The sequence below is a fragment of the Dromiciops gliroides genome, chromosome 2 (assembly GCF_019393635.1).
Source record: "Dromiciops gliroides isolate mDroGli1 chromosome 2, mDroGli1.pri, whole genome shotgun sequence".
Classification (NCBI taxonomy): domain Eukaryota; kingdom Metazoa; phylum Chordata; class Mammalia; order Microbiotheria; family Microbiotheriidae; genus Dromiciops; species Dromiciops gliroides.
Genome location: NC_057862.1, coordinates 48,557,547 through 48,700,888, shown reverse-complemented (window position 1 = coordinate 48,700,888; position 143,342 = coordinate 48,557,547). Strand labels below are relative to the sequence as shown.

The 143,342-nt window shown below is 45.2% G+C and overlaps 2 protein-coding genes and 2 pseudogenes across 4 annotated transcripts; 3 read left to right on the top strand and 1 right to left on the bottom strand.

Annotated features, from left to right (window-relative positions):
* Positions 1-23,833: 23,833 nt before the first annotated feature.
* Positions 23,834-101,951, top strand: EDC3 (enhancer of mRNA decapping 3). 2 transcript variants are annotated; one of them, XM_043981594.1, is made up of 7 exons: positions 23,834-24,008; positions 29,014-29,195; positions 35,760-36,073; positions 54,118-54,453; positions 91,978-92,137; positions 94,423-94,640; positions 98,280-101,951. In XM_043981594.1, the coding sequence occupies exons 2-7, from the start codon at positions 29,032-29,034 to the stop codon at positions 98,612-98,614; spliced, it is 1,527 nt and encodes a 508-aa protein (XP_043837529.1). In that variant the 5' UTR covers positions 23,834-24,008; positions 29,014-29,031; the 3' UTR covers positions 98,615-101,951. The 2 variants fall into 2 exon arrangements, with proteins under 2 accessions (XP_043837529.1, XP_043837530.1); XM_043981595.1 differs by lacking the exon at positions 23,834-24,008 and adding an exon at positions 26,038-26,267 and having other exon boundaries at positions 91,984-92,137.
* LOC122739892 lies at positions 73,937-74,837 on the top strand (annotated as a pseudogene).
* A 628-nt stretch (positions 101,952-102,579) lies between the features above and the next one.
* On the bottom strand, positions 102,580-130,115 carry CLK3 (CDC like kinase 3). Of its 2 annotated transcripts, none has more exons than XM_043981596.1 (13): positions 129,975-130,115; positions 123,701-123,855; positions 117,512-117,725; positions 115,162-115,258; positions 114,815-114,881; positions 111,336-111,452; positions 110,281-110,447; positions 108,963-109,057; positions 108,739-108,868; positions 107,542-107,624; positions 104,800-104,879; positions 103,206-103,296; positions 102,580-102,985 (listed from the first exon to the last, which is right to left on the bottom strand). In XM_043981596.1, the coding sequence occupies exons 2-13, from the start codon at positions 123,853-123,855 to the stop codon at positions 102,809-102,811; spliced, it is 1,473 nt and encodes a 490-aa protein (XP_043837531.1). In that variant the 5' UTR covers positions 129,975-130,115; the 3' UTR covers positions 102,580-102,808. The 2 variants fall into 2 exon arrangements, with proteins under 2 accessions (XP_043837531.1, XP_043837532.1); XM_043981597.1 differs by lacking the exon at positions 129,975-130,115 and adding an exon at positions 129,504-129,601.
* An 8,565-nt stretch (positions 130,116-138,680) lies between these two features.
* Positions 138,681-139,649, top strand: LOC122744498 (annotated as a pseudogene).
* The last annotated feature ends 3,693 nt before the right edge of the window (positions 139,650-143,342 follow it).

Genomic DNA, 143,342 nt, shown 5'->3' with positions numbered 1-143,342 from the left:
CGCCCCCTGGGCAAGTCATTTAACTCTGATTGCCTCCCCCACCAAAAATTTCTTAATCCTGAGCCCTATTTTCCAACAATTTTTGATGCCATCCTTTTGCCCACCTTTACTTTCAAATCACCTAATATGCTATTTATTCTATTCAATAAATACTGCAATAGTAAAACGAGTCTATATGTCTTAAGCACACACCTGCGAGGCAAGGGTGAAAATGCCCCTAAGAACTCTGAGGGCATAAAGGGAAGTCAGTCTCAAATTAAACACACTGTCACAAAAAGTCTACAAAAAGAGTAAACTCCATGTAGATAAAACTAAGAATCTGACTGTCATGTACCCAGGGGCCTGAACTGGTTTGTGTATCTGCTAAAGGGAAGAACTAATCCACAGGTGATTTTGATGTGGAGAGGTGTCTGGGGCAGCTAGGTGGCCCAGGAGATAGAGCACTGGCCCTGGATTCAAGAGAACCTGAGTCCAAATCCAGCCTCAGACACTTGACACTAGCTGTGTGACCTTGGGCAAGTCACTTAACCCTCATTGCCCTAGCCAAAAAAAATTATTGACAGGGAATGTCATCATTTGCTCAATATGTGTTTTTCATCAACTTTGTTTTTAACATATGGATGATTAGACCAACCTCTTTCTCTTTACTATGAAAAGGGTTTATAGTATTCAGTGATTCAGTGCAATCAACTGAGTAAATAAATGAAAATGAATGAACATGTATTTATTAACCATTTATTACATGCTGAGCATATTGCTAAGTGCTGAGGATATAAGTACAAAAGTAAAGACAGTTCCTATTCTAAAAAGGAAAGAAATATGCTGTCTTTGTGGAGCATTTGGAAAAGTTTGCCATTAAGGGGAATTTTTCCTTCATTTGGAATTTTGCAGAACCTTCCTCCAGGAAATAGGCAAATGCTTTAAGTTCTATGTCTCTGTTTAACAACTCACTTAATGTCAGTAACCAGCAGGTCTCCACAGTCGCATCTATGATGGAGTCTTATATAATTTTGTTACATGTGTGAGAAATACCTTGCTTGAAGATAGATTTCAAGGGCATTTTTAACGCTATTAAGTCAAATGCTTTTAAAAAAAAATCAGTAAACAAATAAATATGCTCCTTGTCCTCAAGCCAAGAAGAAATAAAGCAAAGGAATTAATTCATAATCTAGTCTTGAGATCAAATTTTCTATTCAGTTCTGGTCTTTTTACCTGGAAAGATTGAAAGTACCCAATGTCATTAAATGTCCATCTTTTCCCTTGAAAGAAAATGCACATTTTTGCTGGGTAATAGATTCTTGGCTGCAATCCAAGCTCCTTTGCCTTCCGGAATATCATATTCCAAGCCTTGCGGTCCTTTAATGTTGAAGCTGCCAGGTCCTGAGCAATCCTGACTGTGGCTCCATGATATTTAAATTGCTTCTTTCTGGCTGCTTGGAGTATTTTCTCCTTCACCTGATAATTCTGGAATTTGGCTACAATATTCCTTGGAGTTTTCCTTTTGGGGTCTCTTTCAGGAGGTGATCGGTGGATTCTTTCAATGATGATTTTATCCTCTGATTCTATGATATCAGGGCAGTTCTCCTTAATATGGAATATGGTGTCTAGATTCTTTTTCTGGTCATGGGTTTCAGGCAGACCAATGATTCTCAAATTGTCTCTCCTCGATCTGTTTTCCAGATCAGTTGTCTTTCCAATAAGGTATTTCACATTTTCTTCTATTTTTTTCATTCTTTTGATTCTGCTTGACTGATTCCTGGTGTCTCATGGATTCCTTATCTTCCAACTGTCCAATTTTAATTTTTAAGGCATTGTTTTCTTCAGTAAGATTATGCACCTTTTTTTCCATTTGGCCAGATGAGTTTTTTTAGGCATTGTTTTTTTCAATGAGATTATGCACCTTTTTTTCCATTTGGCCAACTGAATTTTTTAAGGCATTGTTTTCTTCAGTGAAATTATGCACTTTTTTTTCCATTTAGCCAGATGAATTTTTTAAGGAATTGTTTTCTGCAGTCAGTCTTTGTGCTTCCTTTTCCAAGCTGCTGATTCTTTTTTCATAGTTTTCTTGTTTTGCTTTCATTTCTCTCTCCATTTTTTCTTCTACCTCTCTCAATTGATTTTTAAAATCCTTTTTGAGCTCTTCCAGGAAGGCTTTTTGTTCTTGAGACCAATTCACCTTCCCTCGTGAGGCTTCACATGTAGGCAATGTGAGGGTATTGTCCTCATCTGAGTTTGCGTTGGCTTCTTCCCTATTGATACAGAAGATCTCAATGGAGAGGGCTCTTTTTTGCTTCTTACTCATTATTGCAGCTTATTTATTTATTTTTTAAGTTGAGGTCTGCTCTGGGGGCACCAGGGTCCCTGTTTTGGGCTTCTTGTGCAGGGGTATAGGTGCTGTGTGACTGGCTTTTTACTTTGAGGCCTTTATGGTGTGTGGAGATCCCCCGCCCTGCACTTCCTGTCTGGGTGCACTTGGCCAGCCAGGTGCCCGCTCCCGGCGTCCGTTCCTGCCTGACCCGTTCGTGGCCCTCCTGGCCGGTGCAGGTAGGTTTTTCCACTGTCCTTCTTGGCCACCAGATTTTTGAACCAGGTTCCAGGGGCCTCAGTTGTTCGGCTGTGACCCACAGCTCCTGCTGACTTGCCTTGACCCCCTTGGCGCTGGGTTGCTGCCCTGTGCTGGGCCTCCCTTTTGCCCGAGTCAGACCGACCTTTTCCTGAAGTCTTCTAAATTATCTCTGGTTGGAGGACTGTGTCTCTCTGTCCCTTTGCAGGTTCTGTAGTTTCAGAATCCATCCAGAGGCTTGATTTAATATTCTTTTTGAGGGAACAGAAGGAGAGCTCAGGCAGCTTGCTGCTTCCTCTCCGCCATCTTGGCTCCGCCCCCCCCAATCTAGTCTTAATAATGAATACTGATCCTCTCATTTTAAATAAAATACCCTAAAAACATCAATATATCCAAAAATAATTCACTATGACCAAATTGGATTAATATCAAGGATGCAAGGATGGTTTAACATCAGGAAAACAATTAACTTAATCATATAAACAAGAAAAAGTAATTAAAACGGAGGAAGACATTTTTGCATCTACTTCTTGGTGGAGTTGCAGGGTGTCAAGCTAAAGGATCAACCAAGCTCATGGTGGTCTTTAAAAAGCAAGACACACCCTCTAAGGAGACAGTTGAGAGAAAGGTCAGTCATCCTTGCAGCTGAGAAGACAAAAATTCTCAGAAACATCACTATGCAAGGGCTTTTCTTTAAGAGTCAAAAGCAATGCAGTGAGCAATCACAATACTGGAGCACTGATGATGAAACATGCTGTCCATCTCCTGTCAGAGGGAATGGACTCAAGGTGCAAAATGAGACATATATTTTTAAATATGGCCAATGGGAGACTTTTTTTTTGCATGACTAGGAATATTCTTACAAGGGTTTGTTTTTTCTTATTAAATTTGAAGATATGTGTGAGAGGGGAGCTAAGGTTGGGGGGGAAAGAGAGAAAAAAGGAAGAAAGAAAAAAGGAAGGGAAGAAGAGAAGGAAGGGATGAAGAAAATATAGCCACTGAAGCATAGATTTTAAAGATATAGAGAAAGCCTTATAACTTTGTAAGTTACATACTTTACTTATAGCTATATTATATATTGTATTATGTGTAATAATATATTTAAATGCAATTTCTAAAAGAAAATTCTATTGGATATTTCTCCAGTATGTTAGAAACACAGCTAACCACTCTTCGTGTTGCACAGCTCAAGTGTTAGCAGCTCTAGTGTTGGCAGCTTGAGTGTCAGCTGCTCAAGTGTTGGCAGCCCTAGTGTTGCTAAGCAGGTTGCTGTTCAAAAACTCCAAGCAGGCAGCAGTTGGTGAGTGAAGGCCTTATTCACCTTCTCGAAGATGGGCACTCTTCTGAATGTGCTGGAGAGTGCACTGAAGTGAGGTGCCTCACCTCTATTTATACCCCTCAAGGGGTCTCCTCTGACCAATCACATTAAGGCATTTTGATACCCCTCATTTACATACTGCCCTCCATCAACATACAACATAACAATAACAACCAATCAGATTGTACCAAATAGACCAATCACAGTGCTAGAAACTAGTCAGGAGGTACCAGCTGACCAATCAGATTTTTTTTTTTGCGGGGCAATTGGGGACTTGCCCAGGGTCACACAGCTAGTAAGTGTCTGAGGCCGGATTTGAACTCAGGTACTCCTGACTCCAGGGCCGGTGCTCTAACAACTGTGCCACCTAGCTGCCCCTTGACCAATCAGATTTTACAAACTACGATACCAGGCCTTAACCTATTCTGGGCAAGAGTGTTGGCTCCCCCCCAGAACAATACTGTGTTAATGTTCATAACTCTTCAAGAAAGAAAACCTGACTTGGGGTTTGACCAATTAGATTGCTCCATTTACTGACCAATCAGATTGTGACTTTAGGCCCCAACCCTATGCTAGAGTAAGAATGTCCCCATTCCCCACTAAACAGTGCTTGTGCAAATATAACTTTTCAAAACAAAACTCAAGTCAGGGCTTGAGCTCCGAGTCACGTGGGGATCACCTTGGGTGCCTCAAGGTGAACTCCCAGCCCAGCCCAACTCCCACAAAACCCAGGCCCTTTTTCAGGCCCTTCTTGGGCCTAAGACCCAGGAGCCTCAAGCTCAGAACCTTGGCTGGAAGCCTTGTGTGCCGAGTGGCCCCCTGCTGGGAGGTTGGGGGGGGGGGCAGCTACAAAGCTGTTGGGCCTGAAACCAGACTCACTCTCTGCCTTTAGGGCTCTGAGAAGAGTCCAAATATAGTCTTTTCTCTCAAGTAGGATTATAGATCTTAAATATATTATATCTAAAAAGAAAAGCAATATGTCCATAATGGAGGCCCATAGTTTCATGTGCAATCTTTTTGTTGTTGTTGTTGTTCTATGTAAAGGGAAACACAATTTCACTTAGAGTTTGTTAAATTCCAAATTCCAAATTAAATTTAACAATTAAAAAAAATAATCAAAAGCGCATATTTAAAACCAAGAGATGTCATCATTTAGAATGGACCAATCTCAGATGCTTTCCAGCAAAGCAGGGATAAAACAAGGATGTTCCCCTCTTCTTGCTAATATTTAACATAATTAGAGAAAGATTAGCTCTAGCAATAAGACAGAAGGGCGTAACTAGAGGTATAAATATCATAAAAAAGGAAATAAAGTTATCCCCTTTTAGCAGATGACATGATAGTATACTTAAAAATCCCAGAGAAATCAGCAAAGAAACAAAGTGAGAGAATTGCTATCTTCAGTACAGTAGCTACATACAAAATAAATTGATATTTCTATATTTTACTGACTGAACCCAGAAAGAGAAATTTCATTCCAAACAACTAAAATTTTCATAAACTATGTGAGAGTTAACCTATATAAATTATTAAACTATATAACATATAGGATTTATATTAAAATACATCTATATAGCATTCATTACAGAAATAAATGTATAGCTTTATCAGAAGATCCATGATCCCTTGAGTCCCTCTATCACATCTGATGTGATTATAGGATGTAAAGGGAAGGTAACAGACACAATGGTAGGAGCAGTGTCTACTCTATGTAGACTGGGCTAGTTTTCATTTAGGGGGTCAAGGAGGCCATCCTGGGGGGTTGGTTGGCCCAGTGGTGTTGGGATTGATTTATTCATTTATCTTTCTTACCCTCTGAGGCATAAAATGCCCAGTGTATGGGGGATCTTGCAGCAGTCCTGGTAGAATTCCGATTGTCCTTCAGGGACTGCTTGCCAATGGTTGTGGTGAACAAGTAGTTGTAGGGGAGTGATTTTCTATTTGAATTAATTAGGGATGGTATTATTTCTTTTTTCTTTCTTTCTTTTTTTTTTTAGTGAGGCAATTGGGGTTAAGTGACTTGCCCAGGGCCACACAGCTAGTAAGTATTAAGTGTCTGAGGCCGGATTTGAACCCAGGTACTCCTGACTCCAGGGCTGCGCCACCTAGCTGCCCCTGATGGTATTCTTTCTAATGGTATCACAAATAAAACGGGGTTTTATTGCACTTTATGATCCAAGAGTACATTACATTCTAATCCTGAATCTGAATCCCGGAACTGACCCGAGTTAGACTAGAATAGACTCCACAAATTGTTAAAATTCTTCCCCTTTCAGACTTCTGTATATATGCAGATTGAAAGGGTGCTGGAAGTGGCCCAATCATATCTTGTTAGGAGGCGATGTGAAGGGTTTGCACTTCTTTGCTCCTTTAGGAGAAATGAAGACATCTTTTGGTCAATCTCTTGATGGAGTTATGGAGTGGCTAACTAAAGGATGAGCCATGCCCATGGTGACTTTTAAAAAGCAAGACATCCTCTCTAAGGAGTGTTAAGGGTTAAAATTCTAGCTAAACTGTCTAAAATATCTAATGAGTGGTCGCCAATAAATTATAAGCTTTAGCAAGAGTTAGACTTTTAAGCATTTATTAAGGAGAATAAGAATTTGGTAAAGAGAGAGAGAAAGGCCTAGATTCCTATCTATTAAAGGGAGAGCACATTTCTAGCTCCGCTCTCCACCAGAGTCCAAAGGAAAGAGCCCCAGAGCGAGAGTCAGTCTCTTCCTTCCTCCTCCCACTAGCTGCGTCACTTCCTGACGCCAAAGAAAAGACTCCTGGTCTTGCCCTCAAAGACCTTCGCTTCATGGGTGGAACTCTTCTACAGTAAGTCTCCAGCAGGTGGCGTTATTCCAATCGTTACAGGAGGCAGTTGAAAGGAAAGTCATGTATCACAGCTGAGAAGAAAGCTGGGCATGGAGCAGACCCCAGTTCCCAAAAGGGAATCACTGCTTGTATTTTCCCTCATGCCTTTTGCATTGTATGGTAGAGTAAGGGGATAGGAGAGTCCTCTCTCTTTCCCTACCCTCCCACCGGCAATGGGAAAACTACATGCTCAGTGGAATGTACGCTCCAAATGTCCAATGGAGTGCCATGTCCGGCAGAGACACCTCACCCAGGTAGGAAAGTATGAGGGTACCACAAGAAAGACATCAGGGCCCTGCAGAGCCACAGGTGAATTTCCTAGGCCACATTTGTGTCCCATATGTGTGCCTCTCTACTAGTGTCACCTATATATATGCCCACTCCTCCCATTGACACCATTTGTGTTTATAAAAGAGCATGCCCCTGGGGCAGCTAGGTGACACAGTGCATAGAGCACCGACCTTGGAGTCAGGAGGACCTGAGTTCAAATCCAGCCTTAGACACTTGACACTTACTAGCTGTGTGACCTTGGGCAAGTCACTTAACCCCACAAAACGCACACAAAAACAACAACAAAAAAAACCCAACAACAACAAAAAAAACATGCACCTTCAGAAAATTCTTTTTCTTTGAGCATATTCTGTCAACTGAGGACTTGAAAAAAAATATATTTTATTTATATCTTCAACTTTTATGTCACTTTCATCTCCCAAAGTATGCTTTCCCCTTTCACTTCCTAGAGAACAATCTCTTATTAGAGGTAGTTGGTGGCACAGTGGTAGAGTACTGGACCTAGAGTCAGGAGGACCTGGGTTTGAATCTAGTCTCATATACTTACTAGCAAGTTAGGCCCTGGGCAAATCACTTAATCTCTATTTGCCTTTTTTTTTCTTAGCTATAAAATAGAAATAACAACAGGACCTATCTTGAAGGATTGTTGTGAATATCAAGTGAAATAACATTTTTTGTCAGTGAAAGATTGTTGAGTATATTATTCAACATATTCTATTCTATTTTTTAAAATAATAAACATTTTTTAATAGTTTTGGGTTCCAATTTTTATCCCCCTTTCCCTCCCTCCCCTGCCCCCTCCCTGAGGCGGCAAACAATCAGATATGCATTATGCATGTATGATTATGTAAAACATGACCAGATTTGTCATTTTGTATGAGAAAACTTGATTAAAAGGGAAAAAAATGAAAGTGAAAAATAGCGTGCTTCGGTCTGTTCCATCAATGCCAGTTGTTTCTTTGGAGGTGGAGAGTACATTCCCTCAATAGTCCTTTGGGATCGTCTTGGATCACTGTATTGTTGAGAATAGGTCAGTTCTCCATGACACAATATTGCTGTCTCTGTGTAATGTTCTCTTGGCTCTGCTCCCTTCACAATACATCATTTCACCCATGAGATAACGTTTTTAAAGCTTTTAGCATAGCACAGAGGAGGCACTACACAAATGCTTAGTGCTTTCTTGTTCTCAAAGAATAAGAGGGAGAAAAACATTCAATAAAACTAACCAATATCTAAAGAGTCTGAAAGAAGCAGAGGGAGGTAGCTTTTGACATCTCTTGTGGCCACACTGGCTTATTAAGTAGCGCTCGGTTTGGTTTTGTTGTCCTTACTTACCTTGTTGTAGCCATTGTGCATACCGTTCTATTGGTTCTGCTTACTTTGTGTCAGTTCACATAAGGCTTCCCATGCTTCTCAGGGCCAGCTACTGCTAGGCCTGGAGTCAGGAAAACCCAAGTTCAAATCTGACCTCAGATGCTGAACTAGTTATCGGACCCTGGGCAAGTCACTTAACCTCTGCCTCACTTTCCTCATCTGTACAATGGTGATAATAATGATGTCTATCTCTAAGGGTTGTTGTTGAGGACTCAATGAGATATTTGTAAAAGGTGTTTAGTACAGTGCCCAGCAACATAGTAGGCACCACATAAATGCTTAGTCTCTTCCACTACCTTCTCCATATTCATTATGTTGCTTCTCACAGCACAGTAAGTTCCTGTACCACAACTTCTTTAGCCATTTCCTAATCATAGGCTTCAACTTTGTTTTCCAATTGTTAACTATTAAAAGTGAATGGGGGGGGGGGCAGCTAGGTAGCGCAGTGGATAGAGCACCGGCCATGAAGTCAGGAGGACCTGAGTTCAAATACGGCCTCAGACACTTAACACTTGCTAGCTGTGTGACCCTGGGCAAGTCACTTAACCCCAATTGCCTCACCAAAAAAAAAAAAAAAAGTGAATGCGGGGTAGCTAGGAGATGCAGTGGATAGAGCACCGGCCCTGGATTCAGGAGGACCTGAGTTCAAATCTGGCTTCAGACACTTGACACTTACTAGCTGTGTGACCCTGGGCAAGTCACTTAACCCTAACTGCCTCACTAAAAAAAAAAAAAAGTGAATGCTCTGAGGGGCAGCTAGGTGGAGCAGTAGATAAAGCACTGACCCTGGATTCAGGAGGACCCGAGTTCAAATCTGGCCTCAAACACTTGACACTAGCTGTGTGACCCTGGGCAAGTCACTTAACTCCCATTGCCCTGAAAAAAAAAAAGTGAATGCTCTGGTGAGGGCTCATGAGCTACAGAAATATGGACCTGCAGAAGGAAGAAGTCAAACATGGTAGTTCTACCACTGTGGTTATTGAGAATATATAGAAATATATTTGTCGGTTGTCCTGATGATTCAGTTCCATTTAATGAACATTTATTAAGCACTTACTAGGAGAAGCAGTGCTGTGCAGTGGGTAGAGAGCCAGCCAGTTATAGCTAGATTCAAGTCCTATCTCTGGCTCTGGGGTGTATGGGGTATTCAGAGAGGACTAGCGCTTCTGGCAAGAGGGCTGCTCATGCATCTTTAGTGTCCACCTAATTCACCCAATTCTTACCTATGGCTTCAAAAATTTGTAGCATGAGCAGTGGCCACAGCCCAGTGAACTGTCTTGGTGGATGGGCACCTGACAGGCCTCAAACCTTGGGGATGTCTACCCCAAGCACCCTCTAGAAGGATGGACAGATGAAAATTTTTTCTAACAGCCATGAAAGCAGCTGAAGCAGGTGCTGTGGCGTGCTTATAGCTTGGTCAGCCATGGAAGACACCAGGGTCATCCACTGCATCCCTGGCCATTGCCAGTCTTCTTAACTTCTGTCACGTCACTGGATGTCAATGACTCAGGAAGAGAGAATGAGGCTTTCTGGATGCTTTGTGCAACCCTTCCTCACTTAAATCCAATTCACATGTAAGTCAACATATTACCCTTGATATTACTGGCTATATTCAAAATGAAAGACAAACAACAAGAAGCAGCACCATCTCTGACACTGGCTGGCTGATCCTGGGCAAGCCACTTATATGTTCATTGGTTCAGGCTCCTCTCAAAGACTGTAACTTGCTGACCAGTTGCTGGTATGCATTGGTAGGAGTAATTTCCTACACTAATGAAACTAAAGGTCTAGTTACACACACACATGCATGCACACAGAAAACAACTATGTAAGGTACTAAATGAAACAGGTTTTGTTCTCAAAAAGCTTACTTTCTACTAAGTGAGTGTCTCTGTGCATGTGTGCGTGTGTGCATGTGTTTGTGTTTGTGCAGGTAGGTAGGCAGGTAGAACTTGTACAAAGGAACCTTGAAATGTCAGGTGTGAACAATAGACAGAAGGCCAGTGAGGCTTGATCTCAGAGCTGTGGGAGTAATTCAAATGATCCAAGGTGGCCCTTGAAGGAAGCTATTGATTTTAAGGGGTAGAGGTGAGGACGAAGTGGATTCCAGCCATGCAGGGCAGTCTGTGCAAAGGCAAGAGTTGCTGGAGGTGGAACTTTTAGTTCAGGGACCTAAATAGGCCAGTTTGGCTTAGATAGAGCATATGAAGGGAAGTCATATCAAGCAAATCTAGACAGGCAGATGACCTTTCAATGTCCATCCTGGCCAGAAACTGTATTTTATCCCAGAGGTAGTAGGGAACCACTTACAGGTCAAAAGTTTGGGAATGACATGGTCCATCTTGACTGTGCACTAGATCCCTTGCACTGTCTCTCTTCTCAGGTGGGTATGGTGAAAGGAGGAGGTATCTCATGGAAGGAATGAAATGGGAATGAAACCTTATTCCCATTCCCTTTGCTTTAACCCTGTTTTTTGTTTGTTTAATAGTATTTTATTTTTTCCAATTACACATAAAAACAATTTTTGTTTTTGTTTTCGTTGGTGAGGCAATTGGGGTTAAGTGACTTGCCCAGGGTCACACAGCTAGTCAAGGGTCTGAGGCTGGATTTGAACTCAGGTCCTCCTGACTCCAGGGCCAGTGCTCTAACCATTGCACCACCTAGCTGCCCCATAAAGACAAATTTTAACATTCATTTTTAAAATAAAATTTTGAGTTCCAAGTTTTCTCCCTATTTCCCTACCCTCCCTCCTCCCTAAGGTGGTAAGCAATTGGATATAGGTTATATATGTGCAATCATGTAAAACCTATTTCCATATTAGTAATATTATGAAAGAAGAAACCATTTGCAAAACAATTATAGTTTGAAAAAAGAAAAAACCACACACAAAATATAAAATGAAATTAGTATACTTCAATCTACCTGAATGCAGACTCCATCAGTTTTTTCTCTTGGATGTGGAGAACATTTTCCATCATAAGTCTTTTGAAATTGTCTTGGATCATTATATTACCGAGAAGAGTTAAGTCAATCATAGTTGATCATCGCACAATGTTACTGTTACTGTGTACAATGTTCTCTTGGTTCTGCTCATTTCACTTTGTGTCAGTTCATGTCTTTCCAGGTTTATCTGACTGGTCATCATTTTTTACAGCACAATAGTATTCCATTACATTCATACACCACAACTTGTTCAGCCATTCCCCAATTGATGGCCATCCCTTAAATTTCCAAAGTTTTACCACCACAAAAAAGGGCTGCTATATGTGGGTCCTTTTCTCTTTGTATCTCTTTAGGATACAGACCCAGTAGTGGTATTGCTGGGTCAAAGGGCATACACAGTTTAATTGCCATTGGACATAGTTCTAAAGTGCTCTCCAGAATTGTTGGATCAGTTCACAATTCCACCAACAGTGTGTTATTAGTGCCCCAATTTTCCTATCATCTCCAACATTTATCATTTTCCTTTTCTGCCGTATTAACCAATCTCATAGGTAAGAGGTGGTACCTCAGAGTTATTTTAATTTGCATTTCTCTAACAATGATTTTTTCCTGTGACTAGATAGCTTTGATTTCTTCATCTGAAAACTGTCTGATATCCTTTCATCATTTATCAATTGGGGAATGTTTCCATAAATATTTCCATAAACTTGACTTAGTTTTCTATATATTTAAGAAATGAGGCTTTTATCAGAGACACTTGCTGTAAAAATTGTTTCCCAGATTTCTGCTTTCCTTCGAATCTGGTTTGCACTGGTCTTGTTTGTGTAAAACCTTTTTGATTTAATATAATCAAAATGATCTATTTTACATCTATTTCTTGTTTGGTCATAAATGCTTCCCTTCTCCACAGAGTTTAACAGGTAAACTAGTCCTTGCTCTCCTAATTTGTTTATGGCGTCACCCATTTTGTTGGTCTTTTGAACAGTAAACTAATCCACGAGACATCTGTGTAAAGCTGGTCAGAGGTCAAGTTATCTGGAATGCTTAGATTACAGACAACCAGGCTGACACTTTGTCCAGCTAAGGTGCGGGTTAGGGTGAGCTCACTGCTCCTGCAGGTTTTAATTGCTAGTTTGCAGGTCAGAGGCATGTAAATTATCAGCATGGGGGACTCAGGCCTGCCTGAGAACTAGGGACTTGGATTCTTCAGAATTCATGGAACTGTTTAAGCCCCAGGACAGGGGGAAAGTATAAATCTGGGGGTATCATCTAAAAAGGCCTATTGTTGCCTAGCAGTTTGATCTGTCGGGCGGGGTGGGGGGGTCGGGTGGGCGCGGAGTGGAAATGCCAGGTGGGAAAGGGGAGTGGGAAGCTCACGGAAGCAGGAGTACATCATCACTGCGGGGCAGGTATCATACAGAATCCTTGGAGCTGGGAAGCCTCAGGAGATCAGCCAGCTCAGCCGTGCTCCGACTCTCCTGGGAAGTGAATGTGGGTCTCGATGACACATGGTTGTTGACCAGCCTCTTCTTGAATGTTTTCAGGGATAGAAACCCCACACCTTTCCATTATTTGTTCACTCTCTCTTATGGTGAAGACAATCAAACCTCCTCCAGTTTGAAGACAGTTTTCTCTTGTTCAGGCTTCTATGTAAACAAAGAGACAACCACGGGCTCCTGAAAGCATCATTGACCAACCAAAAAGTCTTTATTAACTCCTACTGTGTGCCATGAGAGGCAGCATGGTATAGTGGATAGAGAACCGCCCTCAGAGCCAGGAACAACTGGGTCCAAATTCTGCCTCTGATATACACTGTCTGCCTGTGTGACCCTGGTCAAGTAACTTAATCTCTCAGTGCTCTAGGCAAACTCAAATCAAAGCAGGAGAATACTAAACTGTACCTAGCAGTCCCTGTTAACTTAAATTTTAAATGTTATATCATCTATATTTTAGAGCATTTCTATTTGTTTTGTTAAATATTTCTAATTACATTTTAATTTGGTTCAGACCCATTCAAGAGTATGGTGGGCTCCATGTGCTTGATACCTTTGATCTAGGCAGCTTTAAGGTGCAGACAGAGTGCATATCTGCACCACCAGAGGGAGCTTCCTCAGTGGAGAGAGTAGTGGGACTGGAGTCAGGAGGACCTGAGTTCAAATCCAACCAGAAACATTTTGACTTCAGGCAAGTCACCCAACCTCTGTTTGCCTCCTTTTTTGTCAGCTATAAGATGGGAATAACAGCACTAACCTCTCTGGATCATCGTGAGGTTCAATGAGACAATATTGGTCTTAGCACAGGGCCTGGCACATGGCAGCTGCTGCTAGAGAAATGTTTAGTCTTCCCCTTCCCCCTTCCCCTCCCCTCCTTCCATTCCCATTCCTAAGCAACAGGTGCTGTTAGGTGACAGGGGATAGAAAGACAAAGATCACACAGTCCCTGACCTTCAGAAAGTTACTTTCTCTCAGAGGAAATAATATGTCCACATGTGCATGCACACAAATACTCAAACACTACAGATTTGTTTGTTTGTTGCTGTTCAGCCATTTTCAGTTGTGTCCAACTCTTTGTGACCCCATTTTGGAGTTTTCTTGGCAAAGATACTGGAGGGGATTGTCAATTTCTTCTCTAGCTCATTGGACAGATGAGAAAACAGAGTCAAACAGGGTTAAGTGACTTGTCCAGGGTCACACGGCTTTTAAGTGTCTGAGGCCAGCTTTCAGTTCAGGAAGATGAGTCTGCCTGACTGCAGGCCTGACACTCTATCCACTGTACCATCTAGCTGCCTTTCTTTCTGTATATGCATATATACATACACATACACATGTACATGTATATGTATGTAGATATATACATACACATACTATACTCAAACTCTCCCTCCCTCCCCCCACACAATTAATCTAATCGTATTTGGGGAAAGGGAGCACAAAATGCTACATGTAGAACATGGTGAATGGGCAGAGTTTCAATGGAACTTAGAGATTATAAAAGGGAGAGGGGCTAGGCATGAATATATTGGTGGGGAATGGCTTGGAGACAGGAGATAGGATATCCTGTGAAGGCACAGCAAGAAGGTTTTGTTGTTGTTGGACTACAGAATTTGTAAGGATGAAACATGAGTGACGAGGTAGGCCAGAGACAGGTTGTGGCCAGGAAGAGATGTGGCTAAGAGGGAGTCATGGAAAAGCCAAGGACTGTTCACTCAAACGTACCACTTTAAGTATTGTAAAGTAATTTACATACATTATCTTCTTTGCTATAGGTAAAAGGTACAGGAGCCTTGGGTTGTGGTTGAAAGAGTATAAGACCTCGGGGAATACTTTGTTTTGTAATTCTCCAAAGCACTTATTGTGTAATATGATGAATTATGTTTGTATCTTATCACTGTACTAAACTTTAAGTTCTATAAAAGCAGGGACCAGCTGTTTTCTAAACTTTGTATTCCTCCCAGTTCCTGACCGAGGTGCTTTTACCCACTTGATAAAGATAGAATGAATGAATGTTGTGTTCAGGATGTGATGGGAGAAAGAGGGAGAGTATACAGTATTGTGGGACCATTACAAAACACCTGGGAGGAATCTAGGAGTTCTGGGTAATTCTTGTCTCTCTTTCCCTCTACTTTTCTTTTTAAAAGTTTTATTGATTCTCTTTTCCTCTTTAAAAATGTTATTGCCTCTTCCCAATGACTTCCTGTTTATCCAACCAATAACAAGTAAGTACAACCAAGCAAAGGCAGCTTGGTGGCTCAGTGGATAGGGCACTAGGCCTGGAATCAGGAAGACCTGAGTTCAAATCTGGTCTCAGACACTTACTAGCTGTGTGATCCTAGGCAAGTCACTTCACCCTATTTGTCTCAGTTTCCTCTGTAAAATGGAACGGAGAAGGAAATGACAAACCACTCCAGTATCTTTTCCAAGAAAACCCTATGGGCAGCATTGTCATGCTATGGTCCATGGGGTCATGAAGAGTCTGACACGAGTGAATAACCAAGCACAATGAATCAACACACTGACTGCAATTGAAAATGTATACCTTAGGGGGCAGCTAGGTGGTGCAGTGGATAAAGTATCAGCCCTGGAGTCTGGAGTACCAGAGTTCAAATCCGGCCTCAGACACTTGACACTTACTAGCCGTGTGACCCTGGGCAAGTCACTTAACCCTCATGGCCCTGCAAAAAAAGAAAAAAAAAAAGGAAAATGTTTGCCTCATTCTGCACCTGTTGTTCACCAGCTCCTTATGAAGCATAGGGAGATAGGCTGCACCAATCAAAACTTATCACTGCATTTTCATCAGTTCCAAAGTCTTTATTGTTTTATATGATTTTGATCTCAAAGAAAATTATTCTGGTTCTGCTGACTTTGTTCTGCATACACCTCCCCCTCCCTTCTCTTTTCTCACCTCTTGAATTCGCTTGCCTCTTTCCAAACAAAGCTGTCCAACATCAAAGGCACTGCTGCTGCTAGCTGGCCAATCTCATGCTCAGTGGTTAGCACATTTCTACTGAGCACACTCACGCCATCCCAGGGATTCTGACCCGTCCCGGCCAAACGGACAGACCCAATTCCCCACCCTTTGCTCATGGCTCCTTTCTACTTATTCATCCCAACCCTGCTTCCCAGTGTTCTACTCAGGATCTGCTGCCCCTTCCTCAGAGCTTTCCTGAAATCTTGCCTCCATAACTACTGGGCTTCCTTTTATTCTAAGCCCTTAGTCTGTCATTCCTTTTACCTCGCTGAAACAACATGCTCTGCTGATGACACCACTTTCTTTGCCACTCTTCCCATCCTGGCTGCACTCTCATACCCCTCAGCTCAGTGGCCCTGGCTGAGGGGCTTTGTCGGATACTTCTTGCTCCCCTTTACCACTACTGGACCTTCCCTTGCAAACATTCACTAAGCAACCTCTTCTCCTTGCAAGTTCATAATATTCAATTATTACCCAAACCAGTTTCTGGTGGCTGTTAACAACAGAATAATGGGACATTTTCCTTAGTTTCTCAGTAAATTCAGTGCCTGCCTTAGAATCTTTCTCTGCTCCTCATCGGCTACTCTCAAATTAAGGGATTTCAACATGCATTTTGATTCTCCCTCTAATTTCCTAACTTTCCTGTTCCTCAGTCTTCTCTATCCCCATGACTTCCTCCTCTACTCCTCCACGTCAGCTATACACAGACATAGTCATAGCCTCGATGCTGCCATCCCCCGCCAGTGTTGTGTTCACAAACACTGAAATTCCTTATCTGGTTATAATATTGTGTCATTCTGTCTTTCCTCAGGCTTTGCAGCCTTTAACCTCCTACATCGTTCTCATCATGACTTCCATTCCTTCCACTCTCCAGTTGTTTCCAGATAATCGGCTTGGGCTGGTTATACTCTCCTCTCTTCCCTATGTCAATTCCTTGGTGAATCAACTGGTTCTACTAATCATCTCTACTTTCTATTCCTTGACTACCTTATTCTAGTGCTGATCATGCCATGCCTCCACCCTGGATTACTCCCATTATCTGCCTCCTTGGCTCCATTCACTTTCTGCTGAAAGGGCTGAAGGAAATCACTGGATCCTCTTGATGGGGTCTAATACAATTTCAGTTGGCTGCAGTAAGGCAGATATTCCATTCCTTTGTGACTAACTTGATAGGCCACTCTCCACAATGGTTGCTCCATACCTTCTGGCCTCTTTCCCACCCTCCCACAATCCTCCTTCCTCCCACACTCTCAGCTAAATCTCTGGCTTCATAATTCAATGAAAAATCTGAGCCCTTTGCTGAAAGCTCCCCCTTTTCTCCTTCTTTCTTTCACGTCACTCAAACATTTTCCTCCACTGTGTCCTCCTTCATCCTTGTTTCAGATGAAGGGGTAATCCTTTCCCTTGCCACAGCAAACCCTTCAAATGCAGCCTTGACCCCATTCCTTCCTGAATTCTCTAAAAAATCACCTCCACTACCATCCCCATTCTCTGATCTTCAATCTCTCCCTTTCTACCAACTCCTTCCCTGATGCCTACAGCAGGATACCCTCCATGTCTCCCACATCCTTAAAAAACAACAACAAAAAACTCCCCCCAAACCCTCACTTGATCCAGTCATCCCTGCTAGCTATGCCTTATATCAATCCACTTCCTTCTCAGTCAACAACAGCTGCCTTCCCTTTGCAATCTCAATTATCACCTGGCTCCAACGATACCGATGATTTCTCAGTTGCCTTTCCTCACTTCTGCCCTTCAAGGGGTGTGTGAGAAATGGGTAGTTGTCTCCTCTCAATGAGGATATAACAGTCAGTCATACTTCCCTGACCTGTTTGTAGGGCAAAGGTCTCAGATCCCCTCCTCCCCCTCAGGTTAGCAAGGTCACATGGTTCAAGGAGCCCTGGTCTCAATTAGGTCCTCTCCAGAGTTCTGTCCATATAAGGAAGCATAAGGTCCACTCCTGAGTTATGCCCATACAAGGAAGAGGGGTGGGAATACTATGTTCCGATTAGCTAGTTTTTGTGCATAGATTATAACCCCGACCAGTGATGAAAAAGGGGAAGGTCCATTTGCATTAGGGACTAGGGTATAAAACGGCCTGCGAGCCCCCTTTCTGGGCACCCACTAGCTGCACACTAGGGTACCTCCTTCTCATGAGAAGAAAATAAAGCCTTTGTCACCTCGCTGCTGAGTTCCTGAGAATTATTGAGAAGAGGATGAATTTTTCCCTCACAGGGTGGCTGCAGTCTTTTTATATTTTCAGCTACTGATTTGGAGTGGTCTCCTCTTCCACTGGAGGGCTACAGAACTCTTTTAGCCAGAGCAAAGACTCTAGATTTAGGATCAAGTGGAGTTTCTTCCCTTAGAACCTCAGGAGAGAGATAAGAAAAAGCTTATTTTTCATACTAATCAATTGTTTCTTGAACATCTTGAGTCACACATCTTGTAGACATCCCAAATTCAATATGTCCAAAACAGATCTCATCCTCTTAGCTCTTCAACAGCTATCCTTTCTCCCCTCTTCTCTCTACTGAGACAGTCACACTCCTAGTGTGGGCATCATCCCCTCTAGCTTGGACTACTTCGATAGCTTGCTAACTGGTCCCACTGATTCAAGTCTCTCCCCACTCCTATCTAGCCTCCACTTGGCTGCTTATAGGATTTTTTTCTAACCTGGAGGTGAAGCCACATCATCCTCTTGTTCAGTGAGCTCCAGTTGCTCCCTGTTACCTCTTTGCTCTTTAAAGCTCCTTCTAACCTAGCTATTTTCTGTCTTTACAGATTTCACATTTTCTATGATCCAGCTATATTGGCCTACCTGTAGGTCTTCCCAAGTTGATTATTCTGTATCCCACTCATGAACCTTATAGTCTAAGCCAAAGCAACCTATCTGCTATTCCTGGGCCACAACATTCCATCTCAGTGGAAGTCCTGCTCACTCCTTCCTCTTAGAATGCCTCCCTCCCTTCAGGGCTCAGCTCAATACAGCCTCTTGAAGGAGGATTTTCCTGACTTCCGGTGTTGTTAGCAGCTCCCTTCCACGTGCACTGGTCTGCATCTTGCATTCATTTGTTTCACTAGTATCTCTGAAGCCGACTGTAAACTCCCTGAGTTTTGTTATCCCAGCATCTAATAGTGCCTGGCACAGACACTCACTAAATGCTAGCTGAATTGAATTGCAAGTTTTAAATTATATGAAATTTCAGCCAGAGGGACATTTGTATACAAACATTGCAGGAGAATACCACTTGCATAAGGCAAAAAGGATGGGGGCGGGGTGCCCAGTCTTTGAAGGGACTAATCAGGGAAGGGTTTGGGGGACAGCTATCCATAGGAACATGGAGTTGAAAGGGACCACAGAGGCTGTCTAATTTAACACAACTCTTTATTTTTACAGATGAAAAAATCCAAGTCCTGAAAACAGAAATGGTTTGCCTATGGTCACAAAGGAAGTGTCAAAAATAAAACCTGAACCCAGGGCTTCTGCTTTCAGAGTCAGAGTTCTTTCCACTGATTCCTATATTTTTTGCAGGTGACTTTGATAACGGAATAGATGACTTGCTTAGGAAATTTACAGAGGGCACAGAGCTAGGAGGGATAGCTAACAATGAATGACAGAGTCAGGATTCCAAAAATTCTTAAAATGTAATAGGGACGAGGGGGCGGAGCCAAGATGGCAGAGAGAAGCCAGCGAGTTGCTTGAGCTCTCCTTCTGTTCCCTCAAAAAGAACATTTAATCAAGCCTCTGGACAGATCCTGAAACTACAGAACCTGCAAAGAGACAGAAAGACACAATCTTCCAACCAGAGATAATTTAGAAGACTTCAGGAAAGGTTAGTCTCACTGGGGCAAAAGGGAGGCACAGCACACAGAGCTTAGGGGATCAGGGCAAGTCAGCAGGACAGTGTCGAAACCCACCTGCACCAGCCAAGAGGGCAGGGTGCCAGCTGGAGGGCCAACCACAGGACAGGCGTGACCAGGCCTACCAATCCCAGCATGCAGCCAGCAAGCCCAGGGTGGTGAGAAATCCACAAGCCATAGGGGCCTCAGTGTAGAAAGCCAGTGGAGTTTATGGGGAGAAAAGGAAAGCGGAGGTGGAATGGGGTGAATTACATCATATGAAGAGGTGAAAAAAACTTATTACAATAGAGGGAAAGAAGGGAGGGGTGAACATTGTTTCAACCCTACTCTCACTAGATTTTATTCAAAGAGGGAATAACATATACAGTCATTTGGACAAAGAAACTTAGTTTATTCTTTAGGGAAGTAAAAGGGTAAGAGGAAAGGGGGGACTGATAGAAGGGAGGGCAAAAGCAAGGGAGAAAAGGATAAAGAAAAGGGAGGGGGTGATAAAAAGGGAGGGCAGATTGGGGGAGGCAGGGGTAAGAAGCAAAACGTTGGTGAGGAGGAACAGTGTGAAAGAAGGGGGGAAAGTACAAAGGGGGTAAATAGAATGGAGGGGAATAGACAGTCAGTAATAATAACTGTGAATGTGAATGGGATGAACTCTTCCATAAAACAGAAGCGAATTACAGAGTGGATTAAAAACCAGAATCCTACAATATGCTGTTTACAAGAAACACATTTGAAGCAGAGAGATACACACAGAGTAAAGGTAAAAGGTTGGAGCAGAATATATTATGCTTCAGCTAAAGTCAAAAAAGCAGGGGTAGCAATCCTTATCTCAGACAAAGCAAAGGCAAAAATATATCTAATTAAAAGAGATAAGGAAGGAAACTACATCTTGCTAAAAGGTACTATAGATAATGAAGTAACATCAATATTAAACATGTATGCGCCAAGTGGTATAGCATCCAAATTCTGAGAGAAGTTAAATGAGTTACAAGAGGAAATAGACAGTAATACCATGCTAGTGGGGGATCTGAATCTTCCCCTCTCAGAATTAGATAAATCCAGCCACAAAATAAATAAGACAGAAGTGAAAGAGGTGAATAGAATACTAGAAAAGTTAGACATGATAGATGTCTGGAGAAAACTGAATGGGAATAGAAAAGAATATACCCTTTTCTCAGCAGTACATGGCACATTTTCAAAAATTGGCCATGTATTAGGGCACAAAAACATCATAGTCAAATGTAGAAAGGCAGAAATAGTAAATGCATCCTTCTCAGATCATGATGCGATAAAAATTACATGTAATAAAGAGCTATGGAAAGGTAGACTGAAAATCAATTGGAAACTAAATAATTTCATTCTAAAGAATGAGTGGATCAAAATGTAATAGGGACAAATTTAAATTCATTTGGGTTCAAAAATCAATTTCATAAATGTAAGATGGGGAAAGATATGACTAGACAGAGTCTGTCTGAAAAAGATCTAGGGCTCTGGTAGACTGTAAGCTTACTGTCAGTGATCAGTGGGCTAGCACCCTGAATTACTGAAGGCACATGGAGATGAGAGCCTGGTCAGCCAGTGTCTGCAACAGCACATCATAGGATGAATGATGAGCCAGTGTCCAGATGAGGGCTTCTAGGAGAGTAAGGTACCTCTAAGGTGTGACAAATAAAAAGGTTTGAGACATAGTTTCTGGGTAATTTAATTATTTTATTAATAAGGCCAGCAGGTTATTAATAAAAAGATGGACATTTGGCCATCTCTCAGACCACAGACCCCTCATGGTGGTGGGGTCAGTTTCTATGCCCTTTGAAGGCACCAAGGGGTACCTGATCAGCTCTGATTGGTTAACACAATGGGAACTGTGGGCTATATCAAAATGAAGGTCTTGGGGTAAGGTGACCAAATCTTGGTCAGAGACATCAATTTCCATATCATCTGTCCTGATAATAGGGAGAATCAGCCTTTTCCCAGACCTGATCAAACACAATGAGCAAAAATATACCTATTAGCCCAAACCTAGAATTTCTTTTACTGTCTGATTAGATCTTGGCCTGGGTAAATCTCTAAGAGGGATTTCCCACACTGGTTGGTTTCTCTATGAGGAAGTAGGAAAGGGGAAAAACGTTGGCCTTAGTAAAAGAATGTTATTAAATATAAAAGACAAATTCATTTCTCACAAAGGTCATGTTATATGTTATAATGCTGATCAGCTGTGAAAGACTTGGCTACTCTTATTTTACAATGATCCAAGACAGTTCCAAAAGACTCATGATAAAAAATACTATCTACCACCAGAAAAAAAAAAAAAGGATGAACTCTGAGGCAAATTGAAATAGAATTTTCTTGCTTTCTTTTTTTTTTCTCTTTTTTGTGATAAGGCTAATGTAGAAAGGTTTACATGATTTCACACATATAATTGATATCATAGGGACTGCTCTTTCACTGGGAGGTGGGGGTGGGTGGGAAGGAGACAATTTGGAACTCAAAATTTAAAAAAATGTTTAAAATAATAAATCAAAAAATGTTTTCTTTTAAAAAGGATCATGGGGGAAGCTAGGTGGCACAGTGGATAAAGCACCAGTCCTGGATTCAGGAGTACTTGAGTTCAAATCTGGCCTCAGACACTTGACACTTACTAGCTGTGTGACCCTGGGCAAGTCACTTAACCCCAACTGCCTTACAAAAAAATAATAATAAAATAATTTTTAAAAGGATAATGCCATATGAGGATATATGGAAGGAATTAGGGGTGTTTAGGCTACAGAAGATGGGGGTGGGGGGGCATGATGGCTATCTTAAAGTACTGGAAGGGGCTGGCTCAGGGAATAAGGACTTGACCTTTCTTTTCCCTAAAAGGCAGAACTGGGAGGAGTGGGTAGAAATTGCAAAGAGGTAAATTAATTGGCAAGAATACTGGAGTGGTTTGTCATTTCTTTCTCCAGATCATTTGACAAATGAGGAAACTGAGGCAAACAGAGTTCAGTGACTTGCCCAGGGTCACCCAGCTAGGAAGTGTTCTAGGCAGGAACTGAATTCACTTAGAGAAGTCCGTCATCCACCTCCCCTCCCCTTGTTCATCTTGGTTCTTTAGAATTGCGTCTGAGGCAGGGAAGGCATAGCCTGGTAGACTGCAGAGGAGCAATCTTTGAAGGTCTTCGGGGCTGCCAGGCGGGAGGATTGGTAGGATTCGGTCTGCTCGGCTCCAGAGGGCACAAGTGGGCCAAGGAGCGTGTCCGTGTCATCAGTCTATCTATGATTTCTAGTTGGTGCAAGCAAAAACCTCCTACCCGTTAGAGCCGTTACAAAGTGCCATCAGTTGCCTCCGCGGGAAGCCAACGAGTCCTTCTCCCCCTCCCCCCGACGCGAGGCTGCATCTGAACTCAGGACCCCTATAACCCATGACCCTTTAGATCTCTCCCTCCCAGGCCTGATGTCCTACCTCCTCCGCCCCGACGGCGATGAAGCCCCTCATCGGACACTTTCAGGGCTGCTGCGCCCTTCACAAACACAACTACGCTGGGAGGTTACCGTGCCCATTTGATAGATGAGGAGACTGACCTGCCTGGTGTCACCAAGCGGCTAAGGAGCCGAGGTCGGGTTTGAAACCCGCCCCGCCCACGTCGGCCGCCGGGCGGCGGCGCCGATCACCTCGCCAGCTCTCCGGCAGGCGTAGGCCTCGGTTGCCCCGGCGACGGCGGCGGATGTGACGGCATGACGTCGGCGTGGGGACGCCCGGGCACTTCCGGCCGGCGGCGGGCGGCGGGCGGCGGCGGCCCTGGGGTCTGTAAGTGTGTGGGGCGGTACGGAGGCAGCGGCCCCCTCCGCTCGCTCTCCCTTTCGCCTTCTCTCCTTCCCTGCCCTGCGGGCTCCCCCCTCTCTGGCCCCAGGCCCGGCCCGGCCCGGCCGGGCGGCCGGACCTGAGGCGTGGGCGGGCCGCACGGTAGCGACCGACCGTACTGACCCAAACCTGCCTCCCGCCCGCGGGCCTGGGGGTTGGGGGGGGGTAGGGGAGGGACGCAGCACCCGAGACCTGGGCTTCGAGTTGGGTCTTGCTGCGAGACCTGGGCCGGCGGCTGCCTCTCTCGGACCGTCAGTGTCCTCTTCTCCCAAGTGAGGGAAGGGCTTGGGCTGCGAAGTTTCTCTGTCTCGCCACCTCCCAACCCGAACAGCCCGTGCTCCCGTGGGCCGAGCAGGGATGCTTGTGGCGGGCTTGGAGACTGGAACGAGAATCAGAAACCCTCGAAGGCTCCGGGGTCTCTGACCCGGAGCCACGTGGACTTTTCCAAGTCCCGCTCCCCTCCCCCATTCATAAAGGTCGTCCCTGCTACCGAGGAGGTGATAGGCTCTTGTACCCAGGCGCAACATCTTGAGAAGGGCTTAGGAGGGCAGGAGTTGCTGGTGAAATTAGTAACACCTGTGGATGGGTGGGGGAAAGGGCTGGGGCCGCCCCTTCCTTCCTGACCTTGTACTGATTAAGCCTCTCCAAAGTTTTGTTAAGATCGAAGATTCTTGTTCGGCTCCTCAGCTGTGAAATAGTTTACTCGTAAATTATGAAAGACGTGGTCCCAGCTTTCTTTAGGAATCATTCTAGTATTACGGTTAGGACTACCCTGTGGCCACTTTATTCGATCATGGGGGCGACTGATTTTAATCAGACCAGAGTTTGGAGTTGGCAGGGACCAGTGAATTTTCCATTTTGCTTTGCTTTGTTCACGGCACATACCGCACCACTGACTGGCCAGCTGTCTCTTACATGCCCATTAACCAGAAAGGAAATCAGAATAGTGTAGATATCTCAGTAGCCTGTTGTCACTATTATGAAATTTAAAGCCTACTTAAAAGATGTGGGATGGTAGTCATTCTTGTTTTATGAAGTGTTGCTTTAGGCATTGTTAAAGTTCCTTAAAAGATATTTTCTCAGTTTGAAGTGAGAATGAGGTTTCCTTTTTGGGGGAAAGTTGTTGCTGTGGCCCTTAGAGTTTGGGGAGGAGTGTGGGACTTAAAGTAGATAGGTCACTTAAACTCTCCGAACCTTTGATCTGCAAAAATCAGGGGGCTAACCTATGATTTCTAAAGTTCCTTCCATTTCTAAAGCGCATCTGGGCCTATTCGTTGTAAGGAAGGATTTCCTAACAATCAGCTTGTCCAACAGTGGATTATGATAGAGTTTTTACAATTCAAGAAGCCGTGAGGCCTGAAGTCAGGAAGTTCACTATGTCATCTTTTTCTTATTAGCTAGAGAAACACTTTCCCAGATGAAGGGGGAATGTCTGAGTTTTCCAAAGAACATCATTCTGTGCTATATATTCTATATATGCAGAGGAAAGTCTCTGGTCTCTGGTCTCCATATAGTCCTTGATAATTCAGGATGGTGCAGCTCATTTGTGTTGCCGAAGTGCCTTGTATGTTCAAGACAATAAAACAATCCCTGCCCTCAACAAACTTACATTCCACCTTATGATGTTGTACACAAAGAAGTATAGTGGGAAATTGAGGGGGCAAGGGAATCCTGGGAGCTGAGGCATCATGAAAGGCTTCATGAGGAAGTAGCACATTAACTGAGTCTTGGAGAAAGCCAGATTCTGAGGCATTGAATGCACAGAAAAGGAGAGGGAGGGCCAAGTGAAGGGAGCTGCACTGGTTTGGCTAGAATGTAGAGTTCTTTTTTTGTTTTGTTTTTGCAGGGCAATGAGGGTTAAGTGACTTGCCCAGGGTCACACAGCTAGTAAATGTCAAGTATCTGAGGGCAAATTTGAACTCAGGTCCTCCTGAATCCAGGGCCAGTGCTCTATCCACTGCGCCACCTAGCTGCCCCCTAGAATGTAGAGTCCTTGAAAGAGATTGTACAAAATAAAGCTGGGGGCAAGACTGGGGAGGGCATAAATGCCTGGTGAGGAGTTTGTTCTTTTCCCTTTGGGCAGTGGGTGCCCCTGAAGGTCTTTGAACAGGAAAGTCACATGGTCAGACACTTGTCCTAGTTGTGATGAAGAAGAAATGAATTAGTGACTTGTATGTTCCTTCTATGTAGACTATGCAGATACCGTGGGCTTGCACCCACAGGTCCTGCCTTCCTCTCCCCAGTTTGCAGGTTCTGTTAACTGTTTATAACATGCATCATTTCTGAAATAACTTCAGCTAAAAGTAGGGTTAGCACTCTGAGTACTCTGTAGTCTTTGAAGTTGTGTTTTAGATTGGAAAGGAATGTGACTCCTTTAAAATAAACAAAGTATTCCATGTGGTTTGTTTTGTTTCATCAGTGGATACAGTACTGCAAGATTCAGGGTAGGATTTCTCAACATGTGTTGTTTATACGCAGCTTATTTCATTAAACATTTTCCAGTTATATTTTTTAAAGGTTTTACACATTCATATTTTTAAAATGTGACTTCTGAATTCTCTCCCTCCTACCCTTCTCCCACCATTCCACCATTCCCTTCTCCCACCACTTGAGAAGGCAAGTGATACATGTGAAGTCACGTAGAACACATTTTGATATTAGCCACGTTGCAAAAGAAAACACCAAAAAGCAAGAAAATGAAAGTGGAAAAGTACACTTCAGTCTACACTCAGAGTTCTTCAGTTCTCTCTTTGAAGGTAAATAGAGGTGGCTTTTTCTTAAAGAGATTAGAGAATTAGGGACAAGAAAAAGAAGCCAAATAACAGGGTATTTGTCTTCATATAGGGAGGGAGGAAAAGCTTTTTCCTGCCCATGAAGTAAGAGTACGTCAGTATTAGAGCTTTTTACTATCACTCCACATAAAAAACAATTTTCATTGTGCAAATGAAAAAACATTTAATACTTTAAAAGGTTATAAAAATAGTTTCTATTGAAAAAGAGAAATGGAAACCTTGTCTTTTTCTTCCATTTTTGAATTTCTGAGTGTTTTTCCTCTTTATATTTGACTACACTAGAATTCATTAAGTACTTGTTTCTTCTTTTTTCGTTGTGCAATGATTTTGCCTATGGAAATGTCAAAATAAACTTGTCAAGAAAGTGGGGGGTGGGGTATGATAAACCACAAATAAAAACAGGAAATCTTAGCTTTTGTGGCTAAAAAAAAATACCAAGGGGCAGCTAGGTGGCGCAGTGGATAGAGCACTGGCCCTGGATTCAGGAGGATCTGAGTTCAAATCCGGCCTCAGACACTTGACACTTACTAGCTGTGTGACCCTGGGCAACTCACTTAATCCCAATTGCCTCACCAAAAACAAAACACACACACAAAAAATACCAAAACAAAAAAATACTGAATAGGAAATGAGATAAGTCTGATAAGTATTCCTTCCACTTTCTACCAATGTATCTCAGACCATCAGTATTCTTTTGGCAACTCCTTTTGTAGCATTTACCTGCCTGTCTAGGAGCTGATCCACACTGCTCAGGAGTATTGGCCTTAGAGAGTTTGGACTCTAGTAGAGGCTGGTTACTACCCTTCCTGCAAGGGCTCCATTTCCTCACCTTCAAACAAGAGGCATGGATCAGGTTCTTTTTAAGGTCCCTTTCAGCACAAAGAATTATGTGCTGCCATTTCTCGAACTTTTTAGCTCTTCCTTTTTAGCTCTTGCCACCTACTTAGAGAGGCTGCTGAAGGGCACTGTTCTCTTCATCCTTCGAGGGAAAATCCCTTATGCCCTCACTCAGCAAAGATCGAGCAGCCCTATGGCAGTATTGTTAACGTTTGAATTTTCAGAAAGTTTTACTTAAGCCTCTTATTTTCCTTAACATGGTCATTTCCTGATATGCCTTCACTTGGAATAAAAGTAGTTAAACAAAATCAGCTGACAGAGTGACCACCTTTGGCGACATCTTCCACTAGTTTCCCATCTCAACTGAAGGAAAGGCCAAGATTGGACATTATCATTACTTAGTGTGGCTGACCAGAACAAGCCAACAGATTACTGGCATGGACTAAAGGCCTTTTCACCTGCTTTATGGTAGTTGTGTCACTATAGGTTTTTAGGGTTCTTAGACTCATTTTCTTACCCCTTTTTCTATATTTTCTTTATACAGACTTCTCTAAAATAATGATTTAAACCCCATTTACCCCATTTCTGTTCCTGTTGGGAAATGCCAACACAGCTTTAATTGAGTTCCTGATATTTCTCTTGTTATTATCCATTTAACAAACATTTATTGAGTATTTATCAAATGTACTGTTCTTCTGTTTAATGTCTTATGTAAAAACATAAGCGATTGTGTTAAACAGAAGTTTAAAAACTTCCCACAAAAGACATTACTTCTGGATCTTGTGGAAAATTTATTATGTCCTGTCAAAGGATGTGTGTTTATTTTCCCTGTTGAAAAACTTTGGCGGGGGGGGGGGGGGGGGGGGGGGGGGGGAGCTAGGTGGTGCAGTAGATAAAGAAAGCACTGGCCCTGGATTCAGGAGGACCTAAGTTCAAATACGGCCTCAGACACTTGACACTTACTAGCTGTGTGATCCTGGGAAAGTCATTTAGCCCTCATTGCCCTGCAAAAAAAGAAAGAAAAAAGAAAAACTTTTTTTTTTGGAGATTGTAATCTTTTCTTAAGAAAAGGTTGAGTTCAAGTTGATCATTGTCATGGAGTTATAGAATAGGTGTACTATTCTTTATGAATTATCTTTGAGCGGCTTGGTGACCTATATGTTAAAATGTGTAATTACAATTGTTTGGTTATAAATTGGTGCACAAGTAAATTTTATCTGATGAATTTGCTGTGAAATAATGAATTAAAATTTTGTTTCCTATCCTGTTGTTGATTTGATTTAAGATTTTAGAGGAAGGTCCTATTGCTGAGCAGAAGGTACTTGAGTGATGATCTGGTCCAGTGGTGTCAAACTAGATAGACGTAGGGGCTGCTGAGGGTCTCTGCAGCTGCACACAGACTTATTTTTAAAATAGAGTATTATCTCTGTTTGGATGTATTTTTATTTGGATGCATGTTTCCCAGTTACATTGTAATCAGGTTTGAGCCTCACTTGGCAGTGTAGTAGGCTGCTTGCAGCCTGTAGGCCATGTGTTTGAGACTTCTGATCTAGCCCACCCCCTTCATTTTTCAGATGAGGAAACTGAGTCCTAGAAAGATAAAAATCCTTTGCCTGTGGTTATATCAAGTTAGTTGTGGAGCTGGTGAGAACCAAGCTTTCCTCCTGATTTTTAAGTTCAAGGTTCTTTGGATTAATTCATGAGCTACCTGAAAAACAACAAAACACCAGATGTTTTAATGCTGACTTATGTTCAATTAGCTCCCTTAAAAGTATGGAGGGGCCCATTTATTAAACCTAGTATTTGCCCAGTGTCCAGCTTTCCAGAATATGGCTTGGGCTTGACCCATTGCTCTTTCCCTTCTTTGTTATAGTAATCCCATATCAGAAACATGGCTTCAGATTGGCTGGGCAGCATCGTATCCATCAACTGTGGGGACAGCCTGGGAGTCTATCAGGGAAGAGTATCAGCAGTGGACCAGGTCAGCCAGACCATCTCTTTGACCCGGCCTTTCCACAATGGAGTGAAGTGTTTAGTGCCAGAAGTCACCTTCAGGTGAGTATCTTTACAAGTCTCCTCTTCTGCTCCCCTTTCTTGGTCACCACAGTGCACCATAGGACTTGACCCTAGAGCTTATTTTTGTTCGGTGTTTCCTAGCATGACTAGTGCCCTTGAATTGCCTCTGTGCCAAAGTCCATTCAATTCGACAGACATTTTTGTTAAGGGTCTCCTGGGGCCTAGAGCTTTCAGTGTGCTTTCTTCTCATACTCCATTCAAGTGTAGTGCTCAGGGTTTGCCTATTAATTGGTTTCCATGTATGTGATACGGAAATGTTTACTGGCAGTGTGTTGTTTGACTTTCAGTTGTGCAAATGGAATAAGAGGTTATTCCAATATGTTTGTTTCAAAATAATCATTTTTTCTTTTTGTCTTTAGGATTTTTCTTTCCATCTCTTGTACGTGTTATGTGGGCCACCTTTTTTCTTTTCTTTACCTATAGGGTTCTTGTTGGTTTTTTGGTGAGATTTCTTCTTCTACTTGCACAGTTCACCATATTTTAAATACGTGTGCTTTTGCTACAGTTTATCCCCAGAAGCCAGTGTGTTAAAGCCAAGAACTGTCATTCTACTTGAGAATTACATATCTTGTATTAAGAACAACACTGCTGCTTATTTTCCTTTAACATCATATTAGTAAAAGACAGGTAATTTAGTTAAAGCATATCCAGTAGACTATTTTGATTGGTATTTTTAAAGTGAGTATATTTCAAAAATTTTCTTTCCCATTTGCATTCTATCATTTTTTCTTTATTTTCAACTTTTTGTAGTTGAATCAAGTATAGACAAAAGATTATTTGACTTGGTCTCTGGCTTCACCATTTGCTTGATAGTTCTTGATACCCCGACAGTGCAGGTGAAGCAAGCCAAAAATACAGTCTGATTGAAGGATAGACCTTATCTATTACCTTTCAGGAGGGTTTACACAAAATACAGAATAGTGAGCAAACTAACCGACATCTTTTAGGAGGTCCTACCAAAGTTGATGAGCACACCCATGGCCTGGTAGAAAGAGAGGCCCTGCAGGCCAGCAACCAGGGTCACTCACTGGCCAAGTGCTCATGGTCATCTACCCATGTTGGGCAATAGAAGGATTAGAAGGGACAGAGGGGCAACAAAAATAGCTGGGATTGGGGGGACTTTCCATGTAATTGAGTCACCTCTATCATGCTGGGCTTGGTCATTATAACAAGGAAAAACAAGGGTGGAGGTCCTCTCTACTTAGCTTCCTACCATTGAGCAAGTGAACTTACAATCTACAGTTCACAGCTCTGAGGCCTACTGTCAGAACTCCTGTGGAATCACATCAAACTGGTTAGTAATAGTAGTAGGCTTCCACCAGTCGAGGACGACCATGGATCAGCGCCCTGAAGAGCCACAGGCCACAGTGTGGCTGTGCAGTCCGATATGGGAGCCACAGCTCCTGCCACAATGAGGACATCGGAAAACTGTGTTCTCTGTTGCCCGTGGGTTCCTGCATCTCATTCGTTTTTCTTCCTCCCGAGCTTGAAGGCCCATCTCAGCTGAGCGCAAGCTGCTCCTGAATACTAAACTCCATCCGGTGAGGTCCTTGGCCATCTCCTCCCAGCTGCCAATGTCTATTCCCAGAGCCCTCAAGTCTCGCTGGCATACATCTCTGTAGCGAAGCTGGGGGCATCCAGCAGGTCTTTGACCTGAGGCTAATTCACCATAGAGTAGGTCTTTAGGAATGCACCCATCTTGCATGCGGTGCACATGACCAAGCCAGCACAGCCGTCTTTGTTTCAGTAGCGTGTAGATGCTTGGAAGTTGTGCGCGTTGGAGCACTTCTGTGTTGGTGATGCTATCTGACCAAGATATGCCAAGGATGTGCCAAGGCAGCACATGTGGACGCTGTTAAGCTTCTTCTCTTGTCTGGTATACGTAGTCCATGTTTCGCTGCCATACAAACTGGTTAGTACTGAATAAATAATTGGAATAAATAGGGGTCCAGATAGATGTAGAGCTAAGAGGAATGATGGGGGCTGGAGATGAGGGGACTGAATTTCCTAAAGGTGGCCTGATTGTCAGTGGCAAACACACGTCCCCTGCCTCTCAGTTCATCTTTTTTCTACTTTGCCATACTTTTGTGCTAGGTGTTGGGGGTCCAAAGCTGAATGGTAACACGGTCCCTAACCTCAAGGACAGACCTTAGAGTCTTGAAGAGGCCTGAAATGTGTACATGAAAAGACCTCTTTTTCAAGGATAGGGGCTGGGGTGTATAAAGGGCATTGATGAACTTGGGAAACCAGTTTGACTAAAGTATCTAGGGTATGGAGAATTTCAATGTGAAATGGGTCTGGAGAGGTAGGTGAGAGTCAGATCATAGAGGGTTTTTAATGTTAGGCTAAGGAATCTGTATTTTATTTGTTTGGCAGTAGGGAGCCACTAAGGATTTTAAGCAGGGAAGTGACATGGGGAAACCTGCGCATGAGGAAGATTACTCTGGCAGCTATGGGAAGGAAAGACTGGAAGCAAGGCTGTCGCCTAGGAAGTTATTGTAGGAGTCCAGGTGAGCACTTAACAGGCCCTGAACTCAAATAGTTTCAGTGGGAAAGGGAGAGGAAGAAATGGACAACAGCTATTTTGCAGGTGGATCAGTTGGACTTGGCTGCTGTGGGGGAGAAAGAAGAATCAAGGTCTTGACCCTGGATAGCTTGGGAGACCACAGAAGTGAGGAGCGGCATGTTCTATGCAGGTGCTCTGAGGACATCCAGATAGAAATGCCTGCAGCCAGTGTTGGACTCTGGAGTTCAAGGGAGAGTTCAGGGTTGGAGATAGAGGCTTGGAAGTCATCTAACCAGAGAGAATAATAGAAATCATGGGAGGAGATGCGATTGCCAAGGGAAAGAACAGAACCAGTGAAGGGGCCTGAGGACAGAACCTTGGGAGTTGCCCATATTTCCAGGGTAGAAAGAGGAACAGAGACCCACAAAAGAGACAGGGAAGAAAGTGCAGAGTAGAGAAGGGAGAAGGTTTTAGTGGCTGCTGTGGAGAGTGTGATAGGAGACAGTGAGATAAAGAGCCACTGACCTGCCTGGCCTTAGTGCTGGTTACCGCCCATTTCTAGTGGACTTGGTTGTGACTGAAAGCAGAGTTCTTCTCAGGAGGAAAAGGGGAAAGGTCAGTGGTGGTTGTTATTTGGGGCTGGGCATGGCTACAGGAGGAACAACAAAGATCAAGGGGCTGAGCATTTCTAGTGTCACGGAGTGTGTATTGTTGTAAGGCTGCCCGAAGGTCAGGACTATTGCTGTAGCAACTGAACCAGGAGAATGGGAAGGGATGGAGCAGAAGGCAGGAGGCAGGAGGCAGGAAGTGGGAGGTAGGAGGCAGGAGGCAGGCTTTGGAGAGAAAGCTTAGAGCTTCCAGTTTGGGTGGTTAAGCAGTTTAGATGATGGTGAAGTCTAGTTTGTGGTGGTCATGGTGGGTGGCAGGAGAGTAAAGAAGCTCCCTCCCTTCCATGAGAAGCCAGGCACGTGAAGGGCCATCCTCACATTGAAGTCACCAGAGATGGTGGTGGGAGAAGGAATGCTGTCAAGCAGTGCTGGAATCACTGAAGAAAGTGAGCAGAGGCCCAGAGGGCTGAAGATGCTGGGACACGGATTAGGAGAGAGCTGCCGAAGGATGGGCCGAGCTCCAGGGAAGTTACCGAGTCTTACGATGCCAGGTTCTGGGAGCAGCAACAGGAAAAAAGCAGGATAATCCAGTAGCACTTGAAGACTGGCAAAGCGCTGTACGTGTAAAAGTCTGTTACCTCCCTTGATCTTCACACCAACGCTGTTACTGTCCCCTTTTCACTGATAAAGAAACTGTGGCTGACCCAGACTGTTAGCATCTGATGCTGGATTTGAACTAAGTCCTTCCTGACACCAAGTCTAGCACTTGGTCCACTGTCCTGCCTAAGTACAATGACATCTCAGGGCCTTGGAGAGCTAATCAAGAAAGAGACAGAGACAGACAGACACACACAGACACACACACACATGCTCTATATACATGTGAGGTGTTATTATTAGTCTAACATTTTTCCCTTGCTCGTTCCCATCTCTGCACCTGTACTTTTCTGAAAAAGTACCAAAGGATAGATGTGTTGGAGGGCTCGGTGAGGGCAAGGCATAGAGAGAGAGATGGAATGTTAGGGGATTTTGGTCAGGTATAGAAATGGTTCATCAGGGAAGTAAAAGACCATCTTCATGTGTAGTAAAGGAAGGAGTAAGTGATGGCATTTAAAGAGCCTGTGGGATTTTGAGATTGGAGACCGAGGGAGCATCTGCATAGATGCTGTACATTTTGGTAAAAGGACAGAAACTGAGGAGGAAAGGAAGGTGGTGAGCCAGGCGAGGGAGTCCCTGAGAAAGGAGGGAGAGTTGCCACCATCATCTTGATTGAGTACACAGGTTTGATGCTGTGGGCTTCAAAGGAGAAGAGAGGCTTCTAAATTGCAGTGTAGCCACTTACATAAAGTTTGTTGTAATTTTTTATTTTTTGAACTTTCTAAATGGATCAGAAATTCCCATTTGGTCGATTGGCATCTGTCTTCCAGTAATCTCTAAACTAGATGTTACCACCCCATGCCCCTCTTTGCCCTTTGCTGGAGCATGGCTGGCCCATGAACGTTGGCATCCCTGGGCCTCTTCTCTTTCCTCTGATGATTGATCTCAAGGTGGTTTTTGGTTTTGGGGTTTTTCAGTTTGGATTTATTGGAACTAACTTGCAGGCAAGTTTCATAAACATTTCAATTCCATGTATTTATCTTAACAAGAAAAGGAATTTGAACCAGAATGCAGGAGAAAGCATTACAGAGCTCTGCTATTCAGTTATGTTACTGAGTTCCTTTTTACAAGTAATGCAGTGTCCCTATGCACTAGTTTTTTAAATTTGTTTTGTTTTTAATATTTTGTATGCATTTTTATGGTCGGGAACGCCCCTCCCCTTCGGAACTCACAATACAGTTTTTATATTTATTTCAGTCTGTGGATATGATATAACCTTTAAAAAAAGATACATTTAATTCTTTGTTCTTAGTAATTTGTATTATGTTATGATCAATACACAAATGAATTTTCTTTTTATGTAGACATCGTTAAAACAAAATGTACTAGGTTTTGGAAAGTTGGAATTGTTTTCATCTCCAGTGGCATAACCAGTGTGATATTTAAAATCTATATATAAAATCCCTTAAATTAGAAGATTCAGCACCAGTCTTTGGGCATTAAACATTTATTAAAGCATACAGATATTCACAAGGAGTTCAGAAAGTTAAGAAAAAGAAGTCCTACCTAGCCTAGAGTTCCAGCCTGGTTAGGTTCTTCCTCAAGTCCTCCTCCAGGAGCCTGTTTTAATCAGGAACTCCCTAGTAAGCTGATTGTGGAAGCTTTTTATAGCTCTGGAACAGAGGGGTCCTTACACACTGCTTCAAGCTGATTGGTTGGCATCATCCAAATCCATTGGTTTTGAAGGTGTTCTCAAATTGAGTTCACAGTCTAGCTTCTGAGAACAATACCTTCTTAAGAGATAGCCAGGTGTGATTACAGTCCAGTTAACTTGAAGTAGGCTAATCAGCAGTCAGTCGCTCTCACTTGATTCAGCCAGTCTAGATTAATCTCCAGGTGGGTCTTTGAGTATCTGTGAAATCCCATTGTTTCATCACACCAGCCTCACCTTCCATCAACCACCCCCTCTGGGGGGTGTCAATGTATGATATTTCTCCGTATGGTTAGTAGTATGCTAGAACACACAGTGGGTCTACTGATGATACCATTACAGAGCTATAGCACAACAGCTGTGCTTCTCCTACTCCCAGGGTTTGTGTGGACAGGAGTATTCGAAAATGGCACTCTGAAGGAAGAGTGCGGGCAGTGTATAGCCTCCGAATTTGAAAATGATTTTTTTCTTTGGTCATTATGACGCCTGCCTTTCCTGTTTGTCCAGTGCTATCTCTCTCCAGAGCCTTTTCCAATGTTCTGAATGGGCAGACTTCCAATACACCTTCTTCCTACCTGCTCTGAGCTGCTTGCTGCCCTGTGCTGTCAGCTTGTCCCTTCTGGCTCAGGACACGATCCCTTTGCTCCACGGCTAGCACACATGGCCATGTGGAGGAAATGAAAAGCCAGAGCAGCTAAGCTAGATCACGAGTTCCTCAGTGCTCAATTGGTAACACACCCTGCCCTCCTGCATGCACTCCCCTGGGCCTAGCATGGGGCTGTGCACATAGCAGGAACCGAGGAAGTATTTGGTGGATGAATTTGAGAATTTTTAATGTGGCCAATAACATTTTACTTGGGTTTATTTTTTCTATTCTGCTTTTAAAGTAGCCATAAATCAGCAAATGACCTTTCTCCTTCCAAAAGGGTACAGTATTCCTGCTGAATATTATACTGCAGGATGAGCCCTGTTTCTGAGGGCCCTGACAACCTTCCCTAGTTCTTTTGCTCCCAAGCCTCAGTGAGATAAGTGGGTGCTTCTGACTGATTGGCAGCATTGCTTTTCATTGCTATTTACCAGGATTTGGGTTCTGAGATTGGGACTCATTTTGTCTGTTTCAGGGCGGGTGACATTACAGAGTTGAAAATCCTGGAGATACCAAGTTCTGGTGACAGCCAGCAATGTGGAGACCCACAGCAGACAGAATTAGGCCTCCCTGGTGTTGGCTGTCAGGTGGGAATTAATCAGAACGGCACAGGCAAACTGCTCAAGAAGTCCATGTCCTCCAGTGCCCCCCAGAATATCCCCAAGAGAGCAGAGATGAGGACCCAGGATGTTGCCATTTCACCACAGCAGCCGTGCTCAAAGAGCTATGTGGACAGGCACATGGAATCATTGAGTCAGTCCAGAAGTTTCCGTCGTCGACACAACTCTTGTAAGTATCATCCTATTGGCATTTTCTTTTTCACCTGATCTCAGACCCTAGGCTGAGAAGTCTTAGCCTCCCCTTCCCCTAAAAGAAGACTTTTATCACAGCAGTACAAAAGGTACTTCAAACAACTCGGAAGGATTCTTCTGTGTCAGCCCTCTTTCCTCTTTCCTTACCTCCTTTCCAGGTTCTAAGGTAAAAGGAGTTAGCTGTTACATACATATCCCCAGCCCTGCTTCACCCCACCTTTCTGCCTTCTGCCCTCCCTGGATTTTGTCCAATGGTAAGAGCTGGAAGATACCTTAGTGACTGTCTAGTGTGACCCCCTTGTTTTATAGACAAGGATGAGGACGAGGACCCTTGGGCCCCAAGTAGCATGGCTAGGGTCAAAGGCCATCCTATATTGACCTACGACAACACAGTAGAGAAGGGACATACTATGGAGTAGGAATGGAAATAGTGATACTCATAATACCTGTTGTGAAAAAAGTGTAAACGCACTGGGTAAGGTGGTGTGGTTCAGTGGCTAGAGTGCTTGCCTGGTGTCAGGAAGACCTGGTTTTGAATCTCTCCTTTGATATTCTCTGTGTAACCCGGGATAAGTCAGGCACTTAACCTCTCTGAGACTCAGTTTGCTCAACTGGAAAATGAAGATAATAATAGAACCTATGTCACAGGGTTGTGAGGTTCAAATGAAGTAATTTATGTAAAGCATTGTGTACACTTTTAAAAGCTCCATAAATGTGAGCTATAAAGCACTTCTAAGATGGGAGTCAGTGGTAGGTGCTGGCAAATGCCTATTCACTGTGTCGGCAGACTTCCCATTTTCTGTATCCCTGAAAGAATAGCACTGAATATGTTGCTAGTGGCATAGTTTAGGTATCCAGTTTGTTGTTTAGTCTTTTCAGTTGTGTTAGACTCTTTGTGACCCCATTTAGGGTTTTCTTGGCAAAGATACCGCCACGGTTTGCCATTTCCTTTTCCAGCTCATTTTACAGATGAGGAAACTGAGACAAAAAGGGCTAAGTGACTTGCCATGGTCGCAGCTAGGAAGTGTCTGAGGTAGGGTTTGAACTCAGGAAGATGAGTCTTCCTGATTCCAAGCCCAGTGCTCTATCCACTGCACAAAGGTGCCCCGTTAATCTGGTTTGGCTAATACATTGACATATTGCTTTTATTCTGCTGGTTGTGAAAACATGTTTAAAGACATTTTTTATTTCTCATGAGCATCCTGGAATTTTTCTCACAGGACAGGTAATTTTATTTTGGTCTTTGAATATAGATGTTTTATACTCAGAGACCATGATATAGAATTTTCTACTCATTTTAAGCAACACTGCAACATTATAAATGAGCCAAATTAAGGCATTCTCTGCTAAAACAAAGAAGTTCATCTAAGTTGGGCCTCCACTGGACACTGTCATAATAAATCACTGGTCCCAGAGAATTGTTACAGTTTTTAATCTTATAATTACATGATTTGTTAAAACGGAGTAAAGTACAAAAAAACCAAAATTTATCCTGGAGAGACTTGAACTTAGATGCAGCCTCTCGGAAGCCTGCTTTATGGGCTTAGGGCATGTCACTTAGCTCTTTGAGCAGACGTTTCCTGTTGTCCTTTCTTCCCAAATTGTTATAAAAAGGGCCTGTTGGTGGCAGCCGTTCTTAGAGCCATCTGCAGTTGGCTGCATTGGCTCCGTTGCACCTACAGCCTTATCCAACCCTCAGGCAACAGACTGGGGTGAGGATTCGGCTTGGAGCTGAGGCAGCACCCTTGGCTATTAGTGTTTACCTCTGCAAGGCAGCTCACATTTGGTGCTGAGAGAGAGCCAAGAGAGTGGTGGACATCAATGCTGCTGTGTTAGTCATCTCACAGCTATCATTCATACTGGTCAACAAGCTGGTTGTGAATAATGTGACCTCAGGAAAGCTGTCAAGAGCTTTCAGTTATCATGTTGTGTTGGTACAGATAACTGGAGTGGTTGGCCGTTTCTTTCTCTAGTGGGTTAAGGCAGATAGGAGTTAAGTGAGCCCAGGGTCACCCATCTGGTAAGCATCTGAGGCTAAATTTGAACTCGGGAAGATGAGTTTTCCTGATTCCAGACCCAGTGCTCTATCCATTGAACTACCTCTCTGCCACTGCAAGTTGTCATGTAGGCCATACTCCTTTCTAAATCTCATTTGTACGAACCTCAATGTAACCTGTATTGGGAATTGGTTTACACCGGAGTCAATACCTTCATTCCTCTTGACTCCAGTGTCTATATGGGTTAGGATCCAGAGCATTAATAAAACTGGTGCATCTGCCCTTGGGCAGTGTAACTATTCTTTATTGTAGCCTACAGCAGGAGGGTTGGGAAGATAACCAATTTTCTTCCCTCTAGAGGTTCCTATTGACTATTGAGTATTAGGTAATTTTAAAAATTACAAGAGATGCTTAAGTTCTAACTCTAAGAACTCTTAACTTAAAGGTTGGAAGTTCTGACTTTGTCACTTAATATAGTATATTAATACTACTATAATATAACTAAGGGCAAATCACTTCTCTGAGACTCATTTATAACATACACACATAAAATAGCTTATCTATATCATAACATAGACAAATAGCATAACTCATTTATATCTTCTTTGGCTTGTTATGAGGACAAAATGATTTCCTTCATTCATTCAGTTATTAGAGACTTATTTCAAGCCTGCTCTGTAGGATTTGGTGGGAATTCAGCAATAAAGAAGACAAGGCCTTAGGAAAGAGAAGATGTGTGTGTCCATATAAACTAGTATCATAGAGTAGGGCTTGGCAGGGTCTTTAGCTGTCAGTACTTCAGAAAGTTCATGATTTCATTAGTGTGGGTCTAGCTTGGGATATTTTTGAACCCTGTGCCAGCCAAATTCAGTTTCTTGCAGGTCTTAGCTAGGTAGAAAGCCTTCCAGGACAGGCCTGTCAGTAGATTCCTATCACCTGAGGACCTGCCAAGATGAGAGAAACACATGGCCCCAGCAGCTTAGCCACTAGGGGATGATGTTGTGGGGCTAGCGGGGAGGGAGAGTGAAGCAACTCATAAAACAATATACAGAAGCATAAAGTACTTGTAATCTGGGTTGGCAAAGGGAATGCCCACGCCGGAATAATGCACCAATATAAGAAGAAACTCAACTTTATACAGCTCTTTTCAAGTTTTACAAAGGGTTTTCCCAGCAAGAACGCTGTTTAGTAACTAGTGGAAGCATACTTGCTTGACTCCCTGCTGTACCCTCATTTTACAGAGAAGGCCATGGGGGTTCAGAGGAGTTCAATTGTTAACCCATACCCTCATATCCGGGAAGTGTTAGAGCTGAGAGTTGAATGCAGGATCCTGACTCCTGAGTCCAGTTCTCTGTCTTCTATCCTACTTGAATTTTGAAACATAAGTGCCTAAGGGTAGTTCTAAGAATTATGAGATCAGACATGTTATTGTTGTCAGAGTAATGATTAATTTCTAACTTTTCAAGCTATAACTACAAATACAGACAGCTAGGTGACTCACTGGATAGAGTGCTGGGCCTAGATTCTGGAAGACCTGAGTTCAGATCTGGCCTCAGACACTCATTAGCTGTGTGATCCTGGGCAAGTCACTGGGCAAGGCTGTTTGCTGTAATCCACAGAAAAAGGAAATGGCAAACCACTCCAGTATCTTTGCCAAGAAAGCCCCAGCCAGGGCTGCTAGATTACCATTACATGGAGAAGGGCCCTACCAGCTTTTCCATATTGACTAATGGAAATACAGGAAAAGAGCATCTAGTGCTAAGAGATCTGATGAGGGAGAGATCACAGAAGTTGGTTGAGCCAGTACTCTAGATCAGCAGTGTCAAACTCAGATAGAAACAGGATCCATACAGGCTGCATATTGACTTAGAAAACCATACAGGTTTATAGAATTCTTTTTGAAAATTAACTCATTTATTTTCAGACAGCAATATTTTCTTTTAATTGGTACTTTGGTTCTTAACATAAGCCATATTTTCCCAAATACTGTAAGCAAGAATTTCTAAGTGTGACTGCCCTTCATGGTGGGGGCTTCTTTTGTCGTCCTTTTTTTTTTTTTTAGCAACAAACATTTATTTTATTTTCCAGTTACATGTGAGGGTAGTTTTCAACATCATTTTCATAAGATTTAGAGTTCCAAATTGTTCTCCCTCCTCCCTTTCCTCCCCCCTCCACAAGATCGCAATTTTTTATCAGTTCTTTCTATGGGGGTGCATAGTAAGCTTCCTCATTAGTTCCTTGGGATTGTCTTGGATCATTGCATTGCTGAGAGTAGTTAAGTCATTCACAATTGCTCATTGAACAATACTGCTGTCACTACGCACAGTGTCCTCCCAGCTCTGCTCACTTCACTGTACGTCGATGTTCATTAGTCTTTCCAGGTTTTTTCGGGGATCATCCTGTTTGTCATTTCCTGTAACACAAGACCATTCCACTACAATCATATAGCATAGCTTTTTCCATCATTCCTCAATTGATGGACATTCCCTTGATTCTCAGTTCTTAGCCTCCACCAAGAGTTGCTATAAATATTTTTTGTACAATTTTTCCCCCTTTTCTCTTTTTCATGATTGTTAACTGTTTCCCTTCTATCCTATTCCCTTCCCCATGATATTCTATTATCCATCTTCTTTCATCCTATCACTCTTCAAAAGGGATTTGCTTCTGTCTGTCCCTTCCCCCACTCTGCCCTTCCTTCTTTTGCCCCTCTCTCTTTATCCCCTTCCCCTCCTATTTTCCTGCAGGGTTAGAGAGATTACTCCACCCAATCGAGTGTGTACATTATTCCCTCCTTGAGCCAATTCTAATGAGATTGAGGTCTTTCAGCCAATTCTGATGAGTGTTAGGCTCATTTACTGCCCAGACTAAATAGATTACCCACCCAGTTGGGTGTGTGTGTTAGTCCCTCCTTGAGGCAGCTCTGATGAGTTTAAGGTCTTTGAGCCTTTTCTGATGAGTGTAAAATTCATTTACTGCCCTGCTCCTCCCCCATCTCTTCCCCCACTTCATAAGCCTTTTCCTGTTTCTTTCATGTGGGATTTCACCTCTTCCCTTCCCCCTCCCCCAGTGAATTCCCTTCACCCCTCAATTTAACCCTAAAGATGTCATCACCTAGCTAAGTGACACAGTGGACAAAGCATCATCCCTGGACCCAGGGGGATCCCAGCCAAAACCTGGCCTCAGACATAAAGACAGTCGCCCACTGTACGACCCCAGGTATGTCCCCCAGCTCTAATTTTTTATGGTTCTCTAGGGTCTTGTATTTGAAAGTCAAATTTGCCATTCAGTTCAGGTCTTTTCATCACAAATATCTGAAAGTCTTCTTTTTCATTAAAGTCCCATTTTTTCCGCTGAAAGATTATGCTGAGTTTTTGCTAGGTAGGTGATTCTTGGTTGTAATCCCATTTCCTTTGCTATTTGGAATATCATATTCCATGCCCTCTGGTGCTTTGATGTAGAAGCTGCTAGATCTTGTGCTATCCTGACTGGGGCTCCACAGTACTTGAATTCTTTCTTTTTGTCAGCTTGCAATATTTTCTCCTTGACCTGAAAGCTCTGGAATTTGGGTATAATATTCCTATGAATTTGGGATTTCTTTCTGGAGGTGATCGGTGGATTCTTTCAATTTCTATTTTATCTTCTTCTTCTAGAATTTCAGGGCAATTTTCCCTGAGAATATCTTGGAAGATGGTGTCTAAGCTCTTTCCTTGATCATGGTTTTCAGGTAGACCAATAATTTTCAAATTATCTCTCCTGGACCTATTTTCCAGGTCAGCAGTTTTCCCCAGAAGGTATTTCACATTGCCCTCTATTTTTTTATTCATTTGGATTTGCTTTATTGTGTGTTGGTTTCTCATAAAGTCACTGGCTTCCATTTGTTCAATCCTCATTCTTAGGCAATTATTTTCATCAGAGAGCTTTTGTACCTCCTTTTCCATTTGACTTTTCAAGCTGTTGACTTTTTTCTCTTGTCTTTCCTGCATCCCCCTCATTTCTCTTTCCATTTTTTCCTCTACCTCTCTAACTTTATCTTCAAAGTCCTTTTTGAGCACCTCTATGGCCTGAGACCAATTCGTATTTTTCTTGGAAGCTTTAGATACAGGGGCCCTGATGTTGACATCTTCCTCTGAGGGTGCCCCTTGGTCTTCCTTGTTACTGAAGAAACTTTCTATGGTCCTCACTTTTCTCTGTCAGCTCATCTTGCCTTTCTTTTACTAGACTTTTAGCTCCTGAAAGTGGGGCACTGTTTCCAGGCTGCAGTATCCCCAGCTTAAGAAGTCCCAGGTGGTATGATTTAAAGAGGATCAGGTTCTTCACTCACCAGCCTGTTTCCTGGAACTAGATGACCCCAAACCAACTTGCTAATCAACCAGCTTTGTGTGTTGTGGTTGTTAGCTCTGATGAGCCTGTGCCTCTCCCCAACCTGGGCCACTGCTACTCAAGCCTACCTCCTGGAAAATCCAAGTTCTGCCTTAGCACCAGCATAGACCCCTGTAGTCTCTCCCCTCCCCAGGGATCAGCCCACTCACCAGACTGTGAGCTTAGTTCCAGGCGACACTGGTGCTTCAGCTGATTCAGAGGCTCTGGGAGTCTGCTTCTCTGGTGAGGCCTTCCTGGGACTGGATCTGTGTCAGGGTGACTGTGGGGTTGGGCTCAACTCCTGTATCAGCACAGCAGCTCCCTCCTTCTGACCTTCCAAGCTGTTCTTGGTTAGAAGATGGTTTCAGCACATTCTTCTGTGAGTTTTGCTGCTCCGGGTATTTTCCTATGACGTTATTTGGGTGTTTTTTGGAGCAATCGTGTCATGAGTTATGGAGCTCACTGTCTTTCCTCTGCCATCTTCCATTTATTTTCTTAAATATTTCCAATGACATTTTAATCTGGTTCAGGCCACCCTCGTGGGTGTTGCGAGCCACATGTTTGATACCTTTGCTCTCGATGATGGCAGATACAATGGAGACAGAGTTTGTGAAGTAAAATGTCCATCCCTTCAGGAAGCTATATTTCTTTTCTACTGTGAATGTATATGTTGGTGGAAAGTATTTGGTGTCTGATGCATTGGTCGTAAAGGGATATAAATTCTGCAATTTCTAAGCACTTGACCCAAGCTGCATTAGTAGTTCCCTGTTTAATGACCTGGAGAGTAGCAAACCCAGGCAGGGTGTCCTTGTGTTGGAAGTGATAAGTGTGTTAATTACTTGCACATTCTGTAGCATCTTAGAGGTGTTCCACAAGGTTCTTTTTTCCTTATTTCAGTGGTAATATATGTTGTTGGGGCAGCTAGGTGGTGCAGTGGATAAAGCACTGGCCCAGGATTCAGGAGGACCTGAGTTCAAATCCGGCCTCAGACACTTGACACTTACTAGCTCTGTGAACCTGGGCAAGTCACTTAACCCTTATTGCCACACACACACACACACACACACACACAGAGTAATATATGTTGTTGTTTTCATAATGGACAGTTTTCTATGTGTATAGATACACAATTTTATATACATATGTGTGTGTATATGTATATATATAACATATATATAATATATTATACGAATGTTTATTTTACATATCAGTACTTATGTCTGTATACAAAAGTATAGATGTCTGTATAAGATGTCCATGGGTAAGTGTAAAACTTTCCATGGCCCTGCCCATCAGCAGCTTAGCCCAGTGCCTAGAGGAAGATGTGAAGCCAGGAAGAATGGAGTCGAGTTACTGCATTGATAGTGACCCTCCATAGAAGCCTAGGACTGTAGAGCTGGAATAGCCCTTGGAGATCATTTCTTTCCAACCCCTTCATTTTACAGAGAGGAAACAGCCCCCAGGAAATGAAGCAAGTTGCCCATTGTTAACTCGGCCAGTTGGGACTTGAACCGAAGTAGCTTGACTTCCTTGTCAGGTGCCGTTCCCCCTCTGTCGTGCTGCCTACTAAGGGAAGGCCTCTTTGCTGGAGTGCTGAAGTGATGGAACTGGAGGTACTAAGAACCTAGGTGTTGAACCAGTCTCATCTATTATTGCTTATCTCACTGAAGACAATTACCTCATGGATTTAAATGAATAAAGATTTGAGGGGCTGAAATATATGGTCCTTTTATCTGTAGAGTTTGAAAAAAGGGAAGCCTGGCCTTAGACTGATTTATGAGCAAGTGTCCTAATTTATAAATTTGGAGAGAGCTAAAGAAAGTTGAATTGAGGGGTCTAGCCACTTTCTCATTTCAGTATGATTTGACTTTCTGTGTAGCAGTGGGGACTCCAGTGATCTCATTGCCTTGGATGTTGGGACAAATGGGTGACTCTTTTGGCCTTCCTGGGGCTGAGGTTGATTTTTTTCAGGGGTTCCCCAATCTTGGGAACTTCTTACCTCCCTTGTATTTGCTTCATGTTAAACAAAGCAGGAATCTCAGCAGGGATGTAAGAAGCTGGCTAATTATAGGAGATGGGAGTGAGGGAACCTAGTGACTAATATTCCAGATGTTATCAGACATTTTCTCACGAAAACCATCGAGGCTGGGGTGACAACAGTGGCCACTTGACCTTCAGATGCCCTTTAGCGTGATTAAGCCTAGGACAAAGTTCCCCTTTACAATCCTGGTGTGACAGAAATCAATAAACAACAGCTAACAACCAGGGTGACACAACACAATGGGCCCCTGGCAGAGGGGCCTTTGGTGCCAGTGGTTGGCAAGGAGAGTCCAGTAAGGGATGGGCACAGGAAGGCTAGTCCTCCACAGATTTACACATGCCCTACTCCTGTAATTGAAAGGTGCACCGGAAAGCATTGTGTACCTTTTCCAAGCAAGGTGCTTTTCTTATCCTGTGGCACCCAGCCAAACTGGTCCAGAGCCAGACACCATCCTGCTTCATTAGCTAAACGTGGGGACTTTAGCCGAGCCAGGACTGTCCAGTGTTTGGTTGAGTTGTTAGGAGGTGAAGAATGAGATGAAAACATTTTCCACCATTTTTTTATTCCACTTATCCTTCTCTTAGTGGTCTCTGACACCTTGCGCCTCTCTACCCCTCCACCAACATCACCAGAATTTCTGTCTTCTCTAACAGTGTAGAGCCTGTCTTCTGAGGTAGGCTGGGATGGCTGAGAACCGCTAAGGAACTGGATCCATTCTGGGGTGACCACAATATAAGCAAGTTTTGTTTGCTGATCCCTAAACCAAAGCCGCTTTTGACCTGATTATCTCTGGGGGCCTATGACAGGCCTCTCTTTCAAACCCGTTTTTTTGTTTGTCACCATTGCAGGGACAAAGACTTGGCTCTGGGCGGAAAGCTTTCTAGCTATGGTTACTTTGCTCTTTTAGTGTTTTTTCTATCCTGCCAGCGATTGTTTTCACAACCGTTCTGTCCTGTAAAGCTATACGGTGAAGCAGGCAAGGCACCTGGCTAAACTGCCCAGGGTTTGTTTTTCTGAACCAATTCACCAGCTCCCCCTGGTATTGGAAGCCTTTGTCTCATTTGGAGGAATAGCTAATAATAGCTTATATTAAAAAAGTAATATTTGTTGAATTCGTTGATTACAGATAACTTTTGGTCCCAGTGGGACCAGGATTTCCAGTTTATCACTTGGCGTTTTCTCATAGGTGTGAGGAGCACCAGTTGTCTACAAAGAATTTAGGTGGTTGTTCATTCTTATCTCATCATGTATTTGATTTACTTAAAGTTGTTCATGATTGGGGCAGCTAGGTGGCACAGTGGATAGAGCACCGGTCCTGGATTCAGGAGGACCTGAGTTCAAACCTGGCCTCAGACACTTGACACTTACTGGCTGTGTGACCCTGGGCAAGTCACTTAACCCCAATTGCCTCAACCCCTCCCCCCCCCCCAAAAAAAAAGTTATTCATGATTTTCCTCCAAACTGTCACCTTAGTAGGGTGATTGCCTGTTCTCATGATTTCAGAGTTTCAACTTTCATTATTATGGTGGCAGCTTCCCAGATTACTCTCCCACTTATGTCCCTCTCTTTCAGTTTAGTCCAATTCAGTATTTATGAAACCCTTGCTATGTGTCGGGCATAAGTACTTACTCTCCTCTCTTCATTCATCTCCATTATTTTCTCAAAATGTCCTTGTTTCTAGTTCATAATGTGGCTACATTTCATCATTTCTCAGGCCTTTATATCATCTCTTCAGTTAATGTTGATAGCTCTTAGCTCCTGTGTCATTTCTTAAGCAAAACTTTCGACGTGTCCCAGTGAGGAAATAAGGCTATTTATTTACTCTTTCTTCTCTTACAACTTTTTAGGCTACATCATTTCCTTTCTTTTCCCTATCTATTTGGGGGGGGGGCACTGAGGGTTAAGTGACTTGCCCAGGGTCACACAGCTAGTAAGTGTCAAGCGTCTGAGGCCAGATTTTAACTCAGGTTCTCCTGGGTCGGTGCTTTATCCACTGTGCCCCCTTTCCTATCTATTTTAATTCATTCATTCCACAAATGTTTATTGAATGTGTATAGTATTCAAGGTGGTGTGGGCAGCTCTAAAGGTGGACATATAGTTCTTACTCAGCTTACAACCCAATAGGGAAGATAAAACTTATATGTGAATAACTACACTATGAGACAATACATTAGTGGCAGATGAGTGTTATAAATGGCAGGAGCCTTCTATGCTTTCCCCTTCAGGTTTGCAGGAAGCCTTCATTTTCAATGCTGTCTAGGATCACTAATACTATTCACAGTGTTTTTGTGAGGCTCAAGTGAGATTAATCATATTTGAGTAATTGATTTTGGGGGGGGTAAGGCAATCGGGGTTAAGTGACTTGCCCAGGGTCACACAGCTAGTCAGTGTCATGTGTCTGAGGCTGGATTTGAACTCAGGTCCTCCTGACTCCAGAGCCAGTACTCTATCTACTGCACCACCTAGCTGCCCCAAGATCATATTTGCAAAGTGCTTATCACAGTGCCTGGCACATGGTAGGCAATTAATAAATGCTTGTTTCCTTCCTCTACTCAGGGCAGGATCTGGGAGCACATAATTTCAGGAGAAACCATTTGATTTCACAAACACTTAATTAAGCATTTACTACGGACTGTGCTGGGAACTAGGGGTTATATGGAATTTAGATGAGACAGGGTTCCTGAAGGACTCAACTCAATTTAAGGAACTGTGGAAAGTTTTATTAAATACATTTATAGGCATATATATTATATAGCTTGTTCTCTGTTTCTGTAATGGAGTTGAATCTAGAACGAAGGCTGGTGCGAGTGTAATGGTAGGACAAATGCAGACACCTATACTCATAAATATATTTATTGTCTTGAGTGAAACAGCATTTTGAATTCAGTGCACAATGTACCTGGCTGGAATTAAAGGAGTCTTTCAGATCACCATAGTTTACAGATGCTAAAGCAGGCCAAAAAGCTCCTAGGCTCTGCACCAAGAAGCATCTTAATAAAAATGGAATATTTGGCTTGTGGTGCAGACAAAATATTAGGTTTCTTGTAGTCGTGACATACTCAGTTCTTAGGACTCCCACAGGCAATATTTTAATTTTTTTTCAATTACATTTAAAGATAGTTTTCAACATTCATTTTTTTTTTAAATTTCTTATTATTAGTATTTTTAGTGAGGTAATTGGGGTTAAGTGACTTGCCCAGGGTCACACAGCTAGGAAGTGTTAGGTGTCTGAGGCTGGATTTGAACTCAGGTACTCCTGATTCCAGGGTCGGTGGTCTATCCACTGCGCCACTTAGCTGCCCCTCAACATTCATTTTTGTAAGATTTTGAGCTCCAAATTTTTCTCCCTCCCTAAGACAGCAAGCAATCTGATGTAGGTTATACATGTACAATCATTTAAAACATATTTCCATATTAGACGGACAATATTTTTAAAGCTGTTTAAGATGGTGATTTAAAAAAAAAAGAAAAAACAAGAATCAGTCTACCTTTACATAATATAAATAGTGTAAATAATCAATAAAAACTAAGTAATATCAACATAAATGTCTACAGCTATTTGGGGAGACTGAGGCCTAGAAGGGGAATGACTTCTGCAGGGTTACCCCGCTGGATTTGGCAGAGCTAGAATTAGAACAGGGGTTTCCTGACTTGAGTCTGTTTTCTTCTTTCCACTCTCCTGTGCTGTGGTTTGGTGCTGTGTACAGAGTTCCAGGTAGTCTCAGCCTTTTATGGTTGGAAAGAACCATAATGTAATGTTCCATTTGTTTTCTGGATTTTTGAACCATTGTTACTGTTATGTAACTGCCCCTAACCCTTTTCAGAGTATTGGGCTTTAGAAACAAAACAAAGCCCGCATTGTTGATCACTTTTGTGTCGAGGGCATTCTTGGGCTTCGGCAGGCCAGGATGGAGCCCTCATTGAATGACTGGCCTGAAGTCTTGGCAGCAGGTGTCTGCTGCAGGTTTTCCTCTCTTGCAAGAATACGCCCCTGTGTGCCACGGGATTGTTATTGGCTCACTGTTGAAGCCTACATTGGGTTTGTGTTGGCCACAGCGGCAATGGCTGGCCACTTCAGATGGGCTTGCCAGTGCTTCGACCTGCAGAGCCAAGGGCTTCAGTGTTTGTTTCTTTTAGGTCAAACTGCTTTAGGGGGCTCTGCTGGTAGAATTACATGTGGTCCTATAGTGTCCCGTCCCTTCTGTAGTTGTTTATTAAGCACTTGCCAGAGGGAACCCTGTGCTTCAGTTGACATGGATAATTAGCACATGCTCCTGACTCTCTGGGAGTGTTCAGTGAGATCTGCTGCTTTCCCTTCAGCTCTGGATCCACTCTGGCCTGGACTGCTCTGTAGCAGCCTTGGTTTCCTGGCCCCTCGGCCTTCTCTTCCACCACTGCTTCCTCTGCTTATCTTCTTGGCATCAGGCAATGCGCCCCATGTTGGGGCTTGCCACAAATGGTCTGGGCTCTTAGTGGAGTCCAGCAGTCATTGCTTTGTCTCTTCTGTCAGCTTCTGCAGCAGATAGACGTGTAAATGTATGTTGTTAATTTATCCACTTTTTTCATACTGCTTTGTGATTTGCAAATCCCTTTCACTTGTATTTTAAAATTTGCTCTTTCTTACAACCCTAAGGTAGGTAGGTAGGCAGACATGATTATGTCCTTTTACTGATGGATTTTTGCCTTCACCTGCTTGAGGAAAAAAGGTGAAATGACTCATTGTGGTTTTCTGACCCTCTTATTCTCTCAGAAATTCCCTACTCCCTCTAGTGTTGCTTGTATAACAGGTAAGCAAGTTCAGAGTCTTGTGCAACTTGGATAAGCACTAATAACTTTCTGGGACTGTGCTCTTGTCGCTGTTCCATGCTGCAGTAATTGTGGGGTGTTGTCTCAGCTCTCACCATGCAGAGAGAGGCATGGCCAGTTCAGGACTGGACTCTGTAAGCAGGTGATGGAGTGACCAGGCTTGGGAAGCATTGCTATGGTTCCCTCAGATTATTGTGAAACCTATTTATCCGGCAACATTGAGGAATTTCAGTGAGAAGATAAGGACGCTACTTTGAGTGACTTTATCCTTTCTAGTCACTGTGTTAGGTAAGTCAGACAGGGACCGATTGCAGGCAGTTAGATTTGTCAGGCAGCCGGTTTCCTGTTAGTAATGGGAAGCCTTAGATACCCCCTCTATGGACAGATCCGATTATCTTTGTAACAGACTGGATACTTTGGGAGCTGTGTATTTTACTTCTCAGAGTTTACCAGAAATAAACTTTTAACACTGTTGTTGTTGTTCAGTTGTTTCTGTTGTGTCTGACTCTCCATGATCCCACTGGGGGTTTCTTATGGTAGGCTAAAATCAGACTCTCTGCTATTTCTAGTCCTATTTGGATGTTGTTGGTTTTGGGAGGAGGGAGAAGAGTTTGTTATTATATAGAATAGCTCTAATTTCTCTTGCACATAGTAGCTCTTCAGGTCATTGCTCCCTTAGATCTTCTCTTCTGGTTAAACATTCCCATTTTTTCCAACCTTTCCTCATAGAACATAGGTTGGTCCCCCTTCAGCAGCCTCATTCATTCTCCTCTGGACATATAATTTTGATAAAACCCTTCTTCATGGCTGAATGCTGTGGTTCTGAACATGTGTAGCGAGCACAATACAGTGAAATTATTATTACCTTGATGTTTCTAGATGCTCTATTTTATTTATTTGTTTGTTTTTGGTGAGGCAGTTGGGGTTAAGTGACTTGCCCAGGGCCACACAGCTAGTAAGTGTCAAGTGTCTGAAGCCAGGGCTGGTGCTCTATCCACCGCGCCACCTAGCTGCCCCTAATATGTTTTTCCATAGAAACTATGTTACAAATAGTGCTTAGGGACTCAGACCATGTACCAAAACCCCCTTAACCCACTGGGTGTCAGCAGCATAGTACTAGTTCTAATTAACAAAACACAAATAGTCACATTCATACTACATTTGCTATAGAAAATGCTTCCTCGGTTATATCCAGGAAATCCAGCAGCATGGGTCTTTTCTCTTCCTCTTCCCCTACCTTTGCAGTAGCAGGTTAGGGGAAGTGGGTCTTCTGAGTCGCAGGAAAGCGTTTTGGCAGAAACAAGTAGACACTTAGATCTTCTATTTAGAGGTGGAAGAGACCTCAGAGATCTCCTCGTGCAACCGTCTCATTTTACAGAGAAGAAACTGAGACCCAGAGAGAAGAGACTTGTCCAAAGTCACTGGGGTGGCAAATAGCTAGGCTGGCCTCGGAACCCAGGCCCTCGCACTCCAGCTGTGGCACATTTACTTACTGTGCTGAGCGTGTACACTGCTGTATGTCAGTCACTTGCCAAGTGTATCGAGTTCAGGAATGCGTGGACTTTGGCTCCATTTGTGCCTAACTGGTGTTGGGATGTTGGGTATTAGGAAGTTGGGAACCTTACGCGTGATTGTATTTTACAATTTTTGATGTACCTCAAACATTACATAGGTAATCATTAGAATGATTTTTAAACCATTGTATTTGTGACCACCATCTATGTGTATGTGGTGCATTAAACTTTTATAGCAACCTTAGTAGTTATCTGGTCCAAGCTTCTTATTTTACACATGAGGAAACTGAGGCTCACTGTAGTTAGGGGAATGGCCCAGGGCCAAACAGGTAGTAAATAGCAGAGGTGAGAACTGAATTCAGATCCTCTAGTTTCAACTCCCGTGACCTCTGTAGTATCCTTTCCAAAGCACAGCTGTCATGTATATAAACATTTGGGATCCTTTCCTTGGAAGTACAAAGAGCAAATCACATAGACTCTCAAGTAGCTGAAAAGGATACTTAGTCATCTGGCAGGAAGCTGGCAGCTTGATGGCATCAAGAGAGCCAGGAAAAGCCTTGAAATTCATCTTTAACGTGGAGTCGGGAGACTGCTGCCACTGAATGTGTTGGCGGTTAAGCATATGGCGTTTCGCAGCAGTGCGTCTGAAATCTGGGTTGCTCAGACTTGTCAGGATCATACAGCTAGTCTTCTCTTGGTTCAGATCTTCTTCCTCTCTGTATCCGAAGACCTTGGAGAGGAAAAGCATGTTGAACTCCGTGACCTGTAAGAACCCTTCCAGCTCCCAGATTCGTGTTGGATGAGAGTTCCTTCTAGGCCCCATTTCAGTGTTCTCCCTGAGCTTCGCTGCTTCGGGGTTGCCGCAGCCAGATGGTAAAACATAAGTGGGAAAGCCAAACAAATAGGAACCCCAGAGCAGATGTCACCCTCAGGTGGGTCACAGGACAGTCGGGGGGTAGTTCAAGACCCAGAGTTTTAAGTCCCTTGGACAGGTGGTCCTCTGCTCTCCTTGTTTAGACCAGACTATTCTTTATGATGGAAAGGCCACTATCCTGTTAAAAGGATCTTAGTTTCTATTGAGCAGAGACCATCTGGGATGCCATCACCGTTATCCCTCTAAGCACCTCAGAGTAGTCCTTGAGCTCTTCCACCCTCCTCCACCCTGTGACCCAGGTCAGGTGCTCCCTTCTTTTCCTCCAGATGACCATGAGAACCTGGTCTCCCTGCATCCAGTCCCCACACCACCTTCCTCAAAGCTGCCAAATTGATATTCAGAAAGCACAAGTAGAACCACATCAGCTCCCTGCTCAAGAAGCTTCTGTGGCTTCCTCTTGCCTCCAGGATAAAACACAAACCCCTCTGTTTGCCATTTAAAGCCAGTCACACTTTGGTTCTAGCCTGGCTTTCCAGCTTTATTTACTCATGACATTCCCTTGTTCCGCATTCCAACCAGACGGGCACACTTGTTGTTCCCCATTTTCTAGGTTCCATCTCCCACCTTCACTCCTTTCCCCAGGCTGATCCCTCTGCCTGGAATGCGCTGCCTTCCTCTCCTCTGCCTCATAAAAAGCCTGGATTCCTTCAAAGCTCAGCCCGAGTGCCACCTCCTACAAGAAGCCAAGCCAAGTTCTCCCCATCACCACCCAACCCTCTTTTATTAGGGCCCCCTGGGATTGATTTGAATCTACTTTGCTTGTGTTTTGTAAATATTTACTATATCTTTGTACTTGGAGGGGGGTTCCCCAATAGAATGTCAACTCCTTGAGGGCAGGAACTATTTTGTTTTGTCCTTGTATCTCCAGTGCCTAGCACAAGACCTGGCATTTAATCAGCACTTAATTAATGCTTGTTGAATGAATGACCAAATAAAGAGAATGTGTAATGGGAATGACTCTTACAGTCTGACAGTGGAGTTCAAAAAGTCAGCTTTCCAAGGACCAAACGGGAAGGGGTGGCTGGAGAGTCCTCCTCTGAGCAGGAGCTGGTATGTGAGGAATTCCTCTCTGTGGTCAGGCAGCTTGAAGATCCCCCTTGCCCTGCAGCTTCAATAGAAGAGGCTGAGGGAGGTAGCATGGGGAGGGGGGGGGGGCAGGATAGCTTGCAGAGCCCAGCCAGGGAGGCCTGTGGTCTGTTCTAGGCTCTAGGCATGTGGGCAGATGTGCATAAACTGGAAGGTATTCCAGGGAAGCCTCCTGATGGGGCCTCAAGATCATGCCCAGAAAAAGAGAACCCTTGGGAAGAAGAGTGGGGTGGGGTCTGTCGTTGCCTTTTAGTTTTCGAAGTCGTTGAGGTACTCGGCTCCAGAGGGCAGGACTAGAAGCAGGAACGGTGAAAGAAGGTTGCTCTTATTTCACATTCTGTTACTCAGTTCCTGCTGCTACGGCCTCCTCTTCTGAAAGCTACATCTGCTTTGTACAAATTCTCTTTGGGCATAAAAAACCCAAAACAAAACATTCTAGATCTGCTAAATAGAGACCCTGTTGGAAAGTTGACTCAGTACTTGGCTATATACAGGTAGTTCTTGGTTTATGGAAGTGGGGGCAGCTAGGGGGCGCAGTGGATAGAGCACCAGCCCTGGAGTCAGGAGGACCTGAGTTCAAATCCAGCCTCAGACACTTACTAGCTGTGTGACCCTGGGTAAGTCACTTAACCCCAATTGCTTCACCAAAAAAAAAAAAAAGAGTGAGAGAGAGGGAGATTTATGGAAGTGGACCCTTCAGCCCTTCACATCAAATGATTTTTATGTAATGTGAAATTACCCACAGATGTGGAGAAGGGAGGGAGGTGGAGAGGGGATTGATGAGGTGTGGACAAAGAAGCTAGAGCAGAAAGGGGAGGTAGACACGTGGGGGCCTGGCACAGACAGGAGAGGACAGGTGATGTGGTAGGATGGGGCAGACGTGCGGACCCAAGCCTAGACACAAGGCAGAGGTGTCAAGCCGAGTGAAAAATCCCCCTTTTCCCCCCAACCCACCATCAGCAATGGCAGTCTCTTGCATTTCCATTCTTTTGCTTTTACTTGGAGGGGTTCTATTGGGTGGGAGGCCATGAATCTGCCAAGTCAAGTAGCAGGAAGTAAAGTTAACAGTTTTTGGAATGTGGATTTCTTTCAGAATTCCTTAAGCAATGTCAAATTTGCATAATGCAAATTTATGTAAAGTGATAACTGTCTGTAGCCACTATTCCTGATTAGTTTTTTCTTGGATTCCATTTGTGCAAAGGGTGCCAAAATTTAAGGCATGGGCTGGAAGACTATTTGGCTAATTAGTCACGTGGATTTGATGGTATTTGCTTTTTCCTCTAGGGTCATCTAGCAGTCGCCATCCAAACCAAGCAACTCCAAAGAAAAGTGGCATAAAGAATGGCCAGATGAAAAATAAAGATGATGAATGTTTTGGGGATGACATCGAAGAGATCCCAGACACAGATTTTGACTTTGAAGGGAACCTGGCCCTTTTTGACAAAGCAGCTGTTTTTGAAGAGATTGACACTTACGAGCGGAGGAGTGGTACCCGCTCCCGGGGTACCCCAAATGAAAGACCCTCTCGATACCGTCATGATGAAAACATATTAGAATCTGAACCTATTGTCTACCGGCGGATTATGGTGCCCCAGAATACAAGCAAAGAATTCTGTACTGGTGAGTCAGTCACTTCCTCTACTATTCAATTCTAATTCCCTGATTTCCTGGATTTTGTTGAGTAACTTTCCTTCCTTGGTGTATATGAAATAGTAAACTGTTTATTTGGAATCCTCTATGTTAAAACTTTAAGAAGGACCAGGTCCTTCAGAGTAACTTATCCTGCCAGGTAATTTATTTAGGAAGGGATTTTGTGGCACATCCATTTATTACTTCCAAGTAATCAGGGTACTGTGACATCCTCATGAAAATAAAAATGACTGACATTTGTGGTTTACACACACTTTTCGTACGTGGGCTCTTAGCACTGAGAACCAGAAAAAGGGCCTGAGAGGTCACTTAATCTCTTCATTTGAGGAAATTAATCCTTTATAATTTCATCTGATCATCACAACAGCCCCGTGTAATATTTTGTGTAAATGATATTATTCTCATGTTGCATATGAGGAAATGGAGCCCTCCCTACAGCCCTCTGAGGTATGTGGTACAGATATTCTCTCCATTTTCTTTTGTAGCTGAGGATGCCGAGCCTCAGGGAGGTTCATTGGGGTACTCACGATCACATAAGTAATAATAGCAGCACTGGGACTCTAATCTGGGTCTTTGCTCTTTCCACTATCCCGGGGTTGCCTTGAGCTGCTTTCAAGGAGCCAGTTCCTCTACTTGGCTACTTATCTTCCTGAGGTAGCTTTCCTGGCAGAATTTACCCTCCTCTTTACTATAGCCATTATAAATACCCTGCCGTGTCATAGTCTGGGCTGCTGAAGGGGATGCCAGGTGAGTGACAGCTCGGCTGCTCTGACTGTGCCTGGTCCTGGGAAGACTTGTGTTAAGGGCCCTGGGCACACTAGCTCTCTGGCTCTAGGCTTGGCTCAGTCCTCAAACTGCTTGCACATACAGGAGTTCTTAGGCCTTGGCAACTCTGGACCCTTGTGTCACCAGTCTAGTGGAGGGAGAACCTACAATGGCGAGATCCCATCCTTGAAGAATTGAGTAATTTAAGTTTAGAATCAGCCCTGGAGTATTCAGGAAGGAAGGAAACAAGCATTTATGAAACACCTGTGATGTGCTAGGCACTGTGCTAAGCACTTGACAGATATTTCCTCATTAATCGTTACAATAATTTTGGGAGGCAGGGGATGTTATTATCTGCATTTTACAGTGGAAGAAACTGAGGCAAACAAGTTAAGACATTTGCCCAGGGTCACATAACTAGTTAAGTGTCTGTGAGGCTGGATTTGACATCAGGTCTTCCTGACTCCAGGCCCAGCGTTCTATCCACCATGTTACCCAGCTGTCTCTGAATTTAAGAGAGAGTCACATAGGGAAGTGGAGCCAGTTTAGCAATGTTTTCTTTGTTTCTCCCTTTTCTGATGTAAGATTACCATTGTACAGGGGGGACCAAAACTCACAAAGGGGGTTCAGTATTTAATAACTCCTTTATGTTTTGTTTTTAATTGACAATACCATAGCATGATCTACAGTATATATAGGAAATGAATTCACATTACATGTGAAAATCAAATCTTGTAAATAGCAAAAAATAAAGAAAAGGGGGGCATTTAGGTGCCACAGTGGATAGAACACCGGCCCTGGATTCAGGAGGACCTGAGTTCAAATCAGGCCATAGACACTTGACACTTACTACCTGTGTGACCCAGGGCAAGTCACTTAACCCTCATTGTCCCAACCAAAAAAGAAAGAAAGAAAAAATAATTTTCAAAAAGTTATTAAAACATTGTGACTTGGCCTGTCCTGTGTCTTCACAGAGCATGCTTGTGTTCTGCTTTACTTTATATTCTGGGTGTGCTTCTTATCTCCCCATACAAGGCCTGGATTTTGTTTTCATTTATTTACCGTCTTCTGGGCTAGACTCTATGCTGTGCCCTAGAGATTCAAAGACAACATTTAAGCAGTCGACATTTAAGGGCTTGTGCTCTGATTAGGGGAGTGTCCCCAGGATAAGTAAAATCAAAGTATACAAAGTATACAATTACCTAATAATGGGAGGGAGGGATCTGCTAGGGTTTCCTTTTGGAGCCCACTGGAGTTGAGCTTTGAAGGAATCCAGGCTTTTTATGAGGCAGAGAGGAAGGCAGTGCATTCCAGGCAGAGGGATCAGCCTGGGCAAAGGAGTGGAAGTGGGAAATGGAACCTAGAAAATGGGGAACAGCAAGTGGGCCTGTCTGGTTGGAATGTGGAACAAGTGTCATGAGTAAATAAAGCTGGAAAGCCAGGCTAGAACTAAAGTGTGAAGGGCTTTAAATGCAAACAGAGGGGTTTGTGTTTTATCCTGGAGACAAGAGGAAGCCACAGAAGCTTCTTGAGCAGGGAGCTGATGTGGTTCTACTTGTGCTTTCTGAATATCAATTTGGCAGCTTTGAGGAAGGTGGGGTGGGGGCAGGGGGGGCGGAGACTGGATGAAGGGAGACCATGGTTATCTGGAGGAAAAGAGGGGAGGGCCTGACCTAGGGAGGTGGTCTTGTGAGGAGGAAGAAGGAGGCAAGTTTGGAAAAGGTGATGGGTCACTAAGACTTAATAGCTCGTTGAATAGGGTACTGTGTGAAAGTGGTAGAGTTGAGGCTTTGAGGTTGCAGACCTGAGGGACTGGAAGGGTGGTGGGGCCCGTAACTGAAATTTGGAAGCTGGGCCGGAGAGCTGGGTTTGGGGGAAGGATCATGGGTTCTTTCGAATGGGAGATGCCTGTGCGATTGTCAGGATGAAAAGTGCAGCATCTAGCAGAGTTGTCACTTAGAAATACTTGTTGCAATGAATGAATGATTGCCTGACCTTGGCTTATTTTATCAAAAGAGGGAACTAGGATATCAGACTCATCACTCTGTTTTGTTAGATATTCAGTAGCTCAGGCAAAGATATTTTGTTAGCACAACTGAGGTCCCTGCCTGGGATTATGTTTGGGATCGCTAATACATTGTGTTTCGTTTTGTTTTTGTTGGTGTGCATTTTACTAGTGCTAGAAAATAGAATACAAATGAACACAGTAGACGGATTCATGATCAATTATATGCTAAGAGCTGATTCATTGTTGTCATCTACAGAAATAGCCTGGGTTATTTGGGTTGGAAGAAGGAAGGACATAATTATTTCTTTATGGGGCTCAAAGTGTGGCTTGCTGTATGTCCCCCTGCAGTCTTTGTTTCTGAATAAAATCATCTACCACAGCTCAAAGTTAAGTGGGAGAAGCAGGGAGAGGAGCAGGCATTTCTGTACCCCTACTATGTAGTGCTTTACAAAGATTTTTTCATTTGATCCTCATAACAATCCTGTAAGGTAGTTGCTATTCTTATCCCCATTTACAGTTGCAGAACCTCAAGCAGACAGAGGTTAAGTGACTTGTCCAGAGTCATATAGCTAGTCAGTGTCTTGAACTTAGGACTTCCTGACTCTGGGCCCAACTCTCTGTGCACTGGGCCACCAGCTGTAACTGCAGCTGCTGGAGTTTGTTTTCCTTAGAGCTCTAGTATGTTACCTTAGTTTGAACGACTTAGAAGTCCTCTGTCCTCTCTTCAGAGAATCCCAGAGATCTTTAGGAGCCATGGCAAAGTCCATAGGAGTGTCACCTTCCCTGGTTCTCAACTTTGTGCTTCCTTTGTGCAGCTGGAGATCCCACTGTCTGGTGGGGTAACTTTGTCCTTTTTCACTCCTTGAACTTGTGGCCCACTAAAATACCCCTACCTTTCTCTGCACAAACTGCTATTTGCTGTTTTTCTCCAATACTGTACTTTTTGTTTGTTTGGTTTTGGTTTTTAGTGAGGTAATTGGGGTTAAGTGACTTGCCCAGGGTCACACAGCTAGTAAGTGTTAAGTGTCTGAGGCAGGATTTGAACTCAGGTACTCCTGACTCCAGGGCCGGTGCTCTGAGGTTGATTTTAAAAGTACAAGTGTGTTTAGTTTTTCTTCTCCCCTCTGTCTGTGGGATGGTACAGGATGTGATTTTTCAGGAAAGTGGCAGGAGTGTTTTTTATGCATGGGAAGAAGACAGCCTTGCTATGGAACAAAGTGGTTTGGGGGGTGAGAACTGTTGTAAGGAGGTGGGAGAGGCCTTCTACCATCAAATAACATGTGTTTCCCTCCTGAAGTAGACAAGTGGAGAGGTGGGTAAGTTCTAGTCTTCTTCCTCCATATTTTCTTCCTCTTTTCATTTGCCTAATTAAAAAAAAATAAATCTGTTGACAGGGTTTTCCTTTCATCCCCCAAGAAGCTCATTAGCTAGAGTTGCTATCAACAAACATATTAAAATGCAGATATGTTGGACATCATCCAGGAATTAGATCCAGGCCTTTATGAAGAGTAAGGGCCTTGGTGTTTACACTGAGCAGACTGAAAGTGCGTCACGAGAACAGCATCCATAGGCCTGAATTAGCTTCACATAAATACTTAGCTTGGCCCAGTATGCACAAGGCGATGCAAATAACAGATTCACTTACTTGGCCACTGAGGTTTTGTTTGATCATCAGCTGAGCAGAGTAGAAAGGAAATACTGTGACAGGCAGAGCCTCTGGTAGCCATGTTTGATGTCAGTAAACAAGCACCTTGCTTACATGCTGCTTATAGGAATGATATCTGCCCAAAGCCCAAAGACATATTTGGTTTTTGTTGTTGAGTCACCTGATGGCACAGTGAATCCCTGGCCTCTCTGAGAGGAAATTGAGCAAAGGTTAGAGCCTGAGAATAAAAACTTCCTGATGGAATTTAATATCCAACTTGATTGTTAGATGTTGGGATGATTGTAAGTCAGCATGTCGAATGAAACGGTTAAAGAACCAGTACAAGAGTAAGAAAATGTCTAAATTGGAGAGTACCCCTTCCTTTTAAAAAGGCCCAGAAAAGTGAAGATTGTCTTGAGTTCCTCCCCAGAAGGTGGTGGTGCAGGGAAGCCTTAGGTGCTAGTCTTCTAACTCCAGATGCCGCTCTTTATGCTGGGCCAGACCTGCCTCAGTTTTTAAGGAAGAAAGATGGTGTCTACCTCACTACTGTTCTCTTGTACCTTTTCTCTAATTGATTGTGAATTAGCTTCTCTGTAAAAAGAGGAATTGGACTGAATGAACTTTGAATTCCCTAGTTCGGAATGAATTCAGTTCCAGATCTTGTAAATGTTAAACATTAATGGGTTATATGCACATGGAAATGTTTACATTTAAAAGTAATTAAACTCTAACTACTTTTTTTTTTTTAATTTTTTTTTAATTTTTTTTTTTGTGGGGCAATGAGGGTTAAGTGACTTGCCCAAGGTCACACAGCTAGTAAGTGTCAAGTGTCTGAGACTGGATTTGAACTCAGGTCCTCCTGAATCCAAGGCCAGTGCTTTATCCACTGCGCCACCTAGCTGCCCCCTCTAACTACTTTTTAAAATTCCTTCTTTAAAAAAAGTCCTTCTTTATGAATGGGTGAGTGAGTGAGTGAGTGAAAAAGCACACCCACTGATTCTCCCCCACCCCCTTTTTTTTCCAGGGCAATGGGGGTTAAGTGACTTGCCCAGGGTCACACAGCTAGTAAGTGTCAAGTGTCTGAGGCTGGATTTGAACTCAGGTACTCCTGAATCCAGGGCTGGTGCTTTGTCCACTTCAACACCTAGCTGCCCCACACCAACTGATTCTCATCCAGACGGGTGATGAGACAAACAAAAAATAATTGTAATGATGACCCACCTTTATTTAGGACTTACCTCACAACAGCTTTCTGAGCTAGGTAGTACAAATACTATTGTTCCCATTTTATAAATGAGTTAACTGAAGCTCCCCAAAGTTAAATGGCTTGCCTAAGGCCACATAGCTAGTGAGCCTTGGAATCAGGATTTGAACCCAGATCCTCTGACTGTGAGTCCAGTACTTTCCCCCTATTTCAGACTGCTTCAGCAACAAAATAGAAGTCAATGAAGGACAAGTGCCATATGAGTGGCACAAAGGGCTGTAAGAGAAAGGAATTGCTTCTAGTTGGGGCAGGCAGCTTATGGGGCAGGTAGGATGTGAGTTGGGCTTTGCAGGATTTCAGTAGTCAAAGAGTTAGAATTTCTAGGCATAGGGAAGAATTAGGAGAAGGGGGGCAGGGGACATGAACAAAAGCAGGGAGATAGATGTGAATATACAAAATTGTCTTCAATAGACAATAGATTAGTTTGACTGGAGCAAAAGGTTCTTGTCAGAGAGTAGCAGGATAGCTGAAAAATGATATTAAAACCAGATTGTAGAAAACCATAGCAGCCCAGGGTAAGGAACTCAGACTTGATTCATTAGGCAGTGATGAGGAACTGTTGGAGGTTTCCAACCTGATCAGAGTATTTTAGGAACCAGTGTTAATCTGGCAGGGGTATGAAGGATAGAATTGTAGGTAGAAAGAAACTGGAAGCAGGAAAACCAGGGGCTAATATTTCTACTAGTGTTGGTCGAGGTATTAAGAGCATAGTTTTGGTAGTGATTATTGTCAGAGTGGGAAGGAAAGATAGATTTGAAAGATGAGTTTTAGTGATCAGATATTCTTGTAACCAAGAGGAAGAAAAGGACAAAGATTGCCCCCAGATTTTTATATATAGAGAGAGTTATAAGAAAGCTGGTAGTTTCTGACAGAAATAGAAAGGTCAGGAGGGAAAGCTGGCTTGGGAGGAGAGAATATGTTGGGTTTGAAGTGACGGTGGGAACTCCAGTGGGAATGCCTGTCAGCTAGTCCCTCATGCTGCAGCAGTGGACAGTATCTCCTAGAAGAGATTGCAGAGATAGAAGAACAAAGGACTGAACACAGGAGAATCAAGAAGATGGGCAGAAGAGGGGTTAGGGAATGGGCCATGGTGTAGTAGGAAACCAGGGCTATCAGAGCATCCAAGAGAAGAGAGTTTTTAAGAAGGCAGTCAGTATTGTCACATGTTGCCGAGAAGTCATAGTACAGTGGAAAGGAAATTGGACTGGCAGAAGGTCTAGTTCTACCACTAATTTACTGTGTGACTTTAGATGAGTCACTGTTAGCCTCTTTGGACCTCAATTTCTTCATCTGTAAAATAAGGGGTGATAGACTAAATGACCTTAGGCCCCTTCCATTGCTAGCATTCTATGGTGCCATTGGATGTGGTGGTCAAGAAGTCATCAGTGATCCTCAAGAGGTCAGTTTCATGAAAGTGGAAGAGGTAGACACCAAGTTGCAGGAGGTCATTGGATCCTAACTCTAGAGCTGAAAGGGATCTCAGGTGGCATCTAATCCAATTCCCTCGTTTTATATACAAAGGAAACTGAGGCCCAGGGAGGAACACAATACTGCATAGGAGTGAGCATCAGAGATGAGATTTGAACCCAGGTCCTCTGACTTTGGAGCCAATGCTCTTTCCACTGGTTAAAGAAATCAAGAAATAGAGGCAATTGATGTAGACCAGTTGATGGGGGTGGGGGGCAAGTTGGCAGTGAAAGAAAGGAAAGGGAGAAACCAGTGACTCATGAGAAGAGACAACAGGTTCAAGTGAAGATTTTTTTTTTTTTTCCAAAAGAGGGGAGGGAGACTGACTTGCTACCAAGATGACAAACCAAACAGGAAATAGTGTGCCCAGCTCCCCTTTACTGACTCCAGCAAAAGCCGGAAGTTTGCACCAGATAAGACAAAAAATCCAGTGAGAAACTGTGGTAACATCTTCTACCCAGAGCCATAGGGGAAGGAGGGGCCAAGGAAGTCAAGCAAAGGGAGTCCACATAACCAAAGACAGGTCACCTACAAGGCCTGTTATTGCACCCTAAGAAATGAAAAAAAAAAGATGGCTTCCAAGGAAACTGGGAAGACATTTGTGAGCTGATAGGGAACAGAACCAGAACAAGGTATATGATAACATTATAAAGAAAATCACTTAGCCTTTAGAACTTTGAACAGTGCAGTGTCAAACCGAGATTGCATAGGACTGAAGGTGAAGCATGCTATCCCCTTCCTCCAAGAGGGGATCAACTTAAAATGAGACATACATCTTTGGAGATGGCCAAATTTATTTTGCTTGTTGTGAATGTTTTTTACTTGTTTATTATTCAGCTGGGAGAAGGGGAAGTGAGAGGGAGGGAAAAAAACTTGTAAAAAATTAAATAAGGATAATCCCCTCCCCCACCCCAAATAATAATCACAAGCTCATCTGATTGGCAAGGAAAAAAAAATCCTGGATCATAAATGTAAACTGTCCAGAACCATTAGAGGCAGAGGGCAAAGACAGAAAGAATCCACCATTCACCTCCTAAAAGGAACCAGAAAAAGAGATCCCAGGAATATCAAGGCCAAAATTCAGAGCTTTCACATCAAAGAAAAAATGCAGACAACCAGAAGGAAACAATTTAGGTACCAAGGAACTACAACTAGGCTCACACAAGACCTGGCAGGTTCTGCTAAAAATGAGAGCAAATCCTGGCATGTATTCCAAAAGGTAAAAGTTACATCCTTAAAACCAAGAATAACTTGCCCTGAAAAATTGAGTGTAATCTCACAGGGAGGAAATTGACCTTTACGAGGGGCAGAAACTTTCGTGTATTTTGAGTGAGAAGAAATTTTGAAATAGACACAGGAATCCAGAGACACTTAGAAGGATCTGGATGATTATGTAGTGATGTTATAATAGATGAGTTGTTGAAACAAGTGACCTTTCAGAACCCTGACGCCTTCAAAGGGTATTCAGGGAATTAAATAAGAAAATCAGAGAGTGGAGGTCCTGGATTGGTTCTGAAGGGAAGATAAAGGCTGGAATGTGCTAGGGTTGAAAGGAGGGAGAAGGAGCAGGGTGGGACTTGTAGGAAGAGATGGGAGATGGGGCATCGGATGAATTTCAGTTCTTATCTGAAATGTACAGAGGAAGGTTGAGTACATTCACATCAATACACAGAGTTTGGTATACAGATTCATCAAATTCAAAAGAGAAGTAAGTGGGGATGGAGAGGGGGAAATGGTGTAAGAAGGAGGGCAACTGGAGAGGGAATAGTTAGAAGCAAAATTAACTTCCTGATCCTGAGATGGGTGGAGTGGAGGAAGAGGAGGCTTGGGGATAACTTGTGCAAATTCACAGAAGTTGGTGGTGGGGGGCTTAGTTTCCTTCCATGTTATGCTAGCTATTATTACGTGTTGTCTTCCATTAGAATGTGAGTTCCTTGAGGGCAGGAACTGTTATTCAAATGAGGAAGATGACATGTACATAAAAAATTATACAAGACACATACTGAGTAGATGGAAGGAAACCCAAGAGAGGAAGACACCAGAAAGGTCCTCCTGCAGAAGGAAGCCAGGGACACCAAGGGCTAGAGATGAAAAGGGACATCATTCTAGGCAGTGGGAGCTGTCAGTGCCAGGGTACCAAGAAGGGAGATGTGGCATGTAGAGGGCCAGTACTTGGAAGGAAATACTGTGTAAAATATTGGAAATACAGGAAGAGGCCAGGTTGTGAAGAGCCTTAAATGCCAGGTAGAGGTGGTTGATCCTGGCAGTTCAGAGGGAGCCACTGAAGTTTGTGGAGCAGAATGTAGGTATATTATACTGTAAGAAAATCGTTTTGGCAGCTGGGGAGGGCTTGAGGCAGGGAGAATAATCAAGAGATTCTTCCAGTAGTCCAGGTGAAAGGTGATAAGGGACGGACCTAGAGTGGTAGCTTTGTGAGTAGAAAGGAAATAGATCTGAGAGATATGAAGAGAAAAAACAATAACATTTGGTAACTGTTGGGATAGGTGCAGTGTGAATGGAAAGTTGAGGATCAATCAAATCATTCTACATGCATTTATTAAGCACCTACTATGTACCAGTCACTGTTCTAGGGATCCAAGAATGAAATAAGACTGTTGAGGAGCTTATGTTCAAATTGGAGAGAGAGAGAAATGTAAGAATAAATATATTTTTAAAATAGATACAAATAAATATCAACTAGTTAGATAAAAGGTAGTTTGGGAGGGGGGGGGCATAGCAATTGGAGGGATCAGGAAAGGATTCCTGTGAAAGGTGATGGTTGAGCTGCAATAGAAAGGAAGAGAGGAGTTCTGTGAGAGAGGTGAGGAGGGAGGGCATAATGGATAGCCAGTGCAAAGGTGTGGTAATGGAGTGTGGAGAAACTGGGTGGATGGTAGAGCTGGATTGCAGTGTGGGAAGGAATGACCAGTGAACCTGGAAAGACAAGTTGACCAGGCTTTAAAAGCCCAATGAAGAGCTGATGTTCTCCTAAAGGCAATATTGAGCCATGGAAATTTGACTAGGAGAGTGATGGAGACAGATTTGTGCTTAAAGAAAATAGCTTTGGTAGCACTTTGGAGGATGGTAAGGGTAGAGACTTGAAGTAGAGAAACCCATTAGTTGTCAGAGTATAAGAAAAATTTATTAAAGGTGTTATGGGGAAAATTGGTGGGGGGTTTGGGGTAGGAGTTCTTAGGAATTCCTCTTTAAAGAATTACACCCAGAGGCAGCTAGTTGGAGCAGTGGATAGAGCACCAGCCCTGGAGTCAGGAGGACCCGAGTTCAAATCCGGCCTCAGACACTTGACACTTACTGGCTGTGTGACCTTGGGCAAGTCACTTAACCCCAATTGTCTCACTTAAAAAAAAAAAAGAATTACACTCTCTTGCACACAAATCCAATTAGAATAAAATAATAGTTTATTTAGGTGCTAGGGAAAGGAAACCAAGAGAGAAATCCTTGGACTTCTTCTCATGGGGAGGAGGCATGGCTCTCTGAGATACCTTTCTCCTTGAGCAGGAGACAGGCAGATACTTTTATAAAGGACTGATGGTGGTCTGATGGGGTGATCATCTGTCTGACTGTGGAAAGTTCCCTTATTGGGGGAGGACCATCCCCCACTGGAAGAAGTTGGGTGAGAGATTTGTGGAGGAGACTGGAATGAAGGGTGGTGGTCCTCCATCACATTCCCCACTTCTCTATATATAAGGAAAAGGGACGAAGATTCTTCTGTAACTACTTCAAGCTGAGCCTGGTCGAAGAAATTGGGTGGGGGAGGGGGAGGCAGGCCTGGTCCGGAGAGATGTGAGGTCCACTGGCTCTAGCTGCCTTCAGCCTAGATGGAACAGACTTTTAACAAAAATTTAAGAGTCCCAAGCAAAAAAAATTTAAAAAGAACTTAAGGTGACAAGAGTGCAAGTCAAATAAAGTTGTACTTAAGGTATTTCTGATTGAGTTATAAAATGTCTAACTAATAGCAGACAGATGACAAAGCCGGATTCTTATACTAGAATTTCTATATCTGCATCTCACTATTATCCAGATATAAAAGAAATTGTTTTTCCACCATAGTTGATACAATTGTTCACCAATTTATGCATAAGAAAATTTAGAGGGGCAGCTAGGTGGCACAGTGGATAGAGCACCAGCCCTTGAGTCAGGAGTACCTGAGTTCAAATCTGGCCTCAGACACTTAACACTTAATAGCTGTGTGACCCTGGGCAAGTCACTTAACCCCACTTGCCTCACTTAAAAAAAAATTAGAAACATAATACCTTAAAACAATAGTAGGAATTTTAAAAACTTGAAACAAAACCAATCAGGTATTCTTAATTTAGTTGCATTGTGCTTTTGCTCTATACTTTACACAGAAAAACCTATCATTATGCCTTGAGACAGTAAATGGAACATTTTAATTTTTTAAGGTCTAATACTTTTAGCACTTTAAAATAAAAAGACTATTATCCATAAATTCACATAGTTCATTTGATAACCTGGTGAGTTTTTCTGCTATGTTAAAAATGAGACAAAAGCCCATACCTTAAAACTTATCAGATAACTAGTTAGCTGCTTTTTAAAATTTATTTATTTTTTTCCTTCAGTGGAGGGTTAGGGTTGCAAGCCTTAATGCAAGACAGGGTGTTTTACCTGTTTTACTGTTTTACCACAGTTAAGTAATCAAACCAAAGCCAAAAAGCTATTCTTAGTTCAGTGCAGTTCAGTGGTTAGGGACTTTTAAAAAATATTCTTCTTTGCACCTTTTACACATTACAAATAATTCCCAATTTAAAATTATTCTACTATAAAAGATTACTATGCAGTGAACTAAGAGCCCATAGACTAAGAATTTCTCACTGAGCTGTAGTCCCATGCTCGCTTTTTCTTGACACCAATAAGGGCCAAGATGAAGAGTGTAAAACCAAGAAGGAATGATGGAATTTGTGACCTTCGTACATACACATTAAAGGCACTGTCAGCCTACATTTAAGGGGTCTTCCCCCTCTCCCCACAACCTGCTGCTTTGATAAGAATAATGGGACCTTAATGAGAGAGTAAGACAGAAGTCGCCCCCGTGTCTATTATCTATTGTGTCTATCCATATAGACTTACCTCCTACATCCAGCAGGACCCTGGGCTTGGCCATAGAGATGTCAGTAGCAGGAGGCTAGCGGGTCCCTGGCCCCCCAAATTTCGAGTCTACAGGGGACCGGACTGCAGCGAGCTGGGTTTTTGCTTGGTTGACCTCTTGGGGGCTGCACTGGGGACCAGGAGTTAGGGGAAGTGGCCTCACCTTTGAAGAGCATCCCCCACCCCAGTGTTCCAGTTTACCGCAGCTACAGGATCTCAGCTGCCTGGAGATTTGCCGATGGCAGACTTTATGGCCATTGCTATGAGGGAGGCTTGTTCTATGGAGCAGGCACAATCCTTCTTTTCTCTCTCTTTGGCTACTGCAAGGTCCCTGTTATAAAAAATCTTAACTATGGTAATTCTACTTAACTATGGTATAAAAAATCTTAAAAGCAATATTAAGGAGTTGGGAGGGTAGGGTTTGAGGACCCCAGTCTAATTTCTGGAGTTTTCTCCTAATGTTAGGAACAGATTGGCTAATAAAATGTATATTGAGGACTGTTATTCCTACATCCCTTTCTGTTTTGTTTTTTTGGGGTTTTTTTTGCAGGGCAATGGGGGTTAAGTGACTTGCTCAGGTCACACAGCTAGTAAGTGTCAAGTGTCTGAGGTCGGATTTGAACTCGGGTCCTCCTGACTCCTGGGCCAGTGCTCTATCCACTGCGCCACCTAGCTGCCCCAGGTTGAGCTTTCTTAAGGGAGATGTTGGCTTCCCGTCTCATGGAAAAGCACTGGCAAGGGATAGACACATAAACACAAAAGTTCTTACCCAGAAACATGGAGTCCAAGGGTCTGAGCATGGTTCGGACATCTGGCCGAGCTTTTGGCAAGGGAGGGAGACCTAGGCTGCTGGTCGCTGTTGAGTGCAAAAGCTCACCACCTCTACTTCTCTGTGACTCAAAGGAAAGATCAAGTCAGGTGGGAGAGAGAAAACCAAAACAAAAAAACCAAAAGGGAAGTTCCTACCTCCAGGTTTTGTGTGGTTAGAGGAAAGAGGAATTTCTCATACCCTGCAACATTGGGTGCCAACTGGGCCCATATCAAAAAGCGATGTGAGGAATTTTTGATACATAACTATTTTATTGAAATATTCCCACAATAATGGCGTTAGTGAAAAAGTTTGGGTTGGAGAAAACTTTATGAACAAAACATATGTCCCAGATAAAGTTTTCTTTATATGTGCACATGTGTGGTAAGTTCTAGAATTTATTTCCTTTTGTATTGAACAAAGGGAATGGGAAGATGTGCTGAAAGGCATGGACTGTGGGGACGAGAGTTGGGAGCCCTCTGTTAGGAGGCAGTTTGGGCTCCTTATAAGAAGACAGCCTAATAAGTGGAACTGGGCAAAAATCGAATCATTGTCTTGAGCAGAGGTAGCAGATTCTTTGTCTACTAGTGATCAGTTTTCTTGTAGGACATAACGTAAAGCAGATTCCTTCCTGCAGTAACTGATCCAGCGGGAGGTGTCGCAGATATCTCCACAACAACCCTCTGAGAGGGAGACGTATGAGGGAGTGGAAAGAGCCCTGGATACCCGTGAAGTCAAGAGTTGAGTTTCACCTTCGGCTTAGTTTTGCTGCTATGTAGCTTAGGAGGAAACACTTCTTTCTTAGCTTCAGTTTTCTTAGCCAAAATGGTGGAAGTTGGCAGGGAACTCTGTGTAATCTCTCCCTAAGGTCCTGGTTCTAAATTCCTTGTCCCTTAAAGAAGGATTGAAACATCAAATATATAAGGAGCATTTTTTGCTTGTTGGCAATTCAGACTAGGCCCTGGACACCTTTCTAAAGACATGGGAAATTTGTTTCAATGGAGTAAGTGTTGTAGTGGTCAGATAGCCAGGAGGGGACCCTGGAAGATAAAATGTTAGTACGTCTGGGGGTTGGGGGTGGGGTGGGGCAGGAAAGCTGTGGTTTGGGAGCTGTTCTAAAGGGGAAAAAAAGCACACTAAAGCTGTTCGTCTGGAGGTACTTGAAAGTTATTTGAATTTCCCTCCCAGGCTTTTCATGTGAATTGCCTCCTGAGCATGTAATTATTCTTCACTCTTTCTGGCCGCTTTCTCTTTAACTTCCTCCTTTTGTTCTCCACAATATAATAGAGGATACTTGTCTTTTAGGAGGTAGGTGGCCTAGTTGATAAAATCCGTGTGTCCCCATACTCTGACTTTTGACAGCTTTTCTCTCTTTGTGCCAAGATGGTTTCTTCCCTCTCTTCTCCTTCCTGCTTTAGTCTCCTGGAAGGATCCAGGGCAAACTGGCTGAATGAAGTCCTTCCAGCTTTGCAGGGGGTAATCTGCCCAGACTAGTGGATTAGCAGCAGCTGTGTTGGGGCAAAACCAACCAGTCATTACTGATTTTCTTCAAAGATCAAAAGTGGTAGTGGCATTAAGGGCCATATAACAGGAGTCCAGAAGTGCTACCTTTAAAAAAAAATAATAATTAAATAATCATTCAGTAAATGTATATTGAATGCCTACTATGGGCTCTTAGTTCCTCTTGCTTGTGTGCCCCTACTAAAGGGATGGAAACTGTTGGTCAGCTGAAGCTTGTTTGGTCTAGCAGATTCTGAGATTAATACGACTTTTTTTTGTTTTGTTATTTGCTTTCTTTTGTTCTTCCTCTTTCTTTCTTTCTTTCTTTCTTTCTTTTGCAGGGCAGTTGGGGTTAAGTGACTTTCCCAGGGTCACACAGCTAATAAGTGTCAAGTGTCTGAGGCTGGATTTGAATTCAGGTTCTCCTGAATCCAGGGCCAATGCTCTATCTACTGTGCCACCTACCTGCCCCTGTTCTTCCTCTTTCTTATCACGATTAGATGAATTGCTGAGCCTTGTCTCTGACATTCAAGGGACATTCAGGACAAATTCCCTTTCAGTTCAAGGCTGGAAATCTGTTTACCATACTTGTCTCACTAAGAAGAAAGCATTTTCCAAACTTGTAGGCACTTTCCCCTTCTTTAGTTATATTTAAGGCCAGCAGGTGCTTTATTTCAAGAACAGGTATTCAAGGAATTAGTAGTGCCTTTAAAACCTTTTTCTTCTCTCTCTCTCTCTCTCTCTCTCTCTCTCTCTCTCTCCCTCCCTCCCTCCCTCCCTCCCTCCCTCTCTCTCTCTCCCTCTCTCTCCCTCCCTCCCTCCCTCCCTCTTTCTCCCTCTCTCTCCCTCCCTCCTTCCCTCCTGCCCCCCCCCAAAACATGGTCATTTTGGAAGAAATAAAACCTTTTGACTTGGAAATGAACATTGAAGAATTTTACTCTTGACAGCAAGGTTTTACTCAACAGGGATTTATTTAGCTGATTCTCAATTAAATTCCTGTCATTAAGAAAAATTATCTGCTGTTACAGTGGGACTTTTCAGGATTGTGATTATTTTTTAAACCTCAGGATAATCACCTTTTATTCTTATCCCTTTAAAGATACCATTTCATGAAGTTTGTCACTTTTTCTTTTGAATTGAGCCCCCCTCCCTAAAAGGTGTGATCAATACTTATTGCTCCTGGAAGGAATAGACTAAGTCTGCTATTCTCTATCAGTTGCACTATTTGGGGGGAGATGGGAAAACTTATTTGAGACATGGAAGTAAGGAGGATCCAATGAACAGAATGTATGTGATAGGAATTGGAGTTTGGCCAGAATACCTGTGTCAATACACATCAACCTCTTGTATGACGTGTCATGAAAAGTTTAATGCCTCCAATTCTTAAAAGTTTGCTTTTATAGATAGCTTCACAGGGATATCATCTTTACTTCTGACCAGCAGAAAGGTAGTCTTCTGGGTGTTAGTCTTGCTGAGTGGAGGGCAGTGTCAGATAAGAGGAAAATGAATAATTAACTATTAAAGTTGTAAAGAAAAACAACTTTAAAAGACTTGAGAAGGATCAGTGAAGTGACCAGCAATAGAGGCAGGAGAATGGCACATGCTGCCACTTGTTAACAGAGAAGTGATGGATTCAGGATGCATGATGAGACCTGTTTTTGGACATAGTCAAGGGAAGGATTTGTTTTGCTTTTTTTAAAAAAACAATGGATTCATGGGGTTGGTCATTAAGCAGAGGAGGATAGCACAAAGAAATAGAGAGAAGAGAATGAAGGTCAGAAAGAAGCACAGTCAGGACAGCTCTGAAAACTACAGCCTGAAGCTCTGTATCTCAGAGAAAAACAGGCTTGACATGATGCAGCTCTGCAGTTTCACGTGTGGTTCTATTCTGTTCTGAACATGGAGATGTTCACTTTGATAATATGGCATTTTTTAAAAGTAGATTTTTACCTTAAACCTCTTGGTTGACACAAAATTGAAAGTCCTGACCACATGTCATTAAATTTCATTATGTATCAGGTAAGAGGTATTAAAGTAGGTATCCTCGCTTAGATTCTGGTCCTGGGAATTACATTCTTTCTAAGTCTTTCCATGTTTTGTTTTGTTTTTTGGTGGGGCAATGAGGGTTAAGTGAGTTGCCCAGGGTCACACAGCTAGTAAGTGTGAAGTGTCTGAGGCCGGATTAGAACTCAGGTCCTCCTGAATTCAGGGCTGGTGCTTTATCCACTGCACCATCTAGCTGCCCCGAAAGGTTTTTGTTTTTTTTTAATTTGGGGGGGGGGCAATGAGGGTTAAGTGACTTGCCCATGGTCACACAGCTAGTGTCAAGTGTCTGAGGCTGGATTTGAACTTAAGGTCCTCCTGAATGCAAGGCCAGTGTTTTATCCACTGAGTCACCTAGTTGCCCCCATAATTTTTAACTGAAAAGATCTTTGTGTTGACTGGAATGACTCTGCTAATTGAACTTGATTGAAACCACACCTACCTGAAAAGCTGGTTCTCAGAGGGGGTGGGTTCTCTGACCGCATTCTTCTCAATGGATTTGGGTGATGTTGGCCAATTAGCTTGAAGCAGTGTGTAAGGACCACCTCTCCTCTGGACACAGAGAGAGCTTCCACTGGAAGCTTGTCTCTGGACAGGCTCATGGTGGAAGACTTGGAGGAAGAAGCAGGCCAGGCTGGAGCTCTAGGCTAGATAGGCTTTTTCTCAACTTTCTTACCCAGGTGTTCTCTTTTTACTAATACCTTGTATGCTTTAATAAATGCCCCCAAACTGGTGCTAAAGCTTCTAATTTATAAGTAACAAATATATTAGAAACCCCAGCTAATTTTCCCCAAATTTGGGATAGAAATAAGGCGACCACACATTAAATTTTACATGTCACATTCTCAGAGAGGACCAATGACATCACAAGGGTGAAGTCTTGACTTTCAAGTGAATTGGATTTAAGTGAGACAGAACTGGGCAAAGTCAACAGCCTCACCTCCAGTGACAAGACATAAGTCAAGATGATTGGCAACGGCCTAGTGTAGGTAACCAGCCAGAATAGGAAAGGAATTTGATTTGTTATCTCTCATCTCAAACTCAGTTGAGTTCATCATCTCAGTTCTCCTTATTAGCCCTAAATATTTCCCCTTTCCAATCATTCTACTCTCTTGTTGGTTTAGTAGTAGTGACTGTGCCTAGGATACACCTCTTGGCCATGATACCGCCACTGTGCTCCTGTCTTATAGGCTTAAAACCTTGAGCACTTTTCAGTGATCTTCTGTATGTATTTGGTTCATCAAATCCTATTCTGTTTCTTCCTTCAAAATGTATCTTGGGTTCCTTTTTTCCTCTCTCTATACCTATTACCTTAGTCCAGAACCTGATTACTTTACCTCTGGGTTATTTCAATGTTGTATTGGATGGTTTCTCTTCCTTACAATCCATCCTTTTTACCACTTTGAGACTGATTTCCCCAAAATGCTACTTTTATGTTATTCTTCTGCTGAGGAACCTGAAACAGTTACCATTTACCTTCCTTATCAAGTCCAAACTTTTCTTTTCAAGCCCTCCATGATCTACAATCTCCACCCTACCTGTAACAGCTCGTTTCCTGTTCCTCCCCTACCCAGATCCCTCCTTACCATCTGCACACATGACAGTTCTCACCTTTGCCTGTTTGTTCGTGTTATTCGCTAAAACCCTAGCTTATCTTTTAAAACTCAGCCTAAGTCCTGGCTTCTCAAACTACTCTAGCCCACAGCAGTGTCTCTCTTCTTTGAACTCCTTCCCATTATGCCCATTATCTCTCACCTGTGGCTCCAAGAAGCTGTAGCACGTTAAGTGACCATACCCTGGTAAGCCAGATTGAGGATAACCAACAGTTTACCCCAAGCATGTGAAGAATGTTTAGCCATGAAGGTGGCTGAAGCAGGCACCGTAAATCGCTTAGAGTTTGGTCACACCTCGAAGACAACAAGATCATTCAATGCATCTGAGCTCCTTGCCAGTTATCCTGACTTTTGTCTTACCACTGGACTCTGTGGACTGTGGAAGAGTGTGAGGCTGACAACTTTGTGCAGCTCTGCCTCACTTAAATCTAACGAACATGCAAGTCAAGACATCACTTGTACTGTCATTGGTCTTCTTTGGAAAAAATTATGTTCATAATCATATGTATCAGAATGTAAGCTACATCCTTAAAGTGGAGAACGAAAGCACTGATTGTAGCATAGTAGAGTGGAAAGATTATAGAATTGGGGATCAGAGGGACCTGGGTTTGAATCCTTGCTCTACTACTTAATACTTAGGCAGCCTTGAGTGGTTAGACTAGATCTTCAGCTATTTCTGTGAGGCCTTTGGCAGTCTGAAGGAGCTTATGGACCCTTTCTCAGAATAATGCTTTTAAATGCATATAATGAAATACACAGTGAAATACAATTGTCAAAAAATTTTTTAATTGGAAAGTTTGTATAAACAAAAGTTGAGAACTATCTTTACATGTAACAGGAAAAAATTAAATACTTTATTAAAAAAAATTTTTTTTAGGGGCAGCTAGATGGCGCAACGGTTAAAGCGCTGGCCCTGGATTCACGAGTACCTGAGTTCAAATCCGGCCTCAGACACTTAACACTTGCTAGCTGTGTGACCCTGGGCAAGTCACTTAACCCCCATTGCCCCACAAAAAATTTTTTTTTCTTTTTTCAAAAAAGGTTCCTGGACCCCAGGTTGAGTCCCTTCTGTGTGGCAGCTAGGTGGTACAATGAATAGATAAAGCACCGGCCCTGGATTCAGGAAGACCTGAGTTCAAATTTGGCCTCAGACACTGGCTGTGTGACCCTGGGCAAGTCACTTAACCCTCATTGCCCTGCCAAAAAAAGAAAAGCCAAGTGTTTTCACACTTTTCCTGCACTGCGGCTGCAGCCATGAGTATGCTCGGGCTTCAGAAGAGGCTCGCCTCTCGTGTCCTTCGTCGTGGAAAAAAGAAGGTGTGGCTTGAACCCAATGAGACCAATGAAGTTGCCAACGCCATTTCCCGTCAGCAGATCTGGAAGCTGATCATCCGGAAGCCTGTTACTGTGCACTCCCGTGCCAGATACCAGAAAAATACTCTGGCTCAATGGAAGGGCAGGCACATGGGCACCGGTAAGAGAAAGGGTACTGCCAATGCTCGTATGCCTGAGAAGGTGACCTGGATGAGGTGAATGAGGATTCTACAGCAGCTACTCCGAAGATACCGTGAATCCAAAAAGATTGACCGCCATATGTACTGCAGCCTGTACTTGACGGTGAAGGGCAATGTGTTCAAGAAGAAGCAAATCCTCATGGAGCCCATTCATAAACTGAAGGCAGACAAGGCCCAGGAGAAGCTCCTGGCTGACCAGGCTGAGGCTCACTGGGCCAAGACTAGGGAAGCACGAAAGCGTTGGAAAGAGCATCTACAGGCTAAGGAGGAGATCATCAAGACTTTGTCTAAGGAGGAGGAGACCAAGAAATGATTCTCCCCTATCTCCTCTGTACATATCTGGCTCATACAATAAAACTTTGACTGACTGTCAAGTTGTTGTTCTCCCTCTGTTTTTCCTCTTCACATTTTTATATTCAATATATAAAATCTATAAGCTCTTTCCCTATGCCTTACAAACATGTTTGGGTCTTCCTCATATTTTTTTTTAATCACTTGATCTTCTACCTCTTCAAGTAATTATCCCATATTTTCTGTCTCAGTGTCTATAGCAACGAGGAGTCAAGAAGAATTGTGTTCAGATTTCTCTAAGTGTATGGCCAGGGGCAAGTCACTTAATCTCCAAGAGTTTAAGTTTTCTCAGCTGAAAAGGGGCATAATAATAATAATGCATGTATCACCTTCCTCACAGGGTTGTTGGGAAGCAAAAATTAAATAATGAACATAAAGTAATTTGCAAAATTTAAAGTGCTGCATATAAATGTCAGCTATTAGGATTGTTGTTTTATAATCATACCCTTAGAAAAGGCTTGCCACTCCTACTTCTCACACTCTTCTCAATAAGACTGCTGACTTCAGCACTCAGAGGGTTCTCTCCAAGGTTATTCAGTGACTTCTTTGTGTGCTAAATCTACTAGTGCTCTTTTCTTAGTTCTTGTCATTCTTGACCTCTCTGCAGCTTTTGACATTGTTGGTCGGGCCCTCCTCCTGAATATTGTGAAACTTTCCTAGTTCTCCTTTTACCTATTTCACTGCTCCTCAGTCTCTGCTGGATCATCATCCATCTCCTCCCACCCCCCCCCCCCACTATGGGTATCTCTCAGTGTTCTGTCCTGGGTCCTCTTCTCATATCTCTCTATATATCATCTCTCAGTGATCTTATCCGTTCCTATGAGTTCATTTATCATCTCTACGAAGATTGGTGCTGAATCTCTTCGTCTCTTTTACCTGAGCTCCAATACCCTATTGCCAGCTGCTTGCTGGACATCTTCAGTTAGATAACCAGTATATCGAACCCAGTATGTCTAAAACAGAACTCATAACTGTCCTCCCTAAACTCTTCCAACCTTCCGTATTTCTCCCAAGGCTACTACCATCCCTCCAGGAACATAAGTCCACAATCTGAGTCATCCTTGACTTTTCACTTGTGGGGACCAATTTTTAATTGGGGAGTGCTAGCTAAGCGGCTCGCTGCAATATTAGGGCAAGGAAGGAGACCGGCAGCCTCCCTCAAAACAGAGCCGGATTTATTTAACAAGAACGAACTTAAAAACAAAAAAACACAAACAGGATCAGTAGGATCAAGGGAAAGGAAATAAAATGGGGAAAAGGGAAACCTGAATAACACCACTGCCCAGGAATCAGCTGAGAACACACAGCAGCATCCTGTAGCCTTTCAGTTTCAAGCTACAATGGTGAATCTCCTTCCTTCTTCGCAGCAGACCCCAGACAGCCCCCACCCAATTGGCTGGCCACTCTGACAGTCACATGACTGCCCTCACTAAGGCTTCCAATCATTATAATTTTGGCAGGCCCATATAGGTGTCGGTGAGTGGTGATGACGTGAGGTGCCAGTGCCATGGTGACGGCTACAACCAGTGGGTGGAGCACCATGCCATTTGCGGGGCCCCAGAGGCCAGTGCGCGTGCTGAGGTTTTTTTTTTTAATTCTAGCCAAAAGATGGGATCATAAAAACCTCAAATAACAATTCTTTACACACTCCACCTCTCCTCTGACCTCCATGTTCCAATCAGTTGTCAATCCTTGTCAATTCTACCTTTGCCACATTTCTCACATCTGGCTCTTCTCTTTACTCATACAGCCTCCATCACCCTGGTTCAGGCTTTTATGGCTTCTGGCATCCTAATCTCCAATCCATCCTCCACACAGCTGCCAAAAAGCATTCTGAAAGCAGTTGTCAGATAGTGTCCCTCCTCTCAAGAATCTTCACAAGCTCCCTATTGTTTCTAACATAAAAGATAATCACCATGTCATCCCCATGGCATTTAAAGCCCACAAGTCTGAGACACAATCTGCATGCCCTGATTGAGTTCACCTTGTTCCTCTTCAGCTAAACTGGCCTCTCTTCTGTTTCTCCTCACAGGCTTCTCTGTGTCTGGAATGTCTTCCTTCCTCATCTCCACCTCTACGAATCCTTAGCTTCTGTCAAGACTCATTTCAGGCATCATCTTTTAAGAGAATAGTTTCCTGATCCCCCAACTATGTAATTTCACATTTATGTAGATATTTAAACAACCCTTACCTCTAGAGGAAATAAGTTTCTAGAGGTTAGAGGCTTTTTTTTGTTCTTGTCTTTGTATGGTCAGTACCTGGCACAGTACCTTTCATGTACCAGGCATTTAATAAATAATTCTATGCTGCTTATTTCCCCCTGGGGGCCATAAAGAATCACCTAATTCCTCTTTCCACAGAATAGACTTTTTTTCCCCCATAAAAGTATTTTATTATTTTCCAGTTCCATGTAGGGATAGTTTTCAGCATTTGTTTTTATGAGATTTCTAGTTTCAAATTTTTTCCCTCCCTTTACCCTTCCCAAGACAGCAAGTAATCTAATACAGTTTTTATATCACATTAATTACATATTATTTTATTATATATATAAATTATAATTAAATCACATTAAACTTATTTCTGCAATAGCCAAAAGGAAAAACCTCAAAAAAGAAAAACAACAATATAATTACTAATAGCAAGTATCTATAAAGTAGAGGCAGCCAAACCACTGGGAAAACCTGCCCTGACAAATACTGGCTCTATGACCTTGGGCAAGTCACTGAATTCCTTAGTTCTCAAGGCAACTAAGATCTTCAGTTGCAGAGAAAGTGCCAACCTGCATTAGTAGAAGGAGTTTCATCACCTGAAATCACAAGTCCAGTTGCTACCCTGAATACCTATATAGAAATCTAAGGTTTGCAAAGTAATTTATGTACATGACCTCATTTGATTCTCACAACAATCCTGTGTTCTGTAGCCATGCCCCCTTCCCACCCCACCCTCGTACACCTTTGAAGGGCTGGGATGGGAGGAGAAGAGATGGTTTTCCTTATCCCTTGGTCATTTTAATTTGCACTTACATTATTGTCAAAAACAATGAACTGATAGGAAATAAAAAAGCAGAGCAGAGCTAGGAAAACAGTATATTGTTGTTCTTGTTATATTGGCAGGAAGAGTCTGAGCTGGCCTGAGCTTGGAACTTCCCTGAGCAGTAGAGAGAAGAAAGTCTCTCTGGTGACTTCAGGCAGATTCGTCTCATTCTTTTTCCTTGGCAGCAAAACTAAGGGTTAACAGGACGTGCTGCCTCCCTCCCTGGGCAGAGGCTGATGGAGCAATTCAGGGGAGTACAGAGATGCACGGTCCTCATCACCATCCTCGCTGTTTTTAAATGGAAAGAGTTTCTCCAACACTTCCAGTGGAAGCCAGAAATAACTCACGAAGTGACTGTGGAGAACAATATGTACATGACGGGGTGGAGGAAACATCCTTCTGGCGGCCAAAACAGATGTTCCTGAGGGGCTGAAACAGAAACTGCAAAAGACAGAGGATGGCTATGGAGGCTACGGATGCTTCCCAAGCAGGGCTGGGCTCCAGGAGCTGGGGCCTTGCCAAAAGTGTCCAGGTCATTCTCCTCCATTATAACACTAGGGGAGAATCATTGAAGTCTTCTGTTTTTAGAGCACCTACACTTCCCTTCCTGCCCACAGACGTTGTAGCATCCTGGTGAATCACATGGTACACAGAGACACAGTACATGGCACGTGGAGACAGCACATGAAGACACAGAACATAGTACACGGAGACACAGCACATGGAGACATGGAACATGGTATGGAGACACGGCACACAGAGACATGGTACACAGAGACATGGCACATGGAAACAGTACACAGAGACACAGCACATGGAGACATGGAACGCAGTACATGGAGACACAGCACGTGGAGACATGGAACACAGTACACGGAGACATGGCACACAGAGACACAGTACACACCACACAGAGACATGGTACCATAAGACAGAGGATGGCTATGGAGGCTATGAATGGCTATGGAAGAGGATCCTTCCCAAGCAGGCTGGGCTCCAGGAGCCGGGGCCTTGCTGTAAGTGTCCAGGTCATTCTCCTCCAGTGCCATTGGGACTTAATCAAGCATTTATATGGTACAGGCATCCTAATAAAGAGTGTTCTACTGGTGAATCACACGGAGACATGGTACATGGTACACAGAGACACAGCACATGGAGACATGGAACACGGTACATGAAGACATGACACATGGAGACATGGTACATGGAGACACAGAAGATGGCACACAGAGACACGGTACACAGAGACATGGAACACGGTACATGAAGACATGACACATGGAGACATGGTACATGGAGACACAGAAGATGGCACACAGAGACACAGTACATGGAGACATGGTACACAGAGACATGACACACACATACCAGGCTAAACAAACAAAACAAGCAAAACAAAACATTTCCTTTGCCTAAAGAATGTCTCAATTTGTACCCTGATCTGTTTTCCTCTGTGTCATCCTTCCCTGTCCATTTGAGGTACATTTGACTTGCCTTTGTGACCCCAGCTTTTATTCATGGAGCCTCCACAGGGCTGTTGGAGGACACAGAGGTGTCTCGGGACACAGTCTGAAAAATCTACATTGAGCCCCTACTGAGAATCAATCCCACCTGTTGTATTGTATTTGCCATCCAGCAAGGCCACCCAGAAGGAATCTTAGACCACTGATTTCATAAGATTTCCATCAGAGCAAGGAAGAGTAAGGTTCTGACCTGGTACTCAGGGCTGTGGCTAGGATTTAATGAGGCTTTTTCAGAAGAAACCTGCCCTCTGAGGGCAGGGACTGTTTAGTTTTTCTCTTTATATCCCTACAAGTGATAGGATGCCTTAATGGATAAATGTTTATTAACCAGTCACTGCTGAAAATAATAAGACCTTTTATTTGGACCTTTTCCAGCTCATTTTACAGATGAGGAAACTGAGGTAGAATTAAGCGACTTCCCCAAGGTCACATGGCTAGGATGTGTCTAAGGTACCATGTATTCCTGACTCCAGGCCTGGCACTCTATCCTGAGCCACCTGAAGCCCAGAGTAGCCTGCCTAAATGACTTGCCTAAGGTCACACAAATAAGTGACAGACCCAGGATTCCATCACAAGTCTTTGGACTCCAAACCCATTGTTTTTTTCATCACACAAAAATTCCTCTAGGTCACTGAAGGGTGAGGGATTCTGGGAGGGTCTTGTGAGAGGCTCATAGAAATGCCAAACTCTTGCCAGTTCAGGGGATGGGACTCCTGGATCCATCTTCATGACATGCCTGGAATCTCTTCAGGGAAGGTGGGGTCAGATGGGTCTCACTGATTTCCCATCTCTGGTATCACAAGTAGGAGATTAGTTAGAAAAGTAGATATTTTGTTACAGCCTAGAAGTTTGGGGGCATTTTTTGTTATTTAATCACTTAGTTGTTTCCGACTCTCTGTGACCTCATTTGAGGTTTTCTTGGCAAAAAATACTGGAGTGATTTGCCATTTCCTTCTCCATATCATTTTAGAGATGAGGAAACTGAGGCAAACAGGGATAATTGAATTTTTTAGGGTCACTTAGCTAGTAAGTGTCTGGGGTCAGATTTGAACTCAAGTCCTCCCTACTCCAAAGCCAGCATTCAGCATTCTATCAACTGAGAAACCTAACTGCCCCTTTTCAGGCAAAGATTTCAGATATTGGGGGCTCCAGAAGGGCAGGAGGAGAGGGTATGTCTGGGCCAGAGACTAGGTCTCCAAAACGAGAGGGGTTTTTTTTTTGGGACTATGACCTGTAGACCCCATCTGGTGCTGTGTCCCATCCTAGGAGTCATGTTTTAGGAGAAACATTGATAAGTAGGTTCAAAACAAGATGGGCAGGACATTGAAGGAACTCCAAATCTCTCTACTAGAGGACAAGCTTAAGAGGAAAAGCAAAGACATAGCTGAGCCTCAGTTTTTCCATCTGCAAAATAAAAGGTTAGACTGATCATCTTTTGGGACCTTTCCTACTTAAAAAAAAAAAAAAATCTACTGATCTCAGCAATGTACCCAGCCCTGAATCCCAGATTGTGGTAGATCCAAAGAAAGGGGAAGACAAGGTTCTTGCCTTTGTGGAGTTTATAGTCTGTCTGAGTAGACTAGTTTCAGACATAGAAAACAAAGTGCTAAGCAGAACCACAGGGCTAGAAAGGACTTCAAAGACCCTAATGTTCTCCCAGTCCAAGCGCCTCATTTTACACATTAGGAAACTGAGGTCCCCAAAATTGAAATGATGACTCAAACCCAGGTCTCCTGACTCCATCTCCAGTTCTCTGTACACTATTCCAGGAGGCCCTGCAAATTGGGAAATTCTAAAAGGAATTATAGATCGGGCTAAGTTTCAACTGTAACAGAAAGGACTGACTGATTGCTTTGTATTGTCTTGATCTGTGCCAAGTCCAAATCCTTTCTGTGTTTGTGTTGGTAATAAATGTTTAGTAAATGCTGATACTGTTCCCAGCCTTTCTGTGCATTTCAGGGTATCAACATCACCACAAAAAGCAAGATTAAACAGAAAGATTTTACTAAATCAAGCCAGAAGGTCCTTGTGCAGAACAAGACCACCCACTCACTGCAAGAGCTGAACAAATATTGATTAAGCATCTATTGTGAGCAGAGTTCTGCACTGGGTGAGGTGTAATGTTTAGAAAAGATGTGATCCCTGCCTTTATGGAGTTTATAGTCATGGGGGGGGGGGGTGGAGAACAAGCAAATGCAAATATTGTAATAGACATGAATTAGAGTGGTACAATCAGAGTGCCATGCAGTGTCTTAGGACAAGGACATCAGGGAGATGGGATTTGAGTCAGACTTTAAAAGCTGGGTTTCGCTAGAAACAGGTAGGACAGAGAGGAACCAATCAACAAGTATTCATTAAACATTTACTACATATATGTGATTGTACATATGTAACCTATATCAGATTATTTGCTGTCTTAGGGAGGGAGGGAGAAAAATGTGAAACTAGAAATCTTATAAAAACAAATGTTGAAAACTATCTCTACATGGAACTGGAAAATAATAAAATACTTTTATTTAAAAAAAAAAAAGAGTGGCTGCAGCATGAAGAAATCTTCACCATCCTGGAGCCAGCCTCTGGTCCTCAGGAAGCAGGTGGGTGGTCCCTCACTGGCCCCACACTTGACATCTTTCCAGCTTGGTAGAGATGGGCACAGCGTCATTCTGTTAGCATGGCCTTCAGGAGGTAAGCCCTGTGCATGGAAGGTTTCATCAAATGGCCGCAGTGTTTCATTCTTTATGCTTGGATCCCCAACTCCTAGCACAGTTCTTGGCACGTAGTAGTTACCTTGTTAATACTTGTTGATCAGTTGATACCAGTATGGTCATTATTTTCTGATTATTTCTTTCTAATTAGATTTGTAAACTCCTTGAGTCTATAGACCAGGTCTTATACTTATTTTTTTTTCCCCACTTATAGCACATAACACATGTCGGGGGCAGCTAGGTTGCACAGTGGTTAGAGTACTGGGACTTGAGTCAGGAAGATTCACCTTCCTTAGTTCAAAACCAACCTCAGACACTTACTGGCTGTGTGACCCTGGATAAGTCACTTAACCCTATTTGCCTTGGTTTCCTCCTCCGGAGAAGGAAATGGCAAACAACTCCCAATATCTTTGCCAAGAAAACCCCAAATGGAGTCATGAAGCATCAGATGTGACAGAGAATGATTGAACAGCCGCAAAAACCCAAATGTGAACACTTATCATATATACTTGGATTGTCCCAGCTGTAAGGACCTAGCCCGAACCCAAAAAGATGATTTTATACAACAGCAGAAATGAGTTTGGGCCAGAATACGATGTACCTTTTCCTTGTTGACTAGTCTAAGTGGAACTTTAGAGGCAGCTGGGTGGTACACTGTATAGAGCATCAGCCCTGGATTCAGGAGGGCCTGAGTTCAAATCCGGCCTCAGACACTTGACACTAGCTGTGTGACCCTGGGCAAGTCACTTAACCCTCATTGCCCCGCAAAATAATAATAATAACCTAAGTGGAACTTTAGTGGAGAGGAGTGAGATCTCTGAATTTGACAGAGGGTTAGTATAAATGTAAAACAGAGGCTCAGACTTCAGTGGCGTAGTTACACTTGCTTTTGGTACTGCATCTATGTTAATTCCACTGTTGAATGAGTGAACAAATGAGTAAAACATGTATTAATTATTTATTATGTGTAGAGTCCAAAGTGAACATAAAATAGTGGGGATGCAAATAGAAAAATAAAACCATCTGTGTTCCCCAGGAGCTCACACTCTAATGGAATCTGGAAGGTTTTCAGCAGATGAGGTCTGGTGACCCTTAAGACACATGTAGTAGCAAGGTAGATTTTAATTCCACTGAGAAGATCATATTTGTTCCTAATGTTGAATTACTTGACAGTGCTGAGGAATTTGGTGGCAAGAACTTTCCTTTCCAGAAAGCTCTTCAGGAGCTGTGCCTGCTGTCAGGCTACATCTCCATACAGGCTGCTTCTCAGCATGACAGCTCAGGGTCCTGGGCCATCCCCATTAGCATCTGAGGGACATGGTGGTCAAGGTGGTGGTTGGACTTGCCTGGCACGTGCTGCCTCGTGTTTGTCCCTCAGGGAGCTCCAGTTTCAGCTAGGTTGATTGTTGGTACACAGTCTCTGAATCCCATTGCAGAATAGAAAGCTCTAGGGCCTTGATACAATTTGTTTACAGGACCCTCAGCGTTCCAATCATGTCCTTCTGTTATATTTTGGAATTCAATACCCTCAGATGCAACCTAGGACTGGCCCACCTTCTGTTGTACTGTGTTGTGGATAGTGGTCTACACTGCCTCTCATGCATATCCAGATGGTTGTGAATTTAAGCTGGTATTTCCCAGTGGGCAGCTTGCTGAATGATACCAGGTGGGGTGGAATGGTCAAGGCAGTAGCAGCATGAGAACCAGCTGCAGAGTGTGAACACAGCTATGATAGAAGGATGTGAGAAGGGGCCGGCTTGTTCGGGGATAGAGGAGAAACGAGCGCAGGATTGTACATGGTGGGGAGATGGGGTAGGACATGATGTTTGGGCACATGTAGTGGCAGAGCTGGAAGGTGGTGTGTCGTGAATCCATCGGGAATGCTCTGTGAAAGTAAAACTGCTTAGAAAACTATTTGGAATGGAGTGCATTTAGGAAATGTTTGTGTTAGGAATACTGCGCCAGCCATGAAATGGCTAGAATTACATTGCCTTTGTTTCTCAGGTGGCTGTAAAATGTGTGTTGATATTAACAAAAGCCATGGGACACACTTTGATTTCCAAACAGTGAAATGAAGATCCACCAGAACTCCAACCCAAACATAATTAGACTTGGTTATTAGTCTTAAGCCCTTTTTTGTTTTGGTGGCCTTATTGTTGGTTGGGAAGTTGTACCTACTAGGCCCTTGATTCCTGACACTGTTGGAGTGGATCTCACTCCCTTGGCCTGATTGGGATAAGCCAGTCTGACTGGTTGGACCTTGCGTGTGGGATTGGAAGAGAAGCATTTTGGGTGCTTGTACATTCCTGTCAGAGAGCAATTAGGGTAAGGTCGGTATGGGCCTGTAGTTGGCAGGCTACGATACTGTGGAGGTGTGTTTGCCTTATCTTTCTCTAGGCTATGAAAACATGCCCTGTGTGTTAGTGCAACCCCCCCCCCCCAAACACACACACACACATCCCACCTCTCGGTTGGTAGCAGTGGCCTTTTTAGTCAACACAGATGAATGAGTTGGTGACAAGGCATGCCACTTGTCGATGTCGGATCCAGTGAAGGCAGTGCCGTCTTATTCACTGGGTCAGAGGAAGGGTACACAGCCAAGTACACTTGACAGCAAATCTCAGGGTTAGCCTTGCATTTTTCCTCTTGAAGGTCTTTGGGAGTGAAAAGAATTTAAGCTTTGGCCACCAGAAGGGGCAAGGATTCTTGTGGGAAGAATGCAAATCCCAGAGCTATGGAACTCTGGACTGCCCTGCCTGAGACCCCACACTCCCACCGACTTCTCATTCTTCTATCAGATAAATGAGGGAAGAAATGAACAGAGCAGAGGGAAAGCTGAACCTTGCGTGACTTCCCAGGAAGAGACCAGCAGGTGCGTGACTTGTCTGACAGGTTTAGAGGTCGCCTTGTGACTGGGAGCATTCATTCAGCTTTTTCACATAGCTTTCAACAGTTACTAATTAGTCCTGATAATGTGTTACATGTGTGCATCTATAGGGCCTGCTATAAAAAGGTGATTTTAATCAGCTGTTAGCATGCAAGGTTGGGCTACACCTGCTGGACCACTAGTGGCAGCTTCAGCAGAGAAGCTGGGGCATGAGGGGGTGGTATTAAAGGTGAAAATGAAAGTCTAGGTCTGCTCAGAGTTGTCTTTTTTTGTTCCAAGGCCGGCTGAAATGGAAGATTTTCCCCATCACTTGGAATGCCATGGCTGTCCAGTAAATGTTATGGGGCTAGGAACTGGCTACTGAGGAACTGGTTCCCTCTGACCAGGAACACCCCAGAAAGAGCACCGTGTCCAAGTTAGTTCCCAGATATTTCTAAGAGGAGGAAGGGTCACCCTTCCACTGCCTTTTTATCCCTCATCTCTTGTGTCGTATGTGCAAACCTTCCATGGAGGAGCTACCCAATGCAGTGAAGGCATTCCTCTGGTTTTTAGTCAATATCTGTGTGTGTTCTCTCTCACATGCACTATCATATGACTAGGTCAGCTTCTTCTCCAATCACATATGTCTTTGATGATGTCTTATACTATTCCAGGTTTCTAACTTAAACCCCCCAAACCCAAACATTTCCATGTACAGAGTAGAACAGAAAAGAAGATATATGTGAAATTCTGAATCTCCTACTGCATACAGCTTGCTTTTTTTAAAAAGTGTAATAAATTCAACATGTTATTTCCAAAGCTGTTCTGCTTGTCTGATTCCTTCTGAACTTCAGTGAAAAAAAATTTTTTTTTTTTTTAGTGAGGCAGTTGGGGTTAAGTGACTTGCCCAGGGTCACACAGCTGGTATGTGTTAAGTGTCTGAGGCCAGATTTGAATTCAGGTACTCCTTACTCCAGGGCCAGTGCTCTATCCACTGCGCCACCTAGCTGCCCCCTGAACTTCAGTGAATTTTAAAAAATATGTATTTCATATATTTCGTCCAGGCACCGGCCTGGATTCAGGAGTACATGAGTTCAAATCTGGCCTCAGACACTTAACACGTACTAGCTGTGTGACCCTGGGCAAGTCACTTAACCCCAATTGCCTCACCCCCCCAAAAAAAAACCCAAACAAATATATATAATTTCATGACCTTCTTTTCCTTTATTTTCTTACCCCCTGTTTTGGCAACACTATAACTAGGTTCCCACTTCTCCCCAAATATCCTTATCCACTGAATAAAAGAAAAACAGTCTTTGTAACAAATAAACAGGCAGGCAAAACACATCCTTACATTTGCCATGCACAAAAAATGTCTTGTTCTGCACCTCAAATCCATTACTTTTCTGTCAGGAGGTAGATTCATCATCAGCCCTCCGCAATTGGGGGATCAGTAGTTGCACTGATCAGAATTTTTCAAGATTTAGAGCAGCAAGGTGTTGTGGTCAATAGAACTTGTAGTCAAAGAAGACCTGAGTTTGAATTCTGCCTTAGGATTTTCTAGCTATGTGACCCTGGGCAAGTCACTTAACTGCTTTCTACCTCAGTTTCCTGTAAAATGGGGATAATAATAGCATCTACTTCCCAGGGTCTGAATATCAGTTGAGTTAACCATATAAAGTTCTTTACTAACCTTAAAATGCTGTATAAATCCTTGCTATTTTTATTTCAGAGTTGTCTTTCCTTACAGTGTTGTTCTTGCTATATAAATTGGTCCCCTAGTTCTGCTTGCTTCATTCTACATCAGTTACCACAAGTCTTCCTAGCTTTCTCTGAAATCTACCTCCTTTGTCATTTCTCACATGTGTCTTCTCTAAGGAGATCAAAGGCAGAAACAAAGTTCTATTAAATGCAGTTAATAGCAAAGAATTGGAAATTAAATGAATGTTGATTGTTTGGGGAATGATTGAACACCACTGTGGTCAAGAAATGTAATAGAATATTATTTTCTCATAAGAATCAATGAATACAAGGAATTCAGAGAAGCATGGGGAGATTTCTAGGAACCAACATTGTGAGATAAATAGAATCAGAAGAACAGCAAATATTCATATACAGTGACTAAAACAGAATAAATTAACAACCAATAAAGGTCCTAGAGAAGAGAGAATGAAATACCTCTCTCTCTTAAGAGAAGTCAGGGACTATAAGGACAGAATATTGCATGTTATTAGCCATATTCACCATACTGATTGTTTCCCCTTGTTATGAGGGGAGGTTCAATATGGAGGCTGGAGGCTAAAGTATATCTAAAAATGAGAATGATGTAAAAAAAAAATTTAATTTTAAAAATTGTTACTTTGAGCTTGGATTTCTCCTGTATCTGTTTATGTCCAGCTACTTTTGCCAACTTCATCATAAGTGCTAATGTTACTGATAAATAAGTGACACCCAAATAGGGAGGTTCCATTGTCACTGTTGAGAATAGATCCCCATAGAAACACTAGCTGATCTGTTCTGTTTCATGTTTGTTGTCTTTCTAGTTTCATTTACAAGTGAATGTCATACCAATGAAATCATGCAACCATGAAGTCACAGTGAAGAAGTCTCTCTTGTTTTATTAGTCCATATTGTAATGGCTCTTTGGCTGTTGCTCTGCCAACCACCAGTCAGCTCTGATTTTTTTTGGGGGGGGGGTGAGGCAATTGGGGTTAAGTGACTTGCCCAGGGTCACACAGCTAGTAAGTGTCAAGTGTCTGAGGTCAAATTTGAACTCAGGTCCTCCTGAGTCCAGGGCCGGTGCTCTATCCACTGCACCACCTAGCTGCCCTCTAGCTCTGATATTTTAAAAGTGGTATTGGCCTCTAGTGGGTTATGGAGGACTTCAGATGACCAAGCAATTAAAGTTACTTACAGAACCTGACTTAATTCTGCCCTCAAGAAACTCATTGCAGTGGGGAAGACAACATGCAAATGTCTATGTACCTATAAGATAATAGAATAAATGAAAGATAATCTGAGATGAAAGGCGCTAGCAGTGGAGGTGGGACAGACTGGGAAAGACCTAGAGAAGGTGAGACTTGAGAGATTTTTTTCAGTTATTTTTGTAAAGTAAATTTTTTTTCTAGTATACTTTTTTCCCTCCTCACCAACCCTCCTCCCCAATGAAAGAAAGAAAATATTTGTAGCAAATATGCATTATACATATAGCAAAACAAATTCCCCAGTTGGCCGTGTCCAGAAGTGCATCTCATTCTTTAAAGGCCAATTCAAGTGGCATCTCCTTCATGAGATCTTTCTAATTCCCATAGCTGGAAATTTTTTTAATCTTCATCTAGTTTCATCATTTTATAGTTTTAAAGATCTACTATATTCTAACCTATGTACAGGATGGGCCAAAAGTCACAATGTTTTAATAACTTTTGGGAAATTATTATTTTATTATCTTTCACCATTTATGAGATTTATTTTGTCCTATGTGATGTAAATTCATTTCCTGTATATACTGTATGTGATGCTATGGTATTATAAATTAAAAACAAAAAATAAAGGAGTTATTAAATGTTGAAACCCCCTTCCTGACTTATGGCCCACTCTGTATTTGTGTATGTAGGGTAAACACTGCCCCCCCATCCTTCTGTATCATGTATTGTTTATCTTTTTATCTTCCTGGAATGTAACTGTATTTCTCATTGTAGGTAAATAATGTTTGTTGAATAAATGATTGAAATTAATGTTTTGCTTTGAGATTAACAGGAATGCCATTCTGCTGCTCTCTGCACATTTATTTCCATTTCTACTAGAGAAAATATATTCAATATTTTTAATAGCTGTTAAATTACTTCTGAATCTAACATTCACCTCAGAAAAGCAGGGATGAAAAATTGCTTGAAAACATAAAGCCTAGCTCAGTTTCTTATTAGGAAATGAAAAACTATGGACCAGGACACAGAAGAGTGAGAGAAAGATGAACAAATGATCTGGCATTTCGATTAAGGGGCAAAGGGTCAGAAGATGTTGGAGCATCTACTTCTGTTTCTATAAGGATCTGTTTTTTGGGGGGGGGGGCAATTGGGGTTAAGTGCTTTGCCCAAGGTCACACAGCTAGTAAGTGTTAAGTGTCTTGAGTTCAGATTTGAACTCAGGTACTCCTGACTCCAGGGCCAGTGCTCTATCCGCTGCGCCATCTAGCTGCCCTATAAGGATCTTTTGACAGTTTAGGAGAGGCCTTGTGAGGAATGAGGCCTAGAAAAGGGTGAGGAAGGACCAGTGTTTGAACCTTTCAGAAAAATAACATTGTCAAGATAGACTTATCTTAATTTCTCAGTGGAAAAGTCTCACTCAACTTCTTGTGGTCAAACATGTGCCCTGTCAGCTTTACCCTAGAAATTGTTAGGATAGACACCTCAGCAATGAATTTGAGTATGACGTGGACCCCCACATTCACTGAAATCTTGAATTCTTCATGGTCTTATATTATGTTTTTTTCCTTTTTAATAATATTTTATTTTTTTCCAATTGCACATAAAGATCGTTTTCAACTTTTTGGGGGGGTGTGAGGAAATACACAGCTAGTAAGTGTTAAGTGTCTTGAGTTCAGATTTGAACTCAGGTCCTCCTGACTCCAGGGCTGGTGTTCTATCTGCTGCGCCACCTAGCTGTCCCTTCAACATTCATTTTTGTAAGATTTTTTAGTTTCAAATCTTTTTCCCTCCTTCCCTTCCCTCCCTCCTCCTGAAGTCAGCAAGCAATCTGATATAGTTCTACATTAGTCATGTTAAACATATTTCCACTTTAGTCATGTTATGGAAGAAGAATCAGAACAAAAGGGAAGAACCACAAAAAAGACTAAACCAAAAAAACCCAACAAAAATGAAAATAGTATTCTTCAATCTGCATTCAGACCCCATAGTACTTTTTCTCTGAATGTGGAGAGACAACTCTTTTGGAGCTGTCTTGGATCATTGTATTATTGAAAAGAGTTAAGTCTATCATAGTTGATTGTCACACAATGTTGTTATTACTGTGTACAGTGTTCTCTTGGTTCTGCTCACTTTACTCAGCATCAGTTCATGTAAGTCCAGGTTTTTCTGAAATCTCCTGCTCATCATTACATTAACTTGTTCGGCCATTCCCCAATTGATGGGCATCCCCTCAATTTCTAAAAAGAGCAGCTATAAATATTTTTGTACATGTGGGTCCTTTCCCCTTTTTTGATTTCTTTGGAATATAGAGCTAGTAGTGGGTCAAAGGGTATGCACAGTTTTTATAGCTTCTGGGGCATTGTTCCAAATTACTTTCCAGAATGGTTGGATCAATTTACAACTCCACCAACAATGTGTTAGTGTTCCACTTTTCCCACATCTTCAACATTTATCATTTTCCCTTTTTTTTGTTGTTATATTAGCCAATTTGATAGGTGTGAGTACCTCAGAGTAGTTTTAATTTGCATTTCTCTACTCAGTAGTGATTGAGAACATTTTTTTATACAACTGTAGATAGCTTTATTTTCTTCTTTTTCTTATTTTTTTCATCTTTATTTTCTTCATCTAAAAATTGCCTGTTCATATCCTTTGACCATTTCTCAATTGGGGAATGACTTGTATTATAAATTTGATTCAGTTCTCTATATATTTGAGAAATGAGGCCATTATCAGAAATAATGGCTGTAAAAATTGTTTCCAGCTTTCTGCTTTCCTTTTAATCTTGGTTTCATTGGTTTTGTTTGTGCAAAACCTTTTTTAATTTAATATAATCAAAATGATCCTGTTTTTTGAATTTCATAATGTTCTCCATCTCTTGTTTGATCATAAATTCCCCTCTCCATAGATCTGACAGGTAAACTATTCCTTTCTCTCCTAATTTGCCTCTGGTATCACCCTTTATGTCTAAATCATGTACCCATTTTGACGTTATTTTTGTATATGATGTGAGATGATGTTAATCTTTGCCTAGTTTCTGCCAAACTGTTTTCCAGTTTTCCCAAGCGGTTTTTGTCAAATAGTGAATTCTTATCCCAGAAGTTGGAGTCTTGGGATTTATCAAACAGGAGAGTGTTATGTTCATTTACTTCTGTTTTGTATGCATAACCTATTCCACTGATCCACCACCAAATAGTTTTGATAGTTGCCACTTTATAATATAGTTTTAGATCTGTATGGCTAGATGACCTCATATTCTTTATCTTTGGTTTGTGCATTGTGGAAAAAGTACTAGGCTTTGAATCAGAAAACTTGAGTTTGACTTCAGCCGCTTACTCTATAACTGGGGACAAAGCTCGTCACCTCCCTGTGGCTCCACTTGTCATCTGTAAAGTGAGGGTGATTGTACTTGTACTACTACTACAAGGTCACTTGTAAAACCATCAGTCACTGTGTAAATGTGGACTGTTATTCCTCATCGTACTGTTTTGGTCTAAATAGAGGGAACTGGGCAACTAGGTGGTGCAGTGGATAGAGCACCAGCCCTGGAGTCAGGAGGACCTGAGTTCAAATCCGGCCTCAGGCACTTAACACTAGCCGTGTGACCTTGGGCAAGTCACTTAACCCTCACTGCCCAACCAAAAAACAAACTAAAAAAACCCCAAAAACATAAATAGAGGGAACTTCTTTTCTAAGTCAGGCTTGTCTCAAATCTGCCTAGTCACACTTGTTGTTAAGGTACTACAGAAGTGAATGAGATGACAAGAACACAAATGTTGAAACAAAGAAAAGGTCCATGGGGGCAGCTAGGTGGCCCGGTGGATAAAGCACCGGCCCTGGGTTCAGGAGGACCTGAGTTCAAATGTGGCCTCAGACACTTGACACTTACTAGCTGTGTGACCCTGAGCAAGTCACTTAACCCTCATTGCCCCGCAAAAAAAACAACAAACAAAAAAGAAAAGAAAAGGTCCATGATGAGTTCGAGTCAGTGTTAAAGGGAGGACCTTTCATGTGCTTATGTTTCTTTAGCACTTTGGTATCATTTTTCAGAAGACACCACTGTTTGTGTGTTTGTGTGTGTGTGTGTGTGTGTGTGTGTGTATTTCTATCTCATCTGTACTGGTCTGTATTTGGAACTAAGTTGTTGTTCTCAATTATTCATTTAGCAACCAAAGCTGAAAGTCCATTCTGCTTCAGCTTCTTGAGCTTTCAGAAAATATCAGAACGTCACTTATTCCAAGGCTCAGAAGATGAGAAGATTGTACCTGGATATTCGAGGCTCATTTTGGACCCTTTGCCCTTACTCATTTCTTTCTCCCTCCTCTCCACTTCCTTTCTGAGTCACAGACTCTGGGCTGGTTGTCCCGAGTGTCTCCTACGAGCTGCACAAGAAGCTGTTATCGGTAGCAGAGAAGCATGGTCTGACACTGGAACGGAGGCTGGAGATGACTGGAGTATGTGCCAGCCAAATGGCACTGACCCTGTTAGGAGGACCTAACAGGTGAGTCGGTCCGTGTTGAGCCTGGGGGCTGGGGTAAGGGTTGGGGTTGAGGTTTGGAGATCAGCATCTGAAATGTTTAATCACCATATAGTGCCTCGCACAGAAGAGACACTCATGCTGTGCAGAATTAGAATAAATAGCTGCCCACTCTGCAGCCAGGGAGTTAGTTTGGTTGCTCCTTATGTCCCGTGATGAGAATAGCTTTTCATTTACCATAAGGCCAAGGCCCTTCTTCCTACCCACTCTCACCTTGCCTCTCCATCGCCCAGTTATCAGTCCTTGTCTCTGTCCTTTCATGACCAAAATGTATGGCCCCAAGGCTGCCCTCTAAGATATTCTGAAATTCTGTTTGTGCACTTTTCCCAAGATTCCCCAGCATGAGGCCCACCAGGCTTGGGTAGCTCTACCCTCCCTGTTCTAAGTGCAAGCTAAGTCCGAGGGGAATAAAATGCATTGAGCTGTGAGCTGCTTTTCTTCCTTTTCCTGTCACAATCAACATACCCTTCCTCAGTATTGATGAATGACATCGCTGACTTTGGGGGGAAAGGAGGCCAACGTCTTCAGAGAAAGCCCCTAAGCTCAGAGTCTTAACACAGAAACAATTCTATTCCCCTCAGAGGGTCTAAGAGGCATCTGCTGAGCCACTTCAAAAGCCTAGGCCTCGCCCAGGTATACCATCTCACTGAGAAACAGAATCTAAGCTCTACATATACCTTGAAGCCTCCTTGAGATCCTCCCACCATTATCCGTGGCCCAGTGAGACTTTATTTAATCAAAAGAAGCATCGATGTCCTCATGAAGTCGAGAACAGGGGCGGCTAGGTGGCGCAGTGGATAGAGCACTGGCCCTGGATTCAGGAGGACCTGAGTTCAAATCCGGCCTCAGACACTTGACACTTACTAGCTGTGTGACCCTGGGCAAGTCACTTAACCCCAATTGCCCTGCAAAAAAAAACCCACCCCCAAAAATCAAAAACAAAAAAAGAAGTCAAGAACAAAGCCTGGATGGCAAAAGGCCTCTTTGAATACAGTAGTTTAGGTCATGAAAGGTAGAAGGGCAAGTAAGGGACCTTAGAGATTACAGCCAGCCCCTCATTCTGAGGCCTAGAGAACAAGAGACTCTCCGCTCTCTGTGACGTTGCCCGTCTGCACAGCTGTCCCCAGCAATTCCTCTGTCTAAATGTGCTGCTTCAGACACATCAGGCCATCGCAGGGATATTCTACAGCGAGCTCCCAGAAAGGGCAGTAGGATCGTCAAAGAAACTTCAGGAAGTCCCCCTCCCAGGCCCACCTGGAGAACATTCCTGAAGAGGATTTGAGCTTCCTAGAACCCACATAGAACTCTTTATCTAGAACATCCTAGAGACTCACACTCTGCCTCTCTCCCCATCTCTGGACCCTGCTCCTTCTTTGTCCCTCATTCTCTGTCCACCCAGTCTGTCTTCCTTCCATACTTGCCCATCTCTCTCTGGAACCAGTGTCTGCTTTGGTCTCTAGCTTTATTGTCCTCACCCCTGAGCCTCCCGAGAAGCACTGCACTGAGTCTGCTGAAGAGGCAGGAAATAGAGCCCGCTCTAGTCATGGGAAGCAGAAGGTGGCAGGAGGAAAAGCCTTGGGTGTGGAGCTAGCAGGCAGCGTGAGTGGCAGCGCTGACTCTGAGGGGGCTCGGGCAGCTTCCTTCTAGCTCCAAGACTGATGCTGTAGCTCAGTGAACATTCGGTGATCTTAAAGGCCGAAAGAAAGCTCTTCTTGTGGAAGAGGCCTTGCCCTGGGCCTCAGTGTCTGTGCTGCTCCTCAGTCTGTACACAGGGGGTAGAAATGGCTCCATGTTAAACGTTTTACTGATGTGAGAAAATCCGCATGAAAGGCAGGACGGGGACTGCACATGATGGAGAGTCAGAAGAGAGAGAGCGGCCGAGATAGGGAAGGATGACTTCCTGAAGAAGCCAGGGCTTCAGCTGGATCTGAAGGGCTGGAAGGGCAAGGACCAGGTTGGCACTGAATGTGGCGTGGGCAAGGACAGTGCCTGACCCAGCTGAGGAGGGGGAAGGCTAGAGAAGTACGGGGGGCCAGGCAATAGGAAGCAAGGCAGAGGCTTCAGACATGGGAGCCGCCGAGGGGGCTGCGCCGGGATGGCATCCAGGCAGGAGGCAGACAGAAATGCCAGGCCTCTTGTCCAGGTGTGTTTTCTGCAGATAGTGTGGAGGAACAGCCTGCCAATGAGATGCAGGCGGAAGACGGTTCCTTCTTCCAGAGCTTACGTCCTCCCCCATCTCTTCTTTGCAGATTGAATCCCAAGAATGTCCACCAAAGGCCTACAGTCGCCCTCCTTTGTGGTCCCCATGTGAAGGGAGCTCAGGGCATAAGCTGCGGGCGACACCTTGCCAACCATGATGTCCACGTCATCCTCTTCCTGCCCAACTTTGTCAAGATGTTGGAATCTATCACCAATGAACTGTCCCTCTTCAGCAAGACTCAGGGCCAGCAGGTGTCCAGCCTCAAAGGTGAGTGAGCGTATTGGAGCCCAGGGCTGGGCAGCACTGAGGTGGGCAGGGTTCCCATTCCCTTCCCCGTCCCCTGTTGGGTGGTGCTGCTGCAGATTGAGAGGCTAGAGGCCTGGGCCCAAGTGCTGGCTCTGCCCTTTGTTCACGGTGTATGTGACGTGACCTTGAGCACAGGACAGCTTTCCAGGAGCCTTCGCTGGGCAGGCCTGATTGGGCTCCTCAGACCTGACTTTTGCAATCTGCTTCTGCCATCTGGTGGCAGCCAGTGGAAATGATGGTCCTTAGAAAGCAGCATCATTCGTAAGCTGGCCAGATCGTACAGTGTGTTACTGGTGGAAGGAGCCTCCTGTCCCTTCCTTTTACACAGGAGGATGCTGAGGCCCACAAGGTGGAAGCCACTACCTTAAGGTGCACAGCGAAACAAGGGCCTTCATCAGCAACAGCAACTGTTTTATGAGCCTGCCGGGCAGGACCCAGGGTATCCAAAGGAGCACAGAATCCAGCCCAGGTGGGAAGGCAGGCACAGTAGCCTCAGCTAGGCCTGGCGTGAGGGCTGTGCCAGCGGAAGCTGGCCTTCATCCTGAGGCCAGCAAGTCCCTGATGGTGGGCAGTATCTCGGTGAGACCCAGGGCCTAGGACAGTAGAACAGAGAATGTGCACCCGCCTCCCAGGCTGCTCTGGGAGCTTCATGGGAGGCAGCAGCAGCAGGGGAGAGAGTGGGGAGCTTGGGGTTGGGGGACCCGGGTGTGAGTGACTACTTGGTTACTCACCCTGAGTAACCTGGAACCCTTTCTACATGCTTGTCTCTGATCCTCAGTTTCATCTGTAAGCTGAGGGGGTTGGTCTAGATCAGAGGTTCTGAACCTGGGGTCCGTGAACTTTCAAAACCATTTTGGTTACTGTATTTCAATAGAACTGATTTCTTTTGTGATCCTACATATTTTGTTTAATGCATTTATAAGCAAGGGTTCATAGGCTTCGTCAGACACTGCCAACAGGATCCCCTACGCAAAAATAATTAAGAAGCCCCCCCCCCTTTAGCCCATCAATTGGGGAATGGCTACACAAGTTGTGGTATATGAATACAATGGAATACTGTTGTAAGAAACAATGAGCAGGAGGAGTTCAGAGAAACCTGGAGGGTCTTGCGTGGGCTGATGATGAGTGAGATGAGCAGAACCAGAATAACATTGTACACAGTATCATCAACATTGAGTGTTGATCTACTGTGATGGACTAGATTCTTCTCACCAATGCAATGGTACAGAAGAGTTCCAGGGAACTCATGATGGAAGAGGATCTCCAAATCCAGGAAAAAAAAAAAGAACTGTGGTGTATGGATGCTGAATGAACCATACTATTTCCTTTGTTTCTGGTGCTGTTGTTTTTTCTATTTTGAGGTTTTTCATCATTGCTCTGATTTTTCTCTTATAACATGACTAATGCAGAAATAGGATGAATGTTATTGTGTGTGTGTGTGTGTGTGTGTGTGTGTGTGTGTATATCTATATCTCCTATATCAGATTACCTGCTGTCTGGGGGAGGGAGAAGAATCTGAAATTGGAAAGCTTGTATAAACAAAAGTTGAGAACTATCTGTACATGTAATGGGAAAAAAAAGAAAATACTTTATTAATTTCAAAACAAACCAAAACCCCATCAGGCCACCATCATCCGTGCCTGTGTTCCCACCATGACAAATTCTGATGAGCTCCAAGAAAAAGTTTATGGAGACCTGGAGACCCTTATCACCAATGCCCTAAAAGAGGACAAGCTTGTAGTTCTGGGTGATTTCAGTGTTAGAGGAGCTTCAGCCCACCAGGCACGGCTGGTTGTTGACAAAATGAAACTTAGATCCTCTGCTTTCCAGAGCTAAGGCCCAACAAGAAAACTGAGCTTGGCAGGACAAAAATCCTCTATGATCACCCTCTGGGCTAGTTATAGAATTCAAAAAGTGTTCTCCGATCCAAGACAATTACCAGACCAACCTGGAAAGTCCTTCAGTGAAACAAACTTGTCACATGCTTGTTGTTCCCTCATTGTCAGGGCTACAGCTCACTGGACAGCCACTAGTATAAATATTGAGCTCTCCCCACACTGCAGGGCCCCAGTACACATGTCTATGACTCCTCCTTGCTTGCAAGCCTTTTTCTTCACCCTGAAAATAAAATTATAATTCCTGGGGGGGAAAAAAAGGCCCCCATTTAGGGGCAGCTAGGTGGCACAGAGCACCGGCCCTGGAGTCAGGAGGACCTGAGTTCAAATCCGGACTCAGACGCTTGACACTTACTAGCTGTGTGACCCTGGGCAAGTCACTTAACCCCAATTGCCTCACCAAAAAAAAAAAAAAAGAAAGAGAAAAAAGAAAAGAAGCCCCCGTTTAGAGGATTTCTAAGGTTCCTTCCAGTTCTAGATTCTAGGACCTGTGTTTAAATTCTGGCACCAGCATTTGTTAACTGTAGTTTTGGAGAAGCCACTGAGCCTTTCTGAGCCTGTTTTCTCATAAAAGGGAATAATGACCCTTACGCCACCTGCTTCACAAGATGGTTGTGGGGGAAATGCCTTGTGAACCTGTAAGGCTTCATCAGTCTGGTTTGGGTGGCTATTAGATAGTGGGTTGAGGATAGCATTAGGAGTCCTGGCACCTAGCAGAGACAGGAAAACCGAGGTTCCACTCTGGCCTCAGACACGACCAGCTGTGTGACCCTGGGCAAGTCACTTCATCCCTGTCCACTTCAGCTTCCTCATCTATAACATGGAGAGGACAATAGCACCTACTGCCAAGGCTGTTAGAACAAAACGAAATGATCCCTGGCAAGAACTTTGGAAACTTTGAAGCCCTATAGAAACGTTCAAACAAGATAAGGGTGCTGGTGGTGGTAACAATGTAACCTTAGACAAGCTGCCTCTCTTGGTCTTCCTGTCTGAGCAGTGCTGGGGAGAGACTCAGTCTTGCAGCAGTGTTAGGGGGCGAAGCCAGGCTCCCTTTGTGTTCAGAATGGTGACTTGGAGGCCATTCTGCTAAAGGGGGACCAAGCCCCACTTTAGGCCTGTATCGTGGTCCCCAGAATGGATTGGAATGTCTGCGCTTTTGTAAAGATCTTGAAGTTGAGACTGCGAGCAGAGCTTTTACAACAAGAAATTGAAGTCGGCCTTAGGGAGACGTGTTTGGGTCTAACCCATTTAGTTCCACTTGGAAAGCTTGCTCACATCCCATTATGTCGTATCAATCCCATTGAGGATTTGTAGCTGGAAAAGACCTTAGAGATCACTCACTCTTACAACCTCTTTATTATACAGAGGAGGAAATTGCAGCACCAAGTGATTAAATGCCTTGCCCAAGGTCCCTGGCTGCTCTAAGCACAGTCCTGTGTCTCATGCTGCCTTCGTGGCCTCACCTGGATAGCTGGGTTCCCCTGAATGTCACCTTCCAGAAGCAGAGTTCTGGGCTGTGGCTTTTTCTGGATACGAATGCAGCTATAGAAAGAGGGATGATAAGCACTGGGACAACCTCTGGCTTGGGAGAGCAAGTGGGCCAACCTATGAATAATTGTTTACAGAAACTGAGGGAAGGTGAGGCCAGGGCCCTGCCACAAGGCGGCCTTCATGGCCAGTCAAACTTGCCTGTTTTCACTTGCAGATCTCCCCTCCAGCCCTGTGGACCTGGTGATCAATTGCCTGGATTGTCACGAGAATGCCTTCCTCCGAGACCAGCCCTGGTACAAAGCAGCTGTGGACTGGGCCAATCAGAACCGGGCACCCGTCCTCAGCATAGACCCGCCGATGTTTGAGGCCGAGCTGGGCATCGATGCCAAGTGGTCGCTGGCCCTGGGCCTGCCCTTGCCCCTCGGTGAGCGGGCGGGACGCGTTTACCTGTGCGACATTGGCATCCCTCAGCAGGTGTTCCAGGAGGTGGGCATCAACTACCGCTCACCCTTTGGCTGCAAATTTGTCATCCCACTGCACTCAACGTAGAGGCCACGGGCCCACAGGGAGGCCGTGGACGGCCCAAGGCTCTGGAGCCAGATGCTGCCACTTTCCTGAAGAGAAGGCCTTAAGGATGTGAAGCTCCGTGGACAGTGTGGTTGTGTTTGCTTTGTTTGTTTCCTTTAAGGTTTGTTTCTTCTGCAAGAAGCACCGCATTTCAAACTGAAGAGTAACTGCCCTTTGAAGGCTGCCCCTTGGGCCCCTGGGTGGGGCCTGCCCTATCTGGCCGCTCGGCCACTTTCTCAGTGGAGGGTTTTTGTTTACAGACACAGGCAGCTGTTAGACCAGGTTTGAGGTTCCTAGCCACCAGACCCGAGGGGAGCAGGGTATCCCTAACAACTCTCTGCTTTCCTCCTCCTCCTCTGGCTCTCCCTCCCTGACCCCAGCAGACTTTTTTTTTTAAATAAGCAGCCCTTCCTTTTAATCATGTCAGATGTGCTGGGGTGCAGTTGTCCTTATGGGGGGCTAGTTTCCTTTTCCTGTTGCTTCGATGTTTATGATGGTAGCTGGAGTTGAGTTTTCTTTCCTGCCTTTCCTCAGTCCTGAGCCACGTGGCCCATGCAGAAAGCTGGTGTCCAGCAGGAGCCTGGCCAGCTCTTAATCTGTCTGCTCTGCCAGAGCCACAACTGAACACCACTTTGGGGGGTTTGTTGTTCTCTTGGTGTTCATTTTTCATTTTGCCCTTGACCCGACCCGCATACCCAGTAGACGCTTTTTTCCCAAGGGGTCAGCCCAACCTTTTACCTTCTCCCTCCCAAGCCAGCTCTTGGGGAAAGGGGGTATTGTGTGTCCTATTGGCTGATGTTTGACCCCTTGGATTAATCCTTGGACGTTTTCAGCACGGGTAGCTTTGGGACATATCACTGTAGAGCCATGGTGCCCATCTCCCTTGCCAACAATCCCCGCTCCTGCCCCCCATTGTTCCCATTGGGACCAAAGGCTGGAGTGAGCTGGTCCTTCCCCACCAGCCATGTTGGCTGCAATGTCCCCATGGTGTATGGGTGAGGCCAGGTCCCCGTCCTCCCCCCCCCCCCAAGCTCTTAGTGCATATGCAAAGAAGGGGTGGAGTTCTTGTTCAGTATTGGGAGTTCTTCTGTGGGAAACTTGGTGCTGAGCCTCTCTCGAGGCTCCCATTTGGCTTCCAATGCAGGGAGGGGTGTCCAGAGGGGCTGAGGACAGTGGAGGCTAATCCCAGTATTTGAGCTTTTCTTCCCTACATTGGCCAGGCTGCCTGCTCTTCAGCCCTTACCTTCCCACGGCCTCTCTTGGGCTGAATGCAGCAGCTGTTTTATCCAAGAGAAGGGAAGGAGCCCGAGCAACCGGGGGAGACTTGGGGGCCACATGTGAGCTACTCCAGCTTTTACCTTTGTCGAGTGGCCTCTCCCCTGGTATCTGGGGCAGCCTCTGGTGGTCCGGCATCGTTTGGCGGGAGATGGCACCCTTGGTCTCTCTGGTCCTTTTGGGCTGCCCCTTGTCTCAGAGGTGTCAAAAAAGAAAAAGAAGCATTGGTCTGGCCAGAGGAAGGCTGCTCGAGTGGCCTCTTGCCTTGCAGGGCCTCCCAAGGACTCCAGGGAGTATTCTAGCCAGATGGCTCCGGGCTTTTGCACTTCCTCCTGAAGCTGCTGATTGGGGAGGTGCCCGGTCCCTCTTAACCTCTTCGAATGCCAGTCTATGAGCTCTTGCAGCCCCCTCCTACCCTGTCCCAGCAGCTGGGGGGAAAGTCCCAAAGAGCTTGATATTTGGTGCCTTTGGAGGGGAAGATTTCACAGAGCCAGACAGATTCAAGTGTCATTTTGGTCCAAGCTCCATTTTTCGGTATTCAGGGTAGGCAGGGCCCCTCTGGTTCTTGTAAGTCCCGAGGCCATACTGTGGGCAGAGGAGGGTCCTTAGTGTAGATTGTGGAGTTTTTCTCTTTCCTGTAACACCCACATCGTAACAATATTCTGATAGGGAGGGAGGCCCTCTCCCTGGCAGACAGCACTAATGGAGACAGGACTGTGAGCCGTCAGCCTGGTCTCTCCCTTCCCTTCCTGGTAAGGGTATCCTGCTCAGGGTTCCAGAGTTCCTCCCCCTGCCCGCGCTCCTAATTTTGTGGAATAGCAAGCCCAACTTCCACGTGGCCTGTCCCCGTCTGGTGTGGAGAAGGGGCCTTCGCAGAAGCCTCAAGGTTGGTGCAGCCCCCCCTGGAGTCAGCTGCCCCTCCCAGAAAATGCTCTAGCCATTCCATGCACGAGAAACAAAGGCTTAGGCTTCTTTTACAGATGCGGAACATCTTTCTAGGATGGTGTTTACATCTGAGGATGGGCAGCCCTTGGAAGGGCCTAGACAGTGAACTGAGCTCCCCTGGGGAGGAGGAGGTGGGGTTTGAGGGGGATGGGGAAGCATCTCCTGTCTGCTCTTCCTGCTGAGAAAAGGGAGGGGGGATCTGGCCCACTATTGGTGCTCAGTCAGAAAGTTGAGGCGGACATCCGCAGGACCAGTGGGGCGTCCTGGGCAGGGGGGACAACCTTGTTTTCTTAGCATTTTTTACTCCATCCTTGGCAGGTTGAGGAATACAGTCCTTTCCTTATTCCTCCTCAGTCTTGTCACCTGCCACAATTTATGTTGAAAGGAAAGTAGCCCTTTATTTTTCTTCTTTTACCCCGAGAGAATTTGACTATTAAAAAGAAAAGCTAGCCCCTCCGAGGCCTTTCTTCCTCTCCCTCTAGCAGTTGAATGAAGGCTGTTTGGCCACCTGGCCTTGGCTGTGTTGTTGACCCTTTAGCACAGTTGATGAGGAGACTATTACTAGTGCAGCTGTTGAGATGGGAGTAGGGAATGACAAAAAAACCAGCACTAAAATAAAGCTGACTTGACCCAGCCTGGGGGTTGGTGTGTGTGGTGTACTGCTGTAAGCATGCCTGGAAAGGATTTCATGGAATCCCTGACTGCTGACTGTAGCTCCAGAGATTAGCTCTGGCCAAGTGAAGAACCCCACCTGACCTTGACCATTGACCATTATTTCTCAAGCCTACTGGACACAGACAGGAGTGAGAAAGCAAGCCTTGTCGCACATTTAATGGGGTTTGAGAAAAGTGGTTAGTTAGGCAAAGTTTGGGGAGTATCTGGTAAAGATGCCCTATTTCTTAAAGGCCTGATCCATTCTCAAGAGCCTCCAGTCAAGTATAGCATGTAACATGAGGAGCCTTTATCTGCTGGAATGTCATCTGCCAGAGAAGACCAGGCAGGACTCCACATGGGGTCACATAATTGAATGTAAGGGTCCCAAAAAATCTGGTAGTAAGTGTTTGAGTTGTATATCTGATATTATATGCCTACACACCCAGGGTTGTGTAAAAACTTCTCAGACAAAAGGGTTGTGAGTGGAAAAAGTTTTAGGAAGCCCTGATCTAGTCCAGCTCCTACATGGAGAAGAATCCCTTCTTTGAGATTCCATCGCCTCCCACAGTGGGCAGCTCTCACCACAAGGAAGCTTCTCCTTAAGTTCAAGCTGAAGTCGCGCACCCCCCCCCCATTTAGTTCTGCCCCCTGGGGCCAAAGCAAGTCTGCACAGGACAGCCACAAATAGCCCAGATATCTGAGCCAGAAGGCGCCTGAAAAGAGCAAGACCCCGCTCTCTTTCCAGTATACTGTTGGCTAAGAAATGACTAAGATGTGGAAGGTGCCATGGTTTTTGGATTAGGAAGTTACAGGACTGCAGTGACACCCTTGGTGCCAGCGGCTGTCCTGGAAGCTTTCACCTAATGTAGACATGGACAGAAAGGCAGCACTTTGTAGCACAGAGAGTCTGGCTACCGGCATAACCTGGGTCTCTGTGACTTGGGGCAAGCTGCTTAGCCTGTAAAATGAAGGCAGGGCGGGGGAGAGGTGGGAGTAGAGCCTCATGGGTCCCCTCCAGCTCTGTGACTGGACAGGGCACTGAGCCCCGGGAGACAGACACACTTACACGGCAGTTATCAAACAGTAAGAAACACTTTATTTAACTTTACAACATATAAATATCTTGGGTCAAATCTGTGCTTTCTGGTAAGCTCTGCTCTTCCTCCCCTCTGGGGCTCTGCAAGCATGAGGAAGCCCTGATGACAAAGGATGGAGGGGAGGTACAGACATCCCCATGGGCCCCAGGCCCCCTCCCCTTGGTTGCACCCACCCCCACCCCTAGGCCGAGTGGCCGGACACCTGTCATCTGCTCAGGTTTCGGCTACATCGGAAGGTCCTTTCCTCGGGTGTCAGGCCAGCAAAGAATGGGTGGAGTAGGGCTTCAGCCAATGTGATCCTCTGGGCAGGATCAAACTCTAACATCCTCCTCATCAAGTCAAACAGCTGAACGTGCTCCAGGGAGTCATGGAGCATGTAACTCTGCGGAGGGGAGCAAAGGAGGAGCAGCCTGTCATCAGCAAGTTGGGCTAATCCTGCCGCAGACACACGCCAGCCTCTCCTCCCTGCCAGCCCTTCCAGAAACAAAGTACTTGTCAAACCGCAGATGAGGCCTGGAAGTCCAGTCCACTCATCTCCCCTGCCTACCTTATACCACTGCCCCGACTTGTCCTGGCACCCTGGCTTGCACCAGGCCACTCACCCTCAGGGGTTTGCAGTTCTCTTTCACGTATCTGCCGTCAGAGGTGTTTTCATCCCAAACCAGGCCTCCCTTATAGAAGTATTTCTGTTTCCTGGAATGTAACAAAGACATCAGAGAGGGCTTTAACTTGTGAGTTAGATGTTATTGGTGTATCATGATTACTTCTTTTACTGATGAGAACACTGACTCGGCTTAGTGACTTGCCCCCAGGCAAATACGTTCATGCCAGAAGCAGGGTTCAGCCCAAGTCTACATGGTTACCAGTGGGTAACTAGGCCGGGCCATCTCTCTGGGGAAAGGGAAGGCAGGGAAGAGGCCGAGAGCTCCCCGGAGAATCCAAGGTGGCTTGCTGGGAACTCGGCTGCCCTTGAATCAGCACCTCACAACAAATGGACCCAGGAGGTATTTATTGAAGGGAAAAAGGGGATGGGTGAAGGGATACCCCAGAACTAAAGAGAAGTGAAGAAAAGTGTAGGGTCTGTCGGACCCTACACATCAAATACAATTCAAGGGAGCTGGGGCAGGAAGAGCGTCTGAGAGACTCAGGGCACACAGACAACGGGGAAGTCGACCTCCAGCTCTCCAGAGAAGAGTGGAGCACAGGCAGACTGCCGAAGGCGGCGTCGGGCGTGAGGCTCCAAACATGGCCACCCACGTCCACCTAGGGATCCTGTGGCCCTCCCACAACAGGGCTTGGCTCTGTCCCATAGTCAGGCTAAAACATCAGGCTCCTGTCTAAGAAGAAAGTCAACAGGTATAAATGAAAAGTTTTGCGTGTGACTACAATAAAATCCCAGTACAAGATGGGAGGTGTGGCCAGATAAGCGTTCCGAAGAGAGCCCTGAAAATTCCGTGTCTGCTGTGTGCCATGGCAGCCCTAAAAGGGGGCCCTAAGTCTGGGCTGCATCAGATGTGGTGGAACTTCTAGGAAGGAGCAGGTGTTAGTCTGCTCTAGTCACACGACTTCCTCTTCAGTTTTTGAACCTGAATTCTACTTGAAAGAGGCCATCGATGAGCTGCAGTGTCCAGGGGAAGGCAACCGAGATGGGGAAGGGCCTGGAGTCCACATCATATGTGAGGATCAGATATAGAAACTGATCCTGCCCAGCCTGGAAGACTCGAGGTCATGGGGACTGTCACATGGAAGAGACACCAGGCCCCAGAGGGCAGGAGCAGTGGGTGCAACGGTCAAGAGGCAGGTTTGTTGTCAGGCAGAACTTCTGCCCTCGGAGGTGAGGGGCTCCCCCTTTGTGAGGGTCTTCAAGGAGAGGCTGGATGACCACTAATGGGTATTTTAGATAGGCCTAAATGGCTGCCAGGCTAAGTCCCTTCCTCTTCTCACATTCTTATTCCACCTAAAATCAATCCGAGAGCCCCAGACCCAACAACTATTCTCACTCTTGAGCCTCGTCCCCTGGGATACAGGAGTACAAAGTAGCAGCAACCCCATGTTACAGACAGGCCAAAGTCTCGCGGTGCCCTGGTCACACGCCACATGCCAGAGCCATATTCAAACATCAATCTCTTGACTTGTAAGTCCACTGCTCTCTCAGTTCAGACAAATTCCCCAGGCCTCTGCCAGGCTCGTTCTTACCTGGTTCGATGGATCATGTGAGAGGGGATGGGCCCCAGAATCTTCTCCATCATCACAAGGTGTTCCCGGTTTTCATGGGTCTGGGGGCAGGGGGGGGCGCCAGAACAGAAAAGTGTGAGGTTAGTTCCAGGTCTTACTCCCTTCCTTCCCCAAAGGCAGTGGAGGAAATAGATGACCGACAGCCCCTTTCCCTTTTAGGAAGGGCATCCAGCCCAGCCCAATTCCCAACCCGTCTGGCTTCCATGGATAGCAGGCTCCTGCAGAAAGGCCGGTGCCAACACTACTGGTTGCCAACGGGAAGAAATCAAACCCAAGTCAAAGCCTTTCCCCAAACTTGCCTGTTTCTGCCCCAGGCATCCTCTTACCCCAGTCAACCAAGTTCAAAACATCCCAAGCCCCTGACTCTTCCCTGCTCCTCTCAGCAGCCAGTCTGTGGGTAAGTCCTGACGGCCCTCCCATCCTACTACCTTCTCACTTCCTTTTTTTAATAGGGTTACTTAACTGGCAGATCATGGAAATGCCAGACATTTCAACCTAAATCTCGGCCAAACATCTGACTTACTCCTTACAGATCAAACACCTGAAAGACTTCTAAGGCTATAATCAAAGCCCTGTCCTGTACATTTTTGTCAACAACTTGGATGAAAACTAAAGTGACAGAAGGGCCTTTTAAGATCATCTAGTCCAAGCCCCTAAATGAGGCCTAGAGGAGGTTGGGTGACTTATCCAAAGTCACAGAGATGGCAGAGCCAGGATCTGAAACCAAGTCCCCAAGACTCCAAACCCAGCACTCTCCCTGTTGCGCTACACACTGCCTCCCTTTGCTCATACATGTTAAAGCTTCAGAAAAGCATAGCTGCTAAACTGAATAGCAGAATCCAGATTCAGAAAGATCCCAAGAGACTGAGCTGATGGGCAAAAAAATAACCAGATGAGATTCAAAAAGGATTAAATAGAAAAATCCTGAACTTATGTTATAAATGAATTAATTATGGAAGTATAGGCATTCATATAAAAATGTTTTAAAATAAACCAATAGTGTGAGAGCTGCTCAAAAAACTAATGGCATATTACCCTGAATTGACACTAGTACAGTACCAGGACAATGGAACTATTCCACAAGCCTCTTGACACATCTGGCCTGTTGTATATTTCTAGGCACTCTCAGAGGAGGGTGAACAGGGCCATGAGGGCTCAAATTAGAGGAAAAACAGGCAAAGGAGGTGGGGATGTTTAGTGTGAAGAGGAGACTTGGGGGACAGATATGTGAAAGGTAGGACTAGAACACATGGGTGGGAGTTAGCCAAAGACAGGCTGTGGATCAGTATCAGGAAAGCTTTCTGGTCAGGGCTGTCCCACAAGGAAAACAAGCTGCTCTGTGAGTCTCCCACAGGCAAAGGGGGAAGACTGAGTATTTAAAACTACCCATCAGGAACCCTGCTGAGGACACTTGCACTGGGTGCAGTCAGTTTCTCTCTTCTTCCTCCAAGCTCTCCCTGCACACACTTCACTACCAGATTAATCTTAAGTACCACTTTCATTAGACCATTCATTTCCTTGAAAAGCTCCAAAGGCTCTTCACCAATCTCAAAATCAAGTCCAAACTCCTCAGCCAGTATGGCATTCAATCTAAGCCCATCTCACCTACAAACCTGTCCTCCAGCATTCTAACCTGGCCAGTTGCTATCACACTTCTCTGCCCCCAGTAAAACCAATAATGAAATATTGACTCAGCCCATGAGGATTTTGAATACTTTTGCCTGACTCCACCAATTAGTTTTCCTTGAAACTCACAGACCCTGGGGGCAGCTAGGTGGTGCAGTGGATAAAACACTGGCCCTGGATTCAGGAGGACCTGAGTTCAAATCCGGCCTCAGACACTTGACACTTACTAGCTGTGTGACCCTGGGCAAGTCACTTAACCCTCAGTGCCCTGCAAAAAAAACAAACAACAACCCAACCTCACAGACCCAGGAGGACTTGGGTGCTGTGCCCATTAGGCCATGTAAGCAGCACCAGGACCCCTCAGATGTGAGAACAAGCCAGAATGGACTTGAGTGTACCGAGTTTCCTCCCTCCTCTACACCTTTACTCATGATATTTTCCACCAGGAATCTCCTCCCTCCCTGACAAAACACTTCTCCTTCAAGGCCTCGTCCAACTCCTATTTCCAGGGGAGGGCAGAGGATAAGGAGTGGAGGGGTGAAATAAGCATGTACAGCACCCACTATGTGCCAGGAACTATGCCAAACACTTCACGTGTCATCTCATCTGATCTCCCAACAACCCTGGGAGGTGGGGGCTATTAGCCCCATCTTACAGAGAAACACTGAGGCAGACAGAGGCTAAGTGACTTGCCCAGGGTCACACAGCTACGAAGTGTCTGAGACCATGCTTGAGCTTGGGTCTCCTGAATCCAGCCTGGGGCTCTGCCTCAGCAGTTGCTGCTACAGTAACTTCCTCTAGGAAGTCTTCCCTGGACCACTGTCCCCCAGCCCCCTCATCCCTCTCCTGCCTAGCCTGGTCCATGGCCATCTCTCTCCTCCACTTTCCCATAGCCCTTTATAGTCTGAATCACCGTCTAATCTCCCCAGCCAGACTGGGAATTTCCTTAGGAGGGACCACAACCCCTAGAACAGACCTGGGTTCACAAGAGGTGCTCAATGCTCCTTGGTGGTTGACAACATGCAGTAGATAGGGAAGGGGTGTCAAGGGGAAGGAGGAAGGATGGGGGGAGGGTACCTGGAACAGTGTGAAGCCCCGATAGTACTCAAAGAGAATGCAGCCAATGCTCCAGACGTCACACGGCTGTGCCCAGCCCAGCTCTGAAAAGACAGAGGAAGAGACACTATGAGAAGATAGGCCCTGCAGCCCCTCGAGAGCCCTAGCGTGTGTCCAACCCGGCAGCCGGAGGGATGCCACATGTTCGCCTGGAGTCACAGGGTCCAACCCTGCCATTTGACAGATGAGGAGAGTGAGCCCAGATTGCAGGAGGACTTGCTCCAGGTCCCACGGGCCCCACATGGGAGGGCCCAGACTTGAACCCAGGCCTTCTGGCTCCACCGCACTTGCGTATCTGTCCTGTTTCCCCACAAGGCTCTAAGCCCCACGAGCAAAGATGTTGTTTCTGTTACTCCCTTGGTGCCCAGCACAAGGCTCTACCCACAGTTGATGCAGAACAAGCAGCTAGGGATGACTTTGTCCCTTGCTCCTACACCCTCTCCCTACCCATGCCCCTCCAAGAGGCCCACAAGTGTGTCAGGAGCACCTGGGCAGCTCTCTGAAATCCTAGAACAGGAAATTCACAAGAAAAATGTCCCATGTGACAGCCGTCTGCCCAGCTGGGTGGGGGTCCAAAGCCCCCAAAGGCCCGGGCCTGATCAAGGGCGGCCACCTTTGTGTGAGAAGGCTTTAACAGCAGCTCCACGCTGTGCTGGAACCTCAGACCTAACTCCTTAATTACACGTTGTTCTTGGAGTCAAGGGCCTGTATTCTGTAGCCCTGCTAATGCTTCTGTGCTTAAAGAAGCCGCTCCACCGTCCTGGGCATCTTCTTAACAACAGATGCATCCACAGAGGTACTTGCTTTTCTGAAAGGGGAGTGGCTCACGGGCAGCAGGCCAACCACTGGGAGCCTGGTTTGGTTCTTTGTTTTGGATTTTGCACGACAGTCCGTTGGAATGATGTAGACAGCCAGGCTTTCCAGAGCTGGGGATAAGGGCAGCTCTCCAAGTGTGCATCTTGGGGGTCAGATCTAAGCCAGATGTCTCACTCTACACTTGGGTTTACTGGGACATCTACTCTGATGCCGGGTAGCCTGTATTAAGCACGGCACCTGAGTGACCCAATGCATGTACATGCCTCCTGCCAGTCTCCACCCCACCCCCATCTCCCACAACACCAGGGTGGCCAGGGAAGTGGGAATCCTAGGGCCACTCACCCAGGATCACCTCAGGCGGGCGATAGTGGCGGGTAGCCACGATGGTGGTGTGGTGTTCGTGGTCAAAGGTGGCGCTACCAAAGTCAGCGACGCGGATGCTGGTATTCTTCACGGACTTCTCCTCACAGCTCTGGGAGGCACAGACCCCACTGTCAGGGGCCTCCTTCAGCCCCATCCTTGCCACCCTTCCCTGCTCCCTGAGGGTGTCTTGTTCCCTACTGTACCTTGTTCTCATTGTACAGGGTATCAAAGTCAGAATTCACAAACAAGATGTTCTCAGGCTTGAGGTCAGTGTGGGTCAGCTGGTTTTCATGCAGAACTGAGGACAGAAAATAGGAGATGAGAAGAAGAAATGGAAGTGACATGATGAGAAAAGGGAAGAGATGGGGGTGATAAAGAGGAGGCGCACTGCTGCCTCTGGTCTTCCTCACCGGGCAAAGCACGAACTCACCCTCACTTGCCCCTACGCAAGCAGGGCCATAGTGGGCACCGAGCCACGTGCTGCTAGCGTGTCAAAGAAATCTGAATCCACCAGAGTTAGAATCACGGTGACTGTTCCCTCCTCATTCCTCCCTGAGTGCTCTGAAGGATGTCAGGGATACGCTACTATTTCTAAGCAGGGCAAAGGGGAGGAAGTGGTCTAACCAATCTCCTTCCCCGAGGGCCCCTAGGCTGGGCCCTCCTCACTTCACAGTGGGCTGATTTTCACAACGCACTTCTCCAGTGCAGCCTGAACCACTCATTTTCCTCGAGCAGTTTTCATCTTGTTACTCCCCTATTGGAGATCCTAAAAGCTGTCTGCTACAACAAACAGAAACCACTCCACTCGGCATTCAAGGCCCTCTGTAATTGAGCTCACTTAGCCTATGTCTGGCCAGACTGCCTACTCTTCTCCAACTGTCTTCTACCTGTGTGCTCAGACCCACGTCTGTCTTTGCTTATCCTGTTCCCCATCTGAAAAGCCCTCGACCCCATTCAAGTTCTCTTTCAAGAAGCTTCCCTGACTAATCCAGCCAGCACTGAGCTCTCTCCTCTAAACTCCAAAGACACTGAATTAAGACTCGTGCTCCACAAAAAGCAGCGCTTGATCACACATGCTCCAGCTGTCTCATGGGATGTCTTATGTTCCCCACTGAGACTGGGCACTCCCTCTCGCATCCAACAACCATCAAGCCCAGGGATGCTCAAAGCGCCACCGATGCCAGGTAGGGGAGAGCCAATGAAAGCTGCACCCTCCTGGGCAATGCTTCTGCCTCAAAGACGTCCTGGACTAATCAGGTCAGGTTATCCCAAGGCTAAAGTCTGGTGTCCTCCTGGGGGTTCTGCCACTTAGACATCAGGGATGTTCAAACTGTGCCTGGGAGCAGAAGGTCTGATTCTGCTTTCTGGGCAGCTTCTAGGGTTACTGATGCTCAGGAAAATGTTGGCTTCTCCTCACTAGTGTTAATAAGACATGTGGGTGCATATCATGCCATGAGCTAAACACCCACCACTGGGATTCCCAAGGCCGGACGCAGGGCCCTGAGGCAGCGGCTGACTTACATCGTAAGGCATGGCAGAGCTGGTACGCCATGTGCCGGACATGAGGCAGAGGGTAGGGCTGGAAGTTGTTCTCCTTCAGGAACTCAAAAGTGTTCTTGCCCAGGAGCTCGAAGGCAATGCACATGTGGCCGTGGAAGTTGAACCAGTCAGACATCAGAACACAAAGGCTGGAGGACGGAGGAGAGAGAATGTTTGTTTGGGACACTCCCATCCCACCTCTGCCCTGTCCTCCTTCCCTTAAGGGTCCAATTTCCTCCAAGCCAGTGGAATAGAGAAGGAAGCTAGGGCCCTCAACGTGTGGGCCAAGGGCACCAAACCCCCTGGCCGCAGGCTACGCTCACTGAGCATTCTCTAACCATGAGGGGTCTCCCTAATATCCAGAATTTCACAGTATTTCCAAATTTGGTATTTTGTCTCTGCCTCAACTAAAGTCCAACGAAAGGTGGGGTGCAGAGTATTGTCTCCTTGGGCCCACAAAGGTGCCTTGGCCAAGAATACACAGTGGGATGGCGAAATCTGGATTAGAAGGCGAGTGTCCTTTCTGAGACAGAACTCATCCTAAGCAGCTTCCTCCCCTTGGGTTAGTGTGTGTGTACGAGGATATGGCGAAAACCTTCAGTAAGCCCCCAGACCCTACCCCTTCTCACAAGCCCAAGAGGAGAATTCTCTGGCAGCCATCTTTTTGTTTGTTTGTTTTTGCAGGGCAAGGAGAGTTAAGTGACTTGCCCAGGGTCACACAGCTAGTAAGCGTCAAGTGTCTGAGGCGGGATTTGAACTCAGGTCCTCCTGAATCCAGGGCCGGTGCTTTATCCACTGTGCCACCTAGCTGCCCCCTCTGGCAGCAATCTGAACAAAGGGAAGAAAACTCTGGCTTCCCCAGGCTGGGTTAAAGATGTACTGAGATGGAAGGGACAGCAGGACCCCGCGTGCATGTCTGTGAAGAAGTCTAAGGGACTCGTGCACACAGGCTGGGTCCTGGGGGACAGGACAACTGCTTAGTGACCCATGAATCAGGGGAATGGGGGGGGCTGCCTGTCCCTGGCCCTGACACTCACAACTTGTTCTCTTTGTCCTTCTCCTTGATTTTCTTGAGCACGTTGATCTCCAGCCTGGCTGCCTCCCGGTACTTGCCCACATTTCGGATGATCTTCAGGGCGACCTGTGACTTGCCTCTGTGGGAACAGCGAGAGGTCGGGATCCAGACCAGGCCCCACCCCTCCCTTCCCCGCACCCCACTCCCGGCTGTAGGATGATTTCTTTGCCGAATACGGTGTCAGAGGTCTGGCTCCTGCTCAGAACTCCACAGACTCTTCAACGTGACGTTCCCTGTCTTACCCCAGCCCTACCCTGCTGTCGCTTGACCCGCCTCTCTAGGTTCCTGTGAGATCCCAATGTTACAGCCATGAGTTTGCCCAGCACCCCACTGTAGCCTCCGTCACACCTGCTCTTAACAAGAGGGATGAGCTAATAAGGCTTTTGATCTGTCTTCACCTGCCCAGTCTGAAGTGAAATTATTAAGACAGGACCAACAGAAGAGGCAACCTTACAAGCCTCACCTCAAGCTCTCAGGCACCGTTATCCCAAGTGTCCCAGACAAGGGCCTAGTCCTCCACCCACAGGCCCAAGCCCAAGAGGCATTACAGAATGTCTCATTTTTGCTAGAGGTGCCGTTCTGAGGGCCAGTGTTTCAGCATTTAGCACTGGGCAAGTTCTCTTCAATCTAGGAGAGAGAACGCTAACTAGATCCAGTTGGAAGGCTGGACTCACATTCTGGCTTTACCACTTAGGAGCTGGGGAACCCTGGGCAGTCAAGCTTCTCTCTCTGGGCCTCTGTTTCCTCAGCAATAATTGATCTGTGAACTCCGTGACAGCAATGAGATCGTGTGATTCTTACTCCCCACCAGCCCACCCGGCTCAGACAACAGGCTGCTGAGTGCAGGAGGCAAACCCTCTTCTGGCTTGGGGTTGGGGCCAGAAAAGGTGAACTAATCCAACTTTGCCAAAAATCAGGGGAACAGAGTTAAATAAGAATCAAGTTGTTCCTGGAGCCTCCTCTATAAGCAAATCATTCAAGTCACACTTGGTGAAGAGGGCCGACATGAGGGACACACGTGTGCGTGCATGTGCATGTGTATATGCGTGTACATGTGTGAAAGACAGAAAGAATGAACCTAAATTCAGTCTGTACCAAGCCATCTGTCAAAAAAAAAGAAAGAAAGAAAGATCTGGTGGAAAGAGCCCTGGATCTGGGGTCAGAAAAGCCGGGTCCAATCCCAGCTGCCTCACACCTTATGAGATAGTTATTTAATATCCCTTATTAAAGAGGACATTTCACAAGTTTCCTCACTTGACAAATAAGGAGACCTAGAGGAGATGCGCCACCTTTTCAGATCCCTACAACCAGGTGGCCAGGGAGTCAGGACACCTGGGTCCAAGTCCCTGCTCTGCTGAGTCATCTCACTTGTCTGTGCCTCTAAAAAGCCAGCCCCCTCCTGCTCTACATCCCAGCATCCTCTGCCTCACCAGGCCTGCCATGGGACTGAAATAAGATGATGAGCATTAAAACTTCCAAATGCTCAATCCATGGCGAGGGGCTCTTGTCCAACAGGCCTCTGAGACCCTGTTGGGTGCCAAGAACCTGCAAACAAATGCGGCTGGCACCGAAGGAAGCTGGGAATGGTGCAGTGACAGAGAAATAAGCCGGGCCCTGGGCCTCGATGAACTTCCCCTCCTGGAGATGCACCACTGTCCTCCATACAGAGCAGAGGCCCAGAGGCTGGAGTGGGTTTGGGAACTAAGGGATGAGGCCCCCTGAAATGATGAGGGAGGGTCAAGAATAGTAATAACCACTTAGCAAGCAGCCCTTATGCTCCTGCACTGTTCTTCTCTGAGTGAGAAAGGCAGGGTCTGGGCCTGAGCCCAGGGCCCACCATACAACAGCAGTGTGCCCTAAGGTAAGCCATGTAAACCCCTGGGACTGGCCCCTCATCTGGAAGACAATGCAGAGGGAGTGGATGAGATGATCTCCAAGGCCCATCAGCTCTAAATCTGTTTCTAAGGGGGTCCCTCCCGATGCAGAATCGCCCTCTCCTGTCTTCCAGCCAGGTGAGGAGCTGTCCGCTCATCTCTGGGGCCAGCTGCCCACTACAACATGCTCTGGGGTACAGCATGTGAGGCTGTGAGTCTCCCTCTGAAAAGCAGTGACTGCCCTGGGCCTCAACTTGCTCCTCTGTGACACTGGAGCCGCCCCCCCCCCCCCAGGCCCCACTTCACAGGCTTGGAGTGAAGAGCAGGCACCAAAGGAGAGCTGTTATCACACATGCTCAGGATCGAGAGGCAGATGAAGCCGGATTCCCCGATCGAGGACTCCCCCCACTCCCCCCAGACAATTCTCTCCACAGGGGCCCTTTATTGGACTCATTTTCACAAAGATTCAGTGAATGGTGGCAGGGGCTGCCGCCCCATGGGCACCGCTGGCTTGTCTGTATTAAGACCTTGGCTCCCAAATGGGACCAATTCTCTGTATGCTCCCCTCTATGTGAGCCTGAGTCAAGGAGGCAATGACCAGGGGACAGAGGGCTGGTGGAGGGGAGCTCCTGGGACCAGTGGCCAGAGCCCATTCCTGATGGATAGGACCCTCCATGATCACAGGGTTCACCAGCAGCGTGAAGAGTGGGTGCCTCCACCATCAGTGAGGACACGCTCCTCCTGAGAACATACTAGGGCCCAAGTCCCGGGGCCATTTCTATTCTCTCAAAGTTCTCAGGATCGGCTCCCAGCCTTGCCAAACGGGCACTTGCTTCTGCACAGGGCTAAATAAAAAGTGTGATTCTGGTGGTCCTGGTTCCTGCATAGAGTCTGATTCTGCCAAGGGGCATCTCTCAGGGAAGTAAGGAGAGACCACACATCATTTGGGGGGTTCAAAGGTTAAGGGGTCAGGGCCTAACCTAAGAGGGAACAGAGGGGGGAAATGGAGCAGGCAAAGGGAACCCAGAATAAGTAAACAGCTGGCAGGAACACCATGCAGGTCAGCCTGAAAGAATGCAGCCACGGGCAAAGAACTCCTTTGAGAAAGAATAAAAGTGTAACTCAGTGCTGGTTTTGTGTTCCTTCAGGCTGTGGACAGCTACTGCTAACAGGAGTCTCTCTGCTAAGATGCTCATAACTCTGGAAACCACCCGATTTCTCCAGGGCACAAGTGAGGGAAGGAAGGAGGGAGGAAGGAAGGCCCTGAAGGCTACTCAGGGGTAGGAGGCAGCATTGGTGTGCAGAGGGACAACTAAACTCTCCTATGTACCCAAGCAAGGGCTGGAAGCATGCCACTACCACTGTCTGACAAACAGGAAGCTTCCACGTCTATAGGGCCCACCCTTGTGGGCCTGGCATCAAATCTGTGACCCTACTCAGGAGCCACATACTGTCTCCCCACTGAAACTGAACTCAGATTCCAGTCTTCCCTGCTTTCCCTGGGCTGAGAGAGAGAGATAGACAGACACACATAGACAGACACACCCACACCCAAACACTCACTCACCTGGCATGGTCCAGACACTCGACTACTTTGCCAAAGGTGCCTTCTCCAAGGCTTCCCACGATCTCATCTAGGAGAGAAAAGAAGACAAGCATGAGGATCCTGAGTTGAAGGGGCTGACGGCTCCTGTAAGATCACAGCATTCAATTCTCAAAAACAAAAAAGGTTTCTCTCTCACTGCTACACTCTTTAAAAACAGAAGTTGCTAGTGTCTGCTTCATTCAGGCAATTACTGGTGGGCCCGCTAGCGAGCCCCAAGCACTAGAGGCCCCTCCAGGACAACAAGAGAGGTCTCGTCTAACGGGGGGTAAGAAAGTAGAGAGGTAAAGTTTTACGAAAGGTGGCTGTACATCGCTCTTGGAGCCAATCGCCGATCCGGCACACCAGGTGGCCCTCCTTGTCATCTTCCACACTCCTGCTGCTGCGCTTACTGCTCTGTTGGCTTCTCTGCGAGGACCGCCCCCCGAAACGAAACGCCATCCGACCAATCGCATGGTGGGCGGTTCCGATTGGCAGATGGAGGTGTCGGTCCAAGGCAGAGGCGGGCGGAGACGACGGTGAGACAGGCGGCCGGTGTTGGTTGGTTGGTTGGATTTTCCAGATCCCAGCATTTCATAAGGCACACAGCATATATAACGATAGGGATATTGCAAGGGACACGTCAAGACACAAACTGACTTCAAAAACAGAAAAGTAAAAAACAGCTACAGGTATGCAAAGAGAACTGGCATTATCTACAAGGAGGGATGTCGCAGCCGACCGGAAGGCAAGGCCAGCCTCTGCTCCTGATGGGGCGTAGCGTGCAGGTGCCGCAGCCCCAGGGTTCCCACCACCAAGCTTCCTCCCACCACGTCCCACCATCTATGCAACTGGGGGCCAGGCGGCGGCTTAGCTTCCTCAGGCCCAAGGCCATCACCCCATGGCGATGAGGCGCTTTGAGAGCGACGCGGGAAAGGCGCTTAGCCTGGCTGGGGGCCCTGTGCACGGAGGGAGGCCCATCTAGGCAGAAGCAGAGGGCCCCCCCGCCGGCCAGCAGGGTGGGGGAGGGCAACGCTTCAGCTACTGCTGTGCTCCCTTGGGTTTCCCAGACTGCCCCTCACCTGCCTCGGGCGGCCCGATCAAGAGCTCTTGCAAGCCCAGACTCCTGGCCATGGCCAACAAGGCCCTGCCTCCCTGAGCTGCTCCCTGCTCCCGAGCACGGGATGGCTTTCAGTGTGAGTGTTCCTTGGCCACACTCTACCTCTGCTATCAAGAGACCACAGTTCAAAAGCAGCCCTGATCCTCCTGGTGTCCAGTGGGCCCTCCGGGCTAACCAAAGGGCCTCCAAATGCCAAGCTGACCCACACTGGTCCTGCTGCCCTTCGCAAGGACAAAAGAGGCCACTGTACTCACATCCAAGACACACTCACAGGGTCCTCAATCCCCATGCTGGCTGTGGGGCAGAAGGGATGGGGAAGCCATCCCTGATCCCTGACCCCCACAACGGAAGGAAGGGAGAGGGAGGCGTATGGACAATGGGAAGATCAGAAGTGAAGTCGCACATCCCAGAGACTGCCTCATAGTAGAATATCAGACAGGCTGCAAGATCACATTAGGTGAAATCCTCATTTGGTATGTGTCTCTCTCTCTCTCTCTCACACACACACACACACACACACACACACACATATGCACGCACACACACGCACACGCACACGCACACGCACATATGTTTATTCAGTATTTCCTATACTTTACACATGAGGTAGAGAAGAGACTTCATCCATTCCACTAAAACAATTCCTTCCCAAGGTACTAACAGAGTGAGGAGAAATGGACTGGGCAAGGAGAGGGGGGAGAAGGAAGAGGATGAAGAGGAGATGGGGAGGTAGGGAGGAGGAAGAGGAAAGTAGCCAGCCCTGAAGCCATTTCGCTCAGGATTCTTGACTTGCTGGGACTATACAACACACTATGTCTTGCTACCAGCAGAGGTAATAAAAAAGATCTATTCTGATCATTGTGGCTAGTCTTTGCTGTCAAATTATTCATTCTTGCAAATTATTTCCAAACTGTGTGATCTGCCCCCTCCCCCTCATTTACACTTTAAAATCCCAACATGACACAAATAACTGCTATCTCTTGCTCATTTAAAAGAAGCAAGAGCAGAAGAAAATCTCCCAGGGGTTAAGACTGGAGGAAGCAATTCCCAGTTAGGACGGCTCCTTGTCCAAACATGGAGAAAGTCCCTGCCTCTCGGGTACAAACATTCTCATCTCGAAGGCTTGGGGCTTAGGAAAGGGAATGATCTTGTGGAGTAGAGGCAACAATCAGGTATAAACCAAACAGATCTTATTCCACATCTGGGAGCAAAGGAAAAGAGAAACCAGCTGCAGATACTCTATCTGGTGATGCCGACCCAGATCGCGAAAAGCCTCCCCAGTCTGATTCCCCTGGGCACCTCCAAGGCCCAGATCAGAACTCAGACACAGAGACGGGCCCAGGTGCCAAACAAGGTGCCGGAGCCAGAGGTGGCGACAGGTGCTGCTGCCCTCGGAGAGGGCCGAAGGATCAGGCTCACACCCGCCGCGTCGGCGGAGGACTGAACAAACGAGACACACAGGAGGGTTCAGAGGTACTCACCCAGGTCAAACACACCTGAAAGGAGGCTAAGGAAAGGTGAGGGCACCAAACAATGGGCAGCTCGCTCTGGCCACTACTCACCGAGGAGGCGCTGCTACAAGACCTGGTGCGGCGTTTGCGGCAGTGGTGGGGGTGTTTGCGGGTCCGATGCTGGTCCCTCTCCCGTGACCTTCTGCGATGGTGTGAGCGGGCTGAGTAATAATCCTCTCCAAAGGACGGGCTTCGCTCCTCAAACCTGTAGTTGTCGCTGTCCCGACGCTCCCGGTACCTCCTTTGGTAGGGCAGGCGGTCATGGCTGCACGATGGGGAAAGGTCAAGGTGAGGAAAGGAGAAGCAGGGGCACTGCTGAATGCCAGACTGGGCACGGGCCAGGGGAGCGCTCTGACATCCTGCTCGGAGCCCTTGCTGTCCCCTGGCATCGATCATACCCACAAGTGAGGCCGCTCCATTGGCTTCCCCACTTAGCCAGAAGGAGGCGTCCTACCCACTGCAGGGCCTCAGGTACCTAGCATTCAATGAGAACCGTGTCCCAGGCTCTCCTCTGTAACTTGCAGCTACTGCCCATAAAGGTCATTCCCATGCAGCAACAGAGGAAGGGCAGCAGGATGTACCCCTGGGGCAGAGGGGCAGGGGCCATACAGAGGACAAGCAGGGACCTGATGCTAAGGGTGCCCGCAGGGGTTCCAGCGAGAGCTGGCTACACAGCACCGGGCCTAGGAAGCAAGGATGGACTGCAGAGTTCTCTTGGGTCAGAGGTGTTCTAACACCCACGGGGAGAGGAGAGCACTAAAGAACAGGAGAAGCGATCTGCCACACGAAGAAGGAAGCATTCCCTGAGAAGAGAAAACTGGTCAAAGAAAAAGGAAAACGTTGCTCAAAGAAATACAAACTCTCGGCAATCATGTGAAAGAGAGCTCAGATCACAAATAAGAGAAATGCAAATAAAACAACTCGGAGGCTTTGCTTCACCCCCCAAAATGAGAGGCATCAGGCAGCAAACTGGCAAAGATGAAAAGATGGTGATGGTCACTCTGGGTGTGAATGTGGGAAGACAAGCACACCAACATCCTCTCAGTAGAGCTGTGCATCATTCTGACCATTCTGGAAAACAATTTATGTGATGACAGCAGAGCAGGAGACAGGGCTGTGAGCTCCCTCCACTCCTTCAAAGAGATCTAGACTGGCCAAAATCCTGATTAGAAAATCCGAGGTAAAAATGTCAGGAGGTCCTTTGTCTGGCGCAGGGAACCAGAAAGAGAGGCCTGTAGATGGCAGTGGAGCCCAGGACCACTGTGCGAAGCATTCTGATACAGAAAGGGCTGGGCAGCAGGGGGGGAAGGGGCCCACACCCAGCACAGGAAGACCTGAGCTTGTGCGGGGGGGGGGGGGGGGGGGGGGGGGGGGGGGCGGCGCAGCAATAAGAGCACACTGGCAGTCCTCCTGCTCACTGCTCAGGTTGGAAGGTGGGGGGCTGCACCTAGTGTCATTCCACTTAGAAGTGACCACAGGCCCTGGGCTGAGGAAAGAGTAAGGAGAGTCTCAGGAGCAAGTGGAAGCTGTGTGTCTCAAACCCCAGGAGCAGGAGTAGGGTGAGCTCTCATTTCCCTCCTCCAGCCCAGTCTGAAGCCTGTAGGGATTAAAAAGGACTGGAGCGGCAGCTAGGTGGCACAGTGGATAAAGCACCGGCCCTGGATTCAGGAGGACCTGAGTTCGAATCTGATCTCAGACACTTGACACTTAGTAGCTGTGTGACCCTGGGCAAGACACTTAACCCCCACTGCCCTGCAACAACAACAACAACAACAACAAAAAGGACAAGAATCTTGGACCAAAAGGGGGCCTCCAGTTCTGTGCCTCAGAACAAGCAGAGTTTTCCAGCTCTCTGACATGGCTGAGACCTGCAGCCGTCTGCCAGAATGCCAGATGTGGCAAGTCCTCACATGGGCTTCTCAGATCCAAACCCCAGGTCAAGGAGTCAGAAATCAGGTACCACTCTGGGATTACTGAAACCTTGCAGGTCCCCAGCATGAGATGTGCCTGAGGTCCTGGAATAATGTAACACTTGATACCCTCAAGAAGGCAGCAGCAGGACTGACCCAGACGTTTCCTCTAAAAGAACATGGAACCTACCCCTAATAAAGTTCAAAGTCAAGAAGAAAGATGGAAGAATTAGCAAATAAAAAAAGAATCTCACCATAAAAAGCTATTATAGTGACAGGGACACCCAGAAGAAAAGAATGAATCCAATACATGTACAAGCAAAACTTCAAAGAAAAACAGAGATTGCATAAGGGTTCAACTAGAATTCCTGGAAGAGAAGAAGCAAGTTTGTTTTGTTTTGTTTTTTTAAAGGGTTACAAATGCCTTTATAGATGAATTTCAAGGAAAAATCTAGCATTCTTTTGGGCAGGGCAATGAGGGTTAAGTGACTTGCCCAAGGGTCACAAAGCTAGTAAGTGTCAAGTGTCTAAGGCTGGATTTGAACTCAGGTCCTCCTGAATCCATGGCCGGTGCTTTATCCACTGTGCTACCTAGCTGCCCTGAGGAAAAATTTTAAAAAGAAATGAGGTACAAAGCCTTGCCCAAGCAATAAACTCCCTAAAAATCAGAATGAAATATATAGAAGCTAATGACTCCATCAGACAACAAAAAATATTAAAGTCAAAAGACTGAAAATATAAGATATTAAAGAGCAAAAATAAATGAACTGGAAAAACAGATCATGAAGAGATAATTTAAAGAATCACTGGTCTATCTGAAAGTCATGACCAAAAAATGTGATATTTTTAAAAAGCATAAAATACTGCCCAGATCCCTAAGAACCAGAAGGCAATGTAGAAAAGGAAAGGGTGTATCAAAAACCTCCCAAAAAATACCCCAAAATGAAAACTTCCCAAAACATTATAGCCAAAATACAGTTTTCAGATAATAGAAAAAATACCGCAAGTAGCCAGAAAGAAAGAATTCAAGTACTACAGAGCAGCAGTGAGTACCACACAAGAGTCAGCAGCTGTCACTATAAAGAAGCAGAAAGTTTGGAATACATATCCCATAAGGCAAAGCATATGGTCAAGAATAACTTACCCAGCAAAACTGAGTCTAATGCTATCAGGGAAAAAGTCAACCTTTTATGAAAGAGGACTTCCAAACATTCCTATTAAAATGACCAGTGCTGCACTGAAACTATGAAGTGCAAATACAGAAGTCAAGAGAAGTCTAAGAATGTACATAAGGGACAAACAAGGATAAACTGTTTGTTCTAATATGCAGAAATGATACATGCATCCCCTCAGAACCCTATCATTATCAGAAGCCATAAAGGAAGTCTAACTCAACAGAGAGCCTGCGAGTGGTTTTGTTATATTTTGATGATCATCAAAGGAACACATTAGTGAGGGAAAGGGTGAGGAAAGATGGGGAAATTATCTCATTTCAAGGAGTACACAACTAGAAGTCAAACAAAGAGGAAGAGGTGGAGGGGAAGGAAATACTTGAACCTCATTATCTTCTGAACTGGTTAAAAGAGTGATGGATATACATATGCACACACAGAAATACATTCCACTAAACATAAAAACTGCAGGGAAACGAGGAATGATAGATTAAGGAAGGGATTAGTCCTAAGCAAAATAAATTCTAACTCAGGATGAAAAAATATTCTATGGCTTTTTTTGTGATGGCAAAGAACTGGAGACTGAGGGGCTTCCTATCAATTGGGGAATTCCTGAACAAGCTGTGATATATAAGAGTTCTATTATGCTGTAAGAAATGATGAAGGGGAAGTTTCAATAACCTGGGAAGACTCATAGAAACTGACTGAAGTGAGCAATGTACATTCTAACAGCGAATATTGTAAGGCTTATGACTCTCATCAGCAGAATGACCCACTAGTATTCTGGGTGTGAAGGACCCGGTGCAGAGTGAAACTTAGCTTTTTTTGAACATGATCAATGCAGGAATTTTTTTTATTTGTTTGTTTCATTTGTATATATTTGCATATTGTTTTTCTTTTTTCATCAGTTTGGGGAAGTGGGGAAGTTGAAGAGAGAGAAGACAGATTTTTGCTGATTGAAAAAAATATAAATTAATTTTTTTAATCGAAAGGGGAGATAGAAGGGAAAATGGATTTTTGTTCATTAAAAAAATTGAATTTATTTTCTTGAAAAATAATGGACCTGATGGAAAAAGAAAAAAAAAAAATCACTTAACTGTTCATACATACCCTTTGATCCAGATACCCCAATGCTGGCAATTCACCCCAAGGATGTTGAAGGCATATAAGAACAGGCAATAAGAAAGATGCCATAACATAGGAAAATATTCATGGCAGCATTAGGGGGTGGGGGAACAGCAAAAAACTATAAACCAAACAAAAAAACCCAATGTCCATGACTTAGAGAATGGCTAAACAAATTGTGGTAAATGAACACAAAAGAATATTATGACACAGCAAAAAAGTATGAAAATGAAGAATTCAAAGACTTCAAATTCAACTTCAATTCAAAGAATTCAAAGTGATGCAAAATAAAGAATGAGAACCAGGAAAACAATGGAGACAAGACCTACCAAGACCACTAAAACAAAAGTGAATGCTTTGTAACTGTAATGGTCATTCTTAGATTACTAAGAGAGAAATGAAAAAGATGTACCCCTCCCCTTTTCCTTGGAGAGGTGAGAGACTAGAAGTGCAGAATCAAACATATTAGCTTTATCAGTTGGTTGTGATTAATTGTTTCTCTTTCTTATAAAGGTGGCTGGGGGTGGGGAGGGTGGTGTTATCCTAAAACAATTGTGATGTCAAAATAAAAGGCAACGTAGCCCTTTAAAAATGTACAAAACTAGTCCCCCAGCTGTAGTAGTATGCCTGGAGCAGAAAGAGATGGCATTTTAAAAAATATTGATATCTTCTGTTTTTTATATCCTGCTGGTTTCCAAATATATCCCTCTTCCCCACTCCAACCAGACAGCCATTTCTTGCAACAAAGAATTAAAACGGGAAAAAGGCAGCTCAACAGAACCCTAGACCTCAGCTGTGTGTCTGACAGCACTTGTAATACTCCCTTGCACCTGCAGCGGGAGGGGCGTGCTTTCTGGCCTCTTCTCCCAGGCCAAATTTCGTGGCACTGATGACCACAGTGCCCCGTCTCTCTGGCTAGTTCTTTCCACTTCCATGGTCATACTCGCTGTCTACACTGCTTTCCTGGCTCTGCTCATCTCTCTACATCTCTCTATATCTGCTTGCTTCTCTGAACTTTTCACATTTACCAATCCTATTGTAAAGTAATACTCCAGTCTATTAACACATTACAATGTGTCTAACCAAACCATGACATTTTTTACTCTGTCCCCAGTTCTTCTCCTAGCACAAAAAGAGCTGCGAGAACTATCTGGGTGAATAGTGGGCCCCTCCTTTTTTTAACCTCCTTGGGGTATGGGCCTAGCAGTGGAATCTCTGGACCAAAGGAATGAGCATTTTCCTCACTTCCAGAACAGCTGGACCCAATGACAGCTGCACAAACAGAACATATTGGTGATCTTCTATTTCTGTAGTTCCTCCAAACAGAGTGACTATTTCAATCTTTTGTCATCTTGGCCAATTTGCTGAGTGGGAAGTGTAAGTTGTTTTGATGTGCCTTTCCTCTATCAGTGATCTGAAGTAATCTTTCACATCTTTTCATTATGTGCAATTCTTAGCAACTGGGAATGGTTCTTGGTTTTATATGTTTGTGTTAATTCCCCACATAAACAACATGTGGGGATATCAAATATCAGTAAGAACCGATCCAAATATTTCCCCCCCCACCCCGATCTTACCTTCTTACCTAGCTACACTGAACTGATTTGCACAATTCGTTTTTCAAATTCAAGTAATCAAAATTATCTATTTTATCTTTTTGTGATTTTCTCTATTCCTTATTTGGTTAAGAACTCTCTCCCTAGTCATAATGCAAAGACAAAGATGTGGATTAAATGATAATTTAGAGGAGAAAAAAAGGGAAGAGAAAGAACAGTGGTAAAAGAATGGAGTCATAGTCACAAGCCTGACCTTCCAAGGGAATCAAAAGGCAGTAGAAGAAGATCAGGAAACTAAGGATGAGGCACTTAAAACACCACAAATAGAAAGGAAAGGCCAATGGAGAAGCTGACCAAGAGTGGACAGAGCAAGGAGGTAGGTCCTCCTGGGACACCGTCTGCAGTTCATTGCTAAGAGTCACAACAAAATACTGCCCACCACTCTCCCCGCCCTTCTCCTCCCTGGCTGGCTCTCACCTTCTGGATCGAGATCTTCTGGGGGGAAGTGGTTCCCTTCGAGACGGGTATCGAAGTCTCCCCTCATGCTCACGGCTGTAAGACCTCCTCCTCTTCCATCTGTGACTTAGGTAAGAGTCCTGCTCGGGGGAGCGGTATCTTTTACAGTGATGCATCTAGGACACAAGAGAGCGCCTTGATAGAAATGCTAGCAGGTTCCATCTGGGACAGAGGCAGCTGACTTCAGGGACTGGGTTCCGAGCCTATCCAATGTGAAGCCTGGGAAACTGGTCATGTTAGGGGGAATACTAAAGAGGGGGCCTATTGTTCTAGCTTTGAGAACAAGTTCCCCTCTCCCCAAGCACAGCTATTAATCAAGGAAAAAACCTGAGGTTGTACCCGACAAACAGGCCAAACCTCCTGTGGACTGCAGCTAATGAGCAACACTTTCCTGCTGAAGAACAACAAACAAGACTTCTTCCATGCAAAAGGCTGGTTGAAGAAAGCAACAGCCTAGGACTGAAGGCTTCCTAATCTGACTTGGGAAGGAGTTTAGTAGGGTAGACAGGTTCTTTGGCTCTGGATCTCCTTCAGGAATAAGGGGCATATCCCAAGTAGCCCAGTCTGGAGAGCAGGTACAAGAAAGAAAGCAGGAATATGGGGGTACATCACAGAGTCACTGATGATAGTAAGGAAACAAAAAGGTAGATACACTGACCTGCATTCACTCTCTGCTGTCCCAAACCTAGGCTCTACTACTCCTTTTTTGTTTTTGGTTTTTTTGGTGAGGCAATTAGGGTTAAGTGACTTGCCCAGGGTCACACAGCTAGTGTCAAGCGTCTGAGGCCAGATTTGAACTCAGGTCCTCCTGATTCCAGGGCCAGTACTTTATCCACTGCGCCACCTACCTGTCCCCCCTACTACTCCTTCTTAGGCAGGAGATTGTATAGGAAAGAGGACATGGAGGGACACTGAACGGTGACAAATCCCAAATTAATGATGAAGAAAGAGAAGGCAAATCACCACCTAGTCTGGGCACCTCAGTGCATGAAAGCTTAAGGTCATTCTGGCTAGACGCTGGACAGGAATCTGGCAGGCAGCTGGCCAGAATAGTAGTCCCACTGCCCTTTGAATGGCCCTGATACTAGTGCCCTTTCCCACTGTCCCTTTTGTACAAGGCATCCACAGGTTGCTCTGGAGAGCCCATCCTGCCCTGCCCGGCCCTAGCAGTTGTCTTCAGCAACTCCCCCCTTCAGAGCTTGGTAGCACTGGGTATAAGGTGTACCACCCAGAAGGGTTCCATTAGTCCTAAACTGAACTGCAAAGCTCTAGTCACATCTCCCTGCAAGCCCTGCCTAGCAGAGGAGGAGGCCCCCAATCTCTCCCTCCTAGGTGAAGGAGCACCAACCTGTTTGGAAAGGGAGCCTATCACCTCCCAGCAGGAAACAGGCCCCTAAGGTTTGGCTACTAATGGTGAAGGCCCTGGTTTGCAGACTGCCAAGATCTCTCTCCTACTCCAATGAAATCACCACTCGTGATCCAAGAAAACATTAGACTCCAGGGTTGCTCCCTAGTCCACCAACTCCAAAGGCCTGGTCCCCTCATGGAACACGCCTTTTTGTGAGCTTGATGGGCACCCAATTCGGGTTCATTCCATCCACACACATCCCTCTCCTCAGCACTTGGTTGGTCATTTCTGGACTTTACTGCATCGCTTACTAAATACAGCAGTGACACCAAACAACTGAAGCTCTGGCCTGCGTGAGCTTCCCATGATGGAGACAATGTTAACTCTGTGTCTCAGGATGCCCTGGCACCTTCCCAACTCCCACCTGATGGGGCTGAAGAGGTACCTACAAAGTGGAGTTGCAGAAGGATTCCACAGAGGCACTGCCACCAGCTGCAGACTGAATTGGGGTTAATGCTTTATGTTTAAAAAGCCTTTTAAGATCAGCTGACTAATGTTACATTAGTTTCCTGTAATTATCCCCAAGGCTAAGCACCCAAGCTAGGGAATAAAAATATGTATTTAATAGCCACCAAAAATGTTTCACTGTGGCTGGAGTGGGGGCCAGGCCTGATTCAACTTGGCATCTCAGTGCAGGATCTCATCCTCAATCCCAGGGTTTATGAAGTGCTTTAGGAATGTGCTTTAAGCCAAAGATTGTTTTCTGAGGCCCTGACATCATCTACACTTAAAGTTCAGGTAGACTTTAGAGTATTTCCCCTAAAGGGCTGCACTGATAGGGGTAATCCTTCTGATGACCTCTACTGATAATGACCCCCCCAGCGAGGTGCTGAGGGCTCACTCTGGTCCTCTGCCACCCTGTGGCTAACCTGGTGACAAGCCTCAGACCGAAGTCTGGCCCTGGCCTTGTCCTTGAAGGCTCTCCAGTTGAGGAAGCCCCTGCCCCGGGTTTGGGTCTCAGGAGCACAGCTCTGAAGCACCTGGATCACCTCCAGGCCACAGCAAGATATCAGAGGAGTCCTTGAATACTAATGATGGTGATGAAGATGATGTCATTCACATTGATAGAGACTGCACTGAGCTACCTAGCTGCCTCCTCGACAGAGCTTTTACAGAAATGTCTTACAGCATCCAAGATGACGTCCAGCTGTCCATCGAGAGAATGACCAGCTTTATTCCTAAGTGTATTCCTAAGTTTCCAATAACACTGCTGGGTTATGTTCAGCTCATTGAGGGAACCATATTGGTTCAAATCTAGGCCCCATTTCCCCCCAAACCTAGTTTATATCAAACCTTTGTGGCTTATAGTAACGTCCTTAGTTTCATACATATAGCTTAACTCTTCCTAGTCTCCCAGCTGGCATTGAGCTAGTGGAATCTGTAACAGATGCCCATGAAACTGGAAGGGCAGCGGGATCCCTCAAAAACTCCCACTTAGGGGCAGTTAGGTGGCGAAGTAGATAGAGCATGGGCCCTGGATTCAGGAGTACATGAGTTCAAATCCAGCTTCAGACACTTAGCACTTACTAGCTGTGTGACCCTGGGCAAGTCACTTAACCCCAATTGCCTCACCAAAAAAAAAAAAAAAAAAAAAGCTCCCACTTACAGGCCAGCCCTGACCCCTTTAGTGGTAGGGAATCTTACTGCAAAGCCCAACAACTCTTTCCCTTCTTCCCACTGCCCAGGCTGGATAGGACCCCTGGGAGGGAGGATAAGTTAGGTAGGAGATGCCACTCCCCAAAGCCAGGGCAATTTGTCCCAGAGCTGCCCACCTGTAGGCTGCTCTCAACTGCTAAAGTGGCTCCACGGAACTCAATGTCACAGAACAGAAAAGTGGACAGGGAAGAAGCCATATGGTGACTGTATTTGGAGCCTGTCGGCCTCCCTTTGGGAATGCACACACAAAGAAGCCTGCTGACATCTTAAGCATCCAAGCACTATTTCCAAAAGGGATTAATAATGGAAAATAGCAATGCATATATGTGTGTATACACAGAGAGTGAGAGTATGTGTGGGTGGGTGGGTACATGTATATTCCTTCCAAAGAGATTTCATTTTAGGGGTGAAACCTCTATTTAGGGGCAGCCTTGTCAGACTAACACAATCTTAAAACTAACTTTCAAATGACTGGAGTGGAAAGCTGCCCATAGCCCAAATTGGTGTGAGATTTCCAGGTTCACCTCTCTCCAAAAGTCTACTAGCCCGGAGGTCCACTTCCCAGACTCACTGCCACCCCAGGAGGGCCCAACAGCTTAAACCACCAGGTTCTTGAGGTGAGCCATGGAATAGAACAGTTTTTAAAAGCAGTCAGTTCCAAACCTGCTCTAGTTTTCCTACCACATGCTGAGGAATGGGAAAAATCAAACCAAGTCCAGATGCCACGCTGCTAAGACACCAGCTGTCTGTTCAGAGGTACTAAGGGCACAGCCTCCTTGTCAGTTTTTCACATGTTGCTGGCGTTAGGAAAACTGGGCCAACGAGAACATCCAGCTCAGTCAAGGCTGGCACCTGCCCTCTCCCTGGATCCCAACCAACCCAGTACCCCATAGTTATTCTGGAGGGCTGCTGCTTCACCACTGACGCAGCTTCATCCCCTACCACCTCTCAAATCGACACCACAGAGGTTGAAAATTTTGCTTTTCAAGGGCATTGGAAACAGGGCGAGAGGAAGGAAGGTGGAAGGCAGCCAATTCTGCCTGACCAGAGGAGTTGTCTCTATCAAGTCCTACCCCAGCTGAATGTGGGGGAGGTCAAACCACACATCCAAAGGTGAGAAAACCCACAAAGGAAAAAATCTAGGGTGTTCATAAAATCAACTAAGAAAACACTAGGCCCAACTCTGGGGCTCCAGTCTCAAGTATCTCTTTCGGTTTTTTTTGTTTATTTTTTGTTCTTCAGGACAGGAATTATCACAACAAAAACGCTCTGCTCTTCTCCTCAGCCCAGGGCCCAGCTGAGGCCCAGCTGTGAATACTTATCGCATTTGGGGGACTCCCCAGCCCTGCTTTCCTAGAATCGGCAAGATGCCTGCATTGGGGTTCTGCAACTCATCTTCCTATCTGTTGTTCACCCCCTCCCACAAACCACAGTCTCAGTTTCCTCGGGGTTCCATATGGTAGCAAGCCAGAGCAAGGGGGTGGGAATGGCAGAAGTGAGAGCACCCCAAACATCTGCCCTGAGCCCTGGACACACCTGGCCATGGGCTCAGCAGCGCTAAGGGGGGAGGGGAGCGGGGGCAGGAAGGCATTTTTGTAGGGCTAATCTTTCCACCTCGGCAATTTCAGAAATGAGAAGCAGAGGTATATTTCAAGGGTGAAATATATCCAGTGGGTGGGACTTCAGGAGCAATGATATTGACAAGGAGTGGGGGAGGGGGGGTGATGCTGATGTGTGTCAGGAATTTTGGGCGCTACCGGCACTTTAGGGGCAAAGACCTCATGAAGCTCAGGGTAAAGGCAGTAATAAGGGACTTCTAAAATAGGATCTCCTTGGGCGGTTTAAGGAGGGGGACGGAAAAGGTGGGGGCATTTTAGGGACAGTCACTGAAGCACGGAAGAGACCGGGGAGCACTTGGGGACGCGAGGTTTTAGCAGCAGGCAGGCAATGGGGTGGAGAGGGGGAAGGGGAGGGAAGAATGTTTAAGGACAGGGAGAGGGTGGAGATTTTATGGGGAAAATGGAGATTTTTAAAGAGAAGTGGATGGGGATTTTAAGGACATCCACCATGGGGGAAGGGAAAATTTTATAGCCAGAGACACCTTAGGCTTGTCCATCTTGGGGGCTGGGAGATTTGGAGAGAATTTTAAGAATTTAAGCGCGAGGGAAAGGGATTGGGAGGGGCAACTTAAAGGGGGTTTAAGGGTAGGTGGGATTTTAAGAGCATGGGGGGATTTAAGGAGGAGGAAGGGGGAGAAAGGAATGAGGAGCTAACGACAGGCCCAGAGAGGGAAAGGATTTCGGGGGAATTTTAAGAGCATAGAAGATTTCAGGGGATAAGATGAGAAGGGAATGGGGGGGCTTTAAAAGAGGGGGGCGATTTAAGGGGTGGGACTTTTAGGGCGGGGAAGAGCACTTTATGGGCAGCTCAGGGCCAGGGTCTCCTGTCGCCCCCAGACCCGAGCCAAAGCACCCCAGCCCCGAGGGTCGGGTCGGGGTGGGGCTGAAGGACCCAATAGGGGTTGGCAGGGTCAGGGGTGAGAGGTCAGGGAGGAGTGAGGGAGGGCGTCCGGAGGGGGAGGAGCCGCATCCGCCGCCGCTCGCCGTCCCCGCCCGCACCCCACGCACCCGGCCGGAGGGAAGGGCAGGGGAGAGGAAGGGGCTGCCGATGACGGCGGGGGGAGGGGGGGGGCGCTCTCACCGTCTCCCGGGCGCTCCAGCTCCAGCTAGGCCCCGCTCCCAGCTCCTGGCGCCTCTTCCGCTTCCGGCTCCGGGCTGCGGCCTCCGCCCGCGGCGGCCCCGCCCCTACCCTAGCCTGGGCTCCCCTCCCCCCCTCCGCAGCTGCGGCCCCGCCCTCGCCCTCGCCCCGCCCGACCCTGCGTGCCGCCGCGGTCCCGCCCCCTCCGTCCCTTCGTGAGGCCCCCGCGGCCCCGCCCCCTCCCTTTCCTGCCCCGCCCTGCGTGCGACGCCGCGGCCCGGTACACACCCCCTCTCGCCTCCTCCCCGTCCCCGCCCCTAGAGCGGCCCCGCAGCGTTTCTTCTCTGCCGCTCTATCCTGGCACTCTGTGTCCCTGGAGGACCGGCCGGTCCTCCGGCGGGCTGGCTCCCCAAACGTCCGCTCCCGGGCCCGCCTCCGTGGCCCTCTGCCTCTTGGCGCCACGTGGCGACATACCTGGACGGGGACGTGCGACTTCCGCTCTGCAGTCGCTCTGTCGTGATATACCCCGCCTCGGACGTGGGCTCTATCGCTACAGCCCCAGACTCCCCTCTCCAATTCCCAGACCTGGGTGGGGCCGTGTGTGACTCATATCGCGAGAGGAGCCCCTCCCTGCCCGGCCAGGTCCCCGAATCTCAGAACAGAAAGACCCCCTAAGATGCTTCCGAGGCCACATCCTTCCTAGTTTAACAGGAATCACTCCCTTCTACAAGCCACCTGCTAATGGTCAGCCGGCTTCTGGTTGAATACCTGCAAGGGATGGGGAGCTCACTATCTGTCAGGGCAGCTGGCTCCACCCACCGAGACTATGCTCTAGGTTAGGGACGTTTGGGAGCCCCCAACACCTATATCTGCCTCTGTCAAGCTTCTCGGCCAGTACTTTGTCTCCTAACAGGACAGCCATTCATCAGCCCCTCCTGACTGTCCAGAGGACAAGGCCAGTGGGGCTTCCTCCGAAGACCTGGGGGCACAAGTGGTCACCCTAGTGTAAGACTTCCGGAAGACCCCTCCAAGCCTCAGACTAGAGGTTCTTAGCCCAACCCCTTGAGAAGGTGGAAACTGAGGCCCAGAGATTTGCCCAAAGCTACACAGTTAGTGCCACCCAGTTCTTGAGACTCCGAGCCTGAGGGTTCTTTCCACAGCACAAGACTACCTCTCACTCACTCCATCCTTCGATTACACCCTGGACACTGTCTTATGCTACACCCTCCTCTTCAGTGGGAATCAGCCCCTCTCTCGCTGCCCTGCTAGCCTTTCTCATCCCGAAGTTAGTCAGACGAGCCAAGAAGCCCCGACCACCTTGTCCACAGCGGTGTCTGGGCATAAGAAAGGATGGAAAACACCGACCTTGCCAGGTTGCCCCCATATGAAGCTGAGCTGGGGGAGAAGGGAGGAGGGAGGTTTCCCCTGGTCCAGAAGAGGAGGTGAAAGGAGAAAAGAAATATTAGAAACTTCTCTGGCCTTGAGGCTGACATAAAGCCTCAGCCCCAAGAAGCTAACCGCCCTCCCCGCTTTCCTCTGCCACCAAAACCAATGTCCTCTTACCACTGCCAAAGCAGCTAGATGGATGCCAGCTGGAGCCAGTCACCCCTTCATGGAGCCCCAGCTGCTGTCTGGGAAATGGGGTTCTTTGTCTGGCCGAGTCCTCAAATAGGCTTCACAATGCCGGGGCTTTTGAAAACACCACATGTAACACTAGCCAAGCCCTGGGTGATTATTCTGTCCTCTGAGTCACCAGCCACGGTCTCATCACCCTACATGTGCCAGTGGATGAGTGTGTGTATCTCCCACCTCCACACCTTTGCACAGGCCATCTGTCCTCCTCAAGCCTGTTTATTAGAATCCCTCATGTCTTTCAGTATACAGCTCAAATACTCCCTCCTATTTCCTGATCCCTCCAGTTGGAGAGGAATTTCCTCCCAGAATTTCCTTTCTATGGATGGGGATAATGCTTGCTTTGTACTCTTGTGTAGGGACAAGTGCTTCACTTTGCTGAAATGATGCAGCAACTCCTACTGATTCTTCACGTGTCACAGTGACCAGGGGTTGTGCCGATGAGGACTGTCACTGAGCATCATGATAGGACAGGGTCTTCTGGACGGACTCCCCTGTTTCTGATGGAGCGAAGTTCTTCCCAGGGAAGAATTTCGTCAGGATGATTTAGTGAAAAAAAAAAAAAAACCCAACAACCACAAAACCCTGGCCTAGGGATCAGGAGACCTAGATTTGAACCTTTGTTCCACCACTTCCTAGGTGCATGTTGTTGGTCAAACCACTTTCCTCATCTATAAAAAAACCTGCCTAACTTAAAGGGCCATTCTCCCTTTTTTTTTTCTTATTAATAAGCATACGTTTTCTCTCCCTCACATCCCCACTCATTTGACCAATAAAGAAAAAGACACATATGCATAGTTAAAACAAATTGGGGCCATGGCCAAAAATGCATGTCTCATTCTGCATTTCAAGTCCATTCCCTTCTCTGGCAAGAGGTGGACAGCAGGCTCCTTCCTGTGGGTCACTGCATCAGCAGAGTCCTTTTTTTTTTTTTTTTTTAGTGAGGCAATTGGGGTTAAGTGACTTGCCCAGGGTCACACAGCTAGTAAGTGTTAAGTGTTGGAGGCTGGATTTGAACTCAGGTACTCCTGACTCCAGGGCTGGTGCTTTATCCACTGCACCACCTAGCTTCCCCCTATCAGCAGAGTTCTTAAGACTCAAAAGGCTATTTTTGAAAGGGAGAAGGTATGAAAATGTTGGTGAGCTGTAGGGTCCTATGCAAATGGCCACCATCAGCAATAACAATATTTTTATTGTCATGCAAAAATTCATATTTGGGTCCTGTTTGCCTTGAGCTAGGGGGTATAAATAGGTCTGGTCTCTCCCCTTGGGAGGTTAACAAAACTGAAACAGTGGGCCAGCACCCTTCTAGAGGTGGCCTGCCGACTCTTGATTTATTTACGCTCTTTCACTCAGAGAATATATATATATGAAATATTATATATTGCAGGGCAATGAGGGTTAAGTGACTTGCCCAGGGTCACACAGCTAGTGTCAAGTGTCTGAAGCCAGATTTGAACTCAGGTCCTCCTGAATCCAGGGTCGGTGCTTTAGCCACTGTGCCACCTAGTTGCCCCCATCAGAGAATATTTTGATGGCTAGGGAGCAAGCAGGGAAGGATGGTAGATTATACTTCCCTTGCCCAAAGGTGCCTCTGCAATTTGAAGTGTGTTGCCAAGAAGGGAAACCAAAGGGCACTCTAGGAGAACATTCAACAAGTTGATAAGTATTGAGTGATTAATATTTGCCCATCATTCTTTTTGGGGCTGGGAATATAGAGATAGAAAACAGGGTGACTAGATAGTAGAAGGTGTCCTTAGCAGAAACAGGAAAGTCTGGAGGAAGGATGGTTTAAGGAGTAATCTATAATGAGTTCCATTTGGTACACATAGAATTTGAAATGGTCTAGCTGTGGTCATCTTATAGTTCAAAGATACAGTAGCAAGGAACTTTAGACATCATTAGTCCAACCCCTGCATTTTATAGATGAAAAAAACCGGAGGCCTATGGAGTTGAAATGATGTGCCCAAGGCCACACAGACATTAAGTGTAAGAGGTAGGATTTGAACCCAAGTCTTTTGACTCCAGAGTCAATGTGCTCTCCACTGTACGATTCTTCCTCCCCCATATTGTTGGCAATGTGGGACTGGGGCTCAAGAGAGAGATGCAGGCTAGATAAAGAGATCTGAGAGTTATTTGCATGGAGATAATAATTGAACCCATGGGAGGTGATGAGGTCATCAAAGAGAAAGAGTATGTGGAGAGAGAAGAGGGTGGAGGGCAGAGCCTTCAGGGACACTAGAGCTCAGTGGTGGCAAACAGATGAGATGCAACAAAGGCGATTAAGAAGGAGCCCTCCTCACACAGGTAGGAGGAAGCAAATATAGAACAGTCTCCCAAAAGCCAAGAAAGGAGAGAAAATGCAGGAAGGGGGGAGGGTATTGACAATGTCAAAAGCCGCAGAAGTCAAGTAGAATGAGAACTAGAGTTAGGGCTTAAAAGTTCATTGGTACCACTGTAACAATGTATATGTAAAGAACAACAACAACAAAGAGATTCCTGGATACTGTGACCAATAATGTTTCCCAAAAACTGATGGGAAAATACTTCTCCTCTGGAGAGGGGGATTGTGAGCATGGAACACCTCTGTCAAACTCAATTCCTGCATTGGTTAATTTTTTACTCTTTATTATAAAACATGACTCTGTGGAGAGGGGAGAGGAAGGAACATATTTGGAAATGAAGGTAATGTTTAAAAAAAGATATCAATTAAAATAAAATTTTAAAGAGACTGGTTTTAGTTGAGGGGCGAGGTTTAAAGTCATATTACATGGAGTTTGACAAATGACTGGGAAAGAAAAAGATAATGAAGCAAAGAGTGTAAGGATCCTTTCTTGTAGTTTGGCCATGAAGGTAGAAGGGGTAGAGAAAGAAAGCTTGGGAGGATTACAGGGTAAAGTGACAACATTTTAAGGATGGGGTGGGGGACAGGGAAGGAGCCGGTAGATGAGAGAGAGGGAATGATGAATGTGGCAAGCTCCTAGTGGAGGCTTGAAAGGAAGGGACCAAGAGCAAAAGTAGAGGAGCTCTCTGCTTCTCAGGAGAGAAGGGAGAATGGAATAAAGGGGGTTTGAGGCATTAATAAGGAGGAAAGACAGAAGTCATGGTTAGAGGTTGGGTTCTTTACAGAGAAGGAGAGAGGAGAAGATCTGTGGTTATTGGAGATTTAAGGAAAGAAAAGAAATTTTGGAATAGTTGCTGTGATGAGCTTTAGAAGGAGACAATGACAAAAAAACAAAACAATTGCATTATAATAGGTGGGATGCGATAAAGAATATATAATATACATTTGTAGTAGAGCTGGTAGACAGGATAGTCTGACATTTTCCAACAACACACAAATATGGGTGGAAGAGATGGATGGTGGCAATGGTAACCTGGGATGGAATTTCTCAAGGTGTGATTGGCACTAGCACAAAGGGTCTCATAGGAAGAAGATAGCATTATAGAAGTCTTCTGGTCTGGTGGAACTGAGGCTCAGACCAGTTAAATGACTTGCCTAAGGTCATACAGAACCAAGATCTGAATCCAGGACCTCTGGCTCCAAATTCAAGGTTCTAATATGTATTTTGTATATGTGAGAGGCAGGAAGGTAGAGCAGATGGCTCACTGGCCTCAAAGTCAGGAAGATCTAAGTTCAAGTCACAAAAACTCTGGGTAAATCACTTAGCTTCCAAGCATGTGGGCTGCTGGTCCCGTGTGGCCATAACACTCCTGAGTGTGTCTAGAGCCTGATTAAAATGTATTTAGGAAATATTTAATAAAATAAATAAAACAATAATAAAACATTTATAATATTGAAAATAAAATAATATATTAAATATTAAATATATTTAATGTATTGTTTAATATAATCTAATATGTTCAATACAATGTATTTAATATATTCGATGTTAACTATAATGTACTTAATATTTAATAATATATTAATAGCAAAGTAATACAAATAAAATAATCATATTGATAATAAAACTAAGACAATATGTGGCCTGCCCAAATCCTTCTGTATGGATCAGTGGCCCTGGTTCTATTTGAGTTTGACATCACTAGTCTAGGCCAGGGCATCTTAAACTTTTTCCGCTCCAGACCCCTTTTCACCAGAGAAATTTTTACATGACCCCATGTATATAAAATGGGTATATATAACCTTTGACCAGTGCCGAATTTTTTGTGACCCCCACATTCAGTTACTCAACCCACAATTTAAAAAGCTTTGGTCCAGGCAACTCTTTAAAACTAAAAGCTGCAGTTGACGAATGAATAACAACAGGTAACTAGCATGTATTAAATGTTCACTATGTGCCAGGTACTATGCTTAGCTCTGGGGATGCACACCAAAAGAAAGATAGTCCTTAGCCTCAAGGAGGTTACATTACAATGGGAGAATACAACACACACAAGAAAGCTAAAAAGCTGAGGGGGGAGTTATGCCAGGGGAAGCCTGGTAATAAAGTCAGAGACTTAGAAACACAGCCATGGGGCAGCTAGGTGGCACAGTGGATAAAGCACCGCCCCTGGATTCAGGAGGACCTGAGTTCAAATTGGCCCTCAGCCACTTGACAATTACTAGCTGTGTGACCCTGGGCAAGTCACTTAACCCTCATTGCTGTGCCCCCCCCAAAATAACAACAACAAAAAAAAACCAAAACAAATTTATATAAATAATAGCAATTTCCCAATTAAAGTATATAAACAGATAGGTTTCAGATGAAGAAATTAAAGCTATCAACAGTTATATGAAAAACTGTTCTCTAAATTGCTAATAATTAGAGAAATGTAAGTAAAAACAACTCATTCCCATCAGATTGACTGAGATGCCCTTCAGGAGGACCTGAGTTCAAATCCAGCTTCAGACACTTGACACTTACTAGCTGTGTGATCTTGGGCAAGTCACTTAACCCTCATTGCCCTGCAAATATGTATATATATATATATATTAGAAGTTAAGAAAGAGAGAACAAGTGTCTCTGAAAGAATAGGAAAACCTTAACTCTCCAGGAGTGATCAGAGCTCAGCCTCTCCTGAGGTTCCAACCACCAACTCAGAAAACCAGCTGACAAAACCAACTGCCTTACACACTGCTTCAAGCTGATTGGTTGAAGGTGGTCTCATGCTCACTCAGCAGGGGGGCCCTGATAATAATATTCTCACACTCCCCCCCCCCCCCCGTGCATCATTAAGAAACAGTAGTTTCCTTAAATGAAGCAATCACTTTACATATTTTTATAACTAACAATGTAAAGGGAATGAAAAGAGAGAAAAGTAATTGAGTGATGCATTGACAAAAACTAAAGGGGGAACTCCCCTTTAGTAGGTGGACATTATAAGTAATGTATGCAATGGGAAAAGGAAAACAGGAAAATGTCCATTCAAGTCTTTAGAAGTCTTTTCTCAGATGATTCTTGGGATGTCTTCTGGGTATAGCTCTGGATTCTAGCTCTGGATCCCGGGCATCATCCCAGGTGTTTCAGATAGTGATAATCAGCTAGAAAGTCTCCTCAGCTGGAAAATGTCCTACAAAATTGATGTTAACACACCTTTAAATAACTTTGCCAATACCCAAATCAAACAATGAGAGTTCTCAAAAACATATCTAAGGAAATTCAGAATCTCTTAGAGATGTAATAAAAACAAAAATTGAATTTCTTTTTTTTTAACTTAATATTACTGTAAACTCCTCCCCCCCATGGAGAATAAATTGAGAAAAGAATTGTGATATTAATTAAGAAAATAATTTTTTAAATCTTTGTTTCATCACTTTTTGCATCATTTGTCTAATTATCCTCATGCCATTATGAGAAATTAAAGAATCTAATATAACTGGGAACATATGCCAAGGCCAAATTCAACGTTGTATCTATCATAACATCTGAGATAATTATGGGCTTACCATATACTTACCATATATTGCACACAGCTGAGATGGGCCTCCAAGCTCTAGAGGAAGAAAAACAAATGAGACGCAGGAACCGACGGGCAACAGAGAGCGCAGTTTTCTGGTGTCCTCATTGAGGCAGGAGCTGCGGCTATCGGACTACACAGCCACACTGTGGCCTATGGCTCTTCAAGGTGCTGATCCATGGTTGTCCTCGACTGGTGGAAGCCTACTACCATAAAAGAAGAGAGAAAGAATAGAAATGAGCATTGCCAAACTTCATATGTTGAAGGGAAACTGAGTCAGGCTTAATCAGATGCATAGGATTGAGATGTCCATGGCATCAGGCATATAGGAGGGGGAATTGACATCAGGGGTAGAATGAGATAGTATAGCCTGGCAGTCAGGTGCTATGTGGGGGTAAATTAAACCAAGAGAATCCAACCTCAACTCTTTCCAATAGCTGTTCTCTTGGCCTTTCCCAAGGCAGTGCAGTACCTGGACTTTGTGTGTGTCTCCCCTTCTGTGACAGTTAAATGCCTGATTTTGTAAGTATTCCTCTCATGGATGGCTGGCATCTTGGCTGCTCTGATCTGATAACTCAGAATAATAGCAATTAATGTCTCAAATGGTAAATTCCCATAATCCAAGTCTCATATTGATTTAACAACTGAGGATAATGATTGACAGCAAAAAATGTGAATTTGCTTTGACTCAGAATATAATATATGATAAGCAATAATTCCAAATAATAACTTTTTAAAAGCTTAATATGATAATAATATTCTCATAGCTGTTATCATAATTTGTCCAGATTCACAAGGTTGGCCATCTTCATCTGTTGTCTTTTCCTCAACTCAACTCATATCCAATTAGTTACTAAATCTCTAAATATTAGGAAGTTGTGGCTTTTTTTCCAGCATCAAACCTAAATTTAATATTTTGCAAATTCTACTTCATCTCCCTTAGTTATGCCCTTTGGACTCAAGAAGAACAAATCTAATCCCTCTTTGAGGTGACAGCCCTTGAAGACTTTTATAGCATCCCCTTGAACCTTTTCTTCTCCAGGTTAAAGGTGGTGGTGGGGAAGGGTTGTGGTATATAATGTAATAGAATATGACTTTACTGTAAGAAACAACAGCAAGAAGAATACAGAAAAGCATGGAAAGCCTTACGTCAACTGATGCAAAGTGAAGCAGAGTTCAGAAAAGAATAGATACAAGGATTGCAACAATGTAAATAGAACAGCTGATGCAAAGTGATGAAAATCAAATGCTGTAAAATTATAATGAACAAACTTGGTCCCAAAAGAACAGCTATTACAAGTCATCTCCTTATCCCTGAGTTCACAGGGGTCAGGAACCATGAGTTAAGAGTATTTTCAATATGTTGACTTTTCTAAAACTTCCTTCCTTCCTTCCTTCCTTCCTTCCTTCCTTCCTTCCTTCCTTCCTTCCTTCCTTCCTTCCTTCCTTCCTTCCTTCCTTCCTTCCTTCCTAGATATAGAGATGGCCCTCTGAGAAGGGGCAGGAGGAAAGGACAGAGGATAAAAATGTGTTGATATAAAAACAAAAGATATCCAAAAATCTATTTTTAAAAAACATGGAGGGCAGTGGTAGTGACGACTCTGGATGGGCCAGTGGGGCCTGAGAGAGGAGGGCTCTGCGTAGGCCATGGTGGCCCCGGTGGGGCCCATGAAGTCTGGGGACTGCGGGCTCACGGATAACTGGTATGACAGCGAGCTCCGGTCTCTGGGGCCCAATGGACTTGGGGCCCCAGTGGTTGGGGCCAAGGACAGGGCTGATGAAGATGAGGAGCTGGAGAGCTGGGTGCCATGAGGGAGGACAGGGAAATGGCCTTGCACTTGGCAGTGATTCACCAGCATGAAGCTTTCCTTGACTTCCTGCTTCATTTCACGGCCGGGACCGAGTACCTGGATCTCCAGAATGACCTGGGTCAGATGGCTCTGCATATAGCAGCCATCCTGGGGGAGGCAGCCATAACACGGAAGCTCTGGGCCGCAGGGGCTGGGCTTTGTGTGGCCAAGCAAGAGGGACACACGCCACTGCACCTGGCCTGCTGGGTTGGGCCTCACACCTGTGCCCAAGCCCTTCTGGGGCCACCCGAGGGCCAGACAGCCAATGGGGAAGAGGAAGAAGAGGAAGAGGAGAGGAAGAGAGATTGGACCAGCTGGAGTGCACCAACTACCAGGGCCACACTCCCCTCCATGTGGCTGTGATCCACAGGGACACAGAGATGGTTCAGCTGCTCTGAGAAGCAGGAGCTGATCTCAACAAACCAGAGCCTACGTGTGGGTAGAGTCCCCTACACCTGGCCATGGAGGCAGAGGCCACAGAGGTCCTGCCAGCTGTTCTTGGATGGGGGTGAGGACCCCAAGGCCCAAATTTATGGAGGCTGGACCCCACTGGGTAGTGCCACGCTTCAGTCAGACCCCCTCCTTGCCCGTCTCCTGTGTGCTCACAGACCCCTGAGCCCAAGTCTGAGGATGAGGAAGACTACAGCCCCAGAGGCAGCGACAATGATGAAGGTGATGAGTATGATGACATCGTGGTCCATGGAAGCCAAAGCTGAAACTGAGGCACACCTTCCTCCTTCCTAGCCCCTCCCTCAACTGCTGGGTCTCTGGCCAAGTTTTTTGCCTTTTTTTTTTTCGTAGAAAAACCTTAATTTCAATAAAACTTTGGTTCCCTTGACTATGAAAAAAAGAAACAAACAATCAAAAAAACACAAACAAACCATGGGGGATGGTATGCAAGGGATGACACATTCTCTCCCTCCCTCCTCCTCTGTTAGACTTACTCCCTAGGCTCGGGGAAGAGTTCAACAGAAGGGTTGAGCAGAGGGTAATTACTGTTCAGCCCCATTCTTTTTGTTTGGTTGTGGTTTTTTGTTTTTTGTTTTTTTGCAGGGCAATGAGAGTTAAGTGACTTGCCCAGGGTCACACAGCTAGTAAGTGTTAAGTGTCTGAGGCCGAATTTGAACTCAGGTACTCCTGAATCCAGGACCGGTGCTCTATCCACTGCACCACCTAGCTGCCCTGTTCAGCCCCATTCTTGCAGCAGTTTGGAAGGAGGCATGATGCACATCTTTAGTGGTGGCAGCTGTTCTCTCCCCCAGTCCCTGGAGTTTCCTTCCCCAGAGTCCTTTCCTTCCACCGTGCTCCTCCTTTTTCTTGGCCAGAATGTATGCATCAGTTGTAAGATGGTCTGCGCAGGGCTTACCACAGATACCCTTGTCTCCTCCTTAAGCCAGAAGCCTCTTGGTGCAATGATTCCTTAGAAGAGAAGATTGTATGCCATAGAAATTGTATAACCCAACCCCCTCCCCAATATTCCGTATGCATTTAATAAGCATCTACCCAAAGCCAACTCTGAGCCAGGCCCTATGCCAGGCATTGAGGATGGGAAGACAAAAACAGCCTCTGTCCTCAAGAGTCTCACCTTCCTTTGAGGAAGGGGGTTGGGGAATGGCATCTAGAAGAAGACAAGTCCATTTTCAGGGGTAAGGGGTGGAGCCAGGGAAGGCATTACCAGCAATTTGGGGCATCAGAGGAAGCTTCCGGAGAAGGTGGTCCTTAACTGAGCCCTCAAGGAAGCTGGGGGTTCACAGAGGTGAAAGGGAAATGCTTTCCAACCATGGGATAACCTGGGGTTACAAGTGGGTGGAGAGAGGATGGCTGGTCTGAGGAAACCACCTGGAACAACAAATACATGAAGCCAAGTACTGTGCACCAAGCCTGCCAAGGCAGGCTGCAGCCAGATTGTGAAAGGCTTCAAACATCAAACCAGACGAGTTTCTGTTCTCTCCCAGAAGCACTAGAGCTTCCCAAGCAGAGGCTTGACCCAGTCAGACTTAGGACCCAGTCAGACTTAGCCGTGCTTTAGGACTATCAATGTGGCAGCTCAACAGAACAGAACGGAGCGTGGATTGTAGCAACTAGGGAGAGAGAGGCTTGAGACAGGGATTCGAATTGGAAGGTGATTGCAATAGCCCTGGTGAGATGGAAAGCCCTGAACAGGGAGGTGGTGCTGTGAACATAAAGGGGAGGTGAAATCTCATTGTACTGATGCGCAGGGCAGGGGGGCGGGGCGGGGTGTAGATGAAGCCCAGACACTGGAGGGAACTTCCCCAAACTCAAATACTTTGTAAGAGGCAGAGGTGAGGCTGGAAGCCAGGACTCCCAACTCTCAGAGCAGTGTTCTTTCCACTACCTCCAGGAGATAGACCCTCTTTGGATAGCCTTAGGTGTCTGACTTAACTAGCCATCCTTTGAGTCAGTGAGTTTCAGGTGAGCAATGAGGCTCCTGAGGCCTGGTTTCTAATTCTGGCTCTGCTGTTAAGTCCCCAATGGATCTCTTTGAGCCTTGGGTTTCTTCTCTGCAAAATGGAGGGTCTGGGATAGGTGACCTCTAACCCCTTATAATCTGTGATTCTGGAAATCTATTGTTGTCATCATCCTGATTCCATTCCAAAGCATCCTGCCCCTCATAACTCCTGCTAATTGCTCCTAATTCTGTCTCTCTGGGGCTAAGCAGAAAAATCCCACTCTCTCTTCCCTACTGACAGCCCTTCAAATACAAAGACAATTATTACATTCCCCTAAATTTTCTTTGTACAGGCTAAATTTGCCCAATTCCTTCAAGGAGTGACCCATTTAAAATGAATTGAAGATTCAGAATAAATCACAGGGTCATACATTATAGAACTTAGAGCTGAGGGGCAGCTAGGTGGTTCAGTGGATAGAGTACCGATGCTGAATTCAGGAGGACCTGAGTTCAAATCCAGCCTCAGACACTTGACACTTACTAGCTGTGTGACCCTGGGCAAGTCACTTAACCCTCATTGCCCAGAAAAACAAACAAACAACCCCCAAAAAACAAAACAAAACAAAAAAAGAATTTAGAGCTGGAAGAGATTTTAGAGATCACCTGGTCCGGACCCTTCATTTTACAAATGAAGAAACTGAAACCTGAAGAGGGGGAACGCCTAGGCACTGGCTCACATGTGATAAGTAACAGAACAGGGATTTGAACCCAGGATGTGACTTTGAATCCAATCACATCCTTCCATACAACTTTTCAATCCTCAGGCAAAGGGTAACCTTCACAGCCTCTTCTCCCAAATCTAACCTCTCAGACCAGGGCCGCACTAGGCTCATTCTCACTGTGACCTTAGCAAACACTAGTGATAATTTTAAAAATAGTTCTATGAAGTTAAAGACTTAGGCTGTGGGAGGGCAGAACCCACTCCTTGGTTAATTGTCTCTTTCTCTTCCTCCTCCCCTGACCCCACCCCCTCTTCTGTAGTTTCACCATCCCAATGGGAGAGGACAGTTTACGTGAAGCTTGTTGCCTGGGGTTACTATGGCTCCCTGAATGCCTGAGCATTGTGAGAGCCAGGAAGGCTCAGGAGTTTCCACTCTGAGAGACCTGAACCCTCTAGCCCCAAGGAGCTAAATCCAGGAGAAGGTAAGCCTGGTTCCGTGCCATTCTCTCTCCCACCCATCCTCAGCCCTGGCACAGCCCTGAACAATCACTGGGGGCTTATGGGTAAGACCCCAAAACTGAAGGGGACCTTTGGTAACTCCAATTCCAAATGACCTTCTCTCCTAATCATGTCAGCCTTACAGCAAGTAGCGCACTCTATGTCATTATATAAGGGCCCCACATCCATACTGCCTCCCTGAAAGAGAGAGTGTGCTCCAAGGCTTCCTGGAGAAAGTCACAGAATCCCAGCCAGGGGAGGCCATGGTCCCACTGTCTTCTGCCCTAGTCAGAGTGTACCTGATATGTTGGGCTCAGCTCTAGGCACCACATTTTAGGAAGGGCAATGACAAGCTGCAGCATGTCCAGAAAGGGGTAGCCAGCATGACAAGAGAACCAAGCCTGTCGACGGTCAGATTGAGGGAACTAGAAATTTATGCTGGAGGGGGCAGCTAGGTGGCACAGTGGATAGAGCACCAGCCCTGGAGTCAGGAGTATCTGAGTTCAAATCTGGCCTCAGACACTTAACACTTACTAGCTGTGTGACCCTGGGCAAGTCACTTAATCCCAATTGTCTCACTAAAAAAAAAGTAAAATAAAAATTTACGCTGGAGAAGAAAAGACTTAGGGGGGATCTGCTAGAACTGCCTTCCTATATTTGAAGGGCTGTCACATGGGAACAGAGAGTAGAGCTGAGCAGAAGTGGAAGGGGCTTCCTTGGGTGGTAGTGAGTTCCCCATCACTGAAGGTCTTCAAGCAAAGCCTGGGCGAGCACTTGTTGGGTATATGGTAGAAAAGCCAATGAGGTCCCTTCTAATTCCGAGAGTCTGT

Bases quoted from the DNA above. Each gene is read 5' to 3' on its own strand.
- EDC3 (XM_043981594.1), top strand. From the start codon at position 29,032: ATGGCTTCAGATTGGCTGGGCAGCATCGTATCCATCAACTGTGGGGAC. The intron at 36,074-54,117 runs GTAAGTATCATC...TTTTTCCTCTAG, and splicing joins CCGTCGTCGACACAACTCTT to GGTCATCTAGCAGTCGCCAT. The intron at 54,454-91,977 runs GTGAGTCAGTCA...TTCCTTTCTGAG, and splicing joins AAGCAAAGAATTCTGTACTG to TCACAGACTCTGGGCTGGTT.
- CLK3 (XM_043981596.1), bottom strand. From the start codon at position 123,855: ATGCATCACTGTAAAAGATACCGCTCCCCCGAGCAGGACTCTTACCTA. The intron at 114,882-115,161 runs GTACAGCCACCT...TTTCTCTCCTAG, and splicing joins CGATTGGCTCCAAGAGCGAT to ATGAGATCGTGGGAAGCCTT. The intron at 111,453-114,814 runs GTGAGTGAGTGT...CTGTTCCCACAG, and splicing joins GAGTGTCTGGACCATGCCAG to AGGCAAGTCACAGGTCGCCC.